This window comes from Nuphar pumila, chromosome 15 (assembly GCF_984573655.1).
Source record: "Nuphar pumila chromosome 15, dmNupPumi1.hap1.1, whole genome shotgun sequence".
NCBI classification, from domain to species: domain Eukaryota; kingdom Viridiplantae; phylum Streptophyta; class Magnoliopsida; order Nymphaeales; family Nymphaeaceae; genus Nuphar; species Nuphar pumila.
In genome coordinates this window covers 9,175,081-9,319,259 of record NC_143263.1, presented here as the reverse complement: position 1 = coordinate 9,319,259, position 144,179 = coordinate 9,175,081, and the positions used below count along the sequence as shown (strand labels likewise).

The 144,179-nt window shown below is 37.5% G+C and overlaps 4 protein-coding genes, 1 long non-coding RNA gene and 1 pseudogene across 12 annotated transcripts; 2 read left to right on the top strand and 4 right to left on the bottom strand.

The window, feature by feature from the left end:
* The first annotated feature begins 3,905 nt into the window (after positions 1 to 3,905).
* On the top strand, positions 3,906 to 22,126 carry LOC149814409 (PH, RCC1 and FYVE domains-containing protein 1-like). 5 transcript variants are annotated; one of them, XM_089989256.1, is made up of 10 exons: positions 3,906 to 4,229; positions 4,316 to 4,658; positions 11,065 to 11,151; positions 11,583 to 11,672; positions 15,275 to 15,355; positions 15,536 to 15,730; positions 15,819 to 17,957; positions 20,033 to 20,179; positions 21,094 to 21,491; positions 21,587 to 22,126. In XM_089989256.1, exons 2-10 carry the CDS (start codon positions 4,611 to 4,613, stop codon positions 21,717 to 21,719), a joined length of 3,318 nt encoding a protein of 1,105 aa, XP_089845382.1. In that variant the 5' UTR covers positions 3,906 to 4,229; positions 4,316 to 4,610; the 3' UTR covers positions 21,720 to 22,126. The 5 variants fall into 5 exon arrangements, with proteins under 5 accessions (XP_089845382.1, XP_089845381.1, XP_089845383.1 ...); XM_089989255.1 differs by having other exon boundaries at positions 20,009 to 20,179; XM_089989257.1 differs by having other exon boundaries at positions 3,906 to 4,658.
* Positions 22,127 to 34,320: 12,194 nt separating this feature from the next.
* On the bottom strand, positions 34,321 to 37,539 carry LOC149814408 (uncharacterized). Its single transcript, XR_016428051.1, has 3 exons — positions 37,370 to 37,539; positions 36,217 to 36,346; positions 34,321 to 34,969 (listed from the first exon to the last, which is right to left on the bottom strand). It is a non-coding gene; the product is annotated as an uncharacterized LOC149814408 (long non-coding RNA).
* A 12,586-nt stretch (positions 37,540 to 50,125) lies between these two features.
* Positions 50,126 to 100,062, top strand: LOC149814407 (uncharacterized). Of its 3 annotated transcripts, none has more exons than XM_089989186.1 (7): positions 50,126 to 50,281; positions 58,295 to 58,555; positions 60,591 to 60,696; positions 62,326 to 62,505; positions 99,023 to 99,418; positions 99,508 to 99,588; positions 99,667 to 100,062. In XM_089989186.1, exons 1-7 carry the CDS (start codon positions 50,243 to 50,245, stop codon positions 99,726 to 99,728), a joined length of 1,125 nt encoding a protein of 374 aa, XP_089845312.1. In that variant the 5' UTR covers positions 50,126 to 50,242; the 3' UTR covers positions 99,729 to 100,062. The 3 variants fall into 3 exon arrangements, with proteins under 3 accessions (XP_089845312.1, XP_089845311.1, XP_089845310.1); XM_089989185.1 differs by having other exon boundaries at positions 98,942 to 99,418; positions 99,670 to 100,062; XM_089989184.1 differs by having other exon boundaries at positions 98,942 to 99,418.
* Positions 100,063 to 101,510: 1,448 nt separating this feature from the next.
* LOC149814406 (uncharacterized) lies at positions 101,511 to 109,547 on the bottom strand. Its single transcript, XM_089989299.1, has 3 exons — positions 109,392 to 109,547; positions 108,306 to 108,343; positions 101,511 to 101,816 (listed from the first exon to the last, which is right to left on the bottom strand). The coding sequence occupies exons 1-3, from the start codon at positions 109,462 to 109,464 to the stop codon at positions 101,703 to 101,705; spliced, it is 225 nt and encodes a 74-aa protein (XP_089845425.1). The 5' UTR covers positions 109,465 to 109,547; the 3' UTR covers positions 101,511 to 101,702.
* A 1,259-nt stretch (positions 109,548 to 110,806) lies between these two features.
* LOC149814405 (condensin-1 complex subunit CAP-D2-like) lies at positions 110,807 to 127,688 on the bottom strand (annotated as a pseudogene). Its single transcript, XR_016428117.1, has 19 exons — positions 127,537 to 127,688; positions 127,105 to 127,445; positions 126,874 to 127,022; positions 125,568 to 126,554; positions 125,355 to 125,379; positions 125,009 to 125,200; positions 123,963 to 124,687; positions 123,572 to 123,763; positions 121,835 to 122,487; positions 121,476 to 121,652; positions 121,307 to 121,374; positions 120,996 to 121,218; positions 120,816 to 120,915; positions 120,610 to 120,727; positions 120,025 to 120,082; positions 112,794 to 112,982; positions 111,685 to 111,858; positions 111,509 to 111,616; positions 110,807 to 111,175 (listed from the first exon to the last, which is right to left on the bottom strand). The product of XR_016428117.1 is annotated as a condensin-1 complex subunit CAP-D2-like (transcript).
* A 5,536-nt stretch (positions 127,689 to 133,224) lies between these two features.
* Positions 133,225 to 140,202, bottom strand: LOC149814404 (vacuolar protein-sorting-associated protein 11 homolog). Its single transcript, XM_089988274.1, has 5 exons — positions 139,919 to 140,202; positions 137,282 to 137,455; positions 136,787 to 137,110; positions 134,919 to 136,691; positions 133,225 to 133,820 (listed from the first exon to the last, which is right to left on the bottom strand). Exons 1-5 carry the CDS (start codon positions 140,135 to 140,137, stop codon positions 133,434 to 133,436), a joined length of 2,877 nt encoding a protein of 958 aa, XP_089844400.1. The 5' UTR covers positions 140,138 to 140,202; the 3' UTR covers positions 133,225 to 133,433.
* Positions 140,203 to 144,179: the final 3,977 nt, after the last annotated feature.

Sequence of the window (144,179 nt, the reverse complement as noted above, 5' to 3'; positions counted from 1 at the left end):
AATGAGATCTACTACTTAAGATAATATTTGGTAGTTTATTCCCCTAACTTCGATGACCGGAGACACCGAGTCATTGGCACTCGATGAGCATAGTTGTTAACAACTTGTTTATCGAAGTTTGTATCTCATATTCTGTCTCCTAATAGAACAAAAAAATAAGGGTACGTCAGGTCTTATTTTATTTAACAACTCATTCAATATGCTCTGGTCTTTTAAACCAAATCGAGCTACCTATGAATGATCAGACCATCTTCATTTGTGCGATTTCCTTTAACATGGTGCATTGTCGTACAACAAGATTATCATAAACCTTCAGTCCATTCATTATCGTACTAACATGTCGTGCATGACTGATAATACCACTGTGATGAGAAAGATATTAGTTTCTCAGAAAGAAACCCAAACACAATATTAAAAATCACAATATCATGCGCTTTAGGACAGAGAATATCTGAGATATTTTGAATACAGAAAAGAACTTGATCTACGTACCACTAAAGGCTACGTAGTTGAAGCCTTTTTGTTATGTTGGTTCGAAGAAAGAACTCAGTTGTGAATTTTTTAGTCATGCCAATCTCAACTTATTTTAAAGTTTGAACTAGGTTGGAAAGGTGATTAGAAGGACCCTCTAATGCTAGAGAGTTTGACCGATAAGCACAGACGCGTCAACATTGATAAAGAGTGCATGGGAGCCTTGCATTATACTTAGGATAAGCTATGTATGTTGCAAATATGTGAATGCAAAACACATGTTCTACTTTTCAAAACATCAAAAAATGCAAGCCTGAAACCTCGCTTATAGATTCTTTTGAAATCGAATTATAGCAAGAATGTGCAAATCTGCATCTTTAAATACATATTGGCATAATTTAAAGCAGGTAGGAATACACAAAAATGCATATCTTATATAATTATATATGTATATAGGATACATATATATTAAAGCATAAGCATGTGTATATTACAACGTGATGACAAAGTAAATTATGTAAAATAGAGTCTAGTGTATGATACCACACATCGAGCTAAATAAATTGCGTAAATAAGGCCCGATGTATTGAACTATACATCGGACTAGGTAAATTGCGTAAAGCAAGAGTCTATGCATGATACAGTATGATGCATAAATAGCATAAACAAGACTCGGTATACGAAACCGTATATCAGGCTATGCCACGAATCCGTACATTAGGCTAAGTAAATTGCACAAAGCAGGAGCATGTGCTTAATACAGTATGACATCAAAGTAAATAGCATAAATGAGGCTCGATGTACGAAATTGTACATCAGGCTAAGTAAATTTCATAAAGCAGAAGCCTCTGCTCGATATAGCATGGCGGCAAAGTAAATAGCATAAACAAGGCCCAGTGTACGAAACTATACATCGAGCTAAGTAAATCGCATAAAATTGAGGCATGTGCACATTACAACGCAATGATAAAGTAAATAACATAAACGAGGCCCGGTGTATGAAACCGTACATTGAGCTAAGTAACTTACATTATAGTACGATGGCAAAGTAAATAACATAATTAAAAATTAAACCTTGAATTAAAATTGTAATATATATATATATATATATATATACATGCTCATTGTAATTTAAATATGAAAGCGCACATTTTAATTAGCATAAACTTATGCTAACAAACTTGCATTAAAATCTCACAAATACCAAAGTTAGCGTAAGAAATCTCTACCTCATACCCTCTGTCAAGAATAAAAAAATGCATGCGAGATTGCATCGTGATACGAGTCTGCAATGATAAAAACGATGGAGCAAGTTATGACAAAAAGTGGTGATGGATCTGGTAGAGCAACACACATGTAAAACAAAGGTGGTGTGGTTCTAAAGATAATGCATAGATCTCAAGGTGGTGCACATATCCAGAGGAAATTTCCTACATAGTGGGGCATGAGTCTCGAGTCCACTAGGCCCACAGGGTCCAATGGCAATGGTTCACAGGTAAGCATGGGCGTAGAGTGAAGTAGATTTTAATGCACACGAACCCAAGTAACAACACAGTGGTCGCGATCAAGGTTGTTAAATGCGATGAGGCGAAGCGAGGCGTTGAGCTTGAGCTTCGCCTCTGAGGCGTACGCCTCAGGTACTGAGGCGTACGCCTCTCACAACACTGGCGTGGATAAACAGTGTTAAATGCAATGAGGCGAAGCGAGGCATTGAGCCTGCGCTTCGCCTCTGAGGCGTACGCCTCTCACAACACTGGTCGCGATAGCGGGGCCCATCGAACTCAGCTACGGCAGCAGGGTGGCCTGCTCGTAGGAATCAGCAGAGAAGAGAAAGGGAGAGCATGCGGTCTAAGTGGTTGACCCTGCCTCCATTTAATTAAGGGCCCAGAGAGAGAGAGAGAGAGAGAGAGAGAGAGAGAGAGAGAGAGAGAGAGAGAGAGAGAGAGAGAGGTGTTCTTGTACCTTCCTAAACAGAGTGCAGTTTGGGTCTGGGCCAGGGTCACCGACAGGTGAGGTGAGGAAGATTCAACTTTACCTATTTTATTTGAATATAGATCCTCATCCAGATTCAAAATGGATCATACCCATTAACCATGTTTGGATTTCTCGCCTTGGGTCCAAAGTCCATTTTGGTTTTGATTTGGGTCAGATCCACTCAATGGATCCAATCCAAATATGGCTATTTAGGTCCCTAATTATATATTGCTAATAATATTAACTAATTCTCTTGATAATTGGATTCATTTTGGCCATAAGCATACCCAAATTTTTTTTATTTAAGTGGGATCTTTTTAGGTCTTAGGTGGATCCAAACAAACTCACTTTACTTTAATGACATTCATCTGGGTATCGAATGGATCCAAAAAGTTTATTACTTTAGTAGAATCCATTTGGGTCTTCAATTGGATCCAAAATACCTTTTTATTAGTCAGATTTATTTGGGTCTCAAATGGATATAAATTCTCATTATGTTTGATTTAAACCCATATATGGGTCTAAACCCTATACAAACTCATATGGGCTGACCCAAATCGTTTGGAGATCCATATCGAGCGAAACCAAAGACTTAAAACTCACAATGAATTTGTTTGAGTTTTGATTCTCCCAAGTTCAAACTCAACAATTCAACTTCGGATTGGGTGCACCAACTATATCCAATCCCAAATGCATGGGTTGATCAATTTGGATCTCCATTGATATGTAGATCTAAATACTCCATAAATTCTCAATTAAATACCAGATAATCTAAATAAATTTCAGAAAATTTTGCGGGTATTACAACTAGGGATGCAAATGGGTCAGATCCACAGAGGGATTTTGTAATTTTTAGCTGTTTTGAATCTGATATGTATTTAGCTGTTCCATATCCAAACCGTTTCCATCCCTAGCTGGAACCCTACAACTACAAGCCTTAAAATTGGACCCACTTGAGTGAATCCAATGACCTACACTAGGACCAAGTCCTAGTCAAATTGAGAGTCTCGACTAATTTCGGGACCATCCAACCCTAAACCCACAGCTCATTTACAACTAAAATTAGTATTAGAAGCAAAAATTTTACTCAATAAGACCAAACTTAGTTCTCATACACAGTTGGACCCGGACCCACCTACACAAACCCAACCCAGACAAGACCGGACCCACTCCTCAACCCGTTCCCGGACTCGAAACTTGTACAACTAATGAAGCTTATAAAGACAACATGCCCATGATAACGCCAGCATGTCACGTGCATCTAAAAGGAGTGGTAGTTTTGTCATTTATCCAAAACCCAGAGTTTATTTAACAAAACCCTTTATGTTAACGAAAGAGAAAACATGCATGCGATTTATTATACAGAATAAAAAATTCCAATAAACAAAAAAAAGGAGAAGAAAAAAGAATAATTAATTTATTATCTGGTTTTTAACGAGAACGGGAGGGCTCCAGGGACCAGGATGGTGATGGTGATGATGATGATGATGGCGACGACGATGATGATGGCGACGACGATGATGATGGATGCGTCGTGTGCTCCTGTTGGATGATCGGCTCCACTTAAAAGAAGAAAGAAGAAGAAGAAGAAGAAGAAGAAGAAGAAGAAGAAGAAGAAGAAGGGCTTCGTATTCTCGTACATGTGCAGCTCCGGCCATCACCTCGCACGTGCGAACGACGGACAGACTGCGATTCATCTCCCTCCTCGCTTCTTACGAACCCTAGAATCGTTTCAAAAATCGGATAAAGAAGGAAAAAACTGGAAAAAGTCCTGATAAGCTCAGGTATATTGCTCGTTGCATCGAATGCGCAGAATTTTCCCGGTTTTTTTCGTGCATTTTGGTGATTTTCGGGCTTTTGGTTCGCTTAGCGTTTCCGGAGCATGCTGGGATGGGAAATGGATGAAATTGGGGCGAATCTGGGGGTTTCGTGGCGGAGCCGTGGGTCTTGAGGTTTTTTCGGCGCTCCGATCTTTAGGGATTCGCTGCGATGGAGGGAGTTTCTGGCGGGTTGTTTCTTGCTCGGGTTCGACGGTCGTTTATTGCCGGTGAGATCTTCAATCTGCGGGATGGAATTGCGGTGAGGGGATGACCGGGCTTCGGACCGGCTCCGATTGATTGCGGAGGAGCGGAGACGGCGTGCTTGGGCTTCCGTGGCAGCCTCCGATGGCCGATCTTACCTGGAATGGCCCTGTGGAGAGGGATGTCGAGCAGGTATACGCGTGTTTTTTCTTTCTTTTGTTCGTCCTGTTTGCGGTCGATCTCTCGGTGTTCTGGTTGATGTTGTTGGTAGTTTGTAGAACGCTGGAGCGACGATTATAAGGATATGTGTGGATTCTTTGTATAATTAGTAGAGCTGGAAATGGTTTTTCAGTGGAGCTGCACTATTGCTTGTCATGGTTACCATGAGTTTTTGTTTACTTTTGCTTTTCCGGGGTGTGATTGGGTTCATTCCGTGTTGGTTAGATTGGTGAAAATATTGAATTTTCATTATTTTTTGCGATAGTGAGTTGTATGTTAAGCAAATGGAGTATTGGAGGATATGAGTTTCTGTGGCATTAAGCCGGTTTTTGGATTTTCACACTAAAAAAATTGGTAACTTAATGATGGATAATCTGGGATGGATAGAGCAACTCTCTTTTCTTCTTCCCTGGTTGTTATTAGTCGTGTGGTGAGAAAGAAGTGAGATCAGTCTCTAGCTTATAGTTATGAGGGTTTTGCACTTTTGATAACATTAGGTACTCAATTTAGGGAATCATTGTGGTGCATTAGATGCGTCATGTCTGAAGCTTTTGTTTATATGTTTGGTTTCTGACTGAAAACTGATCAAAACTTAGAATATGAGCTTTTAAAGTAGTTGAATTTGTTTGGTTTTCACAAGTTGAGATATTCTGAGGCTGAGTTACTTGGAAAATAGGATGAACTTACATTCAGATATTGGTCAGATATTTGAGTGGTGGGTAGAGCTCACCTTTTGATGGAAAAAAAGTAATTCCATCAAGGATTGCTATCTCTCGGGCCGAAGTTCTGACCTCTTCATTATCCAGTTCTCTGACCTGAAGCTCCTTGTAGAGCTAGATGTGTATGCTTCACTACTATATCAAAAACCCTCTCTTACATTAGGGCCAGCACCATACTTTCTATTTAGTCCAAAATTATGCTGAATTTTGGAACTTTTAGGGTTGAAGTTCTTTACATAATTGGTCTGCCGTATCTCATGAAGTAACATTTATCAAATGAAGCCATATTGCATACTTTATTATCCTAGTCCATCTTCTATTGGAAGATAACATGTTTTACTAGACAGATTTGAAGCCTGTCACATGATGAGGTGCTTCTAGAAACATTGAAACTTAGATAATTAAAACCTTGACTAAACATTGAACAACCACCTCTGAAAACAGAAAATAGCTGGTAATAAATAACAAGGAGTTTGAGAATATCAGAGATTCCTATATCAGCATGCACCTCCATGTGAGGAAATGCTCTAAATTGAGTCACATGTTAGCTAACTTATTAACTTACCAATTTTAGGTCTGGTAAACAAGCCAAATGAACTGAGCTTGACCTTTTCAAGCACTGCTTATTAATGCTGAAATGACTCAAGCTCGAGCTCGAGCTCATGATGAGCTGAACCAAGATGAAACTTGTAACAAGCTGAGGTAGGCTAGTCAAGCTTGAGCTGGATAATCAAAATATTTTGTTTAAAAACGGAAATAATAAGATTCGAGTGCTCAACCTCCTTTTTCCAAGCCACACATCCCGATCAACTACTATATATATAATATGTGTGTGCATGTATGTATTCTTAACAAGCCAATACGAGCTGAGCTAAGTCGAGCACCCCGTGTTCATTCTCGGCTCGCATGACCATAGGCAGCTTGTGGCTCGGCTTGCCAAGCACAAGTTACAATCCCCAGGAAGCTTTTGATGAATCAAGTTGAGCTGAATAACAAGTTACTTGTCTCATTTCCTAGCCCTGGCTAATGTGTTTCATTTGAGCATGAATGCTCTTTTTCTATTATATGTTCCAGCTGCAAAATCAGGTCCTTGCCAGCACATGTGTGTATGCATGAAAGCATATGTGTGTGCGTTTCTGCACAGTTTTTTAATGATAAGGTGCAAAATAAGGCACCTTGGCAAATATAGAATGAGTAGCAAGCCTAGATGAACCATCAAGGTGTAAGGAAAAATGCATTAAACAACCAAAATCCATAGAAAAAGGATATTGTACTATAAAGTGTTAGCCATGCACATAAAGGCTCAAAACACGACACCTTGGCAAATATAGAATGAGTAGCAAACATAGATGAATCATCAAGGTGTAAGGAAAAATGCATTAAACAACCAAAATCCTTAGAAAAAGGATATTGTACTATAAAGTGTTAGCGATGCACATAAAGGCTCAAAGCAAGAACTTAGGAAGGAAGCAAATAAGGTGTTTTAGCAATTAAGGAATAAGGAGTAAGCCTTGTTGCGTCTTCAAATAAGGCAAAAAGAACTAAAAAGAATCTGAAAACCTTAAGAAAATTCTATTTCAACCATAAATCATAATCATGCAAATAAAGAATAAACAATAATTTAGGATATTAAAAACGTAATTGTTGTTAATAAGAATAATAAAAACTAATAATAATCTTATAAATATATGTAAACAAAAAAAGTACATAATCTGATAAAGCCCTGTTATAAAAAAAATCAATGAATCTAGTAGAATATACTAGGAAAAAGAACATTTCATCCTTCATGCTAATAGAAATAAGAGTGTGATTAAATAAATATAAACACAAATTAATAAAACCAAAACCCCAACAATGTTCATAAACTGATAGAACTAAAACAAAAAAGAGTGATAAAGCATATGGTAAAAAAATGGTATTTATCATATTAATAGCTTGGTGACCTACGAGAATGGTAGAATAAATTTATCAAGCGACCCTAAAAGAATGAGCAAAAGAAGCAAAACCCTACAAAATGATAAAAACTTGAAAGAGATTGGGAAACAATGTAAACAACTAGCTCAAATAAAGGAGATAAGAAGCAGGTTGGTTTACCTTCCTCCTTGATCCTTCAACAAGAATATAAAAGCTGGTTTCAACTTTTTTTTTCTTTCTTCTACCAAAGTGTTCTTTCTCTCTCTCAATATATTAGATCCTCATTTAGGGTTTTGTTGTCCTCCTAAGCATGCAAATTGTGTGATGCGCTAGTGAAAAATAACAGAAAATGAAAGGAAAGAAAAAGGTTTTGTAAGTGATGATGCCATAATGCATTACAAGTAACAAGAGGCTTGCATGTCTATCATAAGTATGTGTCTTATTAATATGGCTTGCACCTCATTGGTGGAATAGGCACATGCCTCAATTTCATTGAAAGAGCTTTTTCTTTTGCTATTTTTTGGTCAACACGTGTGCATGCAAATACATGCAATTTTGTGCACGCACCTGAAGTTCATTCAAAGAGCTTCCTTGATTATCTATTGACTATTGTGAATTTCATATAGTCACAAGATTTGAGAGCATTAAAGTGCAACATTGTATGTATGTGCATAATAAATGTGTATTGGATTGCCATACTTATGGTAGGATATTGCTAGCAAATTTTTTTGCTGCTTTATTTCTTTGGTTGCTCCCTTGAGCAAAATTATAATTATTGGTATTGTATGATATGATATGGAGTATTAGGGCTGGTACAGTTTATGTGAAAAATTGTTAAGTAAAGGTTATCAGGCTGTATCGACCCTTATTGCATGATACAGGCTGTTTTGCACTATATCAGAGATTATGCAACCTGTATCATATGAGTCGATGCTGTCAAAAACTTTAAGTTTTCAGTGGTCTGAAAAGTGACATTTGACCACACTGGGAGGGCTTTTTAGGGCAAAAGTTGTTTTGACCCCTTTTTCACACCCAAAAACTCAAAATGCCCTTGTATCTGGCATTTTTTGGACCACATCACCTTAAAATTTGAGGATTTACCCAAAACCGAGCCCTAAAAAGTTCTTTTGAGAGATCTACTCTCTTCTGATCATAAACACCCTTTTGTGCAAATATACCTAAAAACCGATCCCTAGGGAGAGTGTTTTTGTTTGGCTACATCAACCCTCTTTTGTGACTAAAAGCCTAGCCCTATAAACATCCATGGATGTTCATTTTTTAAAGCTGAAGAGCACCCTAAAGCTCAAAACTGGAAGGTTAGAGGTCTGATGTATACTCTTTTAAATTGGTTTGCACTTTTTCTTTTTCATCATTTTCTTTTCTTATTTCACAAACCCTTGTCTTGGGCTTTTGGGTTAAATTTATCATGGAGAGAGGAAAAGACTAATACAAACATGGCTAGCGTGGTGATATTGTAAACTGGATGACTTTCGAAAGAGGTTATTGAAATATTGTTTTTGTCAATAATAATTTATAGTAGATTATATACATTTGGATACCACATTGTAGGCTACAATAACTCCTCCATATGACCATGTGTCTATCCGCATATTTTAGCCAATGTTCATGTTGAGTTTGTTGTCAGTGAAGAAGAAACAAATAAAAGAAAGAGATGGGCACTAGCGATACTCACTGCACAACCACCATCACAGATTATCTCTGATTAAGAATATGAATTGTTTGACGAAAGTGTTTCATAACTAAAAAGTAGTAGTTTAGACTTCTATAGAGTTAACCCTAATATATTTTATTATAAAACTTTTATGTAATTATGAACTATGATGACATTATAATTCTGTAATATTTTTTGTTTTAGTTATTATAATTATGTTCCTTTGCTTATTTGTTCATGTTGAATTATTTGTTTCATTGTTATACTTTGGGAGAGGGTGATTGAGTATAGGTTGAGGAAGGTTGTCATGATATCGGAGAATCAATTTGGTTTTATGCCTAGAAGATCAACTATAGAAGCTATACATCTTCTTAGACAATTTATTGAGAGATATAGATAGAGGAACAAAGATTTGCATATGGTTTTTATTGATTTGGAGAAGGCATACGATAGAGTACCTAGGGATGTTCTTTGGTGGACAATGATAAAGAAAGGTGTTTCTCTCAAGTACATTAGTATAATTAAAGATATGTACGAAGGAGTGGTAACCAATGTCCGCACTTGTGGAGGGGTGACAACCAATTTTCCTATAACGGTTGGGTTACATCAAGGATCTGCATTAAGCCCTTTTCTATTTGCTATAGTGATGGATGAGCTTACGAGATCAATTCAAGAAAATGTGTTGTGGTATATGTTGTTTGCTGATGATATTGTTTTGATTGATGAGTCTAGATCTGGGGTTAATGCTAAGTTAGAATTATGGAGACAAACATTGGAAGCAAGAGGTTTTAAGTTGAGTAAGAGTAAGACATAATATATGAAATGTCGGTTTAGTAAGCAACGAAGTAGTGATGGGAGTGTAGTGAAGCTTAGTGAGCAAGAAATACCGGTGGATGACTGTTTCAAATATTTGGGATCTATCATTCAAAAGTATGGAGAAATTGATGGAGATGTAAATTATAGGATAAAGGTTGGGTGGATGAAATGAAAAAGTGCAACTAGAGTGTTGTGCGATCGTAGAATGCCATTGCGGTTGAAGGGAAAGTTTTATAGGACGACAATCAGGCCCACTTTACTATATGGTACGGAATGTTGGGCTGCCAAGAGACATCATATTCAAAAAATGAGTGTAGCTGAGATGCGTATGCTTAGATGGATGTGTGGAAATACAATAAAAGATAAGATTCGAAACGAGGAGATACGTAAGAAGGTAGGCGTTCCATTGAAAATAAGATGAGAGAGAATCATTTACGGTGGTTTGGACATATTCGGCGAAGGCCTAATGATGCTCCAGTTAGAAGGATGGAGAAATGGAAAAATATATTAGTTAAAAGAGGTATTTTCATCAGACCACAAACAAAAGAAAAAGAAATGTTAATTATATATCCATGATATATTTTCATCAGACCACAAACAAAAGAAACTCAGATGAAAGGCCAAACATGCGTTTAGGATATAAATAACTATGCAAGCATCCTTTCATTTCTTTCATGTCACCATGAAGTTTCTCAGAAGGAATTTCCAACTATTATTCTATAATGACTGGCAGAGTAACATTGGATATCCTTATGGACATCATTTTAGTGTTTCTTTTCTTGTTAGCTTGCGCAGCTGAAAATCCTAACCAGCTTAGTCATGCAGGTTTTGCATGCCAAACTTGATGATGTGCCACTGATTTATATCTGTTGTTCTTGTCTGGTTGCCACCATCTTAAGGTTGAATTTTTTTTTATCATGGTTAATTTTCCTTTTCCATTTTTTTTTTCAAAAGTAAGAGTTCAGCCTTGGGATTTCTCATTTGAAGCTTGACTTTGTTTCTATTTTTAGATATATGCTTCCTTTATTTTTTTACCAATCTGCTTCTTGTTTTTTTTAACCTCACTCATTTCACTCATAAAAACAGCTATATGATAAACATTAGAACTACCACTTTCTTCTTTCTCATTATAGCTTGCCTTCACACTCCTGTGACCTGTCTATCTTGAATGCACGTGCAAGACCTTTTTCTTATTCTTCACTTTCATGTGTAGCACACATTTTTTATCTTGGTCCCTTGGGATTGTTGTTTGCTGCAGGCCATCACTACTCTTAAGAAAGGAGCATATTTGCTTAAATATGGTCGCAGGGGAAAACCTAAGTTTTGCCCATTCAGGCTGGCTAATGTAAGTTATCTTTTTTATCTCAGTTTGGATGCTGCTCTTAGTTTTGGAGGTTTTATTGGTTTTTTTCGCTAATCTTCCTAGTGGCTTCAGTAGTTTCTGATAAAGCATATTTACAGAGGCTTTATATTGGATTATGGCATATGAGTTCTTTTGCATGACCTATATTTTCTCTTTGCATTTAAAACTTGTTATTTTGCGATTTTTCTAACTTGAAGTCTGAGGTCTTCTATTTTTTCGAGAGATTTACACACTGATGCCTTTTATAAGAGCATGTTTTCCTTACTGTTCTAATCTCTCTCTATTTTCCCACCACTATCACCTTTGAGTGTAGCCACCAATCTAACTTGTCTCTGAGACATTACATATGACCACCTTTGAGTGTAGCCACCAATCTAATCTGTCTCTGAGACATTATATATTTCTTGTTACAGGATGAATCTGTTCTGATATGGTACTCCGGAAAGGAGGAGAAGCATCTTAAGCTAAGCCATGTTTCCAGAATTGTCCCTGGACAACGTACAGTAAGTTAAAGTTTATCTGCATGAGAATTTGCATCTAATTGATATTTTGTGGTAACATGAGGTGTAGTTTCATGATGGATAGCTACAAACCACATACATGGAATTCATTTATACTGACAACTTTATGCATAGCTTTAGATAAATAACTTGTACTGGATGTTTCACCTCACATTCAAAAGCATTCACAAACTGCAATTAGGTTGTCCTTGGGTTAACAAAAACTGATGTTCTAAAGCTACCATTTTACCCTTGTAATAGTTGAACTACACGTAGGAGATAGGAGCTTTTTCTCTTGATTAAAATTATTGGTTTACCCATACTCTAGAAGTCCAAGCTCGATTTCCCTATTCGAAGTAAGTTTGACTTTGGATTGACCAAGTCATGGTTCAGAATAGTTACTGTTTAGCCCTGGTCAAAAAATGCGTGCATGATTTTCTTACTTGCACGAGTAGAAGCATTGTTTTGCCATTATAAGTTAGAACATGAAATTCCTATGGATATTTTTCCCTCTTCCAAGTTACCCTTTGCATAGTGATAAAAACGGAGAGGTATGGGCTTGGGTTTATGCTTGACCAGTATTTCATGGGTATTCTTGAAAATGAGTCTAGATTTGGACCCAATCCTACTCAAATATCACAAAAAAATTATGGATTTATGTAGGATCTAAGTTTCAGTTGTATTACCAAAAAAGTGGTGAAACCTATTCCTTTTCACATGAAAAGGGAATATTCCTGGATCTGACAATATGGGTTGAACCCAAGTTATACCCTGGACAGGTCTCCCACCTTTTGCATTCCTACTTTGTATTATGATAACATTATAATTTTTATCATATATAAACTTGCCACATTTCTTTAATCCATTGTTTTACCATTACTTGGAAAATATTTCTCTAAAAATTGTTATTGACTAGAAATGTTTACAGGTTTGTACGTAGACATTTGCAAAAATCAACCTAACTAGTTGCATTCTCATTGGACCCAAAGCCAATCTGGATATAGATGACAAAAACTTTATTAATTCAAGATCAATTAGCAATTGTTATGTATGCCACTGGCTTAGATATCTAGCCAATTAAATCCACTTAATTTTGCATCGAGATCTAGATTTAGATCCATTTCCTAATAATCAGGCCCTCTCATTTGATAAAGGTGTATTTGCAGAACGGTCATTTTAATAGATAAATAGCAGACGGTCATTTTAATAGATAAATAGCAGAAGTTATTGAAGATAAGTAAACTGGGTGTCATTTGCTTAATTCAACAAGACCTTTGGTGGGAAATTGAAAACTCCCAAACTTTCTGTGTGCATATGAATTAGACCAAAAAGTATGGTGGGTATCTGAAAGTTTCCCATTTCGTTTTTGTTCCAATGTGAGCTTGATAAGTCGATCTGAAGTTGCTTGCTTACTTTTTGGTTTGTAATTTATGTGAATTATGATATCCCTAGTATCTAAGCAAAAGTCATGATAATGAGAATTTGGAAAAGTATATGATAGCAAAGAAGGAAGCTAAGAAAGTAGTTCGAAACGCGAGGGATAAGGTATATAAGGAGGTTTATGACAAGTTGGATACCAAAGAGGGAGAGAAAGATATTTATAGGCTTGCAAAGATGAGAGATAGGAAATCGAGGGATCTGGGTATGGTTAGATGCATCAAAGATGAAACTCAAAGGGTTTTAGTCAAAGATGAGAAGATTAAGGAGAGATGGAAAGATTATTTTGATAAGCTTTTTAATGGAAGTCATGCTCAGGATCTTGGAGACTTCTCCATTCCTTCTCTTGAGATGAATCGTGACTTCATGCGCAAGATTCAAAAGAAAGAAATTGCAGAGGCTTTAAAGAAAATGAAATCAAGAAAGTCAGTTGGACCAGATGATATACCTATCGAGGCTTGAAAATGCTTGGGTGAGAATGGTTTAGAATGATTGACAAATCTTTTTAACAAGATTTGGCAGACAAATAAGATGACTAAGGAGTGGAGGAAGAGTACTTTGGTGCCTCTATATAAGCATAAGGGTGACATACAAGATTGCACAAACTATCGTGGTATAAAACTCACGAGTCATACTATGAAACTTTGGGAGAAGGTGATTGAGCATAGGTTGAGGAAGGTTGTCATGATATCGGAGAATCAATTTGGTTTTATGCCTGGAAGATCAACTATGGAAGCTATACATCTTCTTAGACAAATTATTGAGAGATATAGAGAGAGGAACAAAGATTTGCATATGGTTTTTATTGATTTAGAGAAGGCATACGATAGAGTACCTAGGGATGTTCTCTGGTGGACAATGATGAAGAAAGGTGTTTTTCTCAAGTACATTAGTATAATTAAAGATATGTACGAAGGAGTGGTAACCAATGTCCGCACTTGTGGAGGGGTGACAACCAATTTTCCTATAACGTTTGGGTTACATCAAGGATCTGCATTAAGCCCTTTTCTATTTGCTATAGTGATGGATGAGCTTACGAGATCAATTCAAGAAAATGTGTTGTGGTGTATGTTGTTTGCTGATGATATGGTTTTGATTGATGAGTCTAGATCTGGGGTTAATGCTAAGTTAGAATTATGGAGACAGACATTGGAAGCAAGAGGTTTTAAGTTGAGTAAGAGTAAGACATAATATATGGAATGTCGGTTTAGTAAGCAACGAAGTAGTGATGGGAGTGTAGTGAAGCTTAGTGAGCAAGAAATACCGGTGGATGACTGTTTCAAATATTTGGGATCTATCATTCAAAAGTACGAAGAAATTGATGGAGATGCAAATTATAGGATAAAGGTTGGGTGGATGAAATGGAAAAGTGCAACTGGAGTGCTGTGCGATCGTAAAATGCCATTGCGGTTGAAGGGAAAGTTTTATAGGACGACAATTAGGCCCGCTTTATTATATGGTACGGAATGTTGGGCTGCCAAGAGACATCATATTCAAAAAATGAGTGTAGCTGAGATGTGTATGCTTCGATGGATGTGTGGATATACAATAAAAGATAAGATTCGAAACGAGGAGATACGTAAGAAGGTAGGCGTTGCATCCATTGAAAATAAGATGAGAGAAAATCATTTACGGTGGTTTGGACATATTCGGCGAAGGCCTAATGATGCTCCAGTTAGAAGGATGGACAAATGAAAAAATATATTAGTCAAAAGAGGTCGAGGTAGGCCTAAGAAGACTTGGATGGAGATGATAGGAAGGGATATGAATGCTTTGAACCTCACCGAGGACATGGCATTGGATAGAAATGATTGGAGGAGAAGGATTCATGTGGAGGACCCAGAATGATTTTCTTTTTTGGTTCATATCGCCGACCCCAATTGTTTTGGGATGAAGGCGTAGTTGTTGTTGTTGTTGTATGATATCCTCAGTAGATTCTTTGTTCTATTTTATTTATTTTAGTTTTTTTTGCTAAAAAAACTTTGTAAGACCACAATTTGTAAAATGTCTGTGGCTACTTTTTTCTAACTATTTAAGAACTTCTGTCTCCATGCCCTTCTTTATGGAGACCATAGCCTGCCTATTGCATTTCTTTTTCTTTATAAATGAAAGCCACATGTTGAGTTGTTGGCAGGAGGAAGAATGGTTGAGCATTTGTTGTTTTGCAGGCAATATTTCAGAGATATCCACGACCAGAGAAGGAGTGTCAGTCCTTTTCTCTAATATACAATGATAGATCACTGGATCTGGTATGATATTGTCAGTCTTTTTTTTCTCCTTCTCTGATTCACTGTTAAGAGTGCATTATTTGGTTCCTGCGGCTTTTTGTTGAGAATTTGTTGGTCCACTTTCACTTCTACTACCAAACCATGATTGGATTATTTGCAGGTTTGTGTTTTCATTTCGTGAGCTTTTGCTTGGTTTCACAGATATGCAAGGATAAGGACGAAACAGAAGTCTGGTTTGTTGGGCTCAAAGCATTGATTTCTCGAAGCCACCCCCGCAAATGGAGAACAGATGCAAGGAGTGATGGAGTTTCCTCAGATACAAACAGTCCGAGAACTTGTACTCAGAGAAGTTCTCCATTGAGCTCCCCATTTGGTAGTGGAGATAACTTACATAAGGTGTGAAATGAATGTTTATTTGGTATTTTTGACCTTTTGTTCCTGCTGAAACTTTGTTAATATAACTAATATTTCAGTACTTATGCAGGATGGAGATGCCCTCCGGCTTCATAGTCCATATGGAAGCCCACCCAAGCATGTTGTGGATAAGACATTTGCTGATGTAATATTGTATGCTGTACCTCCTAAAGGATTCTTTCCTTCAGATTCTGTTGGTGGTTCTGCCAATTCTTTGTCATTAGGAGGCTCAGATAGTTTAAATAGACATGTGAAGAGTACTGCAACTGAGGCATTTAGAGTCAGCCTATCTAGTGCTGTGAGCTCATCTAGCCAAGGTTCTGGTCATGATGATGGTGATGCACTTGGGGACGTTTTTATTTGGGGTGAAGGCACTGGAGAAGGGATCCTAGGTGGTGGGGCTCATAGGGTTGGAAGTTCTGCTGGTGTCAAAATGGATGCACTTTTACCAAAAGCTGTGGAATCAGCGGTAATGCTTGATGTTCAAAATATAGCTTGTGGTGGTAAACATGCTGCCTTGGTCACCAAGCAAGGGGAGGTCTTCTCCTGGGGAGAGGAATCTGGTGGTCGACTTGGGCATGGTGTAGATGCTGATGTTTCACATCCAAAGCTTGTAAGTGCTCTTGGCAGTATGAGCATTGAACTGGTAGCTTGTGGTGAATATCATACATGTGCTGTAACTCTGTCTGGAGACCTCTACACGTGGGGTGATGGTACCCATAATTTTGGACTCCTTGGACATGGTAATGAAGTAAGCCACTGGGTTCCAAAAAGAGTGAATGGTCCTTTGGAAGGCATACATGTGTCTTCAATTTCTTGCGGTCCTTGGCATACAGCTGTTGTGACTTCAGCTGGACAGTTGTTTACCTTTGGTGATGGGACTTTTGGTGTTCTTGGGCATGGAGACCGTAAAAGTGTATCAATACCAAAAGAGGTGGAGTCTCTTAAGGGCTTGCGAACTGTGCGTGCTGCCTGTGGTGTTTGGCACACAGCTGCTGTTGTAGAGGTCATGGTTGGAAATTCTAGTTCAAGCAATTGTTTCTCTGGCAAGTTGTTTACATGGGGTGATGGTGATAAAGGTAGACTTGGCCATGGTGATAAAGAATCTAGACTTGTCCCAACTTGCGTGGCAGTTCTTGTTGAACCCAACTTTTGCCAAGTGGCTTGTGGCCATAGCCTAACAGTTGCACTCACAACCTCAGGTCATGTTTATACAATGGGTAGTGCTGTTTATGGCCAGCTAGGAAATACCCAATCTGATGGAAGGCTTCCCATTCGTGTGGAGGGAAAGTTACAAAAAAGTTTCATAGAAGAGATATCATGTGGTGCTTATCATGTTGCAGTATTGACATCAAGAACAGAAGTTTACACTTGGGGCAAAGGAGCAAATGGCCGATTGGGCCATGGGGATACAGATGATAGAAATTCTCCCTGTCTAGTTGAAGCCTTAAAAGACAAGCAAGTTAAAAGTGTTGTTTGTGGTTCTAATTTTACAGCAGCTATCTGTTTGCATAAATGGGTTTCTGGTATTGACCAATCCATGTGCTCTGGCTGCCGCCTTCCATTTAACTTCAAAAGGAAACGTCATAATTGCTATAACTGTGGGCTTGTTTTCTGTAACTCATGCAGTGGTAAGAAATCACTTAAGGCATCTATGGCCCCAAATCCTAACAAGCCTTATCGTGTCTGTGATAACTGCTTTAGTAAGCTGAAGAAAGCTCTAGATAATGGCTTAACTTCACAACCAACAATTAGTAGGAGAGGAAGCATGCACAGTACTTACACTGATGCAGCAGAGAAGGAAGAGAAGTTTGATTCTAGATCTCAGGGACAGCCATCACGATTCTCTTCCATTGAATCCTTCAAGCAGGTTGAGGGCAGATACTCATCCAAGAGGAACAAGAAATTGGAATACAGCAGCAGCCGAGTATCACCCATTCCTAGTGGTGGCGGCCAGTGGGGTAATCTTACCATTTCAAGATCATTTAATCCAGTATTTGGTTCCTCAAAAAAGTTTTTTTCAGCTTCTGTTCCTGGGTCACGAATAGTTTCACGTGCAACATCTCCTGTATCTAGAAGGCCCAGTCCACCTCGTTCTACAACACCGACACCTACTCTCACTGGACTTGCTTCGCCTAAAGTAGTTGTAGATGATGCTAAAAAGACAAATGATAACTTGAGTCAAGAGGTTCTTCAATTAAGAGCACAGGTGAATGTTTGAACTTTCATACCTTTCTGCTTTGTTGCTGAAATGAAATTCAAACAGATAATAACCAAGTAGTTGTACATCTTATATGGCAAAATGCCTTCATTCAATTTTGGTGCAACCTGCAAACCATAGATTTTATATACCACTGCATGTTTGATTGGGCTGGAACCTTCTCGCTCTGATCCTCATGAATGTTTATATCAATGATGAAGTCAGGTTCTCTTGGTATGTTTTACATAAGCTAACGATGGATGCCCTTGATGAAACTTTGATCTATGACCAAATAATGAAAATTGATTTGTTATATGTTATAACTGGAGGTTATGCAAATTTCTTTTGCGAGAAAATTATTGAGTATCCTGGTACATTTGTTTACAGTTGTGGTTTTAGTGTTTGCATGGTTTCAAAAGGAAACTCCTTAATTCTTAGAGCATTTATGGCCCTTACTCCAAATGAAATTTCTAGAGAAACCCAGAATTTTATACTCTCTATAATGGCTATTAATTTTGAATTGGGAAATGATTTGCTCTTCCCGTAACAGTGCAATGGTTTTGGCCCAGCCTGTGTCTAGTTGCTGGTAGTGTATATGGAATGGAATGAGGATCTCCACAGTAATATGTATGGGGATTTTGGAGAAGGCATGGGTAGTGTATCCAGCGACTGGATGTGCTTCAGTAGGCGTATCATTTTATAAGTTCGATGAAATTTGGTTTTTCTGTGCAACTTTTATTGTGGGATTCTTTTCTTGGGTTTTTCTTTATCTATGTACCATGAGAAAGTTAGCATAGGGTACTGTATGAACTGTGTAATGAAATCAAGCGGAAAGCAAACCTTAATGTGCATAAGCACAAGAACAAGTCCTACCGACAATACAAATGTCAAAGGCAATACAAAAGCACATTAGTGCATACAATGACTATAAATAGCCTAAATATGAACAAGCATAAGTCCACAAATGGACAATACGCAAGCCAATCAATGGTAAATACATGAGATCATAAGTGACACCAAAGAGCATACACAAAAGAACACAAAAAACATAAAAAGAAAATAATCCTTATTGAGATAGAATGCTTAGGAAAGCATTACATTTAGTGGGACAAGAGGTCCCTATTTATATACAAACAATAGGGCCAAGAGGACCCATATAGTTGTTGGGAAAGTCTCTAATAGATAGAAATATAGCTGTTGAAGATTTTCAACAACTATATTCACTAAAAGACAAAACTGAAAATAACTGTTGGAGATTCCCAACAGCTATATTGACTAAAAGACAAAACTGCCATTTACAAAAGTGTAAAGGACAAAATAAAAATAAAACAAAAAAGAGGTCAGTTCTGCCCCTAAAGGGCAAAGCCTATTACATGTACAAAATTATCATTATGTCCCTGATGGGCAGAGCCTATTACACGTACAAAATTATCATTCTGCCACTGATGGTCTGAGCCTATTACATGTACAAATTTACCACAATACCCCTAACCTATTACAAAGGGAAGAAAAACAGTTTAAAATTATATAATATATACACATACACTCATATATTAATATATATATATATATATGAATCAATACATTTTAACAATATGAAGAATCTTCATATGCTTCACATTATTATCTGAATCATTGTATTTCACATTAATGGTTGGAATCTTTCAATGATGATAAAATTAAAAAAGGAATTGGCTAATTCTTAGATCTGAATTTTTGTATAATAAATCACTCAGCATCTCATTCTGCAGGATATATTTTGCCTTGAATGTGTTCTCGAGCGGAGACACACTTTCCCTATTTTGGTTAATCCATTTGTGGCCCTCCTTCAAGGGTTCTACCAAATTTATATCATGCACAAATACAAATTTTACGCAGCTGAATTTATGGAAAGAAGATTTAAACGATTTAAATTCTCAGGCATGTTGAATATGAGATTTTATTAAAATTTAATTGAAAATTGACTGATGAAAACTTAGATGATAATAAATCCATGTTCAGGCTTGCTTTGTAACTTTTGATGTCATGGCAGCATTATTGTGATCTGGTTGTTTAAATAGATATCTGCCTTTGTGAAAATGCAGGTGGAAAATCTTACCCGGAAATCCCAGATTCTGGAAGTTGAGCTTGAAAGAACTACAAAGCAACTTAAGGAGGCTGTAGCAATTGCAGGAGAAGAAACATCCAAATGCAAAGCTGCCAAGGAAGTGATTAAATCTCTTACTGCACAGGTGAAGTTAATTGTAAAATGCATCTATAATTTTTCTCTTATAGCAAATTTATCCGGTTTCTACAAGGGAGTCTGCTTATACATTTCATGTAAATGAATCACTTGATGTTAAAGACTGAGAGATTAGTTTGAGTTAGGTTGGTGATATTAGATTGTAGATTTTGAGGGCTTCTTTTTTATTCTAAAGAAGTGATGTTATTGTGGTGTGTAAATTGCTCTTGTATTTCTTTATATATTGTAATATTCACCTATAATAACCAGATTTAGGTGGGAAGAGATGTATAGTGATTCTCTAACTGTCTAACCTATCCTTGCATTGCGGGGGCCATACGACATAAATGTGCAACATGTTATTGGCAACTATCCTAGCTAAAAATATGTGAGATTATGGAGCTTATAAACCCCTTAGACTAATGACATGTAGTAATTCATTAACCTTAACCATGATTCTTTTCTGCAGTCTTTAGTATTTGTGAGTGCAGACTTGTGCATCCAGAAACCGAAGTAATCTTATGTCGTCCTGCTGCCAAAACAATGTTATGCTGTAGGGCCTGCATAAGAACTAAGGGTGAAAAGGTTCAAGTAGAGCCAGCAAATTGCAGGATCTAAACCAGTTTGAACTGTACGATCTATTTGGTCCAGTATCACATCAGGTAGGTCCAGATGTCTTCATATTAGACTGTCCCATTATAGACTCAACCAGGCCTGACTCGGCCTGATGATGAGGAACAAAAGATAATGACAACAATGATGATGGTGATTATTATATTTGTGCATTTGCTATCAGTTGTAGACCAATATATAATATAAGAACTCCCCTTCTCAGAAGTTGGAATGTCACATTTTAGCTATAATATGCACACACATGTTCTACTAGATAAATTAGCTGCTAAACCATGCTTGGATTTTGAACAGTTGAAAGACATGGCTGAAAGGCTACCTGTAGGAACGGCAAAGAACAGCAAGTTAACTGTGCCTGGTTTGTATGCCAATAGTGGCAGTCCTACTGCATCTGATGCTTCTGTCATGCATGCTGAAGAAATGAGCAGCCTAACAGCTGGCCTTCGTGATACTGATTCAAATGGAAGTAATGTGAATAGACCACCAATTGCTAATGGCCCAGCTTATAATAGCACTCGAAGCATAAATCATAATAGATTGGGCAATCCAGAAGTTTCCTCAAGGAATGGTAGCAAATCAACTGAAAACCATGAACATGAGGGAGAATGGGTTGAGCAAGATGAACCAGGGGTATACATCACGCTCACTTCCTTGCCTGGAGGTGGCAAGGATCTCAAGCGAGTTCGCTTCAGGTACATCTGGATTCTGGAATCATTACTATGTTTATCAAAGTTGTATTGTAGTTTATCTGATTGAAAATTCTCCTTAATGCAAAATTTCATTGCAGTCGGAAGCGATTCAGTGAGAGACAAGCAGAACAATGGTGGGCTGAGAACCGGGCGAGGGTATATGAACAATATAATGTGCGTATGGTTGACAAATCCAGCATTGGTGTTGGCCATGATGATGCTTCCCATTGACATAGTTGTAATCCCGATGGTTTATTTGAATTGAAGCCTCTGTTGCCTCCAGTGTGGATACTGAAGCTTCTTTGTCAGATGTGCTGCCCCATCTTCTAAAGACAGGGTACATCAAAGAGAGAGAGAGAGAGAGAGAGAGAGAGAGAGAGAGAGAGAGAGAGCATTTCTTTTTCCTGGTGTGGAGTAAATAGTGGGGCTGGTCTAGGATGTATATTTTAGCAGTGGCTGGCTTTTTTTAGTGTTGCAGCCGTGTAATTGATGAGCAATTGCATCTTGAGGTAATATGTATTCTCTCTCTCTCTCTCTATACAATAGAGCCCACGTAATTGGTTGATCCCAAGTTAATGGGTTGTATACAAAACAACTGTATATTTTTTCTCTATGACAATCTGATCACTTTTCATGATTCAGGAGTAGATTTTATCTGAAATTTTGTAATTGGGATGCCTACATCCGTCCTTGTACAGGTACATTTTATCTTTTTGGTAAGAGTATTGCAAGTTTTTCTACATATAATTCTTTTCAGCAACAAAGATTCGTCTCAATCTAGCCTTTAATTGTAAACTCTGTTGCAAATTTATTTCCTTTGAAGTTTCCAATTTGATAATCTCTCCCAGTCGTACTGATCTCTATCTATTATTATTCCAATCTTCTGGAAGGCAAATCCCACGTGTGTGGTTCATACTTAATGCCCTCCATTGCACCATACTCTTTATTAGAAAGACATTCTTGTGAGCTTTATCGGAACAATTTGATCACATGATTGTCTTCAGCATGGTTTGTTTTTTAGGAAACACACATTGAATAGAATATTCTCTACAGAAAAAATATGAAACTTTTTCGCATTTTGGGCCATCAATTTTTGAAGCTCTTAAAAATCCTGCTTAAGCAATACAGTCAATCTAGAAGATGTTTTTTACTACATAAATCATGTTGATTATATCTATAGGGCTTGATGCATTCCCATTTGGCAATGTCATAAGTATTCTTGATCCATAAATTCAACATCATCCAATATGTTAATGGTATTAGAATTTTCATTAAAGTGGCATAAAAATAAAATAAAAGAATATTGGATCTATTTTCATTTAAACCCAACCTTTGAGAGCATTTTACGATTCAAGCCGGATAAAGAAATGAATTTTCTTTTAGGTCTTGATCAGTAGACCCAATATAAAGAGGAGTCTTAGTCCCTCAGGGCTGTCTAATATTTCTTAAAGAATCCCATCATCATCAAGAATAAGAGAAAGAAAAGACAGCGTAGAGAAGGCTTTGTACTCACACGATCTATCTTGGATCGTGATTTTCCTACTGTGTGAATCTTGGTCGTATGAACTGAATTATCATCTATCACATACAAAGCAGCATATTGTGATCATCGACATGGATTCAAGTACACTTTTGCTACCCGAAATCTAACAAATGGTATCAGAGCCACAAGTTAGTATCTTGGTTTATGTTGATGATCTTCTTGTTTAAGATGATCGAATGATTATAGCCATTAACTATAATGGATTAAAACTGACTATTTTTCTTTTAATCGTATTTGCTGTGAATTGATCTTGATGAATAAAATATTCACAGTTCATTAGAAATATTAATAATATATTTACAGTTCATTTACTGTAAATTACATTTTTTTTGGTATGCTAGCCTTGTTGAATCGGCTGTAAGGGTTGTATTTAAGTTATATAATTATCAATATACAACCATTAGAGTTGCCATCGTTCTATTCAATTGATTGTAGGAGCGATGTTGTCGTGATCTAAGTTAGATCCAGAGGAATGTATTGGGCTTGAAACCCATTCTGACTCCTCTGTGACTGCCATTAAAGAACCTTCATCATGGTCGTGTATAGAGTGTCAGATGATGGCTGCCATCCATTGATGGTAACTGCATTGTTGTAGTTACAAATGATGACATAAGCCAGTTGAACATTTTTTGTTCCACTCTCTCAATTACCATATGCATGTAGAGAGGGAAATAAAGAGGAAACTGCATGGCCCTACTTTATTGGGATTAACTATTTTGCCTCCTCATGATTGACTATTTTGCCCTCATGTCTTTATGACTTACCATTGCTAACCGTATTCATGGAATGTTGTGTTATGAGGTGGATCCAGGTCATGATTTAACATGATCCATACACTAATTTTTGCATGAATGGATCTTAAATAAGATTCAATTAAAGACTTAAAGTCATAATTAATGGATCAAGATTTGGAAGAAATATTCATGCTTTTATTTTATTTAAAAGTGCATGAAATATTTATGAATATTAATTATCGGCAATTTTATATTTACCAATCCTATTTTATTTTCACTATTCTACTTGCCCCGAAGGGTCTGGAATGTGTTAATATATAAGGTTGTTAATTTTAGAGAAAATTGTGGATATTTCTCTTGAAATGAAAATTGCATTAGAGTGTTGAATTGTAGTTTTGCTCAAAAGTAACTATAATTTGATATATTACTTGAAATTTAACAATCGATTGAAAACTACTTAACACAAAGAATCTTATCCCAAAGGAGAGATATCTTCGCCTTTAAGTATTTTAATTGATTGTTAAATATTAATGACATTATCATAGCGTTATTAACATTATTCATAATTTATATTCATGTAATTATGAATGATTAGTTGTGATTATATTAATGATTATTGAAATTGCACATAATGATTTATCTGCATCATGACAGTAATGTGAGCTTAACTTTGATTGTTCAGCTATGACTCCGGCTTTCATGCATTCTCATGTTCCTGCACTGAATGAATCAAATTATAATGATTGGCATGAGCAGCTTATCATCACGTTGGGTTGTTTAGATCTTGATTTAGCTCTACGAACTGAAAAACCTAATGACACTACTGATAACAGTACAAATGAAGAAAATGTCAAATTTGAAAGGTGGGAGCGTTCTAATAGATTGTCTTTAATGCTAATCAAGAGTTTGATAGCAAAGAATATCAGGGGTTCTGTTCCTGATAATGAGAATGCTAAAGAATATCTTGATTCCATTAAACAACAGTTTAGTGGATTGGACAAAGCAATGGCAGGAATGCTCACTAATAAATTGACCTCCATGAAATGTGACGGTACCAGTGGAGTGTGAAAGCATATTATGGAGATGTATGATATAGCTTGGAAACTCAAAGCATTGGGGATGACAATCTCTGAATCTTTTCTGGTTATGTTTGTACTCAACTCTCTTCCATCACAGTTTAAAATATCTTATAATACACATAAGGAAACATGGACGTTGAATGAATTGATATCCATGTGTGTGCAAGAGGAAGAGATTGAAATAGGAAGGATCACTGGTTGTCAATTTAGCTTCACCATCAAAGTACTATAAGTCTCGAAAAGGAAAATGAAAGAAATTTCAACCAAAGAAAGGTCAAGAGAAAAAAAAGCTGGATGACAGGTGTCACTTGTCATAAGAAGGGACACTTTAAGGTAGACTATCTAAAGCACAAAAATTGGTTTGAGAAAAGAGGTAATTCTCATTTATGTGTTTGTTTTGAAACCAATTTTATGAATGTATCCTCTAATTCTTGGTGGAATGATTCTGGTGCTGCTATTCATGTTACAAATTCTTTGCAGACATTATTTTCCAACAGAAAACCAAATGAGAGTGAATCCTCCATCTTAATGGGCAATCTGACCAAATCTAAAGTAAAGGTTGTAGGGACTTGTAGGCTTTGTCTTGATACTGGCTATTATTTAGATCTTTATAACATTTTTTATGTTCTATCAATATCTAGGAATTTGATTTCCTTATCAAAACTTGATGTAATAGGTTATTGAGTCAGTTTTGGGAACTTAAAGTTTAGTTTGTTTAAGAATTCTGTTTTAGTAAGTATTGAAACTTTATGTGATGGTCTTTATAAATTAAATGCATATTGCTCATTCTCTAATAATGTTTCTACTTTGAATATGAATATTGGTGTTAAGCGTTGCTTGATTAATGAGAGCTTTTTTATGCTATGGCATAAAAGATTGGGTCACATATTAAAAGCAAGAATGTTAAGATTGGTGAAAGATGGAATATTACCTAATCTTGATTTCACTAATTTTGACACTTGCATCGATTGTATAAAAGGAAAACAAACCAAGGCCCAAAATAAACAAGGTTGTAGATGTGAAGAACTCTTAGAATTGGTTCACGCTGACATTTGTGGTCCATTTCCACAATGTATAAGTGGAGAGCAATACTTTATCACATTCATTGATGATTTCTCACGTTATGGTTTTATTTTCTTATTGCATGAAAAATCTGAGTCTTTGAAAATGTTTAAAATTTATAAAGACTTGGTAGAAAATAAATTGAATAAGAAAATCAAAATTGTGAGATCTGACAAAAGTGGAGAATATTATGTTAGACATGGTCAATTGGGTCGTATTCTTGAACCTTTTGCTAGATTCCTTGAAGAGAAGGGCATAAAACTTTAATACACTATGCTAGGAAAACCTCAATAAAATGGTGTGGCTGAAAGGTGAAATCGTACTTTCATGGACATGGTGAGGAGTATGATGAGCAATTCATCTTTACCCTTAAATTTTTGGAATGAGGCCTTAAAAACTGCTATGTATATCCTCAACCGAGTTCCTAGTAAGGTTGTTACCAAAACTCCTTTTGAGTTATGGACAGGAAGGAAACCCTGCTTGAGGCATATGCATATTTGGGGTTGTCAAGCAAAGGCTAGATTATATAATCCACAAGAAAAAAAATTAGACCCAAGAACTATTACTTGTTATTTCATTGGGTATCCAGAATGGTCAAAAGGGTATAGATTTTATAGTCCATCACACACCATTAAGATTGTTGAAACTGACACTGCTAAGTTTATTGAGAATGATAAAAATAGTGGGAGTATGTGTAGCATTTCACGCAATGTGAAATTTGAGGAAGTTAGGGATCCTTTACCTACTACCTCTATGACAGATGTAAAGTCTGAACTCATTAATCATGATATGATAGATCAACAGTCAGACCATACCACATTACCCAGTGTAGAGGTTGATGTTGATCATGTACCATTGCAAGATAACACACATGTTGATACTGATAATATAGTCCATTCTTCTGCACTTAGAAGGTCTCAAAAAGTTAAAAGACCTGCTGCTTCAGATGACTATATTATATATTTGCAAGAGCATGATTATGATGTTGGTACTGATAATGATCTATTCTCATTCATAGAAGCCACTAAAGGTGAAAACTCTGATTTATAGTTGAATGCCATGAATAAGGAGATTGAATCCATGCAAAAGAATGAAGTGTGGAAACTTATTACATTACTTAAGGGATATAAACCAGTTGGTTGTAAATGGATTTTCAAAACCAAACGTGATCCCAAAGGTAATGTAGAAAGGTACAAGGCCAGACTTGTAGCAAAAGGATTCACTCAAAAGGAAGGCATTGATTATAGAAAAATATTTTCTCCTATTTCTAGAAAGGATTCATTCAAAATTATTATGGCACTAGTGGCATGCTATGATTTAGAGTTACATCAAATGAATGTAAAAACTGTCTTTTTGAATGTGAATCTAGATGAAGAAGTATACATGGTGCAACCTAAAGGTTTTGAAATGAAAGAAAATTAAAATTTAGTATGCAAATTAAAGAAATCCATATATGGGCTTAAACAGGCTTCCCGTCAGTGGTACTTAAAATTTAATGAAGTTGTTTTGTCCTTTGGGTTTAATGAGAACATTGTTGATCAATGTATATACCTAAAGGCCAGTGGGAGCAAGTTTATATTTCTGATTCTATATGTGGATGATATATTACTTGCTACAAATGATTTGAGTCTTCTAAGTGAGACTAAGAATTTTCTTTCCAACCATTTCGATATGAAAGATATGGGAAATGCATCATGTGTTATTGGCATTGAAATCCATTGTGATAGAACTAAAAGACTGCTTGGTTTATCTCAAAGAGTTTATATTGCTAAGATCTTAGAATGGTTTAACATGTCAAGTTGCTCATCATGTGAAGTGTCAATCTTTAAAGGTCATAAATTTAGTTCCCATCAGTGTCCATAAAATGAGATTCAGAAGCAGTAAATGAAGACTATTCCATATGTTGTCGCCCTTGGGAGCATAATGTATGCTCAAGTTTGCACATGTCCTTATATTAGTTTTGCTATGGGATTACTTGCAAGATATTAAAGCAATCCAAGAATAGAACATTCGAAAGCAGTAAAGAAAATAATGAGATACCTTCAATAAACTAAAGATTTCAAGCTCACTTATGGCAAAATCGATCACTTGGAAGTGATTGATTATACAGATGCAAATTTTGCTGGTTGTTTGGATAATAGGAAATCCACATCACGATATGTTTTCTTGTTTGCGGGTGGGACAGTTTCATGAAAAAGCTCTAAATAACATATTGTGGCTACCTCTACTATGGAAGCCAAATTTATTGGTTGTCATGAAGCATCCTCACATGCATTATGGTTAAAGAAGTTTATCACTGCACTTAAAGTTGTGGATTCCATCTCCAAACCATTAAGTTTACATTGTGACAATTCTTCTGCAGTATTTTTCTCCAATTATAGTAAGTTTACTAGTGCTAACAAGCACATTGATGTTAAATATTTTTCTATACAAGAAAGGATTCACAATCATCTTGTATCAATTAGTTTTGTCGGTGGTTCTAGCATGATTGTTGACCCCATGACTAAAGTCTTGGCACCTAAAGTCATCTTAGGACATGTAATGAGTATGGGTCTTATTTCATGGGATAATTGATGATGTAATTGATACATTTGAGATCTCATAATGGATGATTGTTTATCTTCTTTTATTTTATTTGTTAACATTCATGTGTGAAATAGAAGATTTTGTCGTATTAACATTAAAGTGAGACTGTTTATACTCTTTACCATATAAGACTTATTTAAGTGAACTTGTTGATAATATGATGCATGGAAAGAAATATATTATTTGATGTATATAACCGTCATGATCTATATCAATAAGTTTTCTTAAAGTAAGTATGAATGATGAATTGTAAATACATATTGTTGGGTATGTTTATTAGAGTGCATTCGAATGAAACTTCTTTTATGATCCAATGTTGTATTTTGGATATACTTACTGTTATTTTATTTTATATTATGCCAAGTGAGAGATTGTTAGAATTTTCATTAAGGTGGCATAAAAATAAAATAAAATAATATTGGATCTATTTTCATTTAGACTCAACCTTTGAGAGCATTTTACAATTCAAGTCGGGTAAAGAAATGAATTTCTTTTTGGGTCTTGATGGGTAGACCCAATATAAAGAGGAGTCTTAATCCTTAAGGCTGTCTAATATTTCTTAAAGAGACCCATCATCATTAAGAATAAGAGAGAGAAAAGACAGCGTAGAGAAGGATTTGTACTCACACGATCTATCGTGGATCATGATTTTTCTACTGTGTGAATCTTGGTCGTATGAATTGGATTATCGTCTGACACATACAAGGCAGCATATTGTGATCATCGACATGGATTTAGGTATGCTTTCGCTGCCCGAAATCTAACAAATGGTACTTTCCCATTTAGACTTGAATCTAGTCTCTTGTTTTAGAGTTTGCAAGAAAGTGTGCTAGTTTCAGAAACTCCTTTGTTATTTCTTTGTAGCTCAAATATGAACAAACTAAAAAATTGAATTTCTTTGTGGATTGGGAGCTTTGAGGTAAGATATTCTATTAAGATCTATCCTGTTGTTTTTTTTAAGGATTCGGGAAACCACTGGTTTCTTAGGGTAAGTCGCAAGGTGTTCTCGTTTACTGCCTTCTTCCTGGGGAAACCTTCAAAGGTACCACTTTCAGATTTTCACAATTCGACTTTACTCGCCAGCCGGAGTTCCCTTCAGTTACTGATTTGTAATTAACTGTAGTTTTTCTCATTCTCTACTCTGAAAAGTATGCAATAATCTTTTTTTCCTCTACATTAAAAAAGGCTACAATAGAGAAACAAATGTTAAAAAATAGAGCAAAACAATAGGATTTTCTTCAATAATTATCATACGAGAACATGCGAGGGAATGGAAACCCAACCGAGCATGATGGCTGATCTTACAGAAAACCAGATCAGCCATTTTGAAAAACTATATTGGACTGGTAAAAATAAGCCTAAACAGTCCTGATTATTGCAACACCACAGTGAAAACTGTGATAACGAGCTAGACCAATTATGCTGTTGGGCTGGGTCGAAAGAGGGAACCTGATGGTTAGGTTGCACTATCATAACCGAGGGGTCTCGGGTTTGGAGCTATCCACAATCTTGACTATAAGGGTATGTTTGATGCACTGGAAAAAACAAATGGACACAAGACATCTTGATCCACCAAGTTCGGTATGGGTGGGGCATTTTTTCTGGATTGATATGCACTGCATGGCCCATGCTGTTTCAAGGCCAAAATGTGCTCCACGACTATTTTCAGTGCATGAAACACACACTAAGGGCACATTTGGAAGCGGGAAAATTCTAACAGCAATGCAACTGGGAAAGGAAAAGTAGCAACTTTTTTATTTGTTACACTAGAAAATATTTAAAAGGAAATTTTTTCTATTTTGGCTTTGATTTTGACAAAGGAAAATATTTAAAGGGAAAATTTTCTTATCAAATATTTCAGTTTTGAGGGCAGCCCTCACCCTAATCAAAACACTCACATTTTTCTTGGAGCTCGAGTTGTTGGAGGCATGGGTCTGGTGGTCCAGATCCTAACCCAGGCATGCCTACACCGATTTTAAGGCATTGGAGAAAGAGGTGAGTTTTTCAGACCTCGGCAACGTGGGTCAGAGACGTGTGGATTGTGGAAGGAAGTGGGTTTGGCAGTACCATGCTCCCCTATTGGTTTTTGACCCCATCCCCATGGTACCAGAAACCCACTAGATTGTGGGCCAAGCACACTTCTCATATACATCAGCATCCTCAAAATAACTCCTAACCATCAGACAGACCCATTTGGTTTTTCTTGAATTGATTTATACTGTTTGACAGCCTAACTTCGAAAAAAATGCATGTTTCTCTCGAGAATGTTAACTATGACCTCTCTCTCTCTCTCTCTCTCTCTCTCTCTCTCTCTCTCTCTCACACACACACACACACACACTTCCGAGGGCCCAAATGAAGCAAATAAATTGTGCCAAAGTGTGCAATAGTCAACTTTCATACTTTAATCCATATGACCCTCTTCGCAAAACGATATAAAAATATATATACATATATAAAGGGGACTCAAGATGAGCTGGTCATCCATCAGCGCACATCAAAGTGGAATCCCATCACCAAAAGCTCTCTCTCTCGAACACACATTATTGTTGTTTGATTCAAAATTTATAACCTTTTTTAACCTAGACCAAATAACCCTCTCTTTGCCTAGTTTTTTTTAGAAGCGTTGTGGATTAGACAATATTGTGCTATTTGTTTTTTATCAGATCATTGTTGGATTATTAGTTATTTAACGGTGATGGTTGCTTTGTGATGTGAACTTTGATTGGAGATGTTCGACCTTGATTCACCCCCATGCCTGAGATAAACATGTGGGGTCTGCAGAAATAGCATCCATTCCCGTTCATTTTTAGGGTAACTCAGCTCCGGTCTCTTGTGCCGGATAATCTGCCCGACAGAAGGGGTGTGATGATCGTGCCGGATGATGTGAACATTATAGATTTGCTGTCCTCCAATGGAACAGTATTGCCAACTTTGCCAAGGCGTCTGCATGCCGGCTTGATGATCGGGCCACATCTTGAACTTATGGAACTGTTAGAGTTGCATGAAATCCCCATAAGAAATCGCTTTTCCCAGGGTGGCGTGTGACACACGTTTCATAGGAAACATTCCTTTTTATGCGAAAAATCATGTGGGTCTCGCTGCAGGATTCCCACACGAATCACCCAGGCTGTCAAAAGGAACGAAAGCTCGAGCTCGTGGCAAGCCATACTGCACGATCTGAAGCTTGAGCGGGCTCCTTAAACATGTTTTCGTTTTTTAGATCTGAGATCAATGAATTTTAACCCAAGAATTGTCATTTGCAACCGTAAAAAGAAAACCATTTATTCTACATTATACAAAACATAATTTATTTGAAAAAAAATTGCTCATGGAAACGACATAGTGACAAAGGTTAAGAACGGCAAAATATCGGCTGCCAAAAACTCACGAGAATTTGATTTTTTTTTTTAAATCTTGTGGTTTTTTGCCAAAATCTTGGCAATAAAAAATTTAAAATAATGGAATTAATTTTTATAAGTAAATATAAATAAAAAACATTTAAAAATAAAAAAACACAAGGTTTTCATGATAAATAGCCGATAAAAACTCACGAAAAATTATCATTTTTAACTTTAAATCAATTTCTCATGATATTTTCATAAATCTCGCAAGAATTGTCACTATGGGAGCAGTTCATTTTAAACCATTCTGACGACGTTCATCCATATAAAAAGAGGGGTCCATCCAAGTGATGGGTATCCCATTTGTACAGGTTTTGGATGTCATTCATCTTGAGATCAAGGGCATCCAGTGGTTCTCTGACAGACTGTCAGAGCACACTCTGACCTGATCCCATCTCTAATTAAGGTGGTTTGAGTCGAGCCCTTAAATCACCAAAATCCTGACAGTGTACATACAAAAGGTTTGGATTTTAATGCCTTTATATCCAGTAGTAGTTTTCTTTGCCTTCATGTTTTTTCAGTTAAAGGTTGTTTTTGTACTCCAGAAACCACTCCAGGCGCGCAGAGACTTAGTCATGCTGGCTCAGACTGCCGTACTTACGGTCTCTGTTCATGTCAGCATAAAACTCCGAGGGCTTACCCCTCGATCCCAGAGAGTCGCCAAGCTTTTGCTTATGCAGGGGGTGACACCCATGGGATTTGAACCTAAACTGCCCGTCAAACGGTCTAGGCCCCATCCCACTACGCCATTATTTTGAAGTAACTGTACAGTGGAAATCTTATTTTAAACTCGTTTCTTAGATGTCTCATTATCGCTACTGAAAGCAAATTATACCTGACAATCTAGGGAAGTCAAGGGGTCGAATATGAGTCGATCCCAACCTGCATCGGATCCAATAAGATCCAGGTTTGATAATAAAGGAGGTTCGATCAAGAATTTGGGTTGGACCCATAGGGTCCAAGTAGATACACAGCTGTGCATGGTTCATGAACCCTATTCTGATGTGAGCTTTAATTAAGATCCACAAAATTTCAATGTGAAAAAACATGAAAATATTTATTTGCCAGGTATAAACCAGGTCTGGCTTATGTAATTCTTATAAAACTAAGATGGTTTTCCTTATGTTAGGTCTGCTCAGACCCAGATCCGGACCCGAAACCAGCTCAGAGTCTGAGGCAGGACTGGACCCACAGATGTCCTTGAAGGTCTGATCCATTGGCATCCCAGCCTGACATTGTGAATTGTGGGTGGTAAGACATGGAGGATTGAGCACCCTCTCTTTTTCATTTTTGAAAAGGAAAATAATTAATTTAATCAGATTGTTAGCTTGGAATTGGTTTACAACCATCGATGGGTTGGGTTTGTGTCGATGACCCAACCCAAACTGAATCCAGTCATCCAGGTATGGGCGTAAAATGTCGACCTGGACCTGACCCGTGTAATATGTGGGTCGGGTTTGGATTATGATCTTTGTTGGATAGACCCGACCTAGCTGATCTGAGTGTTTTCTTATATACTTTTATGGAGAAACAATATATTCTAGATCCTTTCTAAATGTGGGTCAGCTTTGGACTATTTCTCGACCTGACATAACTGAAACCAGAACTCCAACCTGACGGCATGTTATTTGGAGGTGGATTTGGTTTGACCCTGATGGGTCGGATACCTCACCCGTTGGCAGCCAGCCCTCAACTGGCGTAAAGGTTTTGATAGGGCTTATCTTAGGTACCAAAGGACAAAGGTTGATCCTATTATGGATATGAAATCTAAGGGTTGATGATGCGACTTAAAAACCGTTTTCATTTGACTGGCATGCTGATATGGTTGGTGATCACCAAGAAATATATAGAGGAATTGGTAGGCCTTGGGCAGTTTATCCACAGCCATCTTAACAACTTCAGGGAGCCAAAAAAAAAAAAAATCAGGTGTTTTTGCTAAATGTGAACCTATATATGCATTTCGATTGCTTATTTACTAAGATGCATACTTTTCATTGATTAACAGAAAATTTCCATTTAACCGTGAGATTCTAGTTGAATTTGAACTGTTGATCTTTAGAGTTTCTAAAATTCCGTCGGACAAGTGCTCTGCCTTCCTGCCTAGGGGCGATTGTGGTTTGCACCTGATACAGGACGACAATGTGACATCCTTTGCTGCAAGGTTGAAGGTGAGTGGGGGACTTCAACTGTTTTACCAGGGGCTGCCAATATGCAGCCTGTGATGGGAGGGTTTTTTCATTTTTACTGGAGAAACCACCCCAGGGGCAGAGACCTAGCTGCGCTGGCTCAGCCTACCATACTTACAGTCGCTGTTCTGTCAGCATAAAACTTCGGCTTACCCCTTGACCCCAGGGAGTCGCCAAGCTTCGCAGGGGGGTGATGAACATGGGATTTGAACCTAGACTGCCCATCAAAAGGTCTAGGGCCCATCCCACTGAACATGATGGACCTGTGACGGGAGGTTTTCCAGTGGCCAAAAAGAAAATTCCATCTGAACATGAGAATTAGCTTAACTGGTATAAGTTTATATACTAAATAAGCTCATATAAGATTAAAAAAACATGAAATATATTTTTAAACTAGTAAAGGAACTACCAATTCTAATATACAGACGCAGCTCAAAGAGGCAATTACGGGGTTAATAGCTAACAGCGTGCAGTACCAATGCAACTATGAGTTGAACACAAAATGCAATACTTTTTTCAAAATTAGGTCATTACCTTCACATGTTTTTAACCAAGAAAAAAAGGAAAAAAACAAATGTTAAACATTGATCACAGCTAGTCTCTACCATTTTTCCCTTTCCGTTCCATTGAATCATTGGCCGTGCCCTTCAATTTCCCTCTCTGTTTTCTTGAACCTTTGGTCTTGCCTTTCTTTTTTCCTCGGAGTCAACATGAACCCTTTCCATGCTTCTTCATACGTTTTTGCACCACACCCAGTGGATTCTTATTGATAGAGATCGCATGCCTTTTTGCTTCAGGATTCCGCAAGCCAGAGCCTCACTGCTCTATTGCATGCAACTTATCAGTGCCCAAATTTTTGGTTGTATCAAAATTACCACATAAGGTACCTGCTGTTTGCAACAAAAAGACACTAATTTGAAATACCACACTGCTTTTCTAATAATGGTTTCTAAATGATTGCTACTCTCGTTGGTAAAAGCACCCACGTTAGCAGCGAAAAACTTTTTAAATTTTTTATATTTTTTGCACAACTGACCCTCCAGATGTGATCTACATGTTTGGTTTAGTAGAACCTGGCTATTTTATCTTGTTTCTCAGACGTGTATGCCGGATTTCTCAAGGGTTGAAAAATTAACGGCCCACAATGTACTGAATTTTCAATCCTCATAAAATCACTTTACATTGAAAATTTTTTATCCAAGGGTCAATTTCTATTATTTTGAACATGTTGAATACATCCATGGGGTCAGATTTGATTAAATAACCTCTCTCTCTCTCTGAGTTCCAACTATGGGGTTCTTTGCCCACGAGGATAACACATATTTTCCTTATATATTGTGTATATATTTAATACAGTCAATTTTACCTACAATCTAGTTGGAATATCACAATGCAAGTCGTTTTGACTCAAACTAACCTTGTAGATATGTCCAGCACTATGTCACATGGGTGGGGGGTACGGAGCGATTTCAAAAAATTTGGACACGGGGACACGACTATATATATATATATATAACAAGATCTGACCCCGATACCATCTTGGATCGGTGTCGGGTCCGAACCCGACCCAAGTCCAAATTAATTTTAATAAATGAACAAAATAGACTCGGTCAAAGTTGACAGAGTCCAAAATGTAGACAGACTCGACCCCAGTGCATTGACCAAGTCCGACACTTAGTTGACCATGTCCGCCTCGTACCCGTGTCCGAAGCCGCACCCGTGTATGAAGCCGCACCCATGTTGGGGCGTGTCGACGCGGGTGCATCGACCTTTTAACCGAATCCATGTGACTTAGGTCCAGCATAGTTGATTTAGTAGTAAGAATAAATCCTTGGATCATGGTTTTTCAAGAAAAAGACACACTTTTTGAGTCAAGAAAAAACAGTACATTTACAACCGTCAATTTTTGCACCAGCAGAAAAACCTCAAAATAGATTGGATTCCAGCGATACAAGAACCAGTTTCTACTAAAAACAGCACGTAGATCACATACATAGGGCCACTTTCACTTAAAAACAAAAAATTAAAAAAAGATAGTGTTTGCTAAGTTGTTTGTATTGTAGCAAACTTTATCCCATATATATATATATGTGTGTGTGTGTGTGTGGCAATTTATGGTTCAGATCAAACATACCAGAAACTGCTGGAGTCTGAATGCCTTCATTGTCCTCTACAAGCTCATTGTTGGACCCACCTGAAACAGTGTCAGGGTTTCTCCCAACAAGTGCAGATCCACCATAAGCTAATTCTATTTCCAGCTTCCTCTGTGGTAGATTAGTAAAATCAGATAGAGCCAGTGTGCATATTTAGTCAGAGAGAAATTCATATGGACTAGAATAGCTACAGGGACTCAAATCAGTTCCAAGATAATGTCCCTGCAATTTAAATGATCAGAATAGCTCCACTCAACTCTCAGCTGGGTCTACCGTTTTATAGCTTTCATTTTATCGATGCAAGGAATGGGCCGCATAAACATGGTATAAAGCAAGATGCCCAAATAACAGCGAGTCATCTTTGAACTAACATGCATTATATTCCAGAATTTGTGGATTAACCAACTCACTAAATAAATACTAAAAGAAGCCAAACAAATCTCAAGCCCATTGCATATCATTCTGAACAGAACACAACACAGAGCTTCTTCAGAACCTTCTTACAAAGTCAGATAAAAGCTAACGAGATTTCTAAAATCAGATAGAGCCAACCGTCTTAACCACTTCAGGGTATCTAACCCCCTTTCTCCTCCCTCCCCCCTCCTCTCCCCTCTTTCTCTTAAAAGAAAAGGAAAGGAGGGCAGGGGAGGGGAAACCCCCTTTCCCTCTCTGTATCTTTTTAAATCTGGTAAAAGGAGGACCCCTCCCTTTCTCTCTCACTATCTCCTCCTCCTTTGTTTTCTCCCTTGACATACCAATGTTAACCAGATGAATTATATGGGAATAGACTTCATATGCTACGTCACATAAATACAGGTGCAGGTATGAACGGTACGACATGAAAATTTTTAAAAGGGCGAATACAGCAATGTATGAGGGGTTGTTTTCACCTCTCTCTCTCTTGAAACAAAAGGCGCGAGGATATGGAACCCCCTTCCTGCTCCTCCACCCCTCTCTCTTAAAACAAAGGGAGAGGTATGTCACTTGAGCTCACTAAAGAAGAAGAAGGACCCCCCTCCTTTCTTCCTTCCCTCTTTCTCCCTTGACATACCCATGTTACATAGTGTTGTATGCCAACCAAATGTAGTTGGATATAGGAATTACACTTTTTGAAGCAAATGAAGAAGATCAAACCTTTTTACGTTGCTCAATTCGCCATTTTCTTGCCTTTTCTTCTAGTTGCTGCTGGGCTTCTTTTCGCCTTTTCTTCTTTCACTTGTGAAAGCCAGTGATAAAATCTCTATCAAATTCAAGTTCTTTAGCATGCAGAAAAGACACTAAGGAATGCAGTAATCAAGAATCTTATATTTACTTAAAAAGGAAAAGATGCCAATAAGCATTCCCACCAACACACACAAAAAAAAATGGAAGTGAAGAAATTAGGAAAAATTCAAATTTGTCATCCTGAAAAAGAAATTTGTGGCACATCACCAATGCAAAAAAAAGAAAAAGAACAGCATGCATTTGGAACCATAAGCATTCAAAGCTTCCTGTATCAAACATGTTTAACGTAATCTAGCAAGAGCAGGAGTTGTTATTGGGATGGACAGCTGGATAGGAGTCAATCTCCCAGCATAGGACAAGACAAGCTCGATAGTAGGACTAGGCTCATCCTTATCAATAATCAAGTGACACCTCGTGCATGGGATGCAATTGTTCTTAATGGGTCAATCCAGCCCAGAATGATTTACATATGAATGACACACTGGAACCTTGTTCTGCTGCCTTGGACTTACTTGACAACTTAACAAGCAGGAATACTCATGTTTTCTGTTTCATATGCCCCAAGGACCCACAAGTGCCAGTTTCAAGTTCAGCCCTAAGTAGAATAAGTTAACTCCACACAGATAAACATATGTCTCGAAGACTACAACGAGATGATCACTATTATACGACACTGAATTAATACTCTTAGATAATCAAGCCTCTCTTATTAAATAATGAAGAGATGCCTTTTTAAGACCACAAAGAGACCATCACAATGGTGTGACACTTAATGTTTGGTCCCAAAGCAGAAACAAGGGGAGAGAGTATATTGGATGGAACAAAATACTTATGCAGATATTGAGAGTATAAAAAGGATGATGACAAAAAAAAGTTAAGAATTTATGATTTAAGACGTTAAGATCAGCAACATTGTAAAAAGTGTACCATATCGTACATAAAGTATATCGAACCTTAGACCAATACGATTTAGGGCTCCAAATCATTATGAAACAACTATCAAGACGTTAAGGTCAGCAACATTCTAAAAGTGTACCATATCGTACATAACAGTATATTGAACCCTAAACCAATACGATTTAGGGCTCCAAATCATTATAAAACAACTATCGAGTCACATCGACCCTTGATGTCCGATATGGGTACGTATCATACATGGGTCTATATGGTACGGCATCTACAATCCGACCTGTATCCTACGAGTCGACATTGCTGAGAACTTAAAGTTCCAGGTAGCAAGAAAAGTGACGTCCAACCACTTCTTTCTATTTCTTTCTTGGGGAAGAGGAGTAGGTTTAATGTAAAAATGGTTGTTTTGACCTTATTTTCACACCCAAACCTCAAAAATCCTTTTCCCCCTATAGTTTTTGGATTGAACCACTATAAAATTTAGGGATTTGCCTAAATCCAGCCCGAAAAAATGCTATTTTGAGAGATTCATCTTTCTTGAACCCTACGCAGGATGAGCCCTAAAAGCAGATTTTATGAGATAATTGCCTTCATCGGCCTCCTTTTCTCCCGAGTCCCCATCCTTTATTTTTTTTCATCACATCTTCCTTATTCCATGAAGCGTTTTTTTGGGGGCGGTTAGCTCTACCAATGGAGGAAAGAAGAGACTGAAACATAAATAACCCATCATGGCAACACTTTCAATCGGTTGACTTTTAGCAAGGATAACTGAAACATCGTCTTTGTGAACATGTAATTCCCAGTAAAATTATACGAAAAATTTTCACATGAATAATTTTCTTCGCTTGGAAATGCATGGGAAGATTCTGTTTTTCCCGGGTGCCATGTTTCTGCAACTAGAGAAACGAAATTCAGAATCCCATTATATGACTCGCTAAATTCTTCGAACGAAACAAGCTTCATGGATTTCCTCCTTCGGAAGAAAAATTCATGAGTGCCAACATACGCGTCCACAGAAAACTATCAATCAAAGATTGATATTCGCAGCAAATCATTCAGATATCAAACAATAGAATCCCAGATGTTCCTTCATTACCGTGATTAAGCAATCGAGATAAAACAAAAATACCGCGAGTAAAACAGAAGCAACAAGGAAGATGGTGGCAACGAAACCATAGAACCGAAGAAGAGGGAGAGAGCCAAGGGAAGAGATTGTGGGGTGGGGAATAAAGAACGCACCGAAGGCTCTTTTCGTCGAAGCCGACAGTGAGCGATTTGTTCCTGAGAGGCTTCCTCTTGATGCGGCCCACGCTAACACTAGAGGCATCGGGGATCCCACCCCCCTCCCCTCCTTCCTCCTCCCACTCCATCTCAAGTTAGGGTTTTTGTTGGTGTTCAGTTTCTCTCTGCGACCGATTTTGTGGGAAAGCAGGAAAGGCCAGGAAGGGGGGGGGGGGGGGGCTTGTAAATGTGCAAACGGATCAGACTTGGGGCGGATCTTTCCGGATCCAACCAAATACAAAATATGAACAGTCGATCTGAACCCTAACCCGAATCAGATCAGAGGAGGTAATGTTGAATCTTAATCCGACATACTTGTGGTAACACTGGATAAATTCTCTATCAAATTCAAGATCTTCTTTAACATGCAGAAAAGCCTCTAAGGAATGAAGTAATCAAGAATCTTATATTCACTTAAAAAGGAAAAGCAATAAGCATTTCCACCAACACACAAAAACAAAATTGGAAGTGAAGAAATTAGGAAAAATTCAAATTTGTCATCCTAGAAAAGAAATTTAGGGCTCTTCTCCAATGAAAAAAAAAGGAAGAATAGCAGGCATTTGAAACCATAAGCATTCAAAGCTTCCTGTATCAAACATGTTTATCATAATATAGTATTCAATTACCGCTCTTTCCACATACAAATGAACAAAAATAAACACAAAGGCCTATATAGAGAGGTAAATTTGCACGCTAAAACGAAATCTTGCATTCCTTAAAGGCAATAGCAGGCTAAAGTTCATGAATTCTACATCAAAAGTAGACTTTTGCAACCACCAACGCTAGAATCTTGATGAAATTAGCAAAGGATTTTTGCAAGCAGTGTCGCAAAATTCTGAATTATGCATGGGGGTTGTGAAAGAAGCAGGGAGGAATTTCTCATGAGGGTTACGAAGCAGAGAAGATGCCCGCATTCATTATGCAAATCTACTTTGTTTAGATGTAAAGTAACCATTTTTGCATCATGTGTTGTGCAACATTTGTGATTTCTAAGAAAATATCATGTGAAATCGGTTTTTAGTGAAATTTAGCAAGATTTGCTTGTGCTAAAGGTAAAAGGTCCTAAATAAGTCAGAACGAATTGGACATCTGGCAAATTTCAAAACTTGTGGGACATCTGGCAGATTTCAATACTTTAGGCTGGATCTAATTCGAATCTGTATCAAAATTCAATCTAGTTGCATTTTTTTTATAGTTGAAGAGCTCCGCCCTAATCTTTTCTTTTTATTGGATATAGAATTACAACATATATTTTGAATATAGATTCAAGCCTGCCTCTTCTGATCTGATTCAGATTCGAGTCTACTGTTTGCAGTTGGGCTTAAGATTCGGATCAGGCATGATCCACCTGGTATCTGAAATATTTGCACCCCTACTAGCATTTTAGATGTTATGTCCTTTATCATCTTTAGTAAATTAAGTATGAGTGTTTCTATGGTGGTAAAACTTATGGTAGACACACTTTATTTACATAGATCTATGCTCCAGATGCAAAATCTAATATTTGGATTATGTTTAACATGTTTTATTTACTATTTTCATGTGTTAAAGTTTACTGAAATATGATGTCTTCTTATAACAATTCTAGATCACCTTTTATTTTCATTAATTGTGAGCTGTTGATTTTCAGTCTTAAAAGTAGGATCTTATGATGTATTATGCATGCCATGTTAAACACATCTGGACAGTTAGATCCATCTTTTGATGGCTAGATCTATGCAAATAAGCGTATGTTACCATAAGGTATCATGGTACATAACGGCCATATATTTTTCCATTAAGTATTAGGGATGCAAATAGAGGTTTTGCAATTTTTGGCTGTTCCATATCCAACTCTCCCATGTGTTTGGCTGTTGGGGATCAAGTATGCTTAACCTGGGCTTTCTTCTTTGGAAAAAGAATATGGAACCAAGAATTGCAATAGATCTAATAAGCAACATACCATCCAATGACATATTTATTACCATAGTGACAAATATCGCAAGATTTATGAAAATCTCGCGATAATATCGCAAGAAATTGCCTGAAAGTTTAAAACGGCAATTTCTCGCAAGATTTTCAAAATCTCACCAGATTTATGAAAACACATAAATACCGTGATTTAAATGTGATATTTACATTCCAAACAGCTATTTATCACGAAAAAAAGTGGATTTTATTTTTAAATAATTTTTATTAATATTTTCTTATAAAAATAAATTTTATATTTTAAAATTTAGGTTTTTATTGCTGAGATTTTGCCAAAAAATGCAAGATTTATAAAAAAAATTCAATTTCTCGCCAGTTTTTGAGAAACGAGAAATTGCCGTTTAAAACGTTTGTCACTATGTTTATTACTTCTATCACTATGGTTTTGTTTGGCGGCCCATATTGAGGATGAACTTCTATAGAAGTCAATTATGGAGATGACAGTATAGAAGTTCTGTAACTTGAAAAAACTTTTATACATTAATGGTGTGTTTGGCGCATTAGTTAAAAAGGTCTTCTAAGGCACTGTTTTGTAGTAAAGGACCAACTTACCCTCGGCCTTATAAAATGGGTCAGGTTTGGGTCGGCTATAGGTTAAACCCACCCACCCAACCTGAACCCAAATCGAGGTGGGTCGGGTCAGGCCAACCTGAAACCAACTCAAGGTGGGTCAGGTATAAGTTAAACCCACCCAGCCCAACCTGAATCCAACTCTGAGGTGGGTCGGGTCACGATTTATGCACAGAATGGCAAGGTAGCAAATGCAAGGAAATATCTAAAGAAGTTGAAATGGAAGGACTAAAATTAGATAAAGAAACAAAAAATTAGGACTAGTGTTTATTGAAAAACAAAAAACAAAAAAAACTCAAAAATAAATAGGGAACATTAAAAATGGGAAAGATTACAAGGCAGGCAAAAGCAAAAGAGTGATAAAATAAAAGGTATAGAACCAAAAAAGTTAAAATCAAATTTACTCATGGCATGTAAACATTCTCTTTCCCTTCAAAATAGAATTGATTGTCTCATCTGAAGCCATTTTTACATTGCTTTCAGCAGTAGGATCGCTACTTCCTGCTCTCATATCAAAGAGCTCAATTCTCTTGTTACCAAAACTACTCAAGTACATGTACATCCACTAAGCTGAGTAAGAATCAGCTCAATTTATTGGTTGACATAGAATAATGACAAAGAAGTCGAAGGACACATTATTGTAAGTAGTGTTGTAGGTATATGCTGCACAATTTATTGGTTCTGCAAATTTTTTCAGAAGTTATTCAAGCTCACTTGGCCAGAATTAAGTTTTATGATGAGAGGTGATTCATGTTTCAGAGACCCTTTATCGGGTCCAGCTTCTTTTAGTTGCTCGCAGAAATGGCAGGTAATCTGGAAATGGTGGATTGTGACAGCATGGTGGTCCACTTAGCTTGAGCAGAATAGCTGTTTAAGAACAAGTCTTCTCCACTTCTTGTAATGCACAAGCAGATTCAAACTGATATTTTCTTTGTGCATCCATGAAATGGCCAAAATCTGATATTTCTTGGATTGAAAACTCCAATTTGTAAACAGCACAGGTTGATCTGATCGTTTCACTTTTCCAGTGAAACTAAAAGTAAAAGATGTAGTTGCCATATGTAAATAAACCTTCATCATGCTTATTCACATGAAAAAATAAGCAAATGCTATGTTATATTCTAAGACATAACACAAGTTAAATATACAAATAACAAGTTTTACTTCAAAATATATACGGAGTGAGGAGGAAAGAGCATTCTTGCATGTTAAGTAAGAATTCCCTTTTAATTTTTGATGCACATGCAAAAGACACTTTATTAAAAATGCAGCAAATGAATGTAATTTCCAACCTATAAGAAGAGAACCATTCTCAGAAACACTCAAAAAGAGATGAGGCACAAACAAGTCTAAGTAGGCAAATCTAAAATCTCTACATAATGTAATCCTTTTCCAAACATGACGAGACACAAAAAGTCTAAGCAAGTAAATTTAAAATCTCTAGGTATAGGTAGTTTTCAGAGGATTGAAAAGGTGGGAGATATGCAACTGCCAACCACATAACATGAATAAGAAACTGGCAATTGAAAATATCCAAGCATACCTATCCATCTAACAGCAAAAACTGCAACAGCTATGTAAACAATGTCTAGACTCTAGAGCATGCTGTGGAACAAACAAATCAAACATTACATGAGAAACAAATGATATGCAGAAAACACAGTATGATCTGGACACATATATTGTAATGAACAAGAAAGCATAACAAAATAGTTTGATGTTCTAAGGAATTTTGATCACCAATATAAGTGCACATTAAACAAGGACAAATATATATAATACTTCACTTGAAGCTACACTTAGATATGAAATATTGATTAGTCTTGTCCAAGGCCTTGGGCTTGGTTTTACTTATGGCCTTGCCATATGCTTATGTGCATTACAACTTTGGGTTGAACGATATCTAGATTCACACAAAAGGCCAATGGAGATGAAATAATTACTGCCCTTTTGCTGTGATATTGAGTGGCCTGTAAGCATATCCTTCTTTTAGATTAGCAGTTGATTGCAAAATCACAAAAAAAAAGACATAAGGGAAATACATTTTGTCCCTCTTTTAGAATCCTATAGATAAATGCAGAACGAGAGAACAAGCTTCACACTCAACCCATAATCTGCACTAGAAACCAAACTCAAACTCCAAAGACCAGAATTCACATGCAACATACACTAGATTAAAAATGCAGAGAACCTGATTCCACCACCTCCTACAGTTCCACTTGTATATGTCCATAACATGTTCCATACATGAGTTATGCTCATCAATGCTTGATGCCTTTAGGCTATCTACACCAATAATATAGGAAATGATAAGATCTTGAATATCAGGAACTCTTTTCTTCAGTCCATGACCTGACCTGTTGAATATATCTGAATATAAATCACCAGTGCATCTGATAAATTGGAATTTATTACTTTAAGTTTGTTTAGATAGGTACATCTACACTTCTCAAACATTTTTCACATTATCCCAATGGTTCTTTAACTGCTTGGACGTGTAAGCAAAGCTAGTTGATTGAGCAAATTTTTTCTCCACGGTCACCCAAGTTCCTTAGTCAAGTGTGTTCCTGGTGATTGCCTTTTTGAACCTCTTCTAGATAGATTTCAATGAAAGCTCTATTGTGTGCGGTCATCCCAATGTACCTCTTTTCATAGGCATTGGTTCTTGAATATTTCCATTGTCTATAGCCTAATACACAAATTAAGAATCAAGGACTAGAAGGCATCTTAAATAAGTTTTTAGGGTTGTACAAACCAATAATCTATCTGTGCCAACATTGTAATCAAGTGGAATCATACAATCAAAGGTACCCAATGAACCCTAATTTAGGTTAAGTAGGCAAAAAACATGGATAAATTGACAAAAGCACTCAATAAGAATCATACTAAAAGGAGTAACCAAAATTGACCAAAAATTACCAAATCATACGATTAAAGTCTTAGAATCTTCACCTAAACACTACAACAAGACCATAACATTCATCAAGCAATAAAAGATTGATCAAATTCAAGAGAAAATTGACCAAAAATTACCAAATCATATGATTAAAGTCTTAGAATCTTCACCTAAACACTACAACAAGACCATAACATTCATCAAGCAATAAAAGATTGATCAAATTCAAGAGAAAATGTACAAGAACTCATAAAACACCAAGAAAAATGAAAAGATGCATCAAGAAACCCATATTAAGAACACTGATAAAACACCAATGGCTTTAGCCTAGTAACAAATGCAACAAAATGCATATTGAAAATTCAAATAAATGAAATTTCTCACTAAGAAATATAGCAAAATGCACATTTCAAACAAACAATATACTACCAATTGAAGTTCAAGCAGGATCCAATGTAGGAGACACGTCAAAATAACCCATAACAGCAAAAACATCACTGGAAAATGGAAGCGAGGGATGTCGGCGATTAACATTTATTTTGTTTATCTATATATTGTCTAAGTCTAGTAGGAAAATTCAAGATCACAAAACACACAAAAGGACACAGTTGACATGTCCAGCCTTCCCATCCAATTATGATGGTAACTTTAACCTTGGGCTTTTCACTGACATCAAAAGGAGAAGTCAAAGATTATATCCAATCCTTTATGGCAACATAAAATCATTTTCAGATACTATCAACTTTTACCAATGCCATAAAGGTAAAAGTTTAAAAGTTGAACACTACACCCAAGCATAATATTTTTCTTTGCCACTTTTCAATAGACAACCATGTCAAATGATTGCATGATTGCATTAATGCATTAATCAAAACATCCCATAAATTTTTTTATACGCCTACACGTGTTGGTTGGTAATAGGTTAAGATGGACACAAGGTCATATCATGTCATTGTCTGCCTTCTGTTGGTAGCAGTTAGGGGTGTCAATGGCTTGGATTTGGTTTGGACCTACGTGAAACCCAGACTTGGATCCGATTTTTGGGTATAGTATCGGGTCCGAACTAAGGTCTACTTGAGTCCACTATAAAAAAACCATACCCAGACTCGACAAGGACTACATGAGCCAGACTCGTACCATACCCGCTAAAAACCATATTTTTTTATCACTTTTACATTGAAAAATTGTGGGTCTTAATTGGAACTCGGGTCGGGTCCAGGCCTGGTATAAATTTTCACAGACTATACCCGGGTCCATGTATTGATTGGACTTTTGGGTCTGGACCCGGATCTTAATCAGGTCTTCTTATTTATCAACATACATGGACCCTATAGTGTTTGGTTTGGACCAGTCCGGGTAAACCGGAACCGTTGACACCCCTAGTAGCACTGAAAGAGCCATTGTTGCATGTTCTGCGTGCTCAAATGGAGATAATTTTGAACCATATAGTACTTGTATTAGTGTGAGTGTGATACTAAGTTATGGAAGAGATGTGATGACATGGGCACCATGTTCATGTGCCATGGATGAACGGTTGCTGCAAAATTGCACAACCATTTGATTTGTCAGTTTTTTTTTCTTGGAAAAACAGTCTTTGTATGCAAAAGGTGGACCTCACCACACATTGAGATTTTCATTTTTTCTAAGCGAAATGATGGGCCCAACCAAGGTACAGATTGCATGACCACTGCCTGACTGCCATCACATGTCTTCTGTGGCCAAGGCTGTGAGGATGCTGAGATGAAGGCGCCGGATCACCGACTCACGGGTGTGTGTGTCTAGTAGCTTTCAAGGCAGAGTAGTCGTGGGGGCCCACTCCGGGTTTCTCCTCACTTCAGCGAGGCTTCTTCATCATAAAAAATTTGATTGTATTTACAATCAACTTAGCAAACGTCTTTTTTAATCTTTAACACATTTACTTAGTTTTATTAGTGAGAACATGTTTTTGTATCGTTGGAACCTGACCTGTATGCAGTTTTTTCCAGTGATCTAAAAAGACCAGCTAAAGTTGTTTTTTTATCTCGCTTGTAAGATTTTATGGCCCATGAACTCTCTTTAATATTGTTCAAGGAGGATTTTTTCTTTTTTATTCTCCTTCTATTCTTGAAGAAAGAAAAAATAGGGTCTTTCTAACATCAAGGAGGATGTCCTTGCCTTTAAGTGCTTTCAAGCAGTCTTCCACTCCTCTTCTTTCTAATCTTTGTATGACCAAAATCATGTATCTTAGGAGACCAAAGGAAAAGAAAAAATGAATACCAGTGTACTCAATAAGTAGAATAGTCCACGTATATATATATATATATATATATATATATATATATATATATATATATATATATATATATATATATATATATAATTCAAACACAGGTTGCTTCTATTAAGAGGTTTTGAAACCACAAGTGTATGTGTGTGTAATGAGTTCCTCAAGGTTACCCTTATTCGACATGTGTTATGCGTGTTAATGCATCACCACCTTGCAATTTTTCATGTTCTTAAAAAATGTGAATTTATATTGAATTGAATTTATTCTAATTTTCTTAGAGGAGTTTAAGGCGCTGTAAGGTCCTTGTAAACTTGAAAAGCTTATCTTTCCTAATTCAGAGGCGTGGCTTAGGCATCTTGAGGTTATCAATCTTTGATTTAGCCATTTGTATGGAGAAGATGGTTGTGATTAGTGAAAGGAAAAATTCCATTGTTGGGTTTTTTAAAGAGAAAATACAAATTGGGTGAGTCTCACTTGAATGGAGTGTGCATCACTCTTGGAAAAGAGGCTCCCCTTTTTGGAAGACAATCTCCAAATATTTTCAGCTATTATCATATTTCATAATTTCATTTGAAGATGGGATGACTATTAAATGGTCCCTTACCTCTTTCGAACAGTTCTCGATCGCTTCTTGTTAGGGAATATGTTTGGATCCTAGCATGAATTGGTTGCAGAGGGGACCAGTCTGAGTGAGTCCTTTTCCTCGTGCACAATTTTTAACTTGGACCTTGTTAGCTGACCATGTTAGTACTTTTGATCACATCCATAAATGACAAGTTCAATTTCCTAATCCAGGTCCATACAATTGAATATGTTTCACTCAGACCATGCTGTTTGGTTCAATCAGGATCACTCGTGGATTGGATCTCAGTTACTGTGTCCATTTATTTAAAAGTCGGCATTTTAAACTCTCTTCTATAAATGTTTCTCTTTCATTTTTTGTACTTTCTGCTGTATGTCGATTCCTCATCGTCTCTGTTTTTTGTTCTAATATAATTGTTCTCCTTAAAAAAAAAAACTGAGTTCCTCGAGACCTTTTTTTGATATAACCCTATTAAAACTATGCAAAAATCGCAATTGCATGTGTTTGTACTTAATATAAACCCATATTTGTTCATCATAGTTTACTTGTTAAAAAACACTTGTTACATTAGGTATTTTTTCATGTTCAAGTGTGCTTTTAAAGAAGTAAAAAAACAATCAAGCTCACATCACAATAAAAGCTAATTAAAATTTGTTAAATCAATTCTATAGGAACGATGATTCTTAATAAATAAGCAATGGCAAATGCATATGTATGTTCAAATTAAGAATTGAGTGTATTTGTTAGGACACATGCATACACCCATATTATATATAAGAATAAATTTTATCATTCATATTTCAAAATGCAACTTACTGATCTCTTTACCTTTTTTTTTTTAAAGCAAGCTTGGGTTAGGCAGACCCTTACCAAAAGAACTGCCGCCCCATGTGTCAGAGGGATTCGATCTTGGGCCTTCAGCTTGACACAAGACCCCGCTTACCACATGGGATACCACCGCGGTGGTGCTCTCTCTATCTCTTACATATAGTAATGGGCTGGTGCTGCCCACTTTTCTCGTTATGCCCCGTTATGCCTCTTAAAAAATTATAGTTTTCCCTTTTTTTTCTTACATCTAACACCATAGACGTGATCTTTTGGTTTTGTTTAGTGGGAACTGGTTTTTGGATCACCAGAATCTGACCTGTATACAAGGTTTTTAGGTGATGTAAAAATCAATGGCTATGAAAGCATCAATTTTTTTGGCTCATAAAAATATATTTTTTTCATAAAAAAATATGATGCAAGAGTCTGTTTCCGAGAATGCTAAACACTGGTTCAAATCTATCATAAAACACTTCAATCTATAGGGCCTAACAGAGAAAATAGGGCCTAATATGTTGAGTTCTCTCTCTCTCTCTCTCTCTCTATATATATATATATATATATATAATTAAAAATAGTTAAATTAGGCAAATTTTATCGAGTGCTCTTTCTTAAATTAAGTAAATATTTTTCATTATCTAATTATAAAATCACCAATAAATTGATAATCATAAATTGCCCATAGGTTCATGACCCTTTCATGGCTTGAGATGCCTTAAAAACATGTATGCAAAGTGTGGCCAAGTCCATGAGAGTCTCCTCATGCTCTCGAATACCCATGCGAAGAGACTGTTGGTTTGATATTTCACATGCAAGCCCTTGCAGTTCTCGGTCTCTCCTGTCGAACGACGAGAATTGCAACAGTTCTAGACCTCGTGCCGCTGCTCCTTTTCTCTTGGCTTCCATGAGGTTTCATCCTTGGAGAACACAACTTTTCGTCTGCGCGTTGCTCCTACAACCACTTTCTTTGCTGAGGTTTTCCCAGCAACCTTGGGCTCGTTAAGGCTAATGCTCATGGTGGATTTTCCCATCAGATGTAACCGTAGCAGGGCTTATGGCAGGGACTGTTGCTGTCGTGTGATTGCAGCACCCGAGAAGGACCCACGGTCTGACATTTCACCACGAGTCAGTGGTTCAAAAGAAATGTAGCAAGGGACAAACTAGGTATTTTTTTTTGAAGGAGGAGGCAATTGCTTACAACATCCAATGTGGCCAAACGAGCAAACTTTTTAGAGATTCTATAACAGAAACCCCCACAAGAGGCTCCCAACAAAGAAATAAATTAAATATTATATAAAAAATAAAGTAAACAAATAAAGTTTTGAAAGGGTAAAGAAATGGTGTGTGCTTAGTTGGTGTGGAGGGGAATTGTAGATGATCCATTAGAGCCAAAAGCTGACTACTCTCTCTCTCTCTCTAGCTTGATCTCCACGCTGCTCCTCTACTCCCGCCACCACCACCTCCGCCACTGTCCTCCTGTTGTTTATGAAGGATCAAGGGTGCAGCCCAACTGACCTCCACCAGGTTTATCTCATCTTTCTTGTGAATTCTTTTCGCTTGATCCTTTCTGGCCTTGATCCTTATCGAATGATTTGTGATCCCACTGTGTTTTATGAGATTTTTCTCTGGATGGGTTTGTGGGAATTCATAGGAATGCGGTGCTCTGAGTTTGTTCTTTTTTTTCCTTAAATGGTGTTTTCATTTTACTTCTTTCGTTATTTTACTTTCTCGCTTGTCGTGTGCTTGAATTTGATCGTATTTGGTTGTTGGGTAATTGGGGTTCTTGTTTTTTGATAATTGGTTTTACTTATTTCTGGGAATCTTTGTATTTTTTTTGTATGATTCTGGTGCATGGTTTATGATTTGTGAATTTAAGAATTAGTTCTTTTTTTTTGGGAAATTTTTGTGTGGTTAAGTTTGTAAAGATCTCTGAGGGTTTAATCCCCTTATTTGAAGTGTTTATGATCTGTGTGGTTCAATTTCTTATTGTTTCGATGGATCGAATGCGGCTGTAGATGGTTTGCATGATCTTCATTCGGTTTTGGGCCATGAGGGCACCTGATTTTAAGTGCAAATCAACAACGATTTGAGGAATGTGAGAGTTGCCCCTTGTGTGGTTTGAGAAACCCGGTTCCACATGAAACTGAGTCTCCTTTCCCCGTAAGAAAATGTGGGAGTTTGATAGACATTCATGTTTCAAACCATTAGCTTGTGGTTTAGTTGATGACATAACAAAGTAGTAAATTTGGACCATTTGGCGGCGCAGTAGCCTATTTTAATGTCAACACACTTATCATGTTGCCTTGTATTCTTTTGTTGTGCAGATCACGGTCTCCACATAGTCATGATAGGATGTTCTCAATCTTGTTTGCACCCCAGCTTGAGATATTTGATTCTATCAGCTGGATCAGGCTCATCAAAACTCAAGTCTGGTTCTATAGGTTGTCCTAGTCGATGAAATCTATATCCATTGACCAAATGTTTTTCTATGATTAATCAGCTTAAAATAAAAAAATATAAAGCATAAATATTCATTTTAATAACATGATATATGAATTGAATGTATATGATGCCATAAGTGTTCACTTTGCTTTCTAGGATGCAGGCGATGCTATGTGAAGTAATTTCTTGTAGCTGAAGTGATCAGCAACTCAATTTATATCTATGTAAAAAAGAGAAATAAGATAATATCATATCTTGAGTCATATAAAATATTGTCAAGGATTTAAGCAAATTACTATGAAGGAGAGACCGAATCAGTAGATGCCGTGATATTTCTTTTCAAATATTGAATTAGTCAAAAAGCGATCAGCAACCTGGTGGTACCTCTGATTATGAAGATTAACGCTATCAGGACCCACATTGAAATATCTAGGAGCAATAATTGGTAATGATGAAACTAGTATCTGTGGATCTATGTCATATAGGTGCGGGTGCGGATGCGGATGCGGATGCGATGATGCGTCACTTTAAAAAAACTTGGGTGCGGGGAGGGTATATATATATATAAATTTTTTAACAGTTTTAAGTTAACACTATGTGTATGTGTGCGCATATATATATATATAATATAGATAAAAATGGACTTGATTAGGGTTAACTGAATCTACTTTTGGATAGAAATGGACCTCAGTGTGGTTGACTTCACCTAACACAAAGGAAGTTGTGTCCAAGTGTCGCACCCGCCTGGGTGTGGGTGCGACGCATGTGTGGTGCCTTGTTAGAAGAGTCTGTGTTACATAGCTGTGGATTTATATGACGGTTCTAAATCATTCTAGTTTCTATTTATGATTTTTCATTATATATATATATATATATATATATATATATATAGAGAGAGAGAGAGAGAGAGAGAGAGAGAGGTGATGCTAATTAAGTTGGGAATGAACCCAAATGAACTGGTTCAAAAAGTCATAGTTGCAGGTGCCTTTGCGTAATTTGAACCTTTTAGTGAAACATTGTTTTTGTTCTATGAAACACGATTTCAGTGGGAAATGTGAACTTTACTGTAAAATTTGATGCACCATGGGCTATTGATTTTGTTTTAAATTTCTCTCAAAACCTGTACAAAAGTAATATATTCCTAGTCTCATACATGCTTCCAGTAAACAAACTACAGAAATCACAGTAGTAGGGTCTCATTTATAAGACGTGATACAATGTTAAAAAACTAATAGGGTCCATTCTAGTCCATTTCCAACTTGGTTGTATGTGTTAAATTATATATATATATATATATATATATATATTATATATTATTTCCTTTCTTTCTTTCTTTATTTTTTTTTGTTTAAACCATAGGTGAAAGATAGCCTACACAAGCTAGGCCTAACACAAGGCCCAATATAGATTCAGCTTAGGGGTTTATGAGAGATTGCTTGATGGACCTAAGCTAATCTTATAAGATTAAACCAGAGCCTATAGACTGAATTAGGAGAGACCAAGACCGGGCTCGACAAAACAGAAAGTATCATGGTAAGTCGTCCTTCCAAAATGGAACTTTCATGCTGGAGCATGAACTAGCATTCAAGTTGATCTATTACGACCAATGCACACACAAAGCTCTGATACCATGGAAAGATAAGGAGCCTTCAATCACGAACCAAAATGTTCATCAATATCAAGTGGACAAACACAAAGGTGTTATCTAAGGAGCACACTCACAAAACCCACAATGGGGTACACACAAGAAAGCTCACAATATAAAAAATAATATTTTATTGAATATCACAAGTATGCAAAAAGTATGTTTTGTAAAAGTATGTTTTTTTCATACTTGTGATATTCAATAAAATATTATTTTTTATATTGTGAGTTTTCTTATGTGTACCCCATTGTGGGTTTTGTGAGTGTGTTCTTTAGAGAATACCTTTGTGTTTGTCCACTTGATATTGGTGGACATTTTGGTTCGTGATTGAAGGCTCCTTGCATCTTTGCATGGTATCAGAGCTTTCTCTGGTGCTTGCTAATTTGGTGATCCGCTTCAAGAGTTCGTGTGATTGTGTGACATTCTCTTGAAGATTTTCTTGGTTCGTTGTTTCAAGTGTTTGTTGAGTTCGTTGGATCGTGTGTTTTTACTCTTCCTCTTCTACATCTATTTCTCTCTTCTTTCTCCCTTGTAAAAATTGATGACAAAGAAAGTGTTACCATCATGCCCATTAAACTTAATGATACAACTATATAACATGATTTTCTATTATGCAACACGGAGAAAAGGTTTGTGGGAATTAGTGAATGGTTCTGATCCGGAGCCTAAACTAGTCCTTACCAAGGTAAAAAGTGAAAAGGAAGTTCCTCTTTCGGATGGAGAAAAGACAAAAGCAATAGATAATTATGAGAAAAAATGAAAAGAATGGAGGATGGAGCATACCAAGACCGTGTCTTCACTCATTAACAATGTAGATATTAAAACATGCTCAAGTCTTGCAAAGTTTGAACATGCTAACAAAGCATGAGAATACCTCAAAACTATGTATTACCTTAAGAATATTTCACATGTGTGCAACTTATTAGACAAAGTTTGGACCATAAATGAGAGAAAAGTAATAAGTAATACTACAATGAGTTGTCCGAACTTTGGGAAGAATTGACTCTTCTTAAGCTAAAATGACATTCGCCCGAGGATATTGAACTCCACCAAAGCAAATTGATGTGGATCACTTTTATCAATTCATAAAGATTTTAGTAACCGAATTTGAGTCTATCAAATTGGCTCTCCTTCATAGAGAATTTTTTTTGTCTATTTGAGATACCATTGAGGAGTTAAATATGGAAGAAAATCGTCTAAAGAGATGTCTCGAAGAACGAAGATGATTCTGGTTTGGCCATTTTTAAGCTGGGATCCTACACTCGTGCTTATAGACTACCACACTTTAGGAGACAAAGAAATGAATATAACAAAAGAAAAATCATGTCATCGGTGTCATGAACTGGAGCATATTAAACCTATTTGCCCTAAGCTAAGAAGAAGAGAGGACAAAACTACATGGAAAAGAGGGCGGCTATGGTTGAAACACCTCAAGAGACTAAGGAGATGGCTATGATTGACAACTCTCAAAACACATCCATCGAAATAGACAAATCCTTATCTCAATTAGTTGAAGCTCTCTAATCTCTTCTTTAACTGGAACCACAGTCTCATCTTACTCCAACCTCAATAATTTTTTTTTGGCTTCTTGATTCTGGTGTATCTTTTCACATAACCTCAAATCATGATATTTTATCCGAATGTCATAACAACTCAAGTTTGTCAAAAGTTTTTACGGCCAATGGTACATCTCTTGAAATCGAAGGAATAAAAATTTTTGAAAAAAATCTTTCAAACTCAAAAAGGTTTTTTATCCCAAAAATTAGATGCATTCATAAATTAAATTTAAATATTTTATTCATCTCTTAAATATCCGATTATGGTTGTAATATCTTCTTCTCTTCAAATGAATGTTTGGTGCAAGATCACCAGTCGGGGAAGCTGATTGGGCAAGGCCATAGAGGAATAGGTCTCTACTATATGATTTTTTTGGAGATACCCAAAGATACTTTTTGTTGTAATGTCCAAAAATTGGATTTAAATTTGTGGTATAGAAGATTAGGACATCCAAATGTATCTAAAATCTAATATTTTTCAAATTTGAATTTTTTTTATAATATTAATGATTTTACTTGTAAAGATTGAGTTCTTGGAAAAATGAAGGGATTACCATTAAATGATAGAACATTTATTTCATCTAGACCTCTTGAGTTAGTTCATACAAATGTTTAGGGTCTAGCACCAATTTTATCAAAAGGTGGATATGCATATTACATTATATTTGTATATGACTTTGTAATGAAATATGCGAAAATACAAACAAAGGCCTCTAAGGGCTTATATGATCATAAACACAAAATGCACATGCATGTACACAAGTCCAACTAAGGGACAATACAAGAGCACTAAGACACTACACAAGCACTAAGTGCATACAAGACATTAAGGAATTAAAAAAAACACAAGAACATAAAAAATATACATTTTATTGAGCATGAATGCTTTAGAGAAGCATTAGGAAATGAAAGGGAATAAAAGCCCCTATTTATACGCATACAAGAGAGAGGAAGACCTCAATAGAGCTATTGGACTATTCCAACAACTCTATTGACTAGTCAATACTATGTTGACTAGTCAAAAAGGAACCCAACAACTCTATTTGGTATTTGACCAAATAGTCCTTATAAAAACATAACAAGACAAAATAAAAAGAATAAAGTAAAAGTACTAATGTGCCCCTAATGGACACAACCTATTACATGGATTGAAATTATCAAAATACCCCTAATAGGTATTTACCTATTATATAATTATATAATTATAAATATATATATATAACTTAACATTACTTTACTAGATATACTTGGATTTATTTAAGCATAAATCTGAAGTTTTTTCTCACTTTCAAAACTTTCATAAATTTGTTGAAAATAGGTTTGAAAATGAAATCTCTATATTTTGTACTGATTTAGAGGGATAATTTTTGTCACAAAATTTAAAAATTATCTCAACTTACATGACATCACATATCAAAGATCTTGTCCACACACTCTACAACAAAATGACTTACATAGTTACATTGTTGAAACTTCAAGAACTTTGCTTATTGCTAGCCATGTGCCTAAGGTTTTCTGGGCGGAAGTTGTCTTGGCTGTTTATCTTTTAAACAGAATCCCATCCTCTTCTTTAAAATATATTTCATTTGTTGAAAGGCTTTTTAAACTCACTCCTGATTATTCCAGATTACGAGTAAACTAACTCAGTCAAATGTTTTTCTATAGATCCATGATTGGGCATTTCTTCTTCATAATTGTATTGATTTATTTATTTGCCATGCCCACCAATTTCTAATTCTACCACCACCAATAAAGAAGCCAAGCTCAATGACGAGTTGCCACAAAACATGGGATAGGTTTAGCATCCATGTTATAGATATCAGCGATAAATTGAATTTATCTTGATGCTATCTCTTCAAATGCACACAAAAAAATGCAGAATATTCATTTTTTAATATAGTTTATCAAATTTTAATATGAACATATCATAATCATCTCAGTTTTTTTTTGTTTTAGTTTTTGGTTTACATTTCTGTGAATCCTTTTTAATTGATGTGGTTCTAAGGCAAACAACTTTTTCTTTTAAATATTCTGAGATATTTGCTTTGCCAAAAATATTTTCACAAAAGTATTTGTGGCACTAGTTAGTGTTTAACTTTCCAGCATCAGAATAGGATTTCAAGCATTGGCAGGGCATGGATTTGAATGGAGCATTGCATATGCCAATGGTATCTACTTTACTTTTCTCCAGCCATATCAACAATAGAAAATGCATGCTATGCACCGCATAAAGATCCATTCCTCTCTCTCTCTCTCTCCCTGAAATTCTGTGCAAGAATAAGATCATGATTAAGTGACACTTGACTCATTTAGGCCCATTATTAATGAAATGAGGCGGGACCACAATTATGGCCCCCAAAAGCATGACAAAACATTTTTTGTTAATTTAGAGAATAATAGACAGGGGTAGATTGGTTGAGTCAAGTTGAAATAGGCACAGTCAGGAATGATTATGTGAAACAGACACATCAAATGTCTCAAAGTAAAAATCATAAATCTTAAGACATGAAATTTTAAATGAAAGACATGCTACCAGACTGGATGATTTATCTTTTGAGTGATAGATCAAATTCGGAGGCACTTTGTTAATCTTTTGGCAATTTTCACTCTGAGAATATTAAATCTTAATACCTTTATATTGCTATTTTTAGTTCTTGTTTTTATGTTATGTCATGCAGCGGTGTTTCCCTTCTTTTAGGCTCTATTTGGGAGCTGGGCACTGCAAGGAGTTTATGGATTTGGAAAGTGAAAGTCTCCAGTTCTGTATTTGAGCGCAAATACAAAGGAGTGGACATATTAACTATGTTTCCAATTCCATAAACTACCTTCTTAACAGCTTTCTCCCAAACAACTATTACCTAAAGTGTTTGACTGCTCTAACCCAATCCTCAATTCCTGTCCCAATTACTAGCACACAAGCATATCCTTAATAACCTGTTCCTATACTTTTGCTTCCACATTTTTGGTGTTGCACTAGTGAACTGTTTGAGCAAAGTGATTTTGGTGACTAAGATCGTATAAAACCTGTTAGAAGGATGAAACAGGGTTCATCCCAGAGTTACCGGAAGCTTCTTAGATAGGTGGGAAGCCTGCTTCCCGAAAACTCGCTTCGGAAGCGTGATACTCCTCGCTTCTGAAGTTTGATGGGAATCTCGATTCTTCCACACTTCTCCTATGCTTTTCACATGCTTCATCTATTCTTCTTATATTTTTTGTCACTCTACTTTTCATGTTTTTTTTGTGTTTTCTCTCACGCTTCTCACTCACTTCCATGTGTTTTCTCTAAATTGGTTGTCATCATTTTTAGATTTTTTTAGAAATTTAATTCTTACACTAAAAAATCATGAAATTTAAGAATAGTCACTTTTATTTTAGTTTTTATTTGCATTTCATTTCTATTCCCATTCAATTCTTATATTGCTTTTTTTTATTCCTCGCTTCCCATGTCCTATACATTTTAAAATGCATCGCTTCTCGCTTCCGCTTCCCGTATCGTTTTCCGCTTCCGCTTCCTATCTGGAAACCTTGCCATAGGGAAAATTTTAAGTATTTAAAATAGTTACCTTTAACAGGCTGTAGAAGTTCATTCCTCCTTGACGTGTGAGCTACCTTTTAGATCTTAGGATGTCAACTTTTTTCCTTTTTGGACATTCTACTTACTAATTTGCTTAATCGATTCTTTTTAACGTCAGTCTGGCTGCTGTATGTCAACTCTGTATGCATTTTTTTTTTCAATTATTGAACTTACACAGTTCTGGCCACCTTTTATTTTGTTTTTTGATATGGATATTAAATGAAATGTTGAATTACTGTTGCAAAGTTTGTCAATTGATAGTTTTTGCTTTCAAGCTTAAATGCATGATGATATACTATACTTTTTCCTTCCTTTCACAGTTACCTGGTCATGCACTGGTGTCTTCTCCAATTCCTTTGCATCATCTGACACCAGGCTACACAAGCCAGTATTACCAGCACTTTGCTGCTCAAGGTCGTCCTCAGTTTGAAGGGCATTCATTTGAAGTCCCAGCTCAACATGTAGCAAGGCAGGGCCAGGCAGTTTCTGCAAGATCTTATGTACAACCTAGTTCAGTTATGGATGCCAATAAAGTCTCTGATGGGGAAGTCAGACGAGTGTCTTGTCAAGACATAAAGTTGGTATAGAACTGTTAAATTTGTCTGTCAGGATTTCTTTGTTGATAAACATAACTTTTATGATATGATCATTATGTATTAGAACCGCTCTACCTATTTACTTTTTGCATTCTTCTTGCCCTTATGCATAATTACAAAAACAATGGATCAAAAGTTAGCTGTAAGATTGGAAATGACCTTTAATATAGTTTTTTTTATGAAAGGCTTACACTTGCCTAATTTTAGTAAATGCTGCCATGCAATCCTTAGCTTCATTTGCTATGATGACCAATTCTGATGAGTTCCCTAAATTGTGTGGGAGTTGGTTAATTTAAATCTACGTCATAGGCCATGGTAAGGTTATACAAGCGTTCAGTGCAGCAAAACTGAATAGCTTCATGTCAGCTCTGCCTGCTAGGCTTCAGAAGAGGAATCTAATATCATTCATGTTATTTACAGAACGATGGTGATTTTGGTGGTATCCTCAAAATTTCTTTCATTTTGAATTCTTAAGCACTTGCTGTAGGATGATTACCTCATGGGTTTTATTTGAAAAAGTGAACATGTGTCTGTTGTCCACTTATGTGTGTGCATGTCTACTATGTAATTTCCAATTAGGATATTAAACCATGCAATTTTATCATGGTCACCACTTCAGTGTATGTGGTTTGGAATGGCTAAGCTTAACAAAGAATTATATGACTATTTGTATCATATGGTGAAATTGTAACTGGAATATGAAAAAATAAAGGAATACAACAGAAAATTACAAATATAAAATAATCATTTCAGCATGTAACAATATTTTAATAATAATAATAATAGGAAGGACGACATTGAGAAGCATAACCGAGGAGTCATCAAGTTCAGAAATCAATAAGAAGACAGTAACACAATGAACATAGTGAAGCAGAAAGCAACAAAGCTATTCTATGGATGAATCTAATCAGATTAGCCAAATATAAAACAAAAGTACAAAAAGAGAGGGGAAAGAAAATGAAAAGTTGTTTGTCAATTATTTCAAAAGTGCAGGATTATTGCCAATGAAGTAATTCATACTGCAAGGAATAAAAACATACCGGCATTCCTTTTGAAGGTTGACCTGGTGGTTTTGACTTGATCCAGTGAGAGCTCATATATCATTGTTGGAGGGGATGGGGTTCAAGAGTATGTGGATCGACTTGATAAAGAGCAATGTCATTGGTTTAGTTGGTCTCTACCAATGGTTGCAGGAGAGTTTTTCTCTCCCTTATGTCTAGGGGCCTTTTCCAAGGGATCTGTCATCCCTTTCTAGATTAACCTGGCAGCCTTGGTACTGGTCTTTGGAGATAGTTGCTAGACTCCCTAGTGATGGTGCATATTCAGTTCACTAGTGATATCCTAATCTTTATTACTACTAATTCTTATCAAATGTGCAGCAGTTGGCTCATCCTTAAGATCTTCGACCTGGCATCAGAACTTCAATCAATGAACCTAAATGTTGTTTGACAAGTATTTGAACATACCGTTATTCAATAGAGGAGAAGGGTGGTGGCATTGGGATGATAAGTGGTGGTGGGGAAGGGGAAGAAGATGGTGGAGGTGTGACATGTGAGTCCTGACTTGGCATTATATATTAGTATATTCTTGCCATAATATTCTAAAAGTGCCTCTTCAGTTTTTTAGCAATTCTATTTGTGATGTCATAAGTCATAAGATTCATAACTACCAACTTGTATCATAAAACCCGAGTACCACATTGTAGCACTAGAAGATATTCTGTTTAAATCATGACATCTTCATTGCTGCCGTGCACACTGAATTTGTACTCTTAACAGTTAATTTCTAGTTAATCTCTGATTACTTGTATGTTATTCTTGTGTGCCTGCACCTTTGGTTACTAATGCAACGGGTAGTTGGTGCAATTGTAGGCTCTCTTATATTGACAAGTAATGGTATATTTATTTTAGAAATGTAGCTTCTGCAAAGCGGCAGTCATCGGAGGCTCTTCTGTGTGTATTAGTTGCCTATGAGTTGCAGTGGATGTAATTTTTTTATTTGTTTTTTTCATTTGATGCAGGTGCAAAATCTTATAGAAAGGTGTCTGCAACTTTACATGAACCGGAAAGAAGTCATAGAAACTCTCTTGCTTCAGGCAAAAATCGAGCCTGGTTTCACGGATCTTGGTAACTGTTTGAAACTTGATAGTTGTAATAAAGTCTAATAACTTGCATTGCTGTGTTGCATAATTACTTCATGGTCATTCTCTTAATTTAATGTCTCTGTCCTGATTTATGGTGCTAAGTGAAAAGGTATCCCATGTTTTGACCACATAACAAGGGAAATCCTGTGCTCATTTTCTGCGTATTTTTATATTTCATGAATACAGTTAACTATTACTTTTCATAGTTGAAGGCGAAATCAAATTTGGCGAAATATAGAGGTTGTCTTCTGGAAAACAAGTTCAACCTGCATTGATTTGATTGCCAGCCACCAAGTAACTCTTTCCTTTTTTAAAGACGGATTATCTAAAAGGCATCTTATTTTGGTAAAGTTTTTTTCATTATTTCATGTTTTTATTGGTAAGATGAGCATTAGGGTCATGGTCTTTCTATTTGGCATGTGCTTCTGTTGTTTTCTTGAAGGCACTGTCTTGATGAATGAGGGCTTCATGTAGATTCACCTATTTTTGTGAATTCTGGTATTTATGGAGTTGGTATCTCAGATTAATGATAGAGTTCATACAGTCAATCGACTTTAACCAAGTTGGTTTCTGTCTTGTCCAACTCCTGCACTCTTTGCTCTCTATTCTAGAGCTTGACACCTTGGATCTAGTGAAAGAAGTCCTAGAGTTGGCTAGTTCTGACATGCTTGTAGTCCTATGTTGGATTTTTAGGAAAATGTTGAAGATACATAGTTTTATGTTAAATGATCTCTCAATCAACTTAGATGAGAAATTATCGTCCGTAATTGTCATGGTCTGTCAGACTATATCCTTACCAAATGAAGATTTTGATAGTGAGAATACCAGATATTTAAAGCTAACCAAGAGATGAGAGCTATTTATGTCCTTGAATATCTATGTTTGACCATAACAAATTGACTTTTAATCATTTCTTATTTTGCTGAAACCACATGGTAAGTCTAGTATTTTGTTCTAGTTCCTTATATTTTTTTAACTTTAAATCTAAAAGAAACGGTCGATTGATTTTCAACATATTTCCACAAGTTTTTTTGTGCAGAGCTTTTTTTTTCTTTTTCGGATAGGCAAGCTAAGGGATGACCCCTCTGAGCCCAAGACCCCTAGGTCATGATAGTGTGACCTAACCATCCAGCTGTCCGTTGTCCTTGTATAAGTTGACAACAATATTCCAAGTGTATCAGTAGTCTGCATCGAGTCTTGGGGACAAGATGACCGGTAAAGACCATTACTGAAACTTTCATATTTTGTTGGATAAGTGCTGTGCTGCCCATTACTGCTAGAAGTTTATCATGAGTTGGTATTTTTATGGAGGGAGTACCATTTCTTTTTTGTAATTTAAATGTATGGTTGAGTTCATCTTTTACTCCTTATCAGTTATTATTCTAAAAACTTGGCAGTGTAGATGCTGGTTTTCATACTTTGGCCTAAGAATTATTCATCTGAAGCTTTGTCATGATGCAGACAAGTATGAACATAAAAGGGATATTATCCAAATAGTACAATGGAACATTTAATAGGATATTGCTTTTTCCATCAATTAGAAGCTTTTTTTCTTTATTTGTCCTTGAGGCCCTTTCTCTAAGAATCATTTACTTGTTTACTCATTTTCCAGTCTGGAAAAAACTTGAGGACGAGAATAAAGAATTCTTCAAAGCATACCATGTCCGGCTTATGGTGAAAAACCAGATTATGATTTTCAATAAGCTGCTTCAGGAGCAGGTTGATCTCTTGCAGAAGATGTGTCCATCTAGAGTATCTTCTGTACCTATTTCCAATGGATCTCATACTACATGTAAGTCACTTTTGCAGTTGCAGTGTTCATTCTTTTTTTCATCATATGTTATACATTTCAATCAATCCTAATCAGCTGTCTAAATATTTAATTATACCGATTCGTTTAACTTGCCTGTTTTGCATGACTGTTGATGGTAGAGTATTATATCTTTGATCACGCAGCATTGTATCATTTACTGAGGAAAATGAATAATATGCTAGAGTTTCAGTTATTAAAGCTTTACCATTAAGTACTCTAACAATGTGACATTGATGTGTGTGTGTGTGTGTGTGCGCGCGTGTATGACTGCCAATACACGGATACACTAATGGTTTCTGATGCAGCGGAGATCGGAAACCTGACGCACTTGGGTGCCGACGTTAGGTGCACGACCACCACGAGCGTCCAACGCGCAGAAGTGAATAAACAAAGGAACGAAATAAAGAAGAAAGTGCTCTAGCTATCCGATATACGTAATCAATTATTGAAATTGTGCACAGGAAGGGAAACAACAGGAAACGCATAACGGCTGCAGAAAACCATGACAAAGAAAAGAAAAAAAACGAATAATCAATCTTCGAACTGTCTACGTAAACCTAAGGCTCGGGTATTTGTAGGCTGAGCGATGGATTTGGATCTCGGGTCCAGTACCCAGACCCGAGAAGAAATCGACGTCCACCAACGTGCTGGGTCGCTGCTGTCTTGCGTGCTTCAGACCTTTGCCCGTCTGGAATAGGTACGCAGAGGTACGTCCCTAAGTCGCGGGGTCGTGCTCGATGTCGGATTCATCACCTGGGTCCGATCATCTATCCCATTGCTGCAGGGAGCCCATGCCACTCTTGGGTCGTTCGGTAGAGGTCCGGCATGTTCCTGCTCTGCATCATTCTCCCCTAGTTGGGAAGAAGTCGCCTTTGACGACTTATTATCACCACAATATGTATATAGATTAGATACATTGAAGATAGGCGAAATGCGCCAGTCTTTGGGCAAATCAAGGAGGTAGGCATTTCGACCCAGTCGTCGGAGGATCTTGAAAGGACCATGTTTCTTGGGGCTCAACTTATCATAAGTACCAACTGGGAAACACTCAGGACGTAGGTAGACCCGTACTAACTGACCCACTTGAAACTGGACATCACGACGGCCTTGGTCCACAAAAGCTTTGTAAGCTTCATAATTTTTAACGAGTTTGGCTCGCACCTGTCGGTGAATATCTCACATATACTCTACAACATCAAAGGCATCTGGGGTCGGGTCTTGGAGGCTAGTTATGGGTGCTAGATCAACTACATGCGTCGGTGAACACCCATAGACTACTTGAAAAGGGGTTTTGCCTGTGGACCGGTTTATGGAACTATTGTAGGCAAACTCGGCTTGCGGCAAGACTAGGTCCCATGTTTTGACATTCTCTCCCACGAGGCTCCTCAGTAAGTTCCCTAAGGTGTGATTCACAATCTCTGTTTGGCCATCGGTTTGCGGGTGGTATGCACTACTAAACTGGAGCTTGGTTTTCAATAAGGCCCACAAGGATTTTCAAAAATGACTCATGAATCGAGTGTCATGATCTGACCTGATCGAGTGAGGCAACCCATGGAAATGTGCCACGTCCTTGAAGTAGTATGAGGCTACTAGAGAGGCGTCTGTGGTTTGCTTACACGGGACAAAAATAACCATTTTGGAAAGCCGGTCAACCACCACTAATATCGAGTCAAATCGTCGTGAGGTCTTGGGAAGGCCCACTATGAAGTCCATAGAGACGTGCTCTCATAGGCGCTCAGGGATGGGTAACAGTGTGTAGAGACTACTGTTTTGACGACGACCTTTAGAAACTTGACACACTCGGCAACATTGGACAAACTTAACATCTTTACGCATTTTGGGCCAAAAGTAGCGTTCATCTAACAGCGCAAACGTCTTATCATGTCCAAAATGCCCAGCTAGTCCCCTTTCGTGTAACTCCGAGATTAACTGTAGCCTAAGAGAGAATGCCGACACACAACTTATTACCCCGAAAGAGGTAACCGTTATGTATAGTGAACCGTGGGTCTGCCGTGCTGGTGGAGGAGAGACACCCTTCCCAGACTTGCTGAAAATTAGGGTCCGTCGGGTACAACTCCTTGCATTGCTCAAACCCAATCACTTGCACAGACATATTCATTAAAAGACTATTTTTCCTACTGAGTGCGTCAACTACCTTGTTGAGAGTACCCGATTGATGACGAATCGTAAAAGTGTACTCTTGCAAGAAGCTGATCCACTTAGCGTGCCTCGCACTCAACTTATTTTGACTGTTTAAGTATTTCAGCGCCTCATGATCCGTGTACAAGACGAACTCCTTATAAATGAGATAATGCCTCTAGTAACGAAGGGCTTGTACGACGGCATAAAACTCGACATCATAAGTAGAGTACTGATGTCTTGCCTGAGTCAGCTTTTCACTAAAGAAAGCAATAGGTCTGTGGTTCTGACTCAGGACGGCGCCAATCCCAACTTTAGAGGCATCACATTCAACTTCAAAAACCGAGTTAAAATCAGGAAGTGCTAGAGCGGGGCACTAGTCATTTTCTCTTTGATGAGCGTGAAAGCCTTGCCCGCCGCCGAGGTCCAATGGAAGTTAGCACCCTTTAGACATTCTGTGATAGGGGTCATGAGGGTGCTAAAATTCCTAACAAAATGACGGTAGAAGGTAGCCAACCCATGGAAGCTACGGATCTCCCCTATAGTCCGTGGGGTAGGCCATTCTACAATCGCTAGGACTTTGGCGAGATCGGCCTTCACTCCATCAGACGACACAATAAAACCCAGGAACACCACGCTTGACGTCACGAATTCACACTTTTTGGCATTCACATAAAGTTTCTCTTTCCTCAAAATCTCTAAGACTTGATGCAAATGACTCAAATGATCAGACAAAGAGGAACTGTAAACCAAGATGTCGTCGAAATAAACAACGACAAATCGTCCGATACAAGGACACAACACTTGAGTCATCATGTTCATGAAAGTACTTGGAGCATTCGACAACCCAAAGGGCAGGACTAACCACTCGTACAGCCCATCACGTGTCTTGAATGCCGTTTTTCACTCATCCCCTTCCCGGATACGAACCTGGTGGTACCCGCTTTTTAAATCAATTTTCGAAAAAATGGAGGCACCGGCTATCATATCAAACATATCATCCAATCGGGGAATAGGAAAACAGTATTTGACGGTGATACGATTGATTGCTCGACTATCGACACACATTCGCATGGACCCATCTTTCTTTGGGGTGAGCAGGGCTGGTACTGCGCAAGGACTAACACTCTCACGAATGAAGCCCTTTTGCAATAGCTCTTGGACCTGTCTCAACAACTCAGCATGCTCTGATGGGTTGGTAAGTTTGGTAGACTCGACCCGGGGACAAACTCGATGGCATGCTGCACCACCCTCATCGAAGGTAGGCCATCGGGAAGGTCGGCTGGCATGATATCACGGAACTCTTCTATAAGGGGCGCGACTTCCGCGGGAACGGGCGGTGACATACTCATAACCGGTTTGGCCACCAGGGCATAGCAATAACCTTCCCCCTACAGTGACTCCAGGTCCGGTAGGATAGGCCCGCGAGCCGGGGAACTCGCTCGAGCTTATCTATGGTGGGAAAACCCGTCTCCTTGATAGGAAGTAGGATTATTTTATGCCCTTTGAAAACAAATGAGTATGTGTTCCTACGGCCATCGTGAATAGTTTTACAATCAAATTGCCAGGGACGTCCCAAAAGAATATGACAGGCACTCATAGGGGCCACGTCACACCACACTTGATCGTGATAATGCTCTCCCATTGAGAATCTGATTAGACATCGTTGGGTGATGGGTACTTCATTTCCCCTTTTGAACCACGCCATCTTGTATGGTTGAGCCAGTTTTTCCGTTTTCAAATTGAGGGTGGACACGGCATTTTCAGATTTCACAAGCTCCAGTGTCAATGATGACATCACTGTAATGAGATATTGCGAAAATATAAAGAGTGCATGCAAACACTTACAACAATGAATAAAAGAGACAATATCACAAGTCCACAAAGGGACAATACAAGCATAAGCCTTTAAGAAGGCAACAATATAAAAAGCCTCTTATTGAGAAGAGAGAGAGCTCTCAAGAATGGGAAATATACAAGGGGATCACCCCTATTTATACAAAAGGGAGAGGAGAGAAGAGGAGGCAAAATGCCTCAAAAGGGGAGCCCAAAAGGGGGCTCCCATGGAGTCGTTGGGAGCCCCCAACGGTCACATTTGTGACCGTTGGGGGCTCCAACGACTCTATGTTGGAGCCCCTTTTTGTTATTTAAAAAATACAAAAATTAAAAGGAAAAAAATAAAAAATAAAAATACATTTTAATGAAAACTGAAAATAGTTGTTTTCTAAAACAACTATGTGAAATTACAAAACTACCCCTATCGGGTATTTTGTAATATACAGAATATATATATATATATTAGATACATTTTAACACCCCCCCTCAAACTTTACGAGGAGATGACAGAAAGTTTGCCAAGAAGAAACATGAAGCGAGGAGCCGGAAGAGCTTTAGTGAAGAAGTCCGCCAACTGATATTCTGAAGTGACATACGGAAGAGCAATAGTTCCTCGCAAGAATTCGTCACGGACATAGTGGCAATCCATTTCGATATGTTTTGTACGCTCATGAAAAGTGTGATTGCTCGCAATATAGATGACACTCTTGTTGTCGCAACATAGCTTTGAGGCTTCGGTGATATCAACTCCCATGTCTTTAAGCAAACTGCGAAGCCATACAAGTTCCATTGTCGTGGTTGCCATAGCCCGGTACTCAGCTTCAGTGGATGATAGTGAAACTTTCTGCTGCTTCTTGCATCGCCAGGCAATCAAAGAGTCTCCTAGAAAAACACAAAAACCAGTAGTTGAGACTCGATCATTGGGATTACCCCCCAATCTGCATCAGTATAAGCAAGAAGATTCAAGGAAGAAGAAGAGGATAGAAATAGCCCTTTATTGATGGTATTCCGAATATAGCGGATGATTCGGAGAACAACACTCATATGCACAGTTGTAGGAGCATGCTGAAATTGGCTAACAGAGTGAATCACATGAGTGATGTCTGGTCTGGTGATGGTTAAATAGGTAAGAGACCCAATGAGTTGTCTGTAAGGTGTAGGATCTTCCAGAAGAACCCCATCCTCCAACCGCAATTTGGCATTAATAACCTCGGGAGTCTCTACTTTCTTATCATCGGAAATCCCAGACTTAGAACATATATCTGCAACAAGCTTCATCTATGACAAAATATATCCTCTAGGAGAATATGCAACTTCAATTCCAAGAAAATATCTGAGAAAACCTAAGTCAGACATATCAAAATTATTTTTTAACATATTTTTAACATTAATAATACTATTTTGATCATTCCCAGTGATAATCATATCATCAACATAAAGCAACAAAATTATGATACTAGAACCTGCATGTTTAACAAAAAGAGCAGTGTCAGTATAACAAGAATGAAATCCTAACTTTATCATGATATCACTGAAACGATCATACCAAGCCTTAGGAGCTTGTTTAAGGCCATATAATGTCTTCAAAAACCGAAGAGTTTGACCTTGCTTAATATTTATTCCGGGTGGCGGATCCATATAAACTTCTTCACTTAAACTTCCATTTAAAAAAGCATTTTTTACGTCAAGTTGATAAATAGGCCATTTTTTGGTTGATGCAACAGCTATTAAAGTCCTAACACTGGTCATTCGAGCTACGGGAGCGAATGTTTCTTCGTAATCAATGCCATATTCTTGGGAGTATCCCTTAGCAACTAATCTAGCTTTATATCATTCCAAAGAGCCATCGCTTTTAGTTTTAACTTTGAAGACCCAGCGACAACCAATAGGTTTTTTGTGTGAGGGTAGATTAACTATTTCCCAAGTATTGGCCTTTTTTAGCGCATTAAGTTCAACTTGCATTGCTTCAACCTAATGAGGTATAGATTTAGCTTGATTAAAGTGTGCCGGTTCAAAATAAGAGTGTAAGGTTATTAAACATGCCCGATAGTTGGGAGTTAAGGAATCATAGGATACAAACCTATTTGGGGGTATTGATATTCTAGAAGAATGCCTAACTTGTGGTTCCTCAGAAATTTGAGAGTATTTTTCGAGGGCACTAATAGGATTTTCTTGATTTTTTCTTGAGTAAACATTTATACTGGTATCGCTATCATGAACATTTATATTAGAATCACTATCATTTGAGGGTGTTATGTCAAGAGGGGATACCTCACGAGAATCATCAATGTTTTCAAGAAAATCTTCTTGTATGTCATCAATAAGATCATATAAGAATATATAGTCAATTTCATTTGTTTCTTCTAGTTTATCAAAACCATTTTCTTCTTCTAGAAATGTTACATCTTTTGAAATATATAATTTATCATTCTTAAAATCATAACATCTATACCCTTTTTTATTTTCACCATATCCTAGAAAAACACATTCAATTGCTTTTGGAGATAACTTATCTCTTTTGTGTGATAGGACAAAACATTTGCAACCAAAAATACGAAGACGATTGAAATCGGGTGAAAATTTAAAGAGTTTTTCATAGGGAGAAGCATTTTTTAACTTAGAAGAGGGCATTCTATTGATTAGATAGGTTGAGGTTAAGACGGCTACGGCCCAAAACTTCGTGAGATAAGTATTCGCCACCGGAATCGGATCTTAAAATAGATATGTTACTTTGAAATTGATTTTGAACATTTTTATGAAAATCTTTAAAGAAAGTAAATACTTCTGATTTATGACTAAGGAAATAAATCCAAACATACCGAGTAAAATCATCAATAAACGTAACATAATATGAATAACCCCCTTTAGACATAACCGGAGAAGGCCCCCAAACATCCGAATGCACCAATTCAAAAGGCCTTGATGAAAGAAAAGTTCTAGTTGGAAATGTAATAGACTTCATTTTTCCAAAAATGCAATCTTTGCAATTAATTTCTTTTTCCTTACAAAATTTGTTTCCAAAAGGAAAGAGATACATTTTGGAATAACTTGGATGACCAAGTCTTTTATGCCAAGTTTCCATGTTTTTTTCTTGGACATAAGAACAAAAAAAGTTTGTAGGGAGATCAAGATGGTCTATATAATAGAGGTCTCCCTTTCTATGGCCTTGCCCAATCCGTTTTCCGGACCGGAGATCCTGCACAAAGCAACCATTAGATGAGAAAGATATTTCACATCCATGGTCGGCAATTTGAGAAACCGAAAATAGGTTTAAATTTAGTTTAGGAACAACTCTAACTTTTGGAACACAAAAATTTTGTGAATCTTTAAAAGAGCCAATACTTGAAATTTTTAAAAAAGTTCCATCGGCCGTAGAGACACAAGAGTCCTTTGAATTGGTGCAAACATCAATAAGTGCATTTTCATGAGGGGTCATATGAAAAGAAGCTCCGGAGTCAAGGATCCAAGAATACGTACCGGGTGAAGATGATGAAGCAATAGCCGCACCCGATGTGGAAGAAGAAACTTTTAACATTTGTTGGAGAGCCATAGATATTTGTCCAAGAGTTTCTTTGATGTCATTGTTCTTGCCTTCATCTTCTTTGGTGGTGGTTTCTTCAGGAGAAGCCACTTTAGGCTTGAAGGTTCCAATAAGCTTAGGACAAGCGGGTCTAATGTGACCCGGCTCATTGCAATAATGACAAACAATCATTTTTCTTCCTCCATTGTAGTTTCCTTGTTTCCCAAAATGAGGAGGCTTATAGGTTCTAACATTATTACCCGGTTTGGATACGGCAAGGACTGTGAAAGTATCTCCAACAAGATACTAATATCAAGACCTTAATATTCTTGATATTGAACCCACCACGAAAGCACAATAAGAACACTTTAGAACACTTGTGCACAAAAATCCCAACCCACAAATAACTCACAAATGCACAAAGGCATAAAAACAATGGAATCAATTTATTGAGAACTTGGGCTTTGACTCAAAGCCATAAGAGAATACAAGGGGAGAGCCCCTATTTATAACAACCCAAAAGGGAGCCTTGGAGGGGCTCCACTCATAGACGTTGGAGCCCTTCCAACGGTCACAAATGTGACCGTTGGAGGGGCCCAACGTCTATTTGAGTGGGCCCCCCAAGGTTCCTTTAAGTACAAAAATAAAAGAAATAAAAATAAAGAAAAACTAAAAAGAAAAAGAAATTACAAACACATTCAAAAGGTGAATGTGCGTAAAATGGAAGAAAAGACGAAACTACCCCTATGACTAAATAATAAGAAATATATATATTTTATATATATAAAAAGTAGATACATATACATATATATTAATATATGTATATGTATTACCTTATATATATAAAATATATATATATTACATTAGGTGATAAGGTACATAATTTAACACCCCCCCTCAAACTTAGGGCAGGATGATCGAGAGTTTGCTAAGAAGAAAGTTGAAACGCGGAGCACACAAGGCTTTGGTGAAGAAATCCGCCAATTGATATTCGGACGTGACATATGGAAGGTCAATGATTCCCTTGAGGTACGCCTCTCGAACATAATGACAATCCATCTCTATGTGTTTGGTCCGCTCATGAAAGGTGTGATTTTTGGCGATATAAATCGCACTTTTGTTGTCACAGCAAAGCTTGGTAGGTCCTTCAATAGTGATTCCCATGTCTTCCAGCAATTGGTGAATCCAAACAATTTCCATGGTAGTAGTTGCCATGGCACGATATTCGGCTTCAGTTGATGATAGAGACACCTTTTGCTGCTTCTTGCATCTCCATGAGATTAATGAGTCTCCTAAGAAAACACAAAAACCAGTGGTGGAGTGACGGTTATTTGGGTCACCTCCCCAATCAGAGTCAGTATAAGCAATTAACCGTAACTCAGAAGAAGACAGAAAAACTCCCTTATTAATAGTGTGCTTTAGGTATCTTACGACACGTAAGATAGCACCCATGTGAACAGAAGTTGGTGCATGCTGAAACTGACTTGCCGTATGCACCGCATGAGAGATATCTGGTCTGGTGATACTTAAATACATCAATGATTCTACTAGTTGCCTGTAGGGAGTAGGATCAGAAAGAGGAACACTATCATCAATCTTCATTTTAGCTCCTACTATAGCAGGAGTTTCACAAAATTTATCATCTGTAATGCCTGACCTGTCAATAATCTCATATGCAAGCTTAGTTTGAGACAAAAAATATCCTCTATGAGAGTAAGCTACCTCAATACCCAAAAAATAAGTTAGAAAGCCTAAGTCAGACATTTCAAACTTATCCTTTAAAATGGATTTTATGCTTTTAATCCCTTTAGAATCACTCCCAGTAATAAGCATGTCATCCACATATAGTAACAGAATAACAATCCCTGCATTAGACTTTCTAACAAACAAAGCAGTATCAGTAAAGCATGAGGAAAAACCATTATCTAACATCACGGAGTTAAACCTATCATACCAAGCTTTGGGAGCTTGTTTTAAACCATAAAGTGCTTTCCGAAGACGAAGCACTTTTCCTTTAGGATACTCCATTCCAGGAGGAGCATCCATATATACTTCTTCGTTTAGATCTCCGTTTAAAAACGCATTTTTAACATCCATTTGATAGATGTTCCATTTATTTATTAAAGCAACGATTATAAGACATCGGACGGTGACCATCCGAGCAACGGGGGCAAAAGTCTCCTCATAATCAATCCCATATTTTTGACCATATCCTTTTGCAACTAAGCGGGCCTTATATCTCTCAAGAGCCCCATCACTCTTAGTTTTGACTTTAAATACCCATCTACACCCTATTGCTTTCTTATCTTTAGGAAGGTCTTGAAACTCCCAGGTTTTTGCTTTCTTTAGGGCTTCAAGTTCATTATTCATAGCAATTATCCATTCCGGGTATTTTCGTGCTTCCTCGAAATCCCTAGGTTCTATGTACGAGTGAATGGCGCTTAGACAGGTTCTATATTTTGGTGAAAAGGACTCATATGAGATGAACCTAGAAGGGGGTTTTCTTGATCTTTCGGTCCTACGAAGATTTCCTTCACTTGAAGGGGTAGACTCACTATCATATCTTTCGAGGGCACTTCTAAAAGTACTCCTATCTCTATGAGAGTAGGTAATAGGATCTCTATGTGGTTCTTCATTAATGGGTTGATCAGTATGAGTTTCATCATTTTGATTTGTTTCATCATCGCTAGTATCATCATCTTCAGTTAACAAATCAAACAAAAAAGAATAGTTTATATTCTCGTTATTAGTTTCAAGTTTTTCGAAACCACTAACATTTTCCAAGAAGCTTACATTTCTGGAAACATAAAGTTTATCACTCTTAACATCATAACAGCGAAAGCTTTTATGAGTTTCAGAGTAACCAAGAAAGGCACAAGGAATGGCCTTAGGGGAGAGTTTGTCATTTTTATCAGTAAGGACAAAACATTTACAACCAAAAACCCTTAACCTGCTATAATCAGGTTCTTTTCCGTATAATTTTTCAAACGGGGAAATCTTGTTCAAGTTCTTAGATGGAAGTCTATTTATGAGATAGACAGAAGTAAGAGCGGCCTCCGCCCAAAGTTTTTTCGGTATATTTTGAGAAATGAGCAAAGTTCGTGTGGTTTCAATAATATGCCTATGTTTCCGTTCAGCCAACCCATTTTGTTGGGGGGGTTTAGGACAAGACTTTTGATGGAGATATCCATAGTTTTCAAGATAGCTTTTAAATTCATTGGAAAGGTATTCGCCACCCGAATCGGTTCTAAAAATTTTTAAATTTCCATTGAATTGATTTAAAACCATCATATGAAATGTTTTAAAAGTTGAAAAGACTTCATATTTATGTTTAAGAAAAAATATCCAACTAAACCTAGTGAAATCATCCACAAATATAACATAGTAAGAAAAGCCTCCCTTGGATATAACCGGAGCTGGACCTCATACATCGGAGTGAACGATTTCAAAAGGTTTTGTTGTAAACATGGATCTTTGAGGAAAAGGAAGACTTCTCATTTTTCCAAGAATACATTCATTACAAACAAAATTTTCATTACAAAGATGCTTAATAAAAGGCAAATAAGAGATTTTAACAATGTTGGGATGACCCAATCTCTTATGCCATACATGAATATCTTTGTTTTGAGCAACATTACAAAATTGATTCTTGGGAATTTTAAGAAAATCAACATAGTAGAGGTCTCCTCTCCTAGCGCCTTCCCCAATCAATTTTCCGGACTGGCGATCCTGTATCCAACATTTATTAGAAGAGAATTTTATATCGCAACCATAGTCCGAGAGTTGAGAAACGGAAAGTAAATTTAAGTTTAGTTTTGGAATAAGCCGAATTTTTGGAATAAAGAAGTCTTGTTTTTCAAAATTGCCCATTCCTTTAATTTCAAGAGGGGTTCCGTCCGCGGTTGAGACAAAAGATGGAAGACGATTTTCAGAATAATTAGAAAGGAAACAATGATTTGGAGTCATATGAAACGAAGCACCAGAATCAAGTAGCCAAGATGTCTTACCAAGAGAAGAAGAAGAGAGGTTGAAGAGCATCCATAATTTGATGAAGCGAAAGAGGTTCATTTGATGTTGAAGGCCGTTCCTCCGATTGGGATGCTAAAGCCGCGGCGAGGAATTTCTTCCATTTGAGACAATTGGGTTTGATATGTCCCGGTTCTTTACAAAAATGACAAGTTAATTTGCTGTAATCTCTCTTGCCATATCGATCATTTTGCCCTTGATTTTTGAAATGAGGCGGTTTGTAGGTCTTCAAATTATTACCGGGTCTTGACACGGCATTGACCCCTTCATAGTCATTCTGAGAAGGTGTAGCAAGAATGCTTGGGTTATTTTTACTAATCCCCATACGTGTTTCTTCACCACTTAGCTTGGTGATGACATCTTCAATAGATGGGGAGGTAAAAGCCGATAGAAGGGAGGACCGAATTTGCTCAAATTCGGGTCTAAGACCATTTAGGAAGTTGAAGAACTGATCTTCCTCTAGTTGTTTGTGCCTTAATTCAATAGCTTCTCCGCTCCATTTTGGTTCGAGCATGGCAAGCTCGTCCCAAATAGATGATAATTCGGCAAAATATTCCCGAATAGATAAATCATTTTGTTGAAGAGTCAAGGCTTTCTTTTGAAGGTAGTATTTGTGAGACAAATCCCTTGACGTATACATTTTTTCAAGGTATAACCAAGCTTCAGAGGCCCTTTTAAACTTGATGATGTTGGCATTGATCTTGGTTTCTACGGACGAAAAAATCCAAGACAATATTTTAAAGTTCTTCATTTCCCACTCATCATGCTTTTTGGAGTATTTTTCTAAGGCCTTTTGTCTATCTTCTCCTTCAAGAATTTTAATTTCCCCTTTCTCTATAATAGAAAGCTTGGGTTCGGGTTCCGATATGGAACCTTGAACATAACCCCAAAGACCTTTCCCTTTGATATGGGCTTCCATGTTGCCGGCCCAAACATGGTAGTTCGAACCACTAAGTTTAAAACCGAGGGAGAAGTGGGAGTCTTTTTCACCCATTATGGAGAGGAGAAGATGGAAAATAAAGCGTACCTTAATGGATTTTCAACCTTTTCTTGACAAAAGTTGCTTCTAAAATATTGCCCGGAGCAAATGCTTTACTCAAAAACTTCACTAGCTTGAGGGCACGATTTTCGAGGTGCTTCACAAGAGGCGAGATACACGATCTTCTTTCTTCCAACGAGACTCTGATACCATGTGAAAGTATCTCCAACAAGATACTAATATCAAGACCTTAATATTCTTGATATTGAACCCACCACGAAAGCACAATAAGAACACTTTAGAACACTTGTGCACAAAAAGCACAACCCACAAATAACTCACAAATGCACAAAGGCATAAAAACAATGGAATCAATTTATTGAGAACTTGGGCTTTGACTCAAAGCCATAAGAGAATACAAGGGGAGAGCCCCTATTTATAACAACCCAAAAGGGAGCCTTGGAGGGGCTCCACTCATAGACGTTGGAGCCCCTCCAACGGTCACAAATGTGACCGTTGGAGGGGCCCAACGTCTATTTGAGTGGGCCCCCCAAGGTTCCTTTAAGTACAAAAATAAAAGAAATAAAAATAAAGAAAAAGAAAAACTAAAAAGAAAAAGAAATTACAAACACATTCAAAAGGTGAATGTGCGTAAAATGGAAGAAAAGACGAAACTACCCCTATGACTAAATAATAAGAAATATATATATTTTATATATATAAAAAGTAGATACATATACATATATATTAATATATGTATATGTATTACCTTATATATATAAAATATATATATATTACATTAGGTGATAAGGTACATAATTTAACAAGGACTTCATCAACATGCTTACTCATGCCAAGCCTTGTCTCCTCTTGAGTGATTTCGGCAATAGCATCCTCAATAGGAGGAAAAATAGATCTATGGAGAAGTGAAGATCTCACTTGCTCAAATTCGGGACGTAGCCCAAAAAGGAATTGAAACAATCGCTCTTGTTCTATTTGTTTTTGCCTTAAATCAATATCTTCCATAGAAACCCATTTTGGCTCCAAAAGAGCCAATTCATCCCATAGTGGGTTTAAAGCACTATAATAGTCTTGAATGCTAGAATCACCTTGCTTGGTGGTTCTAATCTTTTCTTGCAAGAAGTATGCTCTTGCAAGATCCTTTTGGGTATACATACCCTTCATAAAGGACCAAGCCTCATTGGCTCTACGAAATTTAGCTATATTAGCACATACCTTAAGCTCCACATTATTCATAAACCACGCAAGGATTTTTGCGTGATTGCTTTCCCAATCTTCCACTTCCTTTTGATGACTTTCAATGGTCTTGAGGCGAGCATCTCCTTCAAGAGCCTTTTCTTGACCTTCTTCAATCTTCGTGAGTATAAGCTTAGGTTCCGGAACGGAACCCATGACAAAACCCCAAAGCTTCTTCCCTTTGAGATTATTTTCCATTGCCGATGCCCACATCATATAATTCTTTCCATTGAGCTTGAAAGAAAGGTCAATCTTTGTCTCCATGATGTTGCCAAGAAGTAAGAAGATATCTACTAGATATGAAAAACACGAACCACACCTTTCCTTCAAGAATCGAGTGGCTATGATACCATGTAATGAGATATTGCGGAAATATAAAGAGTGCATGCAAACACTTACAACAATGAATAAAAGAGATAATATCACAAGTCCACAAAGGGACAATACAAGCATAAGCCTTTAAGAAGGCAACAATATAAAAAGCCTCTTATTGAGAAGAGAGAGAGCTCTCAAGAATGGGAAATATACAAGGGGATCACCCCTATTTATACAAAAGGGAGAGGAGAGAAGAGGAGGCAAAATGCCTCAAAAGGGGAGCCCAAAAGGGGGCTCCCATGGAGTCGTTGGGAGCCCCCAACGGTCACATTTGTGACCGTTGGGGGCTCCAACGACTCTATGTTGGAGCCCCTTTTTTTTATTTAAAAAATACAAAAATTAAAAGGAAAAAAATAAAAAAGAAAAATACATTTTAATGAAAACTGAAAATAGTTGTTTTCTAAAACAATTATGTGAAATTACAAAACTACCCCTATCGGGTATTTTGTAATATACAGAATATATATATATATATATATATTAGATACATTTTAACAATCACATATATGGCTCTCACAATTGCACCTTGTTCTAAAGATATTATTCCACAACCATTTTGCGGGGGCCGACTCTCGGGGTGCGGTTAAAACATGACGGATGGATAGTAAATTCTCGATGTTACCATCAAACTCTATGACTTTCCCTTCATCCTCCCCTTCAACAGGCGATTCACTTCCACTCTCGCTGGCTGACTCGGTTTCGGCCACAGGTTCGGTGTAGTGGGCGTTCTTGGTCACGGTGGGACACTTTGAGGCCACATGTCCTAACTCTTGACATCTAAAACAACAGATGGTAGACTCAACAGGCTTGGACTTAGATCGAGTATGGTAGGCTGGTCCAGACTGGTCAGGCTTATTGGGATCTACTCTTGGGGCAAACCTTGAGTCTTCCTTTTTTGGGGAGCTTGCTCCCCTGGTTGGGAAACTCGATTTAGGTCGACTGAATTGATCACTCCGGGAAACCCTGTATTTCTGCCAGCCTCCTTTTCAGTTTTTCTTCCACATTCATGGCGTAACTGCTGGCCTAATCTAATGACTCTACTGTGACACAACTAAAGTCGTCAGAAATAACAGGACGGAGACCAGAGATATTCCTCGTGACCTGTTGTCAGGCGGTCTCCTCAATCTGCCCTCGCAGGGATAGGCAGTGGAACTCGGCAGTGTACTCCGCCACGATATGAGTTCCTTGACGCAGGGTCAGGTACTCCTTATAAGCTCTCTCAGTGTGGTCCGATGGCAGGAACTTGGCTTGCATCAGTCTCTGCATCTCCTCTCATGTTTGCACACGCTCTTGCCCCTGCCTCTCCCTCGATCTTTGTAGCTCAACCCACCATGTCTGTGTTAGGCTCCTCAATTAAGTGGACGCTAGAGAGACATGACGGTGTTCTGCCACAGAGTGATAATCAAAGAAGAACTGCACGGCATATGCCCAGTCGAAGAACTGTTCTGCATCAAATCGTCCTGCAAACTTTGGAAGGTCCAGCTTCACCTCGTAGGTGGTGGGGTGCTCCGACATCCTTTGATGACAATGTTCCACCATTCCTGCAGGGTACTCGTTCCAGAACGTCTCATCATCTAGCATGGTGGCGTCATCACCTTCACTGTCCTGATCGGTTGGTAGCTGGTGCTGACGGACTCAATTGCCATGTGGTCGGCGCTCAAGTCGCGCTGGCCCCTGCGGAACCTGTATAGGCGCTGCTGGAGGTTGTCGCGGTCTGGCCCGAACTTGGGTTGGAGCCAGTTGCGGCCGCCGTTGAGGCATCGGTAAAGAAGGAGGTCCTGTCAACGGGGGAAGGACGGGTCGGATAACCGGTTCAGGGTTGGTAGGAGTGGGGTAGGATGGGTTTGGATTAGGAGTTGGGTTGTGGTAGAAGTATTGGGTCGGGTTCGGGACAGGGCTCTGGGCCGGGAATGGGGTTGTGGTTTGGGTTAGATTCGGGTTTTGGTACGAGTACTGGGTATGGTGGGGAAAGTAATGGGACGTTTCTCCCAATTGGATCTGGATCGGGTCTAAACCTAGATTATTCGTCGGATCCCAGAATTGGTTAGGTGGGATCATGGATCGAGTTGTGGGGAACAAAGGTCTGGCTGAAACTCGATCTATGATCCATAACATTATGGGTCTGGTTTTGACCCTGCTCAAAATAGAACGGGAGCTCTGTCCGGGTCCAATGCAGGCCTGGGTCGGTATCGGGTCTCATATTAGAGTCAAAATGATTGGGTCGGGCCAGATTCGGGATAAATCTCGAACTGGCACGATTGGGTAGGCTGGGTGATGAGGTTTGAGGCTCGAACCCGCTCCCTGGAACCCAAAGGACGGTCCCCGGGACCTAGGTCTGGGCCCTGTTGTACCTTGCTCCGGGCCAGACCCTGGGAGGTTCGGACCGGCCCATATGGTGGCACCTCCCCTGGCTCGCTGATGGGCTTCAATCGAGCCCCCACGAGCGGGTTCAAGGGTGGGGGTGGAAACTGTTAGAAAGTGAGTTGGAATACATTGGGTTCAATAATGAACCCATACTTATGCACGTGAAGTGCAAATATACCCATTAAAGGGAAACAACACAAGCACATAATGTGCTAACCCATAAAACCCATAAAAAGGGAAAAATATGACATAAAGTCATGAGTTGCATATTATTGAAGAAACAATGGACAAGGGGTAAAAACCCCATTACAATGGAGCATAAGCTCCCTCAAGAAGTAAGAAATACAAAGGGGAGAGCCCCTATTTATAACAACAAAAAGGAGCCTTGGAGGGGCTCCACTCATAGACGTTGGAGCCCCTCCAACGGTCACAAATGTGACCGTTGGAAGGGGCCCAACGTCTATTTGAGTGGGCCCCCCAAGGTACCTTTTGGTACTTGAGAAAAAAGAAATAAAAAATAAAAGAAAAAGAAAAATAAAATAAATTACAATCACATTCATAAAGTGAATGTGCGTAAAATAGAGGAAAAGACTAAAATACCCCTACGGCTAAACAAAAGGAAAATATATATTTTATATATATAAATAGGAGGATACATATACATATATACCATATATGTATATGTATCATCTTTTATATATATAAAATATATCTAATTACAACAATTGATGGGTACATTTTAACACCCCCCTCAAGCTTTGCAGGGAAACGAAAAGATTGAAAAAAAAAGGGCAAAACTCCACGAGGCTTCGGCGACTCCAAGAGGCTTCGGCAAGGATGCAATGAAACTTGAAATAGCCTTCCTCCAATTGTCTTCAAATGATGAACCCATTTCCCGAACCATCCAGGGTACTTCCCTTTGTCCTATCTCCAAGATCCTGAGAAAAGAAACCAACAAAGAACAAGTAAACAATATCTTTGCACTTTACTCAAACAGGAACATTCCTAACAAGGTGCAAAATTTATGCATAATATGATAGTTACTTTAGTATGAAACGAAAAATTTAGAAAACCAAAGTTTCTAAATCATACATTATGTTAAAACAAAATGAGCGGAAGCAAATTATGCAAAAATTGCAAGAATGCATAATGCATTCATAAGGTCCACCATTGGACAAATATAACCCCATAATGGGGAATAACAAAATGATCCACTAAGGGATACCACAAGAAGCCTACGAAGAGGCATAACATACATATGCTTTATTGAATGAGAGCCCAAAAAAGGCCATAAAGAGCATATGCATATACGAATCATTATATGAATTAATACTCAAAGAACTAACACATGCTTCAAACATGTAGTGAAGTTCCAAATAAGAGAAACGAAGTCTCCAAGCATACTTTAGGCAAAATAAACCCAAGAGTTCACAAGGTTTTTTTTTTTTTTTTTAAACATTTATGAAAGTCACACTTAATTGAAAAACATTTTACATATAAGGGTGGCAAAAACCATAAACACTTAATATATAGATTAAATGCTAAGAAATCAACTTGATATGTATATCAAAAAGATGATTTACTTGAAAAACACAAGTCATGAATGGAATTTTGCAAATTTCAATAATAGTTTATTCATTACAAACAACCTCCTCATTAGTCCTCAAAAACCCATAAATCAAGTGTATAAGCTACTAGATCAAGAATATAAAGTCATTAAAGGTCAAAGACACACACAAAGGTGTGTAAAAGAACCTCTTGTCTACATATAATAATACTTGAAATAAGTGCATCTACGACAAGAACAAGAGAATACATGCCAACATGGACTAAAAAGTATCTCTTGTCTACGTAAAAAATACACTTAAAACCAAGTATGTTCAGCTACTAGAACAAGAGTAATAAGCCAACTATGGGCTAAAAACATAATACATCTCTTGTCTACATATGATAGCACTTGAAATGAGTGAAATAAGCCAACCATGGGCATACATCTTAAGGGACTAGAACAAGGACACAAACGCCAACATAGGCTAAAAATCACACACCATGGTGTGAATCAACGTGCCTTGTCTACATATAAAAATACTCAAGACAAGTGTGTTCAGCTACTAGACCAAGAGAGCAAAAGCCAACAAAGGGCTAAAAACACACGAATGTGTAATAAAATTCTTGTCTACATATGATGACACTTAGATAATGGGCATAAAAGGAAAAGACTTTTGAGGCAATAAACTTGTAATGAAAATAAACCTCGAATGAAACAATATTCTTTTTTAAAAAAGAATACTCATAATAACATTTTAGAATAAATCCAAGTAAAACGTATCTTCAACAAGATACTACAACCGATAAAATAATATTCTTTAGAACAAATGTGTGAACATACACACCAAGAACACTTGTGAAAAAACACAAGAACACATGTGCACAACGAGCACAACATACGGAATCACAAATGTGCAAAGGCACTCATAAGATTCATAAACAAATAAAAGGTTGGGCTATAATCCCAAAACATCTTGATTTTAAATGTACCTTAAAGCATTTAAGGTTTCAAATACCATATGTCCATCACATTTACATAGAAGCATCCATAATATCAATGGCACAAGAGAAAAGATTAGTGACACACTCATAATTAGAGATCAAATAACAAATCATTTTAGAGTCCCAAGGTGCCCATAACTCACCTCAACAACCATCTATAATATGGAAGGTGGACAATCTAAAAATGATACAACACGAGGTGCCCATAACTCACCTCGACAAACATCTCTAATATAACAATACTAAGGCCAAATAAATGATGCATTAAATAACATGTGATGGACAAACATAAATGCCACAAAAGGGCAATAAACACATAAGGAATCGTTTTCCAAATAAAAGTTTTTACAAAGAGGACCGATTAACAAATTGAATCAAAGGTCCAATATAATCCATCAAAATAATTTTGCATAAACACGAATTATGCTTAATCTTCAAAAGAAGTCTTGTACACCAAAAAAGGCTTACATAACATAAAATATTAAGCAACATCATGTGTATGAACTGATTTGGAACAAACAAGTCTTAACTATGAAAGACATAAGGTGCAATTAAACGGTGAAGTTGGTGAAGTTCAAAAAATAACAAACTTAGGCCAATATAGGCATTCTTAAAGATGGTGAAGTTCGAAAAACTTATGAAATCTACTATTGCAACTTAAAAATGATAAACAATCATGAAATCTTCATAAAAGAGTATATACTCACAAGAAGATTATAAGGACCAAAAGGCTCCTTAAGGAGAGTTTGAACAAAAAACATATACAACTCCCAAAGAAGGAGAAAACTCCATTAAAGTGGAAGAAATCCCAACAAAATAGATTCATTAACAAAACCTTATGATAAATAAGATTGTACTATGGCTTAAATAAAAAGTAAACATTTATTGAGGAAAAATTTAACACTCTTAAGTTTTATCAAAAAACATGTCTTAATAGATTATTACCTACTCCTAATGAAATAAGTACACAATAAACATTAGTGAAGACCATAACTTTTGTAATGAAATATGCGGAAAAGCAAAAGAGTGCATTAAGCACTTACAACATTCACTAATGAAAAAGGGCAAACACCAAAACCCACAAGAGACAATCACAACATAAAAATATAAATGTCTCTTATTGAAAAGAGAGAGAACTCTCTAAATGTTGAAAACATCCTTAAGAGTGTAAAGATGGAAAGAAAATCACCATATTCCATAAGACCATTTTAAAACTTAATTCAACCGGTATTATAAAAAAAAAACTTTCTTAATTAAATGTTGCTCATATAGAACGGACACATAATATGGAATTTTTCATATATGCCAAACATTTTTCAAAAAAACTACATTTCACAAGCATTTTAATCTTAACATACCTTTCTTTAAAGACTAAACATTCATATAAAGGTATTTTCATAAATAAGGTTAGGTTTAAAAATGTAAATTCAAAGTTCCAACAGTCATAAATTTTTACCGACCCATTAAAGCAAGTTTTGAGCAATCATATATCTAATTTTTCGCCAAACAAGTTATCATTTAAAGTTTTTCAAAGAAAAACATACGAAAACGATTCAATGGAGTAGCAAGTAACTCAAAAAAGACATAATGACAAAAAGCACACATAAAGAAAAGAACACATTACATTCTTCATACAATACTCAAAGAAGTAGAATGCATACCGAATAACAATAAGAAAGACAATAGAGAGAAACGAATACTTCACCATTTTTCTTTAACAAATTCTTGAATACCACGCTTCCCGATGCACCAAAGAGCAACTCGATCTCAACCTTGCTCTGATACCATGTTAGAAAGTGAGTTGGAATACATTGGGTTCAATAATGAACCCATACTTATGCACGTGAAGTGCAAATATACCCATTAAAGGGAAACAACACAAGCACATAATGTGCTAACCCATAAAACCCATAAAAAGGGAAAAATATGACATAAAGTCATAAGTTGCATATTATTGAAGAAACAATGGACAAGGGGTAAAAACCCCATTACAATGGAGCATAAGCTCCCTCAAGAAGTAAGAAATACAAAGGGGAGAGCCCCTATTTATAACAACAAAAAGGAGCCTTGGAGGGGCTCCACTCATAGACGTTGGAGCCCCTCCAACGGTCACAAATGTGACCGTTGGAAGGGACCCAACGTCTATTTGAGTGGGCCCCCCAAGGTACCTTTTGGTACTTGAGAAAAAAGAAATAAAAAATAAAAGAAAAAGAAAAATAAAATAAATTACAATCACATTCATAAAGTGAATGTGCGTAAAATAGAGGAAAAGACTAAAATACCCCTACGGCTAAACAAAAGGAAAATATATATTTTATATATATAAATAGGAGGATACATATACATATATACCATATATGTATATGTATCATCTTTTATATATATAAAATATATCTAATTACAACAATTGATGGGTACATTTTAACAGAAACTCAGCCCCATCTCCCGCCACCGGAGCAGTACCCGCAGCTCAACCCAATGTCGGGTTTGGGTCCCGCCGGCCATTTCTGGCTTACGGAACTTTTACCGCAGACTGAGGCCAAGACTGCGCGCTCACGCCGACGATGGGAGACCCCTCAATGACCCCCTGTCCCGGCGGGTAAGCACTACAAGTCTGATTAATCGCTGCTATGTGGACAGAGGCCAGAAATGGTACCGTCTGCTGGAGGGTCGCGCGGCCGGCATCCCTGTGCAGGCCCGCCTCAATGCAATCTAATCGCACAACAGGTAGGTGGGAGTTCAGTTGACCTGGGTTGATCGCCATTGCACCCGTGAAACCAGCGGCATCCTGTGACAGGAGGGTTCTCGCTTGGGTGTATGCGGTGGACGCTGAGTCAGGGTCGTCGCCTAATCCAACGCTCCCTTTCAGCCTGGCTGTTGCGTGCGCCTCCACTGACGATTCGAGGACCACGATCCGGCCTTCTATTCCATCCAGCCTGTTTGACATTCCCGCCACATCCTTACTTACGCGCAACATATTCTCGTGGATCTTCGTCATCATATCAATCATGCGCATCATGGGATCCTCGTTGCCTGTCTCCGATCCCTCTCATTCTTTTCCACTCGCAGGATCGTCCCTTGCTTCCTGCATCATGTCGCCGACCAAGGAGCAGGGTCTCGGCTTTGATACCACTTTGATGCAGCGGAGATCGGAAACCAGATGCACTTGGGTGCCAACTTTAGGTGCACGACCACCTAGAGCATCCAACGCGTAAAAGTGAATAAACAAAGGAACAAAATAAAGAAGAAAGTGCTCTGGCTATCCGATATACGTAATCAATTATTGAAATTGTGCACAGGAAGGGAAACAACAGGAAACGGATAACTGCTGCAGAAAACCATGACAGAGAAAAGAAAAAAAATGAATAATCAATCTTCGAACTGTCTACGTAACCCTAAGACTCGGGTATTTGTAGGCTGAGCGATGGATCTGGTGTTAGAAAGTGACTTGGAATACCTTGGGTTCAATAATAAACCCATACTTATGCACGTAAAGTGCAAATATACCCATTAAAGGGAAACAACACACACATAATGTGCCAATACATAAAACCCATAAAAAGGGAAAAATATGACTTAAAGTCATAAGTTACATATCATTGAAGAATAATGGAGAAGGGGTGAAAACCCCATTACAATGGAGCATAAGCTCCCTCAAGAATACGAAATACAAAGGGGAAATCCCCTTTTTATAAGCATGAAAAGGGACCACCTTGGGGGCTCCACTCATAGACGTTGGAGAGCCCCCAACGGTCACATTTGTGACCGTTGGGGGCTCCCAACGTCACTTTTGGGAGGCCCTCAATGTGGTACGAAACCCAAAAATATAAAAAACAAAAATTACAATGCATATTCCAATTGGAATATGCGTAAAATGCTAATTTACAAGAATACCCTTGAGGGTATTTTAGGAAGATAAAATATATATATTTATATATATATATATAAATAGAGATATGTATATATATATGTATACGTATCTTTATATATATATATATAAATATATATATATATATACATTTAAGGATCAACATATTTTAACACCCCCCCTCAATCTTTGCGGGGAAACGAAAAGATTGAACAAAGGGCAAGACTCCAAGAGGCTCCGGCAAGGATGCAATGGAACTTGAAAAGGCCTTCCTCCTATTGTCTTCAAATTTCCTGAACTATCCAGGGTACTTCTCTTTGTCCTATCTCCAAGATCCTGTGAAATAACAACAAAGAAACAAGTAAAACAAATCTTTGTACTTTTATTCAAATGGAACATTTCTAACTAGCACAGGTTAGAAGAGATGCAAATTATGCAAAAATGACCCCAAAGTTTCAAAATCATATATCATGTTTAAAACAAAATGAGCGGAAGCAAATTATGCAGAAATAAATTGCAAGAATGCATAATGCATTCATAAGGTCCAACGTTGGACAAATATAACCCCATAATGGGGAATAACAAAATGGTCCACTAAGGGACACCACAATAAGCCTACGAAGAGGCATGATATACATAAACATTATTGAATGAGGGCCCAAAAAGGCCATAAAGAGCATATGCATATACTTATCATGAAATGAATTAATACTCAAAGAACTCATTAATGAACATGCTTCAAACATGTAATGAAGTGCCAAACAAGAGAAACAAAGTCTCCAAGCATACTTTAGGCAAAATAAACCCAAGAGTTCACAAGGTTTTAAAATCATTTATGAAAGACATACTTAATACACATTTTGCATATAAAGGGTGCCATAAGCACTTAATATATAGATTAAATGCTAAGAAATCAACTTGATATGCATATCAAAAATATGATTTGCTTGAAAAACACAAGTCATGAATGAAATTTTGCAAATTTTAACAATAGTTTATCCATTACAAACATCTTCCTCATTAGTCCTCCAAAACCCATAAATCAAGTGTATAAGCTACTAGATCAAGAATATAAAGTCATTAAAGGCCAAAGACACACACAAAGGTGTGTAAAAGAACCTCTTGTCTACATATAATAATACTTGAAATAAGTGCATCTACGACAAGAACAAGAGAATACATGCCAACATGGACTAAAAAGTATCTCTTGTCTACGTAAAAAATACACTTAAAACCAAGTATGTTCAGCTACTAGAACAAGAGTAATAAGCCAACTATGGGCTAAAAACATAATACATCTCTTGTCTACATATGATAGCACTTGAAATGAGTGAAATAAGCCAACCATGGGCATACATCTTAAGGGACTAGAACAAGGACACAAACGCCAACATAGGCTAAAAATCACACACCATGGTGTGAATCAACGTGCCTTGTCTACATATAAAAACACTCAAGACAAGTGTGTTCAGCTACTAGACCAAGAGAGCAAAAGCCAACAAAGGGCTAAAAACACACGAAGGTGTAATAAAATTCTTGTCTACATATGATGACACTTAGATAATGGGCATTCAAGGAAAAGACTTTTGAGACAATAAACTTGTAATGAAAATAAACCTCGAATGAAACAATATTCTTTTTAAAACATGAATACTCATAACAATAACATTTTTGGAATAAATGCATGTAAAAGTATCTTCAACAAGATGATAAAATAATATTCTTTAGAACAAATGTGTGAACATACACACACCAAGAACACTTGTGAAAAAACACAAGAACACATGTGCACAATAAGCACAACATACGGAATCACAAATGTGCAAATGCACTCATAAGATTCATAAATAAAAGGTTGGGCTATAATCCCAAAACACCTTGATTTTAAATATACCTTAAAGCATTTAAGGTTTCAAACACCATATGTCCATCACATTTACATAGAAGCATTCATAATATCAATGGCCACAAGAGAAAAAATGAGTGACACACTCATAATTAGAGATCAAATAACAACTCATTTTAGAGTCCCAAGGTGCCCATAACTCACCTCAACAACCATCTATAATATGGAAGGTGGACAATCTAAAATGATACAACACGAGGTGCCCATAACTCACCTCGACAAACATCTTAATATGACAATAATAAGGCCAAATAAATGATGCATTAGATAACATGTGATGGACAAATATAAATGCCACAAAAGGGCAATAAACACATAAGGAATCATTTTCCAAAAAGTTTTTACAAAGAGGACCAATTAACAAATTGAATCAAAGGTCCAATATAATCCATCAAAAACAATTTTGCATAAACACGAATTATGCCTAATCTTTAAAAGAAGTCTTGTATCAAAAAGACCACAACATAAAGAATTCATCAAGACAATCAAGCTTTTAACCAAAGAAATCATAAGAACCGTAATGGTTCACAAAGAAGGCTTTAACACAATACTCAAGGAAAAAGTACTTGAAAATTTATAGATTTGGGATTAAATCCCATACAACAAGTTTTAAATATTCTTTGATTGAGATGAGATATGCGGAAGCGTACAAAGTGCTATAAGCACTTACAATGATTTAAAAAGGACTCAATATCTAAATTCATTATGTTTTTCACAATAAGAAATGTGCATAAAGGCTCCATAATGCAAAAATGTCTACGAAGAGACAACACACATGTAAGCACACAAGGCTTTATAAAAGATGTGCACGAAAGCACTCATATAATACTTGAACAAATACACACCAAGGTGTAAACAAACATGCACTAAGGCATGTATATCATAAAAAAGAGGGAATGCATACAAGCGCAAATATTTTGAGAAGCAAATGTGCACAAAATACAAAAATACACAAAAGTGAGCAAGTATGCACTTTATAAAAAGAGCAATGCTTGAAATTCTCAAGTTTTAATTATGTAATTACATGTTTGACAAGTGCAATTGAGGACAACTAAAACTATATTATGGCCAATGTAGGCATTTTTAAAGATATTATTAAGAGATTTCGAAACCTTATGAAAAATACAAACCAACAAGTTTATAAGGATGAAAAATGAAATCATTTATACCAAAAAAGGATGCAATAGATGAACTATGCATTCTATGTGGGAAATTCCCTTTTAAAAACAATCTTTCTTAATGGTTTATCATAAATACAACAACAACAACAACTACGCCTTCATCCCAAAACAATTGGGGTCAGCGATATGAACCAAAAAAGAAATTCATTTTGGGTCTTCCACATGAATCCTTTTCCTCCAATCATTTCTATCCAACGCCATGTTCTCGGTGAGGTTCAAAGCATTCATATCCTTTCCTATCATCTCCATCCAAGTCTTCCTAGGCCTACCCTGACCTCTTTTAACTAATATATTTTCCCATTTCTCCAACCTTCTAACTGGAGCATCATTAGGCCTTCGCCGAATATGTCCAAACCACCGTAAACGATTCTCTCGCATCTTATTTTCAATGGGTGCAACACCTACCTTCTTACGTATCTCTTCGTTCCGAATCTTATCTTTTATTGTATTTCCACACATCCATCTAAGCATCTGCATCTCAGCTACACTCATTTTTTGAATATGATGTCTCTTGGCAGCCCAACATTCCGTACCATATAGTAAAGCGGGTCTAATAGTCGTCCTATAAAACTTTCCCTTCAACCGCAATGGCATTCTACGATCGCACAGCACTCCAGTAGCACTTTTCCATTTCATCCACCCAACCTTTATCCTATGATTTACATCTCCATCAATTTCTCCATACTTTTGAATGATGGATCCCAAATATTTGAAATAATCATTCACCGGTATATCTTGCTCACCAAGCTTCACTACACTCCCATCACTACTTCGTTGCTTACTAAACCGACATTCCATATATTCAGTCTTACTCTTACTCAACTTAAAACCTCTAGCTTCCAATGTCTGTCTCCATAATTCTAACTTAGCATTAACCCCAGCTCTAGACTCATCAATCAAAACAATATCATCAGCAAACAACATACACCACGGTACATTTTCTTGAATTGATCTCGTAAGCTCATCCATCACTATCGCAAATAGGAAAGGGCTTAAAGCAGATCCTTGATGTAACCCAACCGTTATCGGAAAATTGGTTGTCACCCCTCCACAAGTGCGGACATTGGTTACTACTCCTTCATACATATCTTTAATTATACTAATGTACTTGAGAGAAACACCTTTCTTCATCATTGTCCACCAGAGAACGTCCCTAGGTACTCTATCGTATGCCTTCTCTAAATCAATAAAAACCATATGCAAATCTTTGTTCCTCTCTCTATATCTTTCAATAAGTTGTCTAAGAAGATGTATAGCTTCCATAGTTGATCTTCCAGGCATAAAACCAAATTGATTCTCCGATATCATGACAACCTTCCTCAACCTAGACTCAATCACCCTCTCCCAAAGTTTCATAGTATGACTCATGAGTTTTATACCACGATAGTTTGTGCAATCTTGTATATCACCCTTATTCTTATATAAAGGCACCAAAGTACTCTTCCTCCACTCATTAGGCATCTTATTTGTTCGCCAAATCAAGTTAAAAAGATTTGTCAACCATTCTAAACCTTTCTCTCCCAAGCATTTCCAAGCCTCGATAGGTATACCATCTGGGCCAACTGCCCTTCTTGATTTCATTTTCTTCAAAGCCTCTGCAATTTCTTTCTTTTGAATCTTGCGCATGAAGTCACGATTTATCTCATGAAAAGGAATAGAGAAGTCTCCAAGATCTTGAGCATGACTATCATTAAATAGCTTATCAAAATAATCTTTCCATCCCTCCTTAATCTCCTCATCTTTGACTAAAACCCTTTGCGTTTCATCTTTGATACATCTAACCATACCCAAATCCTTCGATTTCCTATCTCTCATCTTTGCAAGCCTATAAATATCCTTCTCGCCTTCTTTGGTATCCAACTTGTCATAAACCTCCTTATATACCTTAGCCCTCGCGTTTCGAACAACTTTTTTAGCTTCCTTCTTTGCTATCATATACTTCTCCAAATTCTCATTATCACGACTCTTACTTAGATTTCTATAACACTCTCTTTTAACCTTAATAGCTAATTTAACATCCTCGTTCCACCATGATGTATCCTTACCTAGTGGTGCACCGCCTTTAGACTCACCCAATACCTCCTTAGCTACTTTTCTCATACCACCCGCTATCTTATTCCACATTGATTTTGAATCCTCCTCGAGACACCAATCAACTTCCTTAACTACCTGCTCTACAAACATTCCTTGTTTAGCTCCTTTCAGTGCCCACCACTTAATTCTAGGATCTATCCTATGTCTATCTCTTTTGCGGCATTGTCTAATTCTAAGATCTAAAATTAAGACTCTATGTTGTGTAGCTACACTTTCTCCTGGTATAACCTTACAATCGATGCAACAACCCCTATCTCTCTTTCTAAGTAGGAAAAAATCTATCTGACTCGTATTAACCCCACTTTTAAATGTTACTAGGTGAGACTCCCTCTTCCTAAACCAAGTGTTTGCTAAGATCATATCATAGGACAAACAAAAATCTAAAATCCTTTCTCCACTTTCATTTCTTTCTCCTATACCATAGCCTCCATGGATATTCTCAAATACATCCCTACTAATGCCTACATGTCCATTAAGGTCACCGCCGATGAAAAGCTTTTCTCCATAAGATGTCTCTTGTACTACTCCATCTAAATCTTCCCAAAATTGATGCTTAATGGAATCATCTAAACCTACTTGAGGTGCATAAACACTAATAATATTAATAATATCCGTACCTAATACTAATTTAATAAGTAAAATTCTATCACCCTTCCTACGGACCTCAACTACATTATCTATAAACTGACGACTCATAACAATCCCTACTCCATTCCTATTCTTATTTATTCCTGTATACCAAATCTTATATCCCCAAGGTTCTATCACTTTAGCTTTCTCACCTACCCATGGTTTATCATAAATAATTTTTCAAAAAAGAAAATTGAAAAACTTTTTAGGAGTTCTTATAAGTTATCATTAACAAGAACTACTTTAGGATTCAACAAAGATTTTAGATGTGAGAGATTCTCATATAATGATTATATCAAATTTTTCAAAAATGCACTAAAATCCATAATCAAGAGAGGAACTCAAATCAAATTAGGGTTCATATGAGAGTTAAGAAATTTTAAGCAAAGATTATTATTTTAGCAAGAGATCATATATAATTTTAAAAGTTAACTTATAGGTCAATCATGAAATACTTATTTAAGAACTATAAATCTCACATAATTGAAGGTAATTTTTAAAAACATAAATTACTATTATATGCTATGAGTAGTGAAAAAGGTACATAGGATCTGACCCGATCCATGTACCCAATCCATGTAACATGTAACGTAACCATGTAACTTTTGTTTTTCGTTTATCGGGTCTGGATACACCAGACCCGGACCCATACTGTAATGTAACTTAAATATCTAAGTTTAGGTCACGATTTCATTACTGAAATCGTGACAGCCGTAACTGCTCTCTCTCCCTCTCTCTCTCTCTCTATTCTCTTTCTCATCGCAGGTGCAGCGTGAAGAAAAGCTTTCATCGTAAAGGAAAACTTTCATGGTATCAGAGCATTAGATCCATCTAGGGGTCGAAGGGGATTCCAAAGGTGCGACAGATCAAAGGTTTCAGGTCGTTCATCTCCCATCTTCCTTTCTTCTTCAGATTTTTTTTTCTCTACCTCCATCCCCAATTTCTATCTATCGTTTTCCCTTTCTATCTCTCGTTTTTTTTTTCCTTTTTTTCTGTTTCTCTTCAGTCTTTTCTTCTCCTGTTTAGTGGATTCACACCTCACGTGAATCCCTAAGCTGTTCACGTAAGGGAATCACGTGAAATCTCTTCAGTCTTTTCTTCTTCTACTGGGCTGGATCCGCAGTCTGATCGTGCTTTCGGCACAGACCTGCGACATCAAATCTGGGATTCTAAATCCCTTTGATGTCCAGCCTGCTGTTTGTGTGATAACTTCTTTGAGTCGACTCTCAGAACCCCTTTCTCGTATTATATTCCTTTTGACTGTTACCAGTGGGATTCACATTGAAAATACAGTCTGGATTTTGTTTCTCTTCTTTTTCTTTCGTTCCTCATTACTTCCACGTTAAAATTACAGTCTGAATTTCTTTTCATTGCTTAAATATCCGACCTTAAAAAAAAAATACAGTGGGATTCACATTGAATTTCTTGGAATACAGCCTGCATTTCTTTTGACAGCCTCTGGTCACCAATTTTCGAGTTTCTCAGTCGTAAAAAAAAAAAAAAAAGGCAAATCTTTTTGGCTGCAGACTGAGCATTCTGTGGGTACTCTGGTAACACAAAAAGGGGTTATTTTTCTTGTTAAAACTCTTCTTCATGGATCTTCATTCCTCTTCATCCAATCTTTCTTCAAGTTTTCTCACTCAACTCGTTTCTGAAAAGTTAACTACCTCAAACTTCTTGATTTGGAAGAGACAAATCATTCCTTTTATAAGGAGTCAAGGTCTCTTAGGTCACCTTGATGGAACCACTCTCGCTCCACTCGAATTTGTTACGAGAGAAGAAAAAGATGACAAAGGAGTAAGTTCAATTGTGTATGTCAAGAATGTAGAGTACCTCAACTGGGAAAGGAAAGATCAGTCGGTGGTTGCATATATCACTTCCACCTTGTCCCAAGAGGTCCTTGTTGCAATTCCCGACAATTGTACTGCTTTGCAACTTTGGGAAAAATTGGTTCAAACATATTCACAAGTTTCGCAGGCACGAATGGTTTTTCTCAAGAGGGAATTTCAAATGCTGAGAAAAGATTCCATGACCATCATGGAATATCTAAACAAGATGAAGACTATCACAGACCAACTTGCAGTTATAGGATGCGCGGTGAGTGACAGTGATATGGTGCAACAGACTCTGAGTGGATTGGGATCCGACTACAATATGATCGTCACTTCACTATTGTGTCTCCCTGCCCTTCCTACCTTTGATGAGTTGCGAGCAAAATTGATTCAGTATGAGATGACTCTGAAAGGGTTCTCTGAGGAATCTCACATTCACACAAATTTCCAAGAAGTTTTTGCCACAGGAGTGACTTATGGTAGAGGACGAGAACGAGGAGGACAATGGCGCAGTGGACACGGAGGGCGTGGTCTGCTTCCCACTCCAAATACGTCAGCTCATGCGCAGGGATCAAGAACCATTCCTACTTGCTTCCTTTATAACAAAAAGGGGCATATCAAGGCGAATTGTTGGCATAATCCAGAGAATAAAGGAAAGGGTCCACAAACAGAAAACAAAAGGAAGGTATCAAATAGTGTAGAGATTAAAGATCTGCTAATATCTGCCTTGTCAGAGTTGAAATTGAAGCAGAGTGATGAAGGTACTTGGTTTGTCGACTCAGGAGCAGCGACTCATGTGACAGGTGATGCAGGTAAGATTTCTAATCCCATTCCTTATTTTGGAAAAAGTAAGATTGTCACTGGAGATGGATCCCACCATCCTGTTTCTCATGTCGGAAAAACTGTCATTCCCATGTCATATTCCACTCTTACTCTTTCAGACGTTCTTCATGCTCCTGACATTAAGAAAAATATTGTCTCTGTTTCCAAACTTATTGATGATAATAATGCTTCAGTTGAATTCACTCCCTTCTCTGTGCAGGTCAAGGACCTACGCACGAGGGAAACATTCGCTGAAGGAAAGAGACGAGGCAATATGTATGTCTTTGAAGAAGCTCCTTGTCATGCTGTTCGTCCAGTTCACCTGAATTCAAAGCCCTCATTAGAGTCGTGTTCATCCTCTTCTGCTAATGTTTTTAGTATTTCTGAATGTAATAAGTCATTCTTATGGCATAGTCGGTTAGCACATTGTGGGAGTCATTTTATTGAGAAACTTGTATCTAATAATCTCATTCCAAAAGAAAGTCTCAATAGGGATGAGAAAAGTCACAAATGTTCCAGTTGTCTTTCCTGCAAGAGTCATGTATTGCCTTTTCATTCCATTAATAAGAGAGCTTCAAAACCTTTTGAGATAATCTGTTCTGATGTATGGGGACCCGCTCCAATTGCCTCTGGATCTGGAAGCAAATACTATCTAATATTTGTCGATAACTATTCTCGATACACTTGGATATATTTCATAAAAAATAAGTCGGAAGTCTTCTCTTTGTTTCAAAATTTTCTTTCCCTTGTCAAAAATCAATTTTCTGAGTCCGTTCAATTTTTCCAATGTGATGGAGGTGGGGAATTCTCATCCCGTGATTTTATTGCTTTTCTTCAAAATAACGGTATAGGAAGAAGGGTGTCCTGTCCTCACACCCCTCAACAAAATGGAATTGCTGAACGAAAACACAGGCATATCGTTGAAAGTGCCATGAGTATGCTCCATGACAGCAATCTTCCCATCAACTTATGGACAGAAGCTTTTCATTCTGCCGTGCATGTGATAAATAGACTGCCTATGGTTGTTCTGGAAAATAAGTCTCCTTATCACTGCCTTTTTGGAACTCATCCTAGTTATTATGATCTGCGTGTTTTTGGTTGTGTCTGCTATGTACATATCGATCAGTCCCTGAGAAACAAGTTTCAAGACAAGGCCCAAAAGTGCAGATTTGTGGGATATGCAGATGACTACAAAGGATATAGGTGTTATGATCCCACCAACAAACGCATCAGAACCTCAAGAAACGTTGTCTTTGATGAACAAAATTTTGATCACAGAGCTGACACAACGAATATGCCAACTGAAATTTATTATCCTTGGCTGAGCTCAGAACTTTTTGCTGGTTCCAATGAAGCATGTTCCTCAGACTGTGTGCAACAAGAAGGAGAGGTGTTTGAGAACACTGGGACGTCGGAGTCACAGAATGCAGAAGAAATACAAATACCGGGCAAATACAAAGGTATTGTCTATTCTAGACAGAGGCCGACAACATCAAGCCATTCAGATCATGTCTCAGTCGCCAATCCTGTGCCTTCTCATACTCTTGCAGCCAGAAAATCAAACCGCATACGACATCCTATTGACAGGTGGGTCAGTTATAACAACTTCTCCTTGGATCTTCAACTGTTTTTAACTGCCATCAATAAGGACGAAGAGCCCATCATGTATTATCAGGCAACCGCTTCTATGAAATGGGTAGAAGCCATGAATGATGAAATGCAAGCCTTGCATGAATGTGGAACATGGGAAGTTGTTCCCAGACCACCTGATAAAAATGTTGTCGGATGCAAATGGGTCTACAAAATCAAGTACAAGCCAGATGGAACAATTGAACGATATAAGGCAAGGCTTGTAGCAAAAGGATTCACTCAAGAAGCTGGGCAAGACTATGATGAGACTTTTAGTCCGGTTGTAAGAATGGGAACGATTCGAATCATCATCTCCCTGGCTGTTGAACATGGATGGAATTTGAGTCAGCTTGATGTAAAAAATGCATTCTTACATGGGAATTTGAAGGAAGAAGTATACATGGAACAACCCCCTGGATATCAAGAACAAAATTGTAAAACCCATGTATGCAAGCTAAAAAGAGCCATCTACGGCCTGAAGCAAGCATCTCGCTCTTGGTTTGATAGCTTCTCGTTGGAGATTCAGAAACATGGATTTTCACGTTCCATGCTGGACCACTCATTATTTATTTTTAAAAGCCCGCCTGTGACCACTCTATTATTAATTTATGTCGATGATATTATCATCACAGGAAACTCTGCGGACCACATCCAAGAAATAAAAGACTTATTAGGTCAAAGGTTCAAAATAAAAGATCTTGGAATTCTACGCTATTTTCTTAGTGTAGAAGTTGATAACCAGGCTCATGGCTTGACACTCACTCAACACAAGTACACCGTTGACGTTCTCAGCAAGGCAGGCATGAAAGACTGCAAACCTCTAGGAACTCCGAGTGTACTTCACCAAAAACTTAGCGCTCATGATGGAGATCTGTGTGATGACCCCACCAGGTATCGTAGCATAATAGGAATGTTACAATACCTCACATTCACTAGACCTGATATTGTTCATTCAGTCAATCAAGTGTCTCAATTTATGCATGCGCCACGTACTGGACATATGGAAGCAGTCAAGAGGATCCTTCGATATCTGAAAGGCACTATTGGAGATGGATTGATATATTTACCACAGTCATATGGCTAAGACGAGCACCAAATTACTGTATATTGTGATGCAGACTGGGCAGGGGATCCTGACGAACGAAGATCTACATCAGGATATTGTGCCTTCATTGGAAGAAATTTAGTCTCTTGGAGCAGTAGAAAACAAAAAGCTATCGCTAGATCAAGCACTGAGGCTGAATATAGATCCATGGCTGCTGCCACTGCCGAAGTCACATGGATCAAGCATCTTCTTACTGAAGTAGGAGAAAAGATCTCCCACACTATCTTGCTCTGTGACAATCAAAGTGCAATCAACATGTCTTTCAATCCAGTACATCACAGTCGTGCCAAGCACATTGAGATCGACCAACACTTTGTGAGACAGAAGGTTGAAGAAAAAGAGATTGAGCCTGAGTTTGTCAGCACTGAAAGACAGGTTGCAGACATATTTACCAAAGGGTTAACCAAGGACCGCTTTTGGATGCTTAAAAGCAAGTTGTTCATGGTTCAAAACCATAATCAACTTGAGGGGGGGTGAAAAAGGTACATAGGATCTGACCCGATCCATGTACCCAATCCATGTAACATGTAACGTAACCATGTAACTTTTGTTTTTCGTTTATCGGGTCTGGATACACCAGACCCGGACCCATACTGTAATGTAACTTAAATATCTAAGTTTAGGTCACGATTTCATTACTGAAATCGTGACAGCCGTAACTGCTCTCTCTCCCTCTCTCTCTCTCTCTATTCTCTTTCTCATCGCAGGTGCAGCGTGAAGAAAAGCTTTCATCGTAAAGGAAAACTTTCAAGTAGTTCGATAAATAGACACGAATTTTATATTTGGACAACAAACAATTTCACCAAATTTAGAAGGAGATATTTTCAAAATATATGAGCACACGAAATGTGAAAAGAAATAATTCAACTATCATGACCATCAAACAAACAAACTATATGTAAGAAACATACTTTCAAATGCATAATACTTTTTGAGAAAAGGGATACATACCGAATAACTTCAAAAACATAATACTTTAGGAAGAGCAATGAATACTTCACCATTTCTTGAGCGGCACGCTTTCCGTTGCACCAAGAGACAACCCCATCGTGACCTTGCTCTGATACCATGTTAGAAAGTGACTTGGAATACCTTGGGTTCAATAATGAACCCATACTTATGCACGTAAAGTGCAAATATACCCATTAAAGGGAAACAACACACGCACATAATGTGCCAATACATAAAACCCATAAAAAGGAAAAAATATGACTTAAAGTCATAAGTTACATATCATTGAAGAATAATGGAGAAGGGGTGAAAACCCCATTACAATGGAGCATAAGCTCCCTCAAGAATACGAAATACAAAGGGGAAATCCCCTATTTATAAGCATGAAAAGGGACCACCTTGGGGGCTCCCAAAGGGGACGTTGGAGAGCCCCCAACGGTCACATTTGTGACCGTTGGGGGCTCCCAACGTCACTTTTGGGAGGCCCCCAATGTGGTACGAAACCCAAAAATATAAAAAAACAAAAAATAAAAATAAAACAAAAATTACAATGCATATTCCAATTGGAATATGCGTAAAATGCTAATTTACAAGAATACCCTTGAGGGTATTTTAGGAAGATAAAATATATATATTTATATATATATAAATAGAGATATGTATACATATATATATATGTATACGTATCTTTATATATATATATATATATATATAAATATATATATGTACATTTAAGGATCAACATATTTTAACATCTGGATCTCAGGTCCAGTACCCAGACCCGAGAAGAAACCGACGTCCACCAATGTGCTGGGTTGCTGCTGTCTTGCGTGCTTCAGACCTTCGCCCATCTGGAATAGGTATGCAGAGGTATGTCCCTAAGTCGTGGGACCGTGCTCGATGTCGGATTCATCACCTGGGTCCGATCGTCTATCCCATTGGTGCAGGGAGCCCGTGCCACTCCTGGGTCGTTCGGTAGAGGTCCGTTATGTTCCTGCTCTGCATTAGTTTCAGTCAGGCCATGATGATGCCAGATATAAGAGGACATGATATTCAAATGTACAACACACACACACACACAGCTTTTTGGCTAACTTATGGTTCCAGTAATTTGGGTATCTTATTGACTTCTTGTGTGCAATGTATGCTGAGGATTCTGCTTCAGAAATAAGATTTTACGCAATTATGGCTTTTAGCAGTGGATGGTTATAGTAGTTTCAGGATCATTTTATTTTTTTTGCTTTTTATATGAATATACCCTCAAGGTATGTGCTAGAGAATGGAGCGTGATATTGTTGTTTTCTATTTTTTTTTATAGTTTATTCCTGCTTCTAACATTAGATTATTGCAGTGCAACAGCAATCACCTGCATGTTATGCTGCTGAGCACTCGAGAATGCCTTATGCATCTGACCAAATTTACCATGCAACAGTTCCTTCAGGTGCTCTTGTCAATGGCACAGCTTCCATGAGCCAACATATGCATATGAGCGGGGCACTTGGTGCTCAAACTGACCGAATGGATATCTCCCAAAATATGCATGCAGTTCAGCAGTCACCAATGGGAATCATCCAAGGAAGCAATGGGATTACAGTAAAGTCTGAATCTGAGTGCTCAATCGGTTCTGCTTTCTCATTTGGTGCTGATAACATTCCTGAAGCCCATTTGGCAATTGGAGATGCCCCTCGTGGTGCTTTTTGCAACATGGATTCCAACTCAAGTGCCTTACACAGATCATTTCTAGAGCCTGACACACATGGTTTTCTAAGTCAGATTCCTCGAAATTTCAGTCTTTCTGACTTGACTGCAGGATTTTCTCAGAGCTCTGGTAAGTGACCTTTCAGATTTGTTGATCATCTCTAACCGGTAGAACTTTTTAAATGAAGACTAACAATATAGCTAATACTGGATAAACAGCTATACTGCAAAACTACCCAGGCTGCCCATATCTAGCAGACACAGATGGGTTTCTTGACTCACCACCAAGGGATTGTCGAGGTCAGTTTTTCATGCTTTTGCAATAACTATTTTTGTACACTGCATCTTGGTTCCTAAGTTCTTTTGTGCTGTGTACAGAAGATAATAGGCCGGACACTATATCGGAAGGCTTGAGCTATGAAGAGTTTGCAAGTGATTGATCGTGTACATCTCCTTCGTGCTAATTCTGTGATGATTAACTTGGGGATTATCTGGCCCTTTTATATAATCAAGTGTTTCCATCCATGGCTTGTGGGTGGCTCTGCATCTGCCGTGTAGGTCATACAAAGGTGAGAGTTGTTTATACATAGCAGTTTTAGAGGGAAAGACAACATAATTCTTGGAATTTTAATTTGCTGTCTCTAGGATGTGCACGCATCATATCAATAATACAGTTGTGGATGAATTTGTTGATGATGTAAAGTCAATTATGTTCTATTATGCTATTAGTTGATCATTTTCTCTATATCACCAACTGTGACAAATTTAATGCCACTGAAGTTTTGCCCCTTGGTTAGTGTTACTTATAAAGTGCTCTATATGACATCTTTCTTTTTCTTCATTGACATGGTATTCATGTTGATCCATGTGAATTTATTGGAATGAACATCTATTCATGTTGCAAGCTGTTGTTAGCTATGTAGTTAAAATTCCGCATAAGCTCCCGTCTATGCAGCTAGGCACGCCTAGGCATAAGTATATCGCCTAGGAGCACCTAGCTGCCTAGGCAAGTACTTAGGTTGGGGGAGGGGCACCATGGTTGGTATTTTACATTTGTTTTTATACTATTTAAAACCTTATAATCATGCTTTGTTTGAAGATTTTGAAATATTTAACTTTTTCAACAATTTTTTTTATGTTTTTTAGATGTTTATTTTAAATAATTTTATTCTTTTGTGCATGTCTTGGTGATGCAGCTAAACAAATATTTGTTTAAATGAAATTGAATGTTAAAAATGTAATTATGTTTTAATTGTTTAGATTTATTCATGATTATTTTTTAAGTTTTAGTTGTTTACAAGCCAAGTGATCGAGGATAGCTTGTCTCGGCATGTTTTGGCGCAATGGTTTGATCTTCTAAAACCTTAGATCGTTTGATTCGGTTTGTCCAAATCCAAGTCCAATTTCAACCTCTCCTGCACGAGTAACAAGCATTTGTACATTTAGGGATGTAAACGGTTCAGATACGGATCGGAACCAAATCTGTTTTTTTTATAAGTAAACAGAATCAGATATCTTATAAAAACAACAGAATCCGATATTAAGCCCCAAAAGGGTTTGGCATAGTAGGATGGGGACCTAGGCCACTAGGCAAGTGGTTTAGGTTCAAATCTCATGGGCATCACCCCTTGACCAAGCTGAAGCGTTGCAACTCCCTGGGGGCAAGGGGTAAGCCCGCAGAGTTTTACGTTGCCAAAACAGCGACCGTAATTACGTCAGACAAAGCCACTGCGGCTAGGTCTCTTACTCATTGTAAATATAAAAAAAAAAACAGATATCCATCAAATTAGGATATGTCAGGTTCAGTAGAAAAAATTCAAAACCATATCCACATTCAATTATAATAGGATATGGTTTTGATTTACCGAATGCAACTAAACAGAATCAAAGTCTGTGGGATATCGGATAATTCATTGATATCCCTATGTTACGTTATTACCCAAACCGACCCATTCTCTTCAGACTGGTCCCAGACCCCAGATGAGAGCCTGGTTTGGTTAGATTTCGAACCCAGGTCAAATTCAAAGCCTTTGATCCATGATTCTCAATTAAAAAAAACACACTAATTAGTCAGGTCTAGATCTAGCAGGTAAGGATCTGGATCTAGACCAACCTCAGGGCCTGACATGTCGCTGGAACCGAAAAACTGCAGACTTGACAGCAGATCCAATCTCAAATCTTAGAGAAGCTGCATGCACTTGTAAACTGTTGCATTTGGACAATTTTGGATACGATCTGGGTTGAGATCCAGAGTATTTTGATTCATGTGACCAAATAAATTACAAAAACTTGGAATAAATCCTCGAGCATTAACTATTTTATGGTTCTAACCGTCTTCCCATGAGCATCTCCAGTTTCATAAAAATATGCCAAAAGAGTGATTATTTCTCACAGAAAAGAACAAAAACAAGTCCTCAATAAGATCTTCCACAGTGTATCAAGCTTCCAGCGCCAAGGAAAAGACCGAAAACAGCTGCACTACCAAGCGTGGTCTGACCAACATATCTGATCTTCAACATTCCGGGGATCTGCAAGTTCAACGTGCAGTTCCAAAGATTAGCAAATTAGTTATATGCATCAGGAGTGAATAAATATAATTTTCCGCACACATCCATCTGGGCTGCGGAAACAAAAACGAGCCAACTTTGAGCTAATTCCAACCATTCCGTAAAACATCGAATATTATGAGGAAAATATGAAACTTTTATGTAAAAACACACACAAAATGGAGCAAGTTTATGGAAATTAAATGGAAAATAGGAGAAAGAAATTTTTAACTATATATGGCAATTTAGAATATGGGACAAGTTCTAGCCTTTGGTGCAGCTGATAGATGATTTCCTAGACATGGCAATTAGCAAAAAAATGATTTCCTTAAAACTAAATAGATAAACAAGCAAATAAAGACCATTAATGGTGAGCCTTAGCAGGTTCTGAACAAATCTTGAATTCATGACAAAGCTCAAAAAAATAGAGCCCACTTCCCTTCTCAATACAACAGAACACTAAATAAACACGTCAAACGATAATCTACTCCACTCCTTAATAATCAACAAAACATATCAATATGAGAAAAGGTCCCCCTAACCATCCACTGAAGTTTTATTCATTCTACTCCATCCATATAATGGTCCAGTCTTTAGGATAAAAATGATCTACTATCGACACTACAGTCACCAACATAAAACAGGAATTACATCAAAACTTTCTAATCAGTTTTGGCTAGAGATATGAAACAACCTACAAATTGGACTGAAGGTACATGAACCAAACAATGATTACACTCAGAAGCCATTCCTCACAGCGCACTTGCTAACCCTATGATATCCCAATATCCCAGTGTTGCACCAACACATTATTTATGACACAACCGACCACCAACGCAAATAACATGGCATGCAACATACTGGACATTCCAACTAGGATATACCTAGTCTGAGCAAGAAACAATCATAATCTAAGTCACACGGACTCGGTTAAAAGGTCGATGCACCCGCATCGACACACCCCAACACGGGTGCGGCTTCGGACACGGGGAGGAAACGGTCAACTAAGTGTTGAACTCGGTCAACGCACCGGGGCTGAGTCCGTCTACATTTTGGACTCGGTCAACTTTGACCGAGTGCATTTTTGTCTATTTTGGTAAGTTTGTGTTGTTACTTCAATAGAATTACTTTTTTATTTTTGCTTTAAAATTTACAATCTTATTATTGTTATATATATATATATATATATATATATAGCCGTGTTCCCGTGTCCAAATTTTTTGAAATTGCTCCGCACCCGTGTCGCACCCATACCCGTACCCGCACCCATGTGACATAGATCATAATATTCAACAATGAAGAATCCTCTTTCCACAATTCCCACGATGGAATGCCTTGACCTGCCCTCTGCACACAACTCTCCAGCAATGATAACAGATCAAAGACAACCCTTTCCTAACACAGGGATAATGCAATGCATAAGACACTACTTGCTCAAACCTAATAAGAGTGAAGCTTGGATCCAGACATATGATAGAACCTCTCAAATGATACTTCCGAAGGTGAATCATAATCTAATTCTGCAAAGTGTATAAAGATGATACAATTACTCACAGCTGGAACAATTTCCATAAAAATCTCCAAGACCCAAGACAGCCTTTCCACAAAGGCAGAGAAAGGCAACACATCGCATCATAAAGTCTACCATCGGTTTTAATAAGAGAAATGATTCCATGAGCAATGCCTAAACCTGAAAATTAAAGCCAAAAGCTGCATGCAACCATATTTAAAGGTAATCCAGCTTTTTCCCGTATCTCCAAACTACATTAAGTGTTAGAATACTCCTGATTTGATATCGACAGGCAGATCAACTCATCATTTTGGTCCAGGTTTAGGTTCGTTGTTGACAGTTGGGGTGCAATCTATATTCCTCCCTCCTGCATTCCCCTATGTTGGTTTAATAAAATTCTCTTTTGTTTACCCACAGAAAACAAGGAAACCATCAAAATCCAACTGGCCTGTCCTTGAACGTCCTGCCTAGAAAGATACAAAATTGGATTGGACCCTCGCATCCTTGTGAGTCTTATTGTTTGACAGAATAACTCTAGTAGAAACAGTGAGGCTAGATTTTCAAAAGTGATTTAAACCATGGTTGCCAAACTAGGAAGCGGAAGCGAGAAACGATATGGGAAGCGAAAACGAGAAGCGAGGCATTTTAAAATTTATAGGAAGCGGGAAGTGAAGTATCAATTTGAAAGCGAAATAAGAATAAAAAATAATGCAATATGGTAACTGAATAAGAGTCAAACAAGAAGCAAATAAAAATTAAAATAAAATTGATTATTCATATATTTCATGATTTTTCAGTAAAACAGTTAATTTTTTGTTAAAATCTAACAATGATGGTTACCAATTTAGAGAAAGTACATGAGAAGTGAGTGGAAGCATAAGGAAATACATGAAAACATGAAAAGAAACATGAGAAAAGCATGTAGGAAGCATAGAAGCGTGGGGGAATCGAGATTCCCATGAAGTTTTGGAAGCGATGAGTATCGCGCTTCCCACCTACCTAATAAGCTTCCGGTAACTCTGATTTAAACACCATTTTCAACTAATGGCATAAAAAATGAACTATAAATAAAAAATGAACTATAACCTCCACATATAGGTGACCCATGCTCTACTCAATAGCAACTTTATAACTTATTCCAAGAGGGCCAGATTTTTTTTTAGACAAAGAGAGACCAGATATTAAAATAGAAAGGTGTTAAACAAAGCAAGGAAACTGGATAAATTAAATTTATCACAATATTTCACTTTATTGTGATAAAAGCATCATGTTCTCTCTCTCTCTCTCCACCATAACTTATGGTGGTACAGACTTGATTCCAAATGCAAAATCTAACCTTTGGATCATGTTTAACATGTTCTATTTACTATTTTCATATGTTAAAGTTGACTGAAATATGATATTTTATGTCATTTCTAAACCATAGTAAATAAACCAGGCTAAACACATCAGTACGGTTAGATCTACCATTTGGTGGCTACATCCATACAAACAAGAGTGTGTACCACCATAAGGTATGGTGGTACAGAACCATATATATATATATATATATATATATATATATATAGAGAGAGAGAGAGAGAGAACTGAACATATTAGGCCCCATTTCTCGTTCTACCCCGTTCTGCCCTAAGGTTTTAAGTTTTTTATGATAGATCTGAACCGTTAGATGTGTTTAGCATGATCGATTTAGTAGGAATCGACTCTTAATCATGTTTTTTCAATGAAAAAACATGTTTTTATGAGCCGGAAAAAACTGGTACCTTCATAGCCATTGATTTTGGATCACCAGAAAAAACTGTATACAGCTCAGATTCCGGCGATCCAAACGCTGGTTCCCACTAAAAAAAACCTATAGATCACATCTACGGTGTTAGATGTGAGAAAAAATACTTAAAACTATGATTTTTGAAGGGGCCTAACGAGACCTAACGAAAAAGGGGGCCTAAGGAACGCATATTGGGTTGATGTTTTGCTTAATTGTTACAACTAGAGGACTAGGTATTTTAATAAGTTTAGACATAGTGGACATTTATTAAATTACATAAATGCCTTTCAAGGTATTTTTTCATGCAGAGCAGCAACCAGGTACTTCAAAATCTGAAGTGGCAAAATTATTGGGTGAATTTGTTAAACATGCACCACACAAACACACACCAAAAGAAGAAAAATGAAGTTTCCCAAACTCTTAAGAGATAGAAAATTAATCCTTTTGTCTTTTGTTTTAGAAACCCAGTTTTCACCTTGCTATTTCAAAATGATCAACAACCCTAAAAGCGAGCCTACCGCAAAATCATTGTGGTTTCTTTCTTTACAAGTTAAAACAAAGAGATGCAAGGGTGCTTAGCTATTTATTAAAAGAACAGAGCCCATGCATTTTTAGGGCATGCTTTTGATTGTTAGGATGGGAGCATGAAAGGAGAATGTGTCAGCTCCAAAACCACAAGATCAACACAGAAAGCTGGTACATCACCCAAAAAGAAGAATCGGACCCATTACATTATATATGAACATAAACGAGAATTTGATTCTACTTCATTTGTTGAACCAACCAACCACAAATATGCAAAAATAAAAACTAAATAAAAACTAAGCTTAAACATGACTCAAATGTGTTATATACTTGAGATCTGCACATATGCACTGACATGTGCAAATTTTTAGCATGCGAATTTTCGTACATTCGCATGCTTGCTAAATCATCATATATAAAGTAGTTTTTGTTGTTCTTTTTTCCGTTTTTTCAATTGTTTCTAGAAAGAACCTTAACCCTTTTTCCTCTAGAACCTCTAACCCTTTTCCCTCTCTCCTTGCCAATCTTTTTGCTCCATTCTGACGTGGTTCCAGTATCCTACAAACAGTATATATGCATATTGTTTTATTTTAGTTCATTTTTTTTGTAGATATAAGCATTTAATAGCCTAGCATTATGTATTTTTGGTTGTTGTTGCGGATATTTTATGTATGTTTCCTTGTGTTTTATTTAATATTTGGCACCGAATTTACAGTTTAGGGTTTTTATGTTTAGGGTTTTTTCATATATATATATATATATATATATATATATATTTGTTGGTGATGTAGATGATTTATGTTTGTCTGCTTGTCCTTTATTTAATATTCGGTGATTTTGTCTTGGTGTAATGAGGCTAGGATTGACTATACAGAATCATTCAATTAGTGTGATGGGGTTGGGGTTGACTGTGCACAAACATTAAACAGAGGGATTATTGTGTGTAGTTGGTTTTCAGAGTGTTTGTTATAGGTAGTTTTGTTAATTCAATGTATTGGGTATATGGCTATTCGTTTTTCACATGCTATTTTCATTAGATGAATGATATGTTGTGTGGTTGGTGTAGGCAGTTAATGATGACCTCCGAAAGAGTTAAAGTACACTACCGTAGCACTGATTACCCTACTTGAAGATCTATACTGGTATAAAAAAATAATAACTTTAAAGAATTTAGGGCTTTAATGTCTCGTAAAACCGAATATGCAAAAGAGTTATTGAGTCTCGCACAACAACCCTCAGAGTCATTAGCTCCTCCTTTTGAGAAAAGTCAAAATCAATACCCAATTATTTTTAAAATTGGACCGACCTCGCTCGTCGAGACCCAAGTGGTCTAGGCAATCCAATTCTCATTTTTCAAACTGTCCTGATTTCGTTTGGCAACCCAAGCGGTCTAGGCAACCTATTGGTTTCAAACACTGGCATGATTTCGTTCGGCGAGACCCAAACAGTCTTCACAACTCAATGGTTTTCAAACTGGTCTGACTTCATTCGACAAAACCAAACATGGTCTTCACAACTCAGTTTCTCCCAAAACATTGGCCCAACCTTGTTCGGCAAAACCTAAATGGTCTCCACAACCCAGTGGTTTTCAAACTGGCCTAATTTCATTCGGCAAGACCAAACATCGTCTCCACAACCCAATTACTTGCACAACACTGGTCAAACCTTGTTTGGCGAGACCCAAACAGTCTTTATAGCCTAGTATTTTTCAAAAACTGACTCGACCTCATTCGGCGAAACCAAGCATGATCTTCACAACCCAATTACTCCAAAACATTGGCCCAACCTCATTCGGTGATACCCAAACAGTCTCCACAACGCAGTGGTTTTTAAAAACTAGCCTAACCTCATTCGACGAGGCTAGGCACAGTCTCCACAACCCAGTTGCTCTGAAAACACTGGCCCGACCTCGTTCAGACCAAGCACGGTCTATACAACCCAGTGGTTTTAAAAAATTGGCCCAAGCACGTTCGGCGAGACCAAGCATAGTCTCCATAACCCAATGGTTTTAAAAAATTGGCCCAACCGCGTTCGACGAGACAAAGCGCGACCTCGACAACCCAGTTCCTAAAACTAGCCTGACCTTGTTTGGCGAGACCCAGCACGATCTCAACAACCCAGTAGTTTCAAAATTTGGTTGATCTTATTTGAGGGTGTTTATTTCTTTGTTAATAATCGAATCACATTTGATTAATAATAAAAAGGAGCATATGTAAACACCACAATTTTGAGCTGGTACCAAAATCCAATGTTTTCGGCCCATTTCAAAGTTATGCTAACTTAAACTTCACTTTTGTGCTATTTTTGCAAATAATGTACGACCTTCGCGAAGAGTGCTTGCAAACCTCCGGGCGATCATAAGAACAACTCTTGAGAATAAGAGACAGCTACTACTGTTTATGACAGTTTCATATTCAATTTGATAGCCAAAACCAGGATAAAAAGATAAAGTCTGCATAGATACCTGTATTTTTTAAAGAACCCTTAAAATTTGTAAAGTGGTGAAACATGACAAAATGGATTTCAGTCATCTAAGTAAATGAATTATTTTCTGGAATTGACTAACTGAAAATATTTGCAAGAAGAGGGAGAGAAAAGGCAAAGGAAGTCAAATCCAATACAATATTAAGAAAAAACTATTTGACTAACAAAGGATTGGTTACTGCACCTTGTATCTAACGGCTTCATAAGTTCCATAGACAGCACCTGCAGAGGACAATATCAAAGGATCACGGATCCCACCAAGTTGAATTTGTCTACAAATACCATAAACAACAGGGTGAACAAATCAAACATAATATAACCAAATGGTCTATACTATCCACAGTAGGATTCTTGTCAAGCAATAGAGATGCACGTGTCCTTGTTGATCTGAACAAGACTAGAGTCTACCAAAAATACAACCATAACAAGGTTGCCAGACTAGGAAGGGAAAGCAGAAGCGATGCATTTTAAAATATATAGGAAGCGGGAATGGAGAAATAAAAAAATAAATATAAATATTGAATGAGAATCAAAATGAAACACAAATAAAAACTAAAATAAAAGTGATTAATATTAAATTTCATGATTTTTTATTATAAGAATTAAACTTTTAACAAAATCTAAAAATGATGACTACCCGTTTAAAGAAAGCACATGAAAGTGAATGAGAAAAGTCAGAGAAAATACATAAAAAGCATAAAAAGTTGAGCAAGAGAACATATAATAAGAATAAATGAAGCTTGAGGAAAGCATAGGAGAAGCCGAGAGGAATCGAAGTTCTCATCAAGTTTAGGAAGCAAGGAGTATCGCACTTCAAAAGCGAGCTTCCCATCTATCCGGTAACTCCGATCCAGAATAAATGTTGGTTTCTATACTTTAATTAAACAAGTCAAACCTCATTCTTCCCTTTAGGGAATACAAAAGGCACAAATAGTAAACTCTTCCATGAGTCCACATAGCAAAGAGAAGAGGGAAATTTTTTTATGAACTCCAACTATTTTCGCTATCAAAATCCATAAATTCCAGAAATTTCTCCCGAATCTCTCTATATCTCAACTATGCGTGCATGGTGGGAACGAGGACAAGGAAATATTGATGACGAAAATTTGGGAATAAACCCTAGAACTAGAGAAACCATGCGATATCCTCAAAACACCATCACCCAATTGCTCCATACGTCTCGAAACTTGGAATTCACCAGTTTGGGTTTCTGATTCAAGATCGAAGCTTAATTTTTCACCCGAAAAAAAAATCACAGAGAGAAGGATACCAACGGCTCCACCGATGGCTCCGCCGACAGCAACGCCGGTGGTCACCCGCGCGAGGCAGCTATCCCTCGCCATTCTTTCTTCTTTCTCTTGCTCTCTCCTCTCTGTGCTTCTCGTCTCCGCTAGAAAAAAGGCGTTGCGATGAGGGGCAGAAAATTGGCGCCTTCGGCCAGGGTCTGCAACTTACCCCTCTCCCATGTCGACGATATTTTGAAAATCTCGTATATTTCACTGGTAAGATTTTATTATCACGTTAAAACACTGTTTAATTTTTTTTATCATTTTTATATTTGTGTGTATGCATGCATTTTTTTCTCTTTTTAGTAAAGCTATCTACATAAGTGTCAAAGGGTCGGGTTTTGTTCGGACCCAGGTAGAACCAGACTTAGACCAGATTTTTGGGGTATAGTATCAGGTCCGGACTCAGGTCTACTATATAAGTAAAACCATACCCAGACCCCATAAGAGCTACATGAACCAGACCCGTACCATACCTGATAAAATAATTATTATTATTATTTTTACATTGAAAATTTGTGGGTATTAATCGGAACATGGGTTAGGTCCATGTCTGGTATAAAATTTCACAAACTGTACCTGAGTCCATTTATTAAACGAACACTCGGGTCCGGTCCTGGGTCTTAGTCAGGTCTTCTTATTTGTCACCATACCCAAACCTTATAGGGTTTAGTCCAGGTAAACCAGACCCTTTGATACCCCTACTCATAGATGTGATCTACAAGCTCTGATTAGTAGCCCAAGGGGTTGGTGTATTGGGTAGGCCTAATTAAATCCAGATTTTAGATAGACGAAATCCGACGTGTTTACGTGTTCTCACTGATGAAAAATACACACCAAAATTTATCAGTAAAAAAAACATATTTTACATTGTAATTAAAAAAGACAATATAATGATTAATTCTCACTAAACCAACCATGACCAACACATCTACACTGAGTCAAAGCAACTATCATCGTCAGATCTCAACTAAACTGCATCATCATCATCATCATCATTATCAAGTCCTATCTTAAGTTCATGTGGCATTGCAAGTTCTATTTATCCATTCTGGTTTATTTAGAGCTACAACTTCTATCACTTTACAATCTCTCATGTCACCTTTAAATGCCTCCTTCAAAGTGTTTAGCCATTTTTCTCTCTTTTTTTTTTTACTTATACCATGTCAATTTTTTTTTACAAACCTAGATGTTCAAATCCATAGCCAATTTTTTTTACTTATACCATGACGGTTTTCCTGTCATTAAAAAACAAATCCATAGACAATGCATCATCAACTCAGCCTATCTATAGGATGCATGCCTGTGGACTGCTTTGTCTTTTTCAATAACCTCTGAAAAACCTGGCCCAAGGGAAGGGATAGCTGGGTGGGAGAAATCTTTAGGTTGCTAGCAGTACAGAACCACCTTTGATTTATCATTATATGATATCACTGTGTAGCTGTATTTTACAGTGCTAAATTAGAATATCAGAACAGCACAGGCTTTTCTCAGTAACAAAAATCACAGAGAACAGATGCAAGGCAGATTATAGTTGATGATAATTTCCACAATTGCATACTCGTGCGTCTCGTTCATAGAGAAATATGAACCTCGAAAGCTCTGGGCAGAGCATGTAGCCCAATGAGATTACGGTGCCAGCGCTGTAAAACTGCAACTTGCTATCTGCAAACTGTTGGTGTAAGAATCAGTTTCTGTCACAACAGTATTGGAAGACGGGGATACAAATAGCAGAGGGCTTTGGATCAGACATCCAACTGATCACAACCTGTTAATCAAGTTCAATAAGCATCGTTAGATCCCATTATCTAAATGGGTCAGATAGTAAATTAAATATCCAATCTGATTCAGACCCAGCATTGGTATAAAACGCATACAAACCACAAGTCTTCTCTAAATGTTGCAATGGCAGAAGTATATAAGAGCCAATCATAATAATATAGCATTAGACTCAAATTTAATCCAAATCAGACTATGCAAATGGAAATCAGGCCAAGTCCAGATTTTATTTTTCATAGCAGATTTTCATTTGGTTGGGTGAACAATCCAAATACCTCTCCACCTTCATTTCAGTTAGTACATCAAAAATGAAAGTACCAACCTTCAGTTTACTCTCCTCATCCTAATGGTAGAGCCATGACCAGCAGAGGCACCGCATTCCCTCTGTTATTTCTGCATGTGCCAGCATTATGTTTCACTTTTGAGGTCCCTACAAAGCAGTATTAGTCAGTAAGCTAGACAGAGAATGAGATCTGATACCAGCAACATGAGTGTCACCTCTACGACAAAATGTTGGTGATTGAACCTCCAAGCCCCCTTCCTCAGATGATGTTATCACACTTGAACTGCCGGGGCGTTTTGCAGTCTCGTCATCCTGTGCTTCTTTCTGTTGATTATGCAGAGTTTCAGCCATGCCATCGGCTCTGTGAGGGTTAATAACATCACCCCCATCTAGCATAATTGAAATAAGGCATCAATCAGCACAACATGATAGAAGCTAGAGTACCTAGCAGGAAGGCTAGCAACCTCAAGAGTTTCAGTTCTTCTCAGAATATGTTTGCACATATTCTGAAGAGAAAAACTATGATATTGATAACCTGCTTTGCTGTTGTAAGTAAAAATTTAATCGTTGGTCCTCAGGTCAGGAAAGAAATGCACCTTAAAATCATCTATTGATGGTTCAGGAAAATTGCTCCAACCTTGACCAGAGAATTAAATTTCTATACTTAGATTTTAGTTCTTTATTCATCTCAAAAATGGATTGAACAGAAAGAAATGCACCTCAAAATCATCTAATGATGGTTCAGGAAAATTGCTCCAACCATGACCAGAGAATTAAATTTCTACACTTAGATTTTACTTCTTTATTCATCTCAAAGATGGATTGAACAGAAGCAAAAACAGGAAAGATAGCATATAAAATAGAAAGTTCAGTCAACTTCTAAACCTAGAAGTGGGCACCAAATCACAATGTTTATCTGGAAGTGCTGCAACTTGACACGGGTTAAATGTTTACTTTTTTATTTTAGCACAAAACTGAACTAAATAAAAAGTGATGATGATAAAAGCAAACGGGCAAGAAAAGGCTGTCCTAAGACCCATAAATTTGAACCACAGAACACAAAACTGCTTCTCAGTCATGACTCTGAAAAGATGCTTCAACTCATAAATAAGGATAGCTATAATTTGAACTTCAGATGACAAAATAGTAATCACAGGTCCAAAAAACAGAAAATGAATAAAACACCACAATGCAACTAGACGGACTTCATTAGGTTCTCTGAAGTGTATATCATACAAAATTACAAGATCAGCATGCAGCACTGATATCAGCTCAGAATCAGAAAAATTGCACTACTCAAGCAGGTTAAGACTTAAAAACTTACCTCTGGCAAAACCAGTTTCTCTCCTCTTTGACAGCCATCAAGTTTCCTATGCCTCCCATTTTCTGTTGATGTAGGAGTGCCTTATGGGCAGTCATCTCTTGATCCTTCCTCTCCGCATGATACTTATTAAGCTTTTCCTCAAATTCTTCAAAACAAGCTTTCAGCTCTGGCTTTGCAAATTTTTGTTGCCTGGTGAATCAAAGTAGAACAAGAGCTAAGCATATGAAATGCAAGCATTGTTGAAGTCTGCAATAAAAAGCTACTGGCTGCACCTGTTTACAATAGTTCTGAAGTGGTACATCACAGACTCTTTGTAATGAGATATTGCGGAAATATAAAGAGTGCATACAAGCACATACAACAATGAATAAAAGAGAAAATATCACAAGTCCACGAAGGGACAATACAAGCACAAGCCTTTAAGAAGGCAACAATATACAAAGCCTCTTATTGAAAAGAGAGAGGAGCTCTCCAAGATGAAAATACACAAGGGGATCACCCCTATTTATACAAGAGGAGGAGGAAAAAGGAGGGCCAAAGGGCCTCAAAAGGAGAGCCAAAAGGGGGCTCCCATAGAGTCGTTGGGAGCCCCCAACGGTCACATTTGTGACCGTTGGGGGCTCCAACGACTTCTATGTTGGAGCCCCTTTTGGTCCTCAAAAATAATAAAAAAAGAAATGAAAAAATAAAAAATAAAAATTACATTTGATCAAAAAAGAAAAAATAGTTGTTTTCTAAAACAACTGTGAAATTACAAAAATACCCCTATCGGGTATTGATGTAATAAACAGAATATATATATATATATATATATATATAGGTACATTTTAACACCCCCCCCTCAAACTTTACGGGGGAAGGACGGAAAGTTTGCCGAGAAGAAACATGAACCGAGGAGCCGGAAGAGCTTTAGTGAAGAAGTCTGCCAACTGATATTCTGAAGTGACATATGGCAGAGCAATAGTTCCTCGTAAAAATTCGTCACGAACATAGTGGCAATCCATTTCGATATGCTTCGTACGTTCATGAAAAGTATGATTGCTTGCAATATAGATGGCACTCTTATTGTCGCAACACAACTTGGAGGCTTCAGTAATATCAACTCCCATATCTTTAAGCAAACTGCGAAGCCATACAAGTTCCATTGTTGTGGTTGCCATTGCCCGGTACTCAGCTTCAGTGGATGATAGTGAAACTTTCTGCTGCTTCTTGCATCGCCAGGCAATCAATGAGTCCCCTAAAAAGACACAAAAACCAGTAGTTGAGACTCGATCATTGGGATTACCTCCCCAATCTGCATCAGTATAAGCAAGAAGATTCAAAGAGGAAGAGGAGGATAGAAATAGCCCTTTATTGATGGTATTCCGAATGTAGCGAATGATTCGGAGAACCGCACTCATATGCACGGTTGTAGGAGCATGCTGAAATTGACTGACTGAGTGAACCGCATGAGTGATATCTGGTCTGGTGATGGTTAAATATGTAAGAGACCCAATGAGTTGTCGGTACGGTGTAGGATCTTTCAGAAGAACCCCATCCTCTAACCGTAACTTGGCATTAATAACCTCGGGAGTCTCTACCTTCTTATCATCAGAAATCCCAGACTTAGAACATATATCTGCAGCAAGCTTCATCTGTGACAAAATATATCCTCTAGGAGAATATGCAACCTCAATTCCAAGAAAATATCTGAGAAAACCTAAATCAGACATATCAAAATTATCTTTTAACATATTTTTAACATTAATAATACTGCTTTGATCATTTCCAGTGATAATCATATCATCAACATAAAGCAACAAAATTACGATACTAGAACCTGCATTTTTAACAAAAAGAGCAGTGTCAGTATAACAAGAATGAAATCCTAATTTTATCATGATATCACTAAAACGATCATACCAAGCCTTAGGAGCTTGTTTAAGACCATATAATGCCTTTAAAAGCCGAAGTGTTTGACCTTGCTTAATATTTATTCCGGGTGGTGGATCCATATAAACTTCTTCACTTAAACTTCCATTTAAAAAAGCATTTTTTACGTCAAGTTGATAAATAGGCCAATTTTTTGTTGATGCGACAGCTATTAAGGTTCTAACACTTGTCATACGAGCTACGGGGGCGAATGTTTCTTCGTAATCAATACCATATTCTTGGGAGTATCCCTTAGCAACCAATCTTGCTTTATATCGTTCCAAAGAGCCATCGCTTTTAGTTTTAACTTTGAAGACCCAACGACAACCAATAGGTTTTTTGTGTGAGGGTAGATCAACTACTTCCCAAGTATTGGCCTTTTTTAAAGCATTTAGTTCAACTTGCATTGCTTCAACCCAATGAGGTATAGATTTAGCTTGATTATAGTGGGTTGGTTCAAAATAAGAGTGTAGAGTTATCAAACATGCCCGATAGTTGGGAGTTAAAGAGTCATAGGAGACAAACCTATTTGGGGGTATTGATATTCTAGAAGAATGCCTAACTTGTGGTTCCTCAATGGATTCGGAAATTTGAGAGTATTTTTCGAGGGCACTAATAGGTTTTTCTTGATTTCTTCTTGAGTAAACATTTATATTGGCATTGCTATCATGAACATTTGTATTTGAATTATTATCATTTGAGAGTGTTATGTCAAGAGGAGATACCTCGTGAGTGTCATCTATGTTTTCAAGAGAATCTTCTTGTATGTCATCAATAAGATCATATAAGAATACATAATCAATTTCATTTGTCTCTTCTATTTTATCAAAACCGTTTTCTTCTTCGAGAAATGTTACATCTTTTGAAACATATAGTTTATCATTCTTAAAATCATAACATCTATACCCTTTTTGATTTTCACCATATCCAAAAAATACACATTCAATTGCTTTGGGAGATAACTTATCCCTTTTATGTAGTAGGACAAAACATTTGCAACCAAAAATACGAAGTCGATTAAAATCGGGTGAAAACTTAAAGAGTTTCTCATAGGGAGAAGCATTTTTTAACTTAGAAGAGGGCATTCTATTGATTAGATAGGTTGAGGTAAGAACGGCTTCCGCCCAAAAATTTTTTGGAATATTTCTAGACACAAGCAATGTTCTAGCGGTTTCTATAATGTGCCTATGTTTCCTTTCCGCTAGGCCATTTTGTTGAGGAGTCCTAGGACATGACTTTTGATGACAAATGCCATTTTGGTTTAAATAGTTTTGGAATTCGTGAGATAAGTATTCACCACCGGAATCGGATCTTAAAATAGATATGCTACCTTGAAATTGATTTTGAACCTTTTTATGAAAATCTTTAAAGAAAGTAAATACTTTCGACTTATGACTAAGGAAATAAATCCAAACATACCGAGTAAAGTCATCAACAAACGTAACATAATATGAATAACCCCCTTTAGACATAACCGGAGAAGGACCCCAAACATCTGAATGCACCAATTCAAAAGGCCTTGATGAGAAAAAAGATCTAGTTGGAAAAGGAATAGACTTCATTTTTCCAAAAATGCAATCTTTGCAATTAATTTCTTTTTCCTTACAAAATTTGTTTCCAAAAGGAAAGAGATACATTTTGGAATAACTTGGATGACCAAGTCTTTTATGCCAAGTTTCCATATTTTTTTCTTGGACATAAGAACAAAAAAAGTTTGTAGGGAGATCAAGATGGTCCATATAATAGAGGTCTCCCTTTCTATGGCCTTGCCCAATCCGCTTCCCGGACCGGAGATCCTGCACAAAGCAACCATTAGATGAGAAAGATATTTCACATCCATGGTCGGCAATTTGAGAAACCGAAAAAAGGTTTAAATTTAATTTGGGAACAACTCTTACTTTTGGAACACAAAAATTTTGAGAATCTTTAAAAGAGCCAATACTTGAAATTTTCAAAAAAGTTCCATCGGTCGTTGAGACACAAGAGTCCTTTGAATTGATGCAAACATCACTAAGTGCATTTTCATGAGGGGTCATATGAAAAGAAGCTCCGGAATCAAGAATCCAAGAATACGTACCGGGTGATGATGTCGAAGCAATGGCCGCACCCGATGTGGAGGAAGAAACTTTAAGCATTTGTTGGAGAGCCATAGATATTTGTCCAATAGTTTCTTTAATGTCATTGTTTTTGCCTTCATCTTCTTTGGAGGTGGTTTCTTCAAGAGAGGCTACTTTAGGCTTGAAGGCTCCCATAAGCTTTGGACAAACGGGTCTAATGTGACCCGGCTCATTGCAATAATGACAAACAATCATTTTTCTTCCTCCATTGTAGTTCCCTTGTTTCCCAAAATGAGGAGGCTTATAGGTTCTAACATTGTTACCCGGTTTGGATACGACAAGGACTTCATCAACATGCTTACTCATGCCAAGCCTTGTCTCCTCTTGAGTGATTTCGGCAATAGCATCCTCAATAGGAGGAAAAATAGATCTATGGAGAAGTGAGGATCTCACTTGCTCAAATTCGGGGCGTAGCCCAAAAAGAAATTGAAACAATCGCTCTTGTTCCATTTGTTTTTGTCTTAAATCAACATCTTCCATAGAAACCCACTTTGGCTCTAAAAGAGCCAATTCATCCCATAGTGGGTTAAGAGCACTATAGTAGTCTTGAATGCTAGAATCACCTTGTTTGGTGGTTCTAACTTTTTCTTGCAAGAAGTATGCTCTTGCAAGATCCTTTTGGGTATACATACCCCTCATAAAGGACCAAGCCTCATTGGCTCGACGAAATTTAGCTATATTAGCACATACCTTAAGCTCCACATTATTCATAAACCACGCAAGGATTTTTGCGTGATTGCTTTCCCAATCTTCTACTTCCTTTTGATGATTTTCAATGGCCTTGAGACGAGCATCTCCCTCAAGAGCTTTTTCTTGATCTTCTTCCATTTTTGTGAGCATAAGCTTAGGTTCCGGAATGGTCCCCATGACATAACCCCAAAGCTTCTTCCCTTTGAGATTATTCTCCATTGCCGATGCCCACATCATATAGTTCTTTCCATTGAGTTTGAAAGAAAGATCAATCTTTGTCTCCATGATGTTGCCAAGAAGTGAGAAAATGTCCACCAAAATAAGAGATACACGAACCACACCTTTCCTTCAAGAATCGAGTAGCTCTGATACCATGTAATGAGATATTGCGGAAATATAAAGAGTGCATACAAGCACATACAACAATGAATAAAAGAGAAAATATCACAAGTCCACGAAGGGACAATACAAGCACAAGCCTTTAAGAAGGCAACAATATACAAAGCCTCTTATTGAAAAGAGAGAGGAGCTCTCCAAGATGAAAATACACAAGAGGATCACCCCTATTTATACAAGAGAAGGAGGAGGAAAAAGGAGGGCCAAAGGGCCTCAAAAGGAGAGCCAAAAGGGGGCTCCCATAGAGTCGTTGGGAGCCCCCAACGGTCACATTTGTGACCGTTGGGGGCTCCAACGACTTCTATGTTGGAGCCCCTTTTGGTCCTCAAAAATAATAAAAAAAGAAATGAAAAAATAAAAAATAAAAATTACATTTGATCAAAAAAGAAAAAATAGTTGTTTTCTAAAACAACTGTGAAATTACAAAAATACCCCTATCGGGTATTGATGTAATAACAGAATATATATATATATATATATATATATATATATATATATATATATATATATATATATATATATATATATATATATATATATATATATAATAGGTACATTTTAACACTCTTCTGATAGGGCATGTTCCTAGTTCTTAAATGATTCCATAAGCTTTTTCACTCCCTTCTCAGTGAAGGTCAACTGTGAAAAGGCAGAAGGCAATGTCCTCCCAATGCTTAATATCTGCAGTACAAAGTGAAACATCAATCAATCCAAGACAGTCAGTCAGGAACAATGTTAGTCAGCATCAGTGTTTTGCATTCATGGTAAAGGTTTTTGTCAGACATTCTCAAAGTTCTAGTATATAAGTGCCTATGTTTCTTAGTTAGTTCTCTTTAAACTATTAAGTGGTGGTTCACTGCTCCATGCTTACACCACAGCACTAGTCACATAATCAAGCTCACCCACCTTAGGCTTTATTTTACCCCATCTAGGTGTTCCCTTCTATATAAGTCTTCACGAACTCAATGCAAAAGGTGTAGCTGGTCCCACCCACCTTCAATGCAATCAAATTGAGTCACTCTTATCCATGCAATCCTCTATGGTACTCAAATCACTTCTAGAACTGATCCACTGCAGACTGCCACCAAGCTAACTGCTGCCAGATCCTAGACATTGCAAAAGCCAATAATACTCAACAACCACATCTCAAAATTTTGAAAGACCAATTTTACAATTCTCCTTTATCAAAAATGTCCATAAAGAAAAGGTCCAAAACTGATTTTCATGCATCAAGTTTCCAGACAGTTTAGAAAATCTTCAATAGAAAGTTAAAAACTATATTGCCAACACTTTTTCAGATGTTCTGGTGTATACAAAACTCACAAATATTCAAGTGGCCCCCTGGTCGCTCATAAGGTTGGCACCAGCCCTAGCAGTCACATTCTTATCTAGTTCTTTGTGTAGGGATAGGGCTGCTCTAGTTGTGAATCCCACCTCGTTGTACTGCAGATCAAGAATGAGTGAATGACACACTCTCACTTATCTTCTTTTGGCTTTGATACGAAATCAAATTATCAATATCCCTAGTTAGAGAAGAAGGTAATATCCAACCTTTCAATATTCCAATAAAGTTAGGTTTTGGTGCCTGAGGGCTATATCTACAATACAAAGAACAACAGAAAACCAAAATGCCTAGTCTATATACATTTGACTAAAGAATATTAAAAACAAAGAAAAAAATGAAATATCCCTGTACCCTAAATACAATATGACAGAATACATTACACTAGTTAATATGCACAACACTGGCTATTTTCACAAATACATCTTCACGAAAGTTGCCAGAACACTGCCCTGAAAGATGCTACGGCCTCTTTAACCTTGCAAGGCCATTTTCTCACTACTTTCTATCCATGCTAAGATGCTATTTCGCCCACTTCTCATTTTGTATCACCTTGTTTTCTTTTGTATCAAGTTCATTTACCTTCCTTATTTCTAGTGTCAGATGGATTTGTGTTTTTTTGTCAATGGATAGTATGAAATCCTCACGACTATATACCAAACTGTAGCTTATACTTGTACCCAACCAAATCCTAGGAGGAAAAGAAAAATCAGATAAAAGATCAAAGACCAAGCTGCAGAAACATTTCTTCCAAAAGAATGCAGAAGCAACTCACCATTTGTTCCACAAAACCTATTGCAGAGCTTCTCAACGAGACCTTCCATTTGCTTCTCCTAAAAACATTTGCACAGTCAGAAAAGGAGTAAAAAAGAAAAAGCCCAACTATGTCACATGGATGCAGGTGCGACACGGGTGCGGCGCAATTTAAAAAAATTTGGACACGGGGACTCGGCTATATATATATAACAATAAATTAAAAAGATAGCACTGAGAACGATCAAAGTAATAAGATAGCACTGGCCATGTGACTGTGCACACAGTTTGCGACTGTGACTGTGCACACAATCTGGCTATATATATATATATATATATATATATATATATGTTAAAAAATATAAAAAATCAATTTTTTAGTTTTTTGCCCTAAAAAATAGACAAAAATATACTCGGTCAAAGTTGACCGAGTCCAAAATGTGGACGGACTCAACCCCGATGTGTTGACCAAGTCCAACACTTGGTTGACCGTGTCCGAAGCCACACCCGTGTCCGCACCCATGTCGGGGCGTGTCGACGCGGGTGCGTCAACCCTAGCCGAGTCCGTGTGACATAGAAGCCCAATAACTTAATAAAGCAGATGCACCTTCTTAATAGACCCAAGTAGGAACTGCATAATGTTGCAAAAAGTTTCTTCATTCAAGTTCTGGTTGGACAGACTACCAAGTATGTCTGGCAGCAAATTATAGGCTGGATTGCTTCCTCTGAAAGTAACGTTCTTATGCATGTCAGCTTACACTTGCCATCCTAGCTGCGGAAAACTCTTTAAAGTTAGGATTGAGAATTAAATACCCTTCTTTGATATTTCAAGGAAAAATAACTTGGCTAAATTTGAAATCCTTTCATCGTCGTCTTCTAGCCGAATAGCCATCTCATTTATGTACAATTTTACCTGATCCAAGCAACCAAATGTAAGTTGGCATTTATCTAAAAAAAAGAAAACAAAACAGCATTGGTCAAAAATTCAGTAACCTTTATCATGTCGTTCAAAATGATAAGAGAAAGGACCAGAGCAGCATTTTTTCGAACGGAAATTGCAGGATCACAGAGTCTAGAATACATGTTCTCTGTCCAAGGCTCTAATAGGTTAGGAAAACGCACTGCCAACTCCCCCATAGCTATTGTACAGTTGGAACGAACAGTTTCAAGCAGCACATTCCCAGCAACAGTGAACAGAAGCTGCAGACTTGCTTCACTGGTAATGATTTCAATTCAATACTTAGGACTCATAAGATGGGGTATTTATTTCATCAAAAATGCATGAAAGAATCATGACACTTTACCAAAATCTGGCATCATTTAGCATCAGCTTACAAAGAGCTAGCATGCCGGAAGCCTGTAACTCCGGGAACTACAAAATGAGATCGGCACGTTAATGTTCTCAAGTTCATAAAAACAGTTCCGCAAAAGCTTTAGCATTCAAATAACTCTAAACCAACATAAATGACTTACCTGTTGCATTAGGTTAAAATTCCTACACAGTTTTGCAACAAGAGGCGCACATAGTCCAATCAAGTTCTTTTCATTGGAGCCACCTGAAATAATTTCTTTCTCTACTTGCTCAGAAAGAGAATCAAGCCTAGCATCATCCGAGACTGCAAGGCCCAATTCAGAATTGATAGTATTTTCCTGGGAAATAAAAAGAACAAGTAAAACATGTTTTTTTGCCATCCTAAAATTCAGGGACGAGTGAACAAGAATAATGAGGAAGAACAAAACTAAGAACAGCTGACAAAGATGAAACTCCCATGTAAAAAACCAGAGGTACTTAGAAATAAAGCGAATGCAACAAATCACAGATATGGCCTTACCTTATGAGGTGTGGCATAAGGTTCTGCATGTCCATTCAGGCCATTTTGTGATTCCGACGTGGACATCACTTTCTTCTTTTTCTGCTTCTGGACTTTTCTAACACAAGACTCAATGTAAACCAACTGATTGCCACATGACTTACAACAAAAAGGAATCTGCCAAGTTTTGTAACTTGAACAGATATTGAATTATTGTCATTTGAACTCATGCTTTCAGCATGATTTCCATTATCACCTCCATTGCAGACGAAAACAGAATTATGAGCCTTTTTCACAATTTCAGCAGCTAAAATCTCAGGTCCCAGATGAATGGAATATATAGCAGTGATGGTTTTTCCTGCAGCTGCATACCAGATGTGTTCTGGAATCCCAAAACCATTAACTAGATTTTGCAAAACACCAAAGACCCTGCCGCCACTAGACATTATTTTTTCCTTATCCTCTACAGACAGTCTTTGCAGTGCAATGCATGCAGTTCTTGCAAGCAAAGGATCCTCCCTTCCCCAGCGTCCAAAGGCAATATTTATGATTTGCTGCAAGTGAAAGCCAAGTATCTTTTTTGACGATTTTGCAACCATGCAGAGTGCCCCACGACATTGTTCTGCAATTACCCCACTGACATTAAAGCTAAAGAAATCCCACAAAGCAGATATCTGAGAAACAAAAGAAATGCTTCCAGCATGAAAATCAACAGAAAAGATGCACATTGATTTCATATAGTATTCATCACACAACTTTCCTATAGAACAAGTAAAAAGGCAAAAAAGAAAACTGTGTCATAAACAAAAAGACAGTGCAAAAACATGACAAATCAAAACATATTCCATAAACAAAATAAAGGGAAGCCATTACAGAGATTACAGAAATCCCCATAATTGAATTTTGAACCCATGTAATCTATGTAGTTGAGCTGGTTCTAATCAAGATGGAATTCCAAAAGATATGAATAACACCAAACAGATTCAAGTGGAGGAATCCAAGTCTGAGTCCAGGCCAAAACTCCACCGCAAACCAAACCAGTCAAGTAATCAGTCATCTGGAAAACTCTGCCACATTCAAAAAGCTAGCCAAGCCATGAGTTTGTCTTAAACATTCTAGCACCTATCCCCCATTGGTCAGCTAACCTTGGGTGCAAATATATCTTTTCTAAAAGCAATCTCAAGCAAGAAAATTGACAATATTGTGATATAAAAGCAAGGTATCTCAGCTTCACATCTTTCAATTTCAAATAGGTTTCAAACATCATTCCGTTCCAAAGAACAGCCACAGCAAGCAAGCATGAAAAGTGTATGGCTATGTCACAAGGACACGAGACACGCCATTTTTGTGCAATTTTCTATTAAAAGTAGTTTACAAAGGGACACAACACGATGGAAAGTTGAAGAATCCCCGTCACACAGGTGTATGGATACCATGTTAAGAGTTTTAGAAGGAAAAGTTACAAGATCAACTCGCATATTCAGAACACCAACACCTCACAACCCCACGTGGTGGGCTTGATAGTACTTAAACATCCACTAAATTTAATATTGGCTGCACTAAAAAGAAAGCCTTGCAACAATTGATTAAATATGAGTTGTTTGCAACAGTTAAAGTCAATGAGATACTATTCAGCCTAGTTTAATCCAACAACATAACCTAAGAAAATCCATTGTCCACTGTTGAACTATTAATTTAAAGATAATAAAGCCATAGCAACATTATCCGCTTTTAGAAAACATAAATAATGGAACATACCGTACTTGTAAGTATCACTCCTTTTGATGCTAATGAACTAACTATACATTCCAAAGCTGCAAGATCACCTATGCTAGAGTCTACGGCAAGAGTCAGGAAATTTCTAGCAGTTTCCATGGGGCTTTTCCTCACATAGATTGTGATAAATGCACTGATCACGGCTTCATAAATGGCTTTATCTTGAGAAAATGCCTATTTCAAGACAAGAAAAGTAAGCACAGTCGGGATCTTAATATTACATATCCATAACTCAATCACAATCAGATACAGGACATTAGAACATAGACCTGAATGTCCGATTGCAGGAATGAGCAACTCAATTGTGAATACAACTGACAGATTTTACATTTTGAATTGAAACTAGAATGCATCTGAAAAAGAAAAATATTACCAGTGGTAACATTCTACGAAGAGATGCCTCTGCACCATCTATCTGAAACCGTCGACATCACATCAACAAAAGAATAGTGTTCTCAATATCAGAAGCAGAAGGTGAAGCCAACAATTGAACCAGAGTGGGCATGACTGATGATATGCACTTTGTGAATCTCAGTCCAGCCTCAAGTGATGCAACCAAGCCCGGGTTTGTTCCAAGTTTCTTATATCTGGCACAGAATCATTTGGAATGCCAACTTTAACTGAAGGCACACAACTATCAGAAAGGCCATCCAACATGCTGGAAGTACTCTTATTACCAACCAAATCATCCATTCCATCCCCATGGACATTCTCACTATCTGCTTCGGTGGCGTAGCTCTCAGATGGATCATATACCTCACTGTTCCCAGAAGAAACATCAGGTGACAGCTCATGAAGCTTTTTCTTGTACTTTTTCAGGGTGCCTTCAAATGAAGCAGTTCGCAACTGTGGCCCAAACGGATTGTATTGCAACATGGTGATGAGTAGATTCAATGCAGACTTTCTCACGTGTGCAGCCTTATCTTCAAGCCGCCCAACAGCAACTGCTGCAACCTCATTCCACAATCCAATTGACACCACATGTTCTTCACACAGTTCTGCCCATACTTGAAGAACTTTGCTTCTAGTATATGCTGAAATATCCTTAGACCTCTCCAACATGACATCCAGCATTGCCACTGGTGTATGGATACCATGTTAAGAGTTTTAGAAGGAAAAGTTACAAGATCAACTCGCATATTCAGAACACCAACACCTCACAACCCCACGTGGTGGGCTTGATAGTACTTAAACATCCACTAAATTTAATATTGGCTGCACTAAAAAGAAAGCCTTGCAACAATTGATTAAATATGAGTTGTTTGCAACAGTTAAAGTCAATGAGATACTATTCAGCCTAGTTTAATCCAACAACATAACCTAAGAAAATCCATTGTCCACTGTTGAACTATTAATTTAAAGATAATAAAGCCATAGCAACATTATCCGCTTTTAGAAAACATAAATAATGGAACATACCGTACTTGTAAGTATCACTCCTTTTGATGCTAATGAACTAACTATACATTCCAAAGCTGCAAGATCACCTATGCTAGAGTCTACGGCAAGAGTCAGGAAATTTCTAGCAGTTTCCATGGGGCTTTTCCTCACATAGATTGTGATAAATGCACTGATCACGGCTTCATAAATGGCTTTATCTTGAGAAAATGCCTATTTCAAGACAAGAAAAGTAAGCACAGTCGGGATCTTAATATTACATATCCATAACTCAATCACAATCAGATACAGGACATTAGAACATAGACCTGAATGTCCGATTGCAGGAATGAGCAACTCAATTGTGAATACAACTGACAGATTTTACATTTTGAATTGAAACTAGAATGCATCTGAAAAAGAAAAATATTACCAGTGGTAACATTCTACGAAGAGATGCCTCTGCACCATCTATCTGAAACCGTCGACATCACATCAACAAAAGAATAGTGTTCTCAATATCAGAAGCAGAAGGTGAAGCCAACAATTGAACCAGAGTGGGCATGACTGATGATATGCACTTTGTGAATCTCAGTCCAGCCTCAAGTGATGCAACCAAGCCCGGGTTTGTTCCAAGTTTCTTATATCTGGCACAGAATCATTTGGAATGCCAACTTTAACTGAAGGCACACAACTATCAGAAAGGCCATCCAACATGCTGGAAGTACTCTTATTACCAACCAAATCATCCATTCCATCCCCATGGACATTCTCACTATCTGCTTCGGTGGCGTAGCTCTCAGATGGATCATATACCTCACTGTTCCCAGAAGAAACATCAGGTGACAGCTCATGAAGCTTTTTCTTGTACTTTTTCAGGGTGCCTTCAAATGAAGCAGTTCGCAACTGTGGCCCAAACGGATTGTATTGCAACATGGTGATGAGTAGATTCAATGCAGACTTTCTCACGTGTGCAGCCTTATCTTCAAGCCGCCCAACAGCAACTGCTGCAACCTCATTCCACAATCCAATTGACACCACATGTTCTTCACACAGTTCTGCCCATACTTGAAGAACTTTGCTTCTAGTATATGCTGAAATATCCTTAGACCTCTCCAACATGACATCCAGCATTGCCTGCCTCCATCAACATCCTTGAATGCCTTAGCAACTAACTTCCCAAAAACTCCAATGAGACCGTTTCTAATCTTATAGGACTCCCCTCCAAAGTGAGGCACCAACATACCAACATTTGTAGCCACAAGCTTTGGCAGCCCATCAGCAAGTTCAACCAGGAACCTCCCAACATTGTCAGCACCAGAAGCGTCCCTGGCATAGTCCTTTGGATTCATCCGTCCTATTTCCAACTGCGAGGCTGCCATCTGAATACTTTTTCTCTGCCCAGGCAACCAAATCAGCCATGTGCATTGGCAGGAAATCAAACTTGTGAATCATGTGCAGTATAGATGCAGCTGATTGCATTGTATATCGATACTTGGTAGCACAAGTTCCAACTATCCTACATAGTGTATCTTTCACATCAGTATCTCTCAACAATGCTGAATTCTCAAACAATGTGAAAACTGATCTACATTCCAATGCCAGAGAGAAGTAAAGCATAAACGGAAAACAGTTAGAATAAAAAAGAACCCACAGTTGCAAAACTATTCAAAAGCGATTTTTATCACCAAATTACATCTGAACAAAGACACTATTCCTAAAACATGTTAGTTTGATAAGGCTGCGAAACTTCCATTCCATTGCAAACTATGAATATACAAAAATCCACAGACTGATTAAGAAACTAAACAGCATTAATCATCAAAGAAAGCCGCTAAATACTTAGATAATTAATATTTTAAGCCAAAATCATACAAATCAGGACAGAGAATGGTATAATTTCTTACTTGACAAGGAAAGATAGGTAATTGTCATCCAAATCAGATGTACCAAACAACGTTTTGAGATCCATCTCCAGAGAATTGGCCACCAATCCAATAATTTTCCTCCTCTGCAACTCCCAATTCCACGACTGCACCGCATGCTTCTTCCTCCTCTTTTCACGCAGAAAGAACAAAAAAACACAAAACAATCAAAACTGAGACAGAATGAACGTGGGGAGAAAGAAACAATCGAACCCTTTGATTGCCAGTCACAGCGGTCTGCGAAGACCGGTTCTCGGCACCGGAATCCTCGGTAAGGACGATCGTCAACAGGAAATTGGTGTAGATTTTGAATGCATTGAGGTAAGACGGCAAGCGATCGGCAGCGGACGACTTTTCTCCTTCTCCGGGTGACCGCCAGAGGCAGGAAATGTTCGGGACCAGCACGCTGAAGTTTGAGAGGAGGCTCTCAACGAGGGTTATCTTCGATGGAGGGAGGAGGTGCGCGAATCCCTTGACAAAGGAGTAGATCTGATCGAAAACCTCCGGCTCCTCGACACAGAAGAGCTCATTGTCCGAGAGATCGAAGGCGACACCTTAGGGAAAATCGGATTGGGGATTAGAGGAAGGGGAAGATAATTAGGGTTAGGACAACGAAAACGTAAATTAGATGGAGAAAGGTGGTACCTTTGACGATCTCTTCGAGCTCGGAAGGGGAGAAGACGTCGACCTCGACCGGGTTGCGGGCGAAGAGGCGAATTGGGTCGTCTGGCTCGTCTTCAATGTCGGTTAGGGTTTTGGGGATGACGAAGGGCGTCATGGACGGCTGGACGATGAAGCTCTTCAGAGAGAGAGAGAGAGGGCTGTTTAAATTGAAGGGCGGGAAATTTTTCAAGAAGATTATCTGGTGGCATGTGGGTGAGTTTTGAGGTTAAGACCAGCGCTTCATCTGCCACGTTTAAAATTTGAAGACTTGCTTGCAGTTTCCTCTTTTTTTATGAGAGCAGCGTCGGAGGTCACCCTGATGCCGTTCATCCATGCGACGAGCAGCACCCAAAATACCATGGCTGAACTATGTTTTCAGCCGTTCATCTATAGCATCGACAGTTCTTAAAAAAGAAAAAGGTGAGTCCAACCATGTTGTTTTGGATGTAGTGTATTACATGGATGGCATCAGGGTGACCTCAGATTAGGGCTGCTAATGAGTCGCGTTTACCATTTAAGTCAGTTTGAGTTTGGCTCGTGCTGGTAACTAGGGCTGGTAAACAAGCTGAACCAACCGAACAGGGCATGTTCCGGCTTGGCTCATTTCCTAGTGGATTGAGATCATGGCTCGGCTTGTGTTCGTGTTTAGCCGAGCTGAGCTTGAGCTCAGCTCATCCCTGAATGAGACGAGTCGGACACGAGCTGGCTTGTGTAAAAACATTTCATGTTATTTATACATAGTATATATATCTTTATATATTATACTTGAAAATATATATAACTTTTTATAAATTATAATTAATAGTCCATGTTTTATGTATATATTTTTTATTCATCCTTCTTTTATACATATTTTATGCATTCTTTCTTTTTATATATTACACAAAATATATATTATCTAAAAAGTGTTTTTTTTATTAAAATGCCAGCACTATCATGCCAAGTTGAGTTGAATACCTTGTGTTCGGACTGGACTCGTTTAAGCTAAATGAGCTGCTTGTGGCTCGGCTCACCAACTATATGAACCGATCATGAATGAGTTCATGATGAGCCAAGTCACGAGCTGCTCGGTTCGTTTACCAGCCCTACTTGTAACTAAACGAAATGAGTTTGAGTCAACCAAGCCGAGCCATGAGTTGGCTCGTGTATATATATAATATAACAAAGTTAGCATTGACAACAATGGAATTTGAACATTTCTCACACATACCATATACTACAACCAACTGTCCAAAACTAGTTTTTATGTTAGATATTGCACCTAATTTCTATATGTTATATTCTTACAAGCTTACACGAGCCAAACTAAGCTGAGTATCTCTTGTTCTTGCTCGGCTCATTTCTCAGCTCTACCTTCGACGGTACCCCATCAGTGGTTGCTTTGACCTGATCTGCACTCCTTTTTGTAAAATTTATAGATGTGTCTGTCATTACTTATTTACTAAAACTATGTTTAGCAAGAATTTCATAATTTTAATTAATCAAGTCTTTAGTGTAATATAAACGATTGTTTTTTTTGTTGATCTAAAATATATTTAATCATAAAAATATTTAAATTAATACATGTTTTTACTAAATAAAATATATATGGGTTTAGATTAGGCAAATGATACATGCAAGTATGTTTTTTCAATGAGTCTGGGATGGTCTAAAAGCCGCACATTTAGCTCTCTCTCTCTCTCTCTCTCTCTCTCTCTCTCTCTCTCTCTCTCTCTCTCTCTCTCTCTCTCTCTATATATATATATATATATATATATATATATAACATATGCTAACCACATCTGGATGGTTAGATCTAACCTTAGGGATGTGTTTAACACAGATTATTTACTATGTTAGAAAGTTTTATAATGTCTATTATAGATGTGTTTAGCACATACTATTTACTATGTTAGAAAGTTTTAGCATGTCTATATCACAAGGTTCAGTTTTTAGATGGTGAAAAATCAACGGCCCACACTTCATGAAAATAAAGATGGTTTAGAAATTATATAAAATATTATATTTTAATTAACTTTAAAGCATGAAAATATAATAGAACATGTTAAATATCATTCAAAGGTTAAATTTTTCTTTCAGTACCATCATAGAATCACCATATATATAGGTGCTTCTACAGTGGTACTGTACACACTCTATCTAAGTTCCAAATGCAAAATCTAACCTTTATAATATGTTTACCTTATTATATTTACTATTTCATGTTAAAATTGACTGAAACATGATGTTTTACATCATTTCTAAACCACCCTTGTTTTCATGAATTGTGAGTCGATGATTTCTCACCACTTAAAAATAAATTCTTACTGTGTATTAGACATGATAAAACCTTATAATATAGTAAATAAACTATGATAAACATATCTGTACGATCAAATCTACCATTTGAGAGCTGGATCCATGAAAAAAAGAGTATGTACTACCGTATGGTATCGTGGTACAAGACCACCATATATATTTTTTCTATATATATCCTACAAATGTGCTTGTGCTAAATGAAACATGCTAGATGTGTTTTTCGGCCTTTTTGGTGTATTTTTTACAGTTTTGACACCATAAATGTGTTGGGTACGGTTGATTTACTTTGAATTCATACTAGATCATGTGTTTTAGATGAAAAAAATTGATATTTGGAGTCTTGAAAATTTACAAAGATTTTGAACGGTTGAATTTTAGAACCTTATAAAAACCCGTCCCAATAAAATCAAGTACATACATCACATATGTACAGTCAGAATTTAAAATAAGAAGAAAAAAGCCTGAAAACCCCATTTAACATGTTTAGTTTAGTGTTGGTAACTTGGTATATATATATGAATGGGTAACACTGAAAACTGATCAAATACTTTTCTGAAAACCTTGTTCTTGAATCTTGACGTAGCTTTTGGTCACGTTTGATGCCCTGATGCATGCCGCCCAAACAACTAGGTGGCCTTTTGTTTAGAATGCGTAAGTCGCACCCTTGGATGCTTTTTTCTTTTTTTTTTTTGATATTTACACGGAGAAACCACCCACAGGATTAAAGACTTAGTCACTCTGGATCTGCCTGTTTTACTTATGATCATTGTCCTGGTAGCGTAAAACTCCATGGGTTTACTTTACCCCTTACCCCCAGTGGTGAAGCCACATTGAGGTCGGGGTGGGCACGTGCCCACCTTAACCCAAAAACTCCTTAATAAGGGGGTTCAGATCAGGTGTGAGCCCTGACCCAATGAAAGAAGGATCACGGTGGCAGTAAACTTCTTTTTGTAACAAGGGGGGAGGTGGATCAATAATTACAGTGTAAAAACACCATCCGCCGCATCCAATGTTTGTTGAAAATCACCATTCCGAGCTTGATTTTCGTTCAAATCACGCTGAGAACGGCACATCAAACGTACCCTTATATGCCCCTCCCTCACCCAACTCTCTCTCTCTCAACCCAAAAAATCCCCTCAATGGAGGGGTTTGCTAAATGAGCCGAACTTGGCTCGTTAAGGCTACACCCTTGCCCTTTGCGAGCCAATCAAGAGCTGGCTCATCTTATAAAAAGTGTTTTTTAAGTATTTTTTAAAGCTTGATAACATATAAAATATATGTATAATACATATAAATGTGTGTTTAATCCATGTACAAAACATATAGAATATCATTATATGTATAAAATATATAATATATGTATAAAAATATAATATAAATGTATATATATATATAATATGTAAAATGACATACACGACTCAAGCCAATCGAGCTTGCCATGTTTGTGCTTGGCTCATTTACCTAAATGCATATTATAGCCTGACCTATACGAATCTAATAGCTTGGCTCGTTGAGCTCAATTTTTGATTTGAGCCCAGCCAAATGGAAAGTTGTTCATCTCATTCCCCTGTCATGGAGTTTGTGCCCACCCTAGTTTAGATTCCTGGCTCTGCCCCTGCTTGCCCCAAGGAGTCGCCACACATAGTAAATGCACAAAAATAAAAAATGTATCCTCTATTAAGGTTCACACTTCTCCTTATGAGGAAGAATTTTCTATCATCAGCATCTTTTTTAAGGGCATGTTTGGAAGGACGAAAAATTCTTACAGGAAAATAATTTTTTGCTTATGGGAAGTTTTGATATGCTAACTTTTCGAAATAAAAATATTTCACTTGTTTGTGTAGAATGAGAAAAACAAAATGAAAAACGTGAGAAAATGAGAGAGAGAGAGGGGGGGGGGGTAATCAAACTTCAAGCAAGTCAAACTTTTTGGCCATGTCTAACTAAGTAGAATATAAGAACTAGAAATATGGGTATTTCCAATACTTTTTTTACAAATTCAACCATGTGGATGGGATTCGCATGGTGAATTTGCTAGGAATAGACCATTGGATAGTGTATTTTTGGTGAAAAAATATAATTTTTGAATGCTTGAATATGTATGAAGATTATGAACCATTGATTTGAAAGCCTTAAAAAATTCTTGTTTATGCATCAAAATAGGAAGATTCAAGAGCATGTAGATCACATCCTTATGGTCAGATTCAAGAGAAAAAAATTCATAAAAATCGCTGTTCACACATTAGCTATCATATTTCCAGTTCTCGCATTCTAGTGACTAGTGTAAATTTTATAGTCCCAAAGCAAATCAAATTTAAGGACCCCAACTTCTCAAACTCTCCGATGACCCTCATCGGATTTCAAAGCACATAAGGTCTAACACTTGATTATAAGGGATACAACAAGAAATTCACGAGCATACAGTAAGACAATAGCCAAATAGAATAAAGAACATGTTATCGCATGTTAGAAAAACTTCAACAAATTTCCAAACAACACAAGAGGTGTGCAACAGATTTTTTACTCAAAAATGACCTAAATAGGTTGATTCTTGAGCATCAGAAACCACCGAAAAGTTCAGAACAATCAGATTATGCATCTGACCCAAAAAAAACTCGCAATCCACAAAACGACCAAAGTAACAAAAACTTTCACGGAAGATGAAGCAAGAACCACAACACGCAGATGCAAGATCCTAGAGAAGCATTTCCTCGTGATTATCGTCTACTCCAAGTCACTTTCCAGCCACCGTCCGGCAAAAAATCAGAGAGAAGTTTAAGGATAAGGGGTCCTTTTAATGAGATGTTTTATGGGTGAATGGTTGCCCTAATGCAAAAATTTCTTCCATCCCTATAAAAAATCGTACTTTTTAGAAAAAAAATTCTTTTAAAAAACTTTCTCTCATTTGGAATGGTTGGAAAATATGTACTATTTTCTTTCTTACTTTCACTTTTCCTACTTTTTCTCACTTACAAACGTGCCCTAAGGGAAAGTGGCTTGCCTTGAATTGGGGTGTCAAAATCGCCCCCCTTAGATGTGCATTTTGAAAGGTTCAGATCTCAAACATGAAGGAGGTTTCCGGATTTCAAATGAGGATACGAGACCAGACCCTCCCCATTCTATTCTCAAATCCAAGGATCTCTCCCTATTATAAGAAGGATTTCAGATCCTTTTTTGAAAGGATCTTGCCGTATTTCCCTTGATCCGAAATCCTTCGTTTGAATAGCATTGGATCCGGGCATGCACCCCATGCCACATCAGCAGCTGCCCATGCCATGTCAAACCTCAGATCTGTGATCCAAGCTTTCAAATAAACCCTTAGCTGCACCAGAATCCAAATGCGAAGGAAATGAGAAAACTAATTTCCTCAAATTAAGGACAGAAGCACACTTAAGATACAACGGTACAAACCTGTTTGGCCTCAATCAAACAAGAGAAGCAAAATTTCTCTACAACACTTTTCACATGACAAACAATAGATAAAAGAACTCAACCAACACTGCAAATCTATATGATTACAAAAAACTGGCAGCAGAGCAAGCACAGCAGACTCAAACATATCGCTTACACTCTCAACCCTCTCAGAAGCCACTGGAAGGGATGCTGCTTGTTCTAAGCTCTGCAGGGGGACCATTGCTGGTTTTACTCACAACTCCCTTGCCGAAGTAGCCGGCAATCACAGAAAAACCATCATTAGAATTCCTAACTTGCTGGAAAAATTTGTCATGGTCTTTGGCGTTTTCTTCCAAGCTTCTTTTCATCTCCAGCAAGCTTCGGTACTGAGGCATGCAGACAGGGCATTCTTTCTCATTGTCACCAAGGCATCGCTGATGAAATGAATGCATGCAAAGAAAATGTACTGCAGGAAGATCAAGAGTGAATGTGCATAAAGTGCATTTGCTCAGCTGGAAAATCCTCGCATTTGTCCTGAGGTCCTGTATTTCTTTCCGCATTGCTGATGTTTCTTCCTGCATCAACAAAGTAAATGAACAAAAACTGATATTCACATTAAGAACAACCAACCACTGACACACAAATACATGACAATGCTCAACAAGTACAAGCCTCAAGTTATATCTCTACCAGATAGTTAAATATACTGCACTTGGAAGTTTTAAATGAAAAGCTGCTAATAACAGATAAAGATGACCACACACAAATAAAATTATTAAAACTGTTTGAGAAAAATCAAGCAAAACTCTTCACAAACTTATAGCCAGCCTGCTCGTCCCATGCTGGTGTAGACCAGACACACTAAGGGGTCGTTTGTTTCATTCCCACCAATAAGAAAAGACCATGGGAAGGCCATCCCATCCCATGTGTGAAAAAATGCATATGTAGGTGGTGTATGGATTTACATAGCAAATGCATGGTCAACAAAATAAACTTATGATGACTGCAGACCCCACAAGAAAATAGAGTTGGCATGTTTGTTTCACCTGCATACGAAAATGGAGGGTTTCATATGTAAACCCCCATTTTCATGTGTAAATTGGGTGAAACAAATGACCCCCAAGGCATTTGGGGTGAGCTAAAGTGGGTTGACTAGGGCCATTAATTTAAAAGGCCTGGTTTTGGCCCGGTTTTTATTGGACTCAGGTATTAGGAATCGCCCACAGAGCACTCATTTTTGCCTACTAAGTAGGATAATGGTGACAAGTTGGGCCAAAACCCATTCCAAAACTATTTTCTTAAAAATGAAAATTTAAACTGTTTCCATAATATTTGTTTTTATTGGGTCAGCTGAGATTATAAACAGGTTGGGTTTTGGTAACGGACCTGGGATAAAGACCTAGCCCAAACTCTCTGCCCAAGATGGGCCAGGTTGACTTGGTCCACTGCAACACCTGACCCAGTGCTGACTCCTACTCATGATGGTTAAGACAGACTTGTTATGATGTTCCGAAGCAATTTCAAAAGCAGCCTGTTTGCTTGTTCTCTTTTTCTTGTTGTGTTGGCCACAAAGTATACAAATGGAACCTAACCACCCAACAGCCTAGATGTGTGTTCATACACACAAGAAAAATAAAGCATGCTGAAAATAATATATGATTAAATACAGTTACCTGGTACTTCTCAATAGATTTACGATCATTCTCAATAAGCTTAGATTCCTGTTCAAGCTTTTGTGCGATGTAATCCTTCACGACAGAGAGGGTAAGACATGGGTTACGGGATAAAGTCTGGAGAACAATAATTGGAGGTACTATGTCATCCCTTTCGATATATACCAAGACTTCTTTTACTTCTTTGGAGCAATCTTCACCAAGCTCACCAAAGTACTTTAACACATCTGCCCAAAGTGATGGATCTCCACCCTTGCTTGAATCCCCAAGTTTCTTGCAACAAGAGATCAATCCCTCGTGATCATGGGCCTGCATATAGCATGATATTACTTCTTTAAAAAGCTTCATCTTCTCATACAAAAATAGGCGCCCTTCTTTGAAACCATTCATCTCACATAGGACAACTGCGGGCTCCACATCATACAAAGGGTGTTCCAGGTTAGATGGCCATGCACTTTTAAGCAAGCTCAATCCTTTATCAAGCCTTTCAATACGGTTATTTTCTTTGTTTCTATCTTCAACCGAAACACCTGATTTCTCTTTGCCACCACTCTGTGGAAGACTAGTGGAGTCAACTAAGGCCCTGTCCTTCAGCTCAACACCAGATGCATCTTGTAGAATTGAAGGAAAATTCAAGTCATTTGATAGATACAGCTCCAACATGGTATTGTGGATTTCCACCTGGGCAGGTGAGTCATTCACCCTGCTGGTGTACTTCTCAAGAAAATTCATAAGAGATTGAGGTTGGTGAATAAAAATATTCACAAAATCATTAGGAGAAGGCAGCCTAAAGGGATATACTCCATTCAAGGTCCTCTTTTTCTCTTGTTCTCCTTCATCAGTACAAAGCCTCATAAGTATTTCAATAGTCTCAACTGGCTTATGCTCAACAAGAATCTTACCATATTCTTTCACTGTGACCTCAGCTTGGTTTAGATCAAGACCAGAAATATACAGAAGTGCTTCATCATACCTACCTAGGTCCTCGAGCAAAATCTTCAAATATAACTCATGTTTTCCAGACTTCTTTGCAACATACATTGCATGTTCATGGTACCCTGCTGCACGGCAAACTCTAATTGCAGTCTCCACATCAAACTTGTGCTCCCCAACACCATCATCACCTTTGATGAACTCATCCAGCTTTGCTACATCCTTTAGTTTTGTATAGCAATTTAGGAGAAGAGTTGTATGATCTTTAGAAGCAAGCCCTTTTTCATGTAAATTTTCCAAGTAATTAGTGAGGTTGTAAATCCGCTGGGCATCAAGAAACTTTTGTATGACATAAGAAGGCTCAAGTTGTCCAATGGTATGGATATACTGAGCCATGGCCTCGTCATAATCCTGTTTTGCATACAAGTGATCACCATACTTTCTTAGCACTTCAGCCATAGCGGCAGCATCTGCGTGCTGGCTCTGGACAAGATTAATTGCAACAGTGTAGAGATTCTTCTTGAAAAGCATATCCAGCTTACTTCCCATGTCCTTCTCGCCTATGCAAAGAGCAGTCTTGTCACTCATAATAAGAATTATGCAACCCCATTCACAGAGCATATGCGATACTTCTCCAACTACTATGCTATGAGCTATCAGATGATTTTTCAAATCATATATGTTGAAAGTATTCTTGACGCTTCTTTGGTCAGAAATAACAGACAAAAGATACCCTCGGAACCAGCCAAGGAATTTCTTCTCTCCTTCAAAAGCCCAGCAAGGACCACGACCATCCACTTCATAGAAGTATACAGCCTCAGGTCGACCAATTACTAGCTCCTAATAAAAATTAAGAAATGAGAAAGCAGATTAGTATAAAAGAAAAGTCATTTTAGGATCAACTACTGATTTTCATCTATGACGCAGGCTTTTACCTGCTGATCACTCATGGTAACACTATTGGCATGGCCTCCAGTCTGATCTAGTGTCTGGCACTTAGGTGGCTGATCTCGCAAATTAAACAGGCTCACTGAAGTAGGGGTCACAGCAAAGAGCTGAAGAGTTGACCCATCAACTCGATATGCTAGACCTGTAATAGGGGACTGATTCACATCTGATACAGTCTCCACCTGCAGCTTGAACCGCACAATACGCTCTCGTGCAATGTCACCTTTGATGCAGTAGATATAACCATTATCTAACCCTATAGAGATAAACAATATTGGAGGCGCTTCTTCAAGGACCAAAAAGGATGTGATCTGCAGAAGTGAAAAAAGAGTTTCAACACCTCCCAATTCAATTTTGCAATCTACATCTAACAGAGATCTGATTTCTGAAGTCATCAAGTTTTTTTTATCAATTACATCTATGTGTAGAGATCAATGAATACTCAAAACCATATAGCACCAGAAACTTCAAAGATTGAATACCTTTGCTTCAGGGAATTGGTTGGTGAAAATCCGCAATATCTGAATACAAAATGGACTTGTGGTGCTGGAACCCTCTTGCTGCATTTTATCAAGATCAAAAACCTTGAGGCACATAGATGATACCTGTGGCGTGGTTGTTTCATCTTCTCCCACGGTAAAGAGAGCATTACGTTGCTGTTTGTCAAAGAACAAATTATGATAAATGTCACTCCACTGTTTTTGAAATAAAATTTTGAAAAATTCTAATGGCATTGAAGGCACATAGTCCTGCATAGCTATTGCAGCGGTTTATGAGAAGTAGTACCTCAACTCATGGAGTTGTCAAAGACCAAGAACTATATCATAATATAAGTAGTTAAAAAATATCTAAACACAACATTTAGTTAGAATAAAAAGACGACCAATAATTACACGGGTTGCATAAGTTGATCAACAAGCACCCGAGCACAAGACCATGGAAGTTGTGTGCAGATCCAATACGTGTACTGAAATTTCATTAAACATGAAATCATAAGGGCACACTTGGATACCCACGGGGAGAATGTGTACGCATTTAACATGGATGCAAATACGTGAAACGGAATCCTTATTCCATCAAATTTTCAAAACTGAGCCACTATAGTTATTTCAACAGAAATACTTGTTTCCATCTCTGTAGGCGGCAACAAGGGTTCCTTGAAAGGCGAAGAAGGGTGAAGCTCCCATTGCCATGTAATTCTCATTCTCTTGATTTTGCAGGAATCCACATTAACAAGGATTCTGGTTTCTACTTTTATTGAGGTGTACCCAAGTGCAGCCTAAAGGTAAATATCACATATTCTAGGATTCAAATTCTCGCAAAAATAAATTATTCAATCCTGATTTGGATTAGATCTGTTGTGCCAACAAAAACAACCAATTAGTTGATCTTGCATAATACCACAGCACACAAATATAACCATGGAACTGCCATGTTAAACCATCTGGATGTCATAAAAGTTAGGAAGTTGTGTGCAATATACAGAAGGAAGATACCCTAAAAGTTGCTCACAAGTGCATCATTTCAACTTCTGGTTGCATACTCTTGGATTTCAGTGACATCTCAGTTCCCTCCTTTCAAGAATCACATGCAGCCATTTTCAGTATTGCTTCTGCTAGTAAAACAAATGGGCATTGAATATGAAGCTAGATGGTAAAAGGTGGACCATCTTACCCAAGGGACTCAGGATGACATCATGTGATTCACAAAACAAAGATCATTTATTGAATCAAAGGCACATGATTCAGGTCAACTAATTTACACGTTACATCTCTTTCAACTTCAGACCATATTATTATTATTATTGGACAATTTTGGACAGCCCAAGCAGGGAAAGTACAATGAATTGCTTTCAACCCCCAAGGTGCATAGTTCTCTCTTTTACTCTTTCTTTCCTTGTTCTTATTTTGGTTTCTCGAGTATGAGATTTGAATTTTGAACCCAAGATTTACTGATCAGCACATGTCAAGAAGGTGAACAATAAAAGACAGTTTCTTACCAAGTAACTTGTTAAAAAATATATAGAGACAAGGGAGATTTTGTAGATAGTTTTCAATATGGAAGAAAGCCTATGATAGATCCCCACATCAACTATCTAGGTAAAAAGGATTGACAAAAATCTGACAAGTAAAAAGCTAGTGTAGGATGGACAAAGATGAGGACAAGCAAGTGTAGATTATGTCGCAAGCAGACAGATGTTTTATGAGACTCACATGAGACCAACAACTATCATATGATTCTGAATGTAAGAAGCAATAAGGAGACAGCGAATATCAGCAAGACATGACATTAAGATGCAAACGTATTGTTATAGAAAACAGAAGAACTAAAATTTGATAACAAGACAGGTTACTTACAGCACCAACTAAGGGGAAACGAACAGTGCCCTCTCCAACAGTTTTGGCATATGATTATGAACAAAGCCCGTTGTAATTTACTATAAAACTACGACGTGATACGAGTTGAAGGAGCCACAAAAACGGAAAACCAATGAAGACTTAGCGGAAGATGGTGGATTGCAGCATGCTATGAATTTTAGTTCTAAATTGGCAATGGTGATAGCAATGATCCTTCCGTCGAGATACCGCAAGCTTGCACGTACTAAATTGCTCAAACATACTGCACTGCGTAATGCCTATGTACAAGTCCAATTCTTCAATCAGACCAAAAGCACAAAAACATGGTTTTTCTTTCTCATCATCAATAGCTGGAACTCAGAACCCCCAACAAAGATGCCAAACACTCCACCCCAAAAATGCAAATTTCGTGGAATAAGTTTACAACCAGAAGATTGAATGGCATATTTTCCAATCTGCATCCTACCAACCCAACACAGGATCATTCTAAATCATTATCATAATTAACAACGTAATTACACTAAAATTTTGTTGTTGCAAAAAATGCAAAAAAAATTGTTGATTGCATTTTGTTGTTGTAATTATGATTGCAAAAAAAAAACCCACCAAAAACAACGTAATTACACTAAAATTTTGACTTCAACCGAAGAAAAAAACCCATCAAAAGGGGGTCGGTTCAATTAGTCAAAGCAATCAACAAATCGACGAAATCGATTCAATAAAGAAAAAAACGAGGAAGAAAAAGAAGGAAAAGGGGAAAACCTTGAGGTGTTGGAGGAAGAGAACGTTGGCGGCGTGGGCTCTGAAGCTGAAGGCGAGCTTGAAGCCGCGATCGAGGAGGTGGATCATCCCATCGTCGCAGCCGAGGGCGATCCGGCCGCGGCCGCCGGAACAGCACTGCAGCCTCCCCTCGACGTCGGAGGGGACGGCGCACCTGCTGGATTTCTCCTCGAAGAACTCGAACTTCCTCCACTGGTACATCCTCTCTCTCTCTCTCTCTCTGCCCCTCCGATTCTGGGTTTCTGAATTCTTATGGAAACAAACAGGGGAAAAGGAGAGAGAGAGAGAGAGAGAGAGAGTCACAAATATCGGCCACTTTTAAAATCTCCTGATTTTATCGCGAGATTAAAAAACGATATTATTCCCAAAAAAACGCGATATTTTAACAATATCGACCGTTTTGAAAAGTGAATAGTCTGCCTGAATTGGATTCTTCAAAAGCCGGCCTAATGGGTCGTTTATCGGAGCTTGATAAACAAATTCAGACTTGGCGTATGCCTGATGAGATCAAATGGCGTCAAAGATCGAGAGAATACATTGGCTCAAAAGTGGGAAGCAGAATAACAATTTTTTTCACCTTCATGCCTCACATAAGAGGCGTTTGAACCGGATCCCTTTCATTCCCATCGACACTAGCGTGTTGGAAGGTCCTGAAATAATGGCTGGTATTACCGAGTATTTTAAAGATATTTTTGGGACGCCCGGGACATCATGTGTCAAGCTCGTCGATTTTCCGTTTGCTAAAAACTTCATCGCATCTCGCTGCTGGCTTGGTACAGCCGGTCACCTTAGATGAGCTCAGACTAGTCTTTTTTGGTCATTACTGCCCTGGCTTGGATGGTTTTCCAAGCCATTTTTTCAAACAATTTTGGAAGGTTTGCAGGTTTGATATTATGCAGTTTATCTCAGAATTCATTTCCAATGGTGTTATGCTAAAAGAATTCACTTGGTCGGAAAAACCACTCCCGGCGCGAAGACATGGTTGCACTGGCTCAACTTGTCATACCAACGGTTGTCACCCGGGGTGTAAAACTCCAAGGCTAGGACCTCTGCCCCTGGGGCTGCTCGCGCAGGGAGGGGATGCTAATGGGAATCAAACCTTGGAGCTATGATATTATCATTTTGCTAATGCGGTATTTATATATTTTTTACATCTACTTTTATATTTCCAATGTTTTCTTATGTTTTGTAGGTTTGCTTGTAGTTTTAGAATTTAAATAAACAGATACTGTTCTTATATTTTTGTGAAAATATAATTTTTTTTTAATTTACCCCAGATTTTCCTTTGCCTAGAAAATCCCGATAACGAAACTTGTGACTATGAGACTGTGAGAGAGAGACTGTTTCATGTAGGACTGTTCATGGATCGGATCTTAACTAACTAGAATTGATACCCATCAATAGTATTAGGCTGTTGTCCTATTAAAGGGTCTGGTGGATCCACAAACCCGAGTAGTATTTGGACCTAGGTCTGGCTGGCTTGAGAGTTTACAATCGGCATTTGGGTCCAATTTAAAAGTTAGAACCTGGAATTTTACATATAACAATCAAAAGAAAGGTGGTTTTAACGGGTTTGGTTCTTACCATCTGAACCTGGACTAGGTTTTCTTTCTAACTAAGCTAGATCTAATCAGGCCAGTACCCAAGCCTAGGGCTGTCCACAGGTCTGATTTGTATCAATTACCCGACCCGACTCAAACCCGAATTCCTGGGTATGGGCATGGAAATTGCCGACCTGAATAATATTTAGGTCTACCTGAACCTGACCCGAGCAATACGTGGGCCAGTTTTGAGTCATGATTTTTGCCTGGTACTCTATTCAACTCTCTTTTTTTTTTGTTGGGCACCCCCATCCAACCCGAGCATTATGTATATATATATACACACACGAGAACTGAACATATTAAGCCCTCTTTTCTCGGTATGACCGTTTAGCCATCATAGTTTAAAGTGATTTATGATAGATTTGGACCGTTAGATCTCTCTCTCTCTCTCTCTCTCTCTCTCTCTCTCTCTCTCTCTCTCTCTCTATATATATATATATATATATATATATATATATATATATATATATAATTCTGCGGGTCTGGGTTTGTAACTATTTTTGTGACCTGACAAAACCCGAGTAAGAACCTGTTATGTGCGGGTCCGGGTCAAGCCTGACCCATCCTGTTGACAGCCCTAAGCCCATACCAGCAATTCAAGGTTGGACCTGTGTCTGGATCCATTTGAGTGAGCATATGTCCCACACTACGAGCCCTAGTTTCAAATTTGATGGATGAACGCCACTCATGCCATGGCCCATTAGGTAGGTTAAAAAAAATTACATATAAGTTATTAGTAATTGTTAAAAGCACGCCCAATTTTAAAAATTGTTGCAGATATACCGAGGGGTGGGGCAACCGGCCCGGCAGCCTGATGGGCCAAGCCGACCCGGCTCGTCATGGGCCGGGTTTGGGCCATAATTTTAGGCTCGGGCCCATTAGGTACCGGGCTGAAACCCGGCCCGTTATATAAGTGGGCCCGGCCCGCGGGCTACCGGGTCAGCACGATGGGCTTGACTTATGTATTAATTGTTTTAATAATATATATTTTTTATAAATTAACTATTACATTTTTTATTAATTTTAAGAATGGGTAACTATTATTAGTTATTAATTTTATGTTTTTTATTTAATTCATTTTTTGGTATTCTAAGAATTATTGTATTAATTTTATTAAAAAATAACTTACAAATGGCTTTGGACTATGTTGGGCTGGCCCGCTTCCCATTGGCCCATTGGGCTAATTGGCCGGGCCATGGGCTTCTCTTCAAACCTGAGCCCGTTAAGAACTGGGCCGGGCCCGCCTGATGCCCACCCCTAGATATACCTAAACTTTGCCAAGATTAATTAACAATTCTAAAATTTACTTCAGTTAAATGTTTGCTACAGTTATGATTTTACTCTAAAAAAAGTTGTTTTAGAAAAAAAGCATTATCTTTTCGCAATAACCTACTTTGGGTAACAAAAATAAAAATGTTTTGAAGGTAAATTAGTAAATCAATTCTCAAATACTAGTGGGTTAATGATAAACCAAGTTTTTTTTTAGAGAATGATAAACCAAGTTAAATTAACGAAAACATGAGCTTAATTAATGGAACAATTAACCATTTTAACAGCTTAAGTGTAAAAAAAAATTATCACTAATAGTTTGATCGCATTTTAGGAAATCTTTTAACAAAGATAAATTTCCTTGTTATAAAGCAAATATTTTCTACTATCAATAGTATGCAAAAAAAATAGATGTTTATGTCTTTTTTTTTGTAAATCTAATATTGTAGATATAATCTTCATGGTTTGTTTAGCAAGAAACATGTTTTGGATCATTCATGCAGGGTTTTCAAGTATTTAAAAAGGGTTAATATTTGGTGTTATTGAAAGCACGAAATTATAAGAAACTGTTGAACTGAAAATCATCGGTTCAGGCTTTATCAGTTCGATCTTACCACATAGATGTGTTGTAGATGGTTTTGTTCACTAAGGATCAAACCTTGTGTCTTATTGTTTTGATAAAAAAAATCTGATTTTTCAAGTCATGAAATTTTAGTGCATTGTGAACCCTTAATTTGTGAAGCCCTTAAAAACCTGCTAATGTATCACAATCATATGATTCAAAACTCATTTTTCACTAAACAAAACTTGTAGACCACATCCATCGTGTTTAATCTACAAAATAAATCTAAAACCTAGATTTTCAGCTCAATAGTTCTATATAATTGTGTGCCTTCAATAGCACCATATATTAACCCTTTAAACAACAAAACAGTAGCGCATAATGCACTATAATTTCATCACACGCACACAAAAAAGAAGTTTTTAAAACAACATGACACAAAATGTAATCCCTAACAAATAAACAGGCTGAATGCACCTGCCGTTCAGATTGATTAAAAAAATATTACACTTACGATGTCTAGGTGGATAGTATGGTACAGTAGTCGGTAAAAGCGATCCACCCGAACAAATCATACCAGAACTACAGAGTACAGACTGCACCCCACGTTTCACCAACTCATGAAACCCACAAAGACATTCTCGTCCCCTGCTCTAGGATATGTTTAGGGATGACAGTGGACAGGGGGGAGAGGGGGGAAAATGGCCCCACCCCACCTCGCCCCGTTTGAACCATGGATGGAGGACATGAAATGTGATGGACGTTAAAATCAAAACCTGTGTGGGGGATGGACTTACGCTTTCCCCTG

What these genes read in the sequence shown, in the direction of transcription:
- LOC149814409 (XM_089989255.1), top strand. Translation starts at nt 4,611, where the DNA reads ATGGCCGATCTTACCTGGAATGGCCCTGTGGAGAGGGATGTCGAGCAG. An exon ending in TGGAGAGGGATGTCGAGCAG is followed by an intron (nt 4,659 to 11,064) that starts GTATACGCGTGT and finishes TGTTTGCTGCAG; the next exon opens with GCCATCACTACTCTTAAGAA. An exon ending in TTAAATCTCTTACTGCACAG is followed by an intron (nt 20,180 to 21,093) that starts GTGAAGTTAATT and finishes GATTTTGAACAG; the next exon opens with TTGAAAGACATGGCTGAAAG.
- LOC149814407 (XM_089989184.1), top strand. Translation starts at nt 50,243, where the DNA reads ATGAAGGATCAAGGGTGCAGCCCAACTGACCTCCACCAG. An exon ending in GCCTGGTTTCACGGATCTTG is followed by an intron (nt 60,697 to 62,325) that starts GTAACTGTTTGA and finishes CTCATTTTCCAG; the next exon opens with TCTGGAAAAAACTTGAGGAC. An exon ending in ACCACCAAGGGATTGTCGAG is followed by an intron (nt 99,589 to 99,666) that starts GTCAGTTTTTCA and finishes TGCTGTGTACAG; the next exon opens with AAGATAATAGGCCGGACACT.
- LOC149814406 (XM_089989299.1), bottom strand. Translation starts at nt 109,464, where the DNA reads ATGGCGAGGGATAGCTGCCTCGCGCGGGTGACCACCGGCGTTGCTGTC. An exon ending in AGCCATCGGTGGAGCCGTTG is followed by an intron (nt 108,344 to 109,391) that starts GTATCCTTCTCT and finishes TGTCCTCTGCAG; the next exon opens with GTGCTGTCTATGGAACTTAT. An exon ending in ATGAAGCCGTTAGATACAAG is followed by an intron (nt 101,817 to 108,305) that starts GTGCAGTAACCA and finishes TTGAACTTGCAG; the next exon opens with ATCCCCGGAATGTTGAAGAT.
- LOC149814404 (XM_089988274.1), bottom strand. Translation starts at nt 140,137, where the DNA reads ATGTACCAGTGGAGGAAGTTCGAGTTCTTCGAGGAGAAATCCAGCAGG. An exon ending in TCTTCCTCCAACACCTCAAG is followed by an intron (nt 137,456 to 139,918) that starts GTTTTCCCCTTT and finishes TTTGACAAACAG; the next exon opens with CAACGTAATGCTCTCTTTAC. An exon ending in TTACCATGAGTGATCAGCAG is followed by an intron (nt 136,692 to 136,786) that starts GTAAAAGCCTGC and finishes AATTTTTATTAG; the next exon opens with GAGCTAGTAATTGGTCGACC.